This window comes from Canis lupus, chromosome 2, assembly GCF_003254725.2.
Source record: "Canis lupus dingo isolate Sandy chromosome 2, ASM325472v2, whole genome shotgun sequence".
Classification (NCBI taxonomy): Eukaryota; Metazoa; Chordata; class Mammalia; order Carnivora; family Canidae; genus Canis; species Canis lupus.
Window position 1 is genome coordinate 71048391 of NC_064244.1, and position 144179 is coordinate 71192569.

Consider the following 144179-nt stretch of genomic DNA (forward strand, 5'->3'; position numbering starts at 1 on the left):
GAGTTAGGGGAACAGCGAAGACAAGCGCGGGCAGGACGCAGGACGAGCCAGCCGGTTCCTCCTCCCGCTGCCTCCCCCGGCCCCGGGAGGTCGCCCCGCGCCCACGGCCGCTCCAAGGAGGCGAGCGGGCCCCGCCTGCTGGCCGACTCCGGGACTGCGCCTCGCCCGGGGTCAGAGGGGGGCCTCCCACTCCAATCTCCGTCCAGGCGCCGTGGGTGAGCGCCCCAGCGCCTTCCCGCCACCCCCATCTTGTGCTGGGGCCTTTAATCACCCGCCCGCGCTGCTCCCGAGGCTGCCCCCGCTTGGCGCGCCCTCCCCGCGGCCTCCCGGCAGCAGCAAAGGCCGCCCCTCTGAAGCTTTCTCCGCACCCCAGCCCCGCCGCCCCTGCGGAGACAATTATGGCAAAACTCTCTCCTCCATATTTTCCCAACATTCCGACTTAACTTTCGGTTTGCTAAACCGTGAGCGAGGGAGCATTCGAACCAGGGAGACTCACCTGTGCTCGGGGACAACCTTATTCACCTGAGGCCAGAGGCATTTTCTAACATCCGAATCCTGAAACCCTCCCCCCCTCCCCTCCGCCCCTGGAAGTCCCTCCCGGACTCTGGGTGGGGGTGGGGCGAGATGCCCGTGCTCTGGATTTTCTAGTATTTCTACAGGAGCCTGTCTCTACTAACTCTGCTATTCCTTCCTCCCTCCTCCCTCCTTCCCTCTCCTTCTTTCCTCTTCCTTTCTCTCTTCTTTTTTAAAACAAACTACGGAAGGGCATCTGGGTGGCTCAGTGGTTGAGCGTCTGCCTTTGGCTCGGTCGTGATGCCGGGATTTGGGATCGAGTCCCACGTCGGGCTCCCTGCATGGAGCCTGCTTCTTCCTGTGTCTCTGCTTCTCCTTCTGTGTCTCTCATGAATAAATAAAACCTTAAAAAAAGGAGGAGGAGAAAAAAACACCTTGCGTAACTTGAAACTTTCCAATTGCCCCGCGAAGCTTAGGGGTGGGATCTGGCCTCTGCCTTTCTGATTGCCTGCTACCCCTACCCGCCACCCCCACAGTTCTGAGTCCTCCCTCTCACGCAGTTTCCTCTGCCTGGAGAAGCTTGATCCACACTCCTCCCTATGGCAATTCCCTACTAGTTCTTCAGTGCTCCGCTCAAATGTGTCAAATGCCGTCTCCCTGACCTCCTTGCCCTTCTCTACTGTCCTCACCCTGTCTGTCCTTCCACTAAAGCGCTCAGCCGTGACAGCACCGCTAGTGTGTGTGCACATGAGTGCCTCCTTCCAGAAGGCAGGCCTCTTGCAGACAGGGTGGTGCACTTCTGCGTGCCTGGTCCCACATTTCCATCCATGTTAGTTGCAAGAAGTGGGTCCCCACTGTCATGGTTTGCTCACAAGCAAAAAGAAGGATCCAGACAGGATCTCGTAAGTCCTTTGGACTCTAGAATTCTGATTTGCAGCTAGAGGACATATTTTAAGCAAGCTGTCACCAAAAGCTAATTTTAAGCCAGAAACACCTGGGGAATTTTTTTTTTTTTTTTTTTTTTTTTTTTTTTTTAGATTTTATTTATTTGTGAGAGACAGAGAGCAGGGGGAGATGCAGAGGGAGAGGGAGAAGCTGACTCCCCACTGAGCACTGAGCAGGGAGCCTGATGTGGAGATTGATCCCAGGACCCTGAAATCATGACCTGAGCCAAAGGCAGATGCTTAACTGACTGAGCCACCCAGACACCCCAGGGTAGGTTGCTTCCTGTCCACAGGTGTCTTTCACCACAGGGTTCACCACCCACTCTCACCCTGGGAAAGGGAACAAGGGTCATCCCCTCCCTCCTTAATGGATGGCCCATGAGTGGGCACAGGCCTCGGGGGAAACCTTGCAATTGCTTCTCCTCCAGAGTAGGTCTGTGTCCCAGGCTTGGGGGATACTGTGTCCCACAGCAGTGTCGTGCTCACTAGAGTGATAACCATCTGCCAGTCCTTGTGGTGAACAGGAGGGGCTTATCCACCAGAGGTCCCGTCTAGAGCTGCATTAAGGGCGAGAGGCAGCTGAGCCCCTGTCTGCAGTGCTCATCTTTGAGAGGCACTACAACATGACTGGGATGAATCGGACATATGGTGCCAGGTGAGCCCTACACACATACACACTCCTTTGTGTCACGGAACTACCAAAGTCCTCCTTCCACTAAAGTCAAATGGGCACTTGCAGGGAAAGGTGGAACTTGGCAGGCGTGGATATTCTCTGCTGAGTTTTTGAGACAACACTGCAAGTTTCCCTCTGTGACTCAGATTCTGAAACCAAATAACACACACTATAGGCTCCCTCACCAGGAAGGGTTTATTTTATTATTTAAACTAGATCTAAGCCCACATGTAACTTGCAGTAAGTTGTTCAGGTCAGAAAACTTTAACTCCAAAACAAACCTAGGCATAGAAAGAGCTCTGGCCTACCGAGCACGATGGTGGGTGTGCTACCCACAGGCCAAGCACGTCCCTCACCCTCACACCTCCCGGAAGTTGTGGAAGCCCACGCTCAGGCTCTGGATTCAGACTAAAGTTTTGCTGCAGTGGGATCACAGGGAAGTTTGTTTCTCGTCTGTAAAGTGGGGATAAAAACAGGCTTCTCCTTAGGCCTGTGGAAGTTAAATGACTTGCTGTAAATGGTGGGCAGGGTGGACAAGTGCTGGGTGAAGGACTGTGGGGAGCACTAACACATCACCTTCACTACAGTACGAGGGAGGTGTCCTGGTAAGATGGGGACCCTCATCTTTACAGAAGATAACAAGTCAACTTCTTACACAGCTGAGACCTTACGGATCCGTTTCTCCACTGGCTGCTCCGGCCCCAAGGCCACTCTCAGCCCAAGCGATCTGGAAGCTAGTTGGCATCTTCACCACAAAGCCACTCCCTGCCTATGAGGTCCTGCTGTGCAAGACACACACATGTGATCCAAACTCTGGCTGAAACCCCTACAAACCTACACAACTTGAGCCTCCCGAGCTGGAGAGCTGGTGGGCAGAGCAGCCGGAGGCAGAGAGCTGGCGACTCATGCAATGCCCACCCGGGACAGGCGCCCTGAAGCCCAGGCTCCTGGTGTCAGTTCTGTGGCTCTGCCTCCTGATGAAGGGCACCAGGCACCTCTTAACCCACTTTGCTCAGTGAGGCTTCAGTCTGGGGACTGGAATCTCTAATTAGAATTTCCACATTCAGCAGGGGGCATCTTTATTTGTGGCAATAAAATGGGGCCAGAGCATCACCTCCCAAGCCCGATAGCTGTACCTCTGACAAACATTCCCGATGGTAGCGGGAATCCTTGATGGTGACAAATCACAGACTGCACGAAATGACAAAAGTTACGTTTAATTTACAATGTAATAAAGGTTACAGGTAAAAAGCTACACATAAAGCGTGAAAAGGCCTATTACACAAATGTACAAATCTCTGTACAAAGCTCATATCACTGTTTGCTACCTTCGTCTCCTACGTTTGTTAGCTGGGCCGAGTCCTGGAGCTCTGGGTTAGGAGAGCTCTCAGTAGAGGAGGGGAGAGCCTCTGAACCAACACTTAAAAATGTCCTCTTAAAGACATCAGTTACTTGCAAAGTAAAATCTTTTCCTTTTTAATTGGAATTGTTGCTCTAACTGGTCATATCCTTAAAAAATTGCCTTCACAACACACTTGAAAAGGAAAGCAACACCTTAGAGGACAGTACTCTGGGATCAAACAAGAAACTTCGGCAAGTAGAGCACTCAGGTATGACAAGAGAAACAGGTGAAGTGCCAACAATACTCAAGTTTCAAACTACCCACCCATGTCTATGGGCGCTGGTCACAGATGAAGGAAAATCAAAATGTTCTCATTCCAACAGAAAGGACAAAAGAGAAAAAAGCCTAACTATTGGACCTCAAAACCAGTGACTTAGGCAAACATAGAGTCGAAACCTTAGTTTAACTAAAGAATTCTAAACCCTCTTCTGACCGACCTGGGATCCATGGCAACCCCTTCGCTATCTGGGACTTACAGGGACAATAAACAGAAATCAGGCTGCTGGACCCACAGGCTGGTTGATGCTGCTGCCACCGCCACGGCTCTAGATCCCACCTGAGGGCCTGGAGTTTCCCCCCACGGTACGGGACTTTAAATCAAAATGACCCTAGAACGAGGGAGAAAAGAAAAGGAGGTAATGGAAGGACTGGGAAAGAGCCAGGGCAGCCTACCTAGCAGGAAATAGGAAATACTGCTCTATACTCAAAGTGTTCTGAAGACAGGTCTTTATGGGATATTTCAACCCCACCCCCAGCTTTAATAGTACATGGTTAGGGCCCCAGGAGACATTCTGAAAGACGAGACCGCACACATGGAAAGTTTTTCTCCCTAGTTCATTAGCTCCCCCCTCACCCTTCCACCCAATTCCCACCCAATCCCACCCTTCTCCATGACCAAAAATATCAAATCAGTAAGGAAGGTGTGGGCTTCTTGCCCGGCCAAGCCTCTTTTGCATATTTTTTCTTCTTGGGTTCGTTGACAGCTTCGGGGTTATAGACTGCAGGGTTTGGTGCAGGGTTCATGTTCACTGCTGACGGCACGACGGGAGTCAAGTCCACGTCAGGGGCGAGGTTCGGGTATGGCATGGGCAAGCCACCGATGAGTGCTGTCCCGTGGATACCATGCGGCTGGGAGCCGGCTTCGCTGTGTGTGGGGGGCAGGCCCCCATAGAGTCCTCCACTGAATGCAAAGTTCTGCATGCGCCTGCTCCCCGATTCCTCCAGGCCCAGGGAGCCAGGGCCTTCCACCCGCTTCTTCTGTGGTTCAGAAGGAACAAAGGAGGCAAGAGGTGAGGCACAAGAGGGTGTTAGTTAGCCTTCTTTAAGCCATCCCTAGAAACTTGGGAGAAGGCCCCAATCCCTTGGCTTGCTCTTCCCAGGACAACTTATTTCACTATCCTGAAATCTCAGGGTCTGAAGAGATGGGACAGTTGTTGTCTAACATGGTGGCCCCCAAACACTGCTCCCCACAAAGGGCTCACCATCCTGAGAAAAATGAAGACAATGTATAAGCTTTTCATAAAACTTGTCCAGTTTAGGGATCCCTGGGTGGCGCAGCGGTTTGGCGCCTGCCTTTGGCCCAGGGTGTGATCCTGGAGACCCGGGATCGAATCCCACATCAGGCTCCCGGTGCATGGAGCCTGCCTCTCCCTCTGCCTGTGTCTCTGCCTCTCTCTCTCTCTCTCTCTCTCTGCATGGAGCCTGCCTCTCCCTCTGCCTGTGTCTCTGCCTCTCTCTCTCTCTCTCTCTCTCTCTCTCTCTGTGTGTGTGACTATCATAAATAAAAAAAAAAAAAAAAAAAAAAACTTGTCCAGTTTAAGTGATTGCTCTTTATCTCAAGGTCATAGCCTCCCTCTCCTTTTGACATTAAAACACCCTTTTAGGAAGCAGAGGTGATAACAGGTGATAGTTAAGTACTTAAATAAAAAGTATCTTGTTGACTGCCTGATTTTTAAACATTAATCTGAAACAAAAACAAATCTGCAGTGATGGGAAGTAGTTTACTGGGTGCTGGGGGCTGACAGCAAGAGAACATAAGGGAACTTTCTGGAGTGATGTAAATCTATATATGAAGTATATAGTGGTGGTTACCCACATGTATATATTTGTCAAAACTTAAACTACAAACTTAAAATGTATGCATTTTATTGTATATAAATTATATCATAATAAAATTGACAAACAAGTAAAAATATCTGCTGCTTTTATACTTTTTTAAAAAAGTAATCTCTACACCCAAAGTAGGGCTCAAACTCACGACCCTGAGATCAGGAGTCCCATGCTCTACTGACCAAGCCAGCCAGGTGCCTGCCCCGTTGCTGGTTTTATACTTTTTTGGGTTGGTGGAGAGAGGGGTCAAGGGAGAGAAGAAATCATAGGCAAGCTCCCGACTAGGGGCTCAATCCCACAACCCTGAGATCATGACCTGAGCTGAAATCAAGAGTCAGACACTTAACTGAACGAGCCACCCAGGAGGCCCTGGTTTTATACTTTAATGACAACAGAACATTTCAAAGGAAGAAGCAAAAAGAGAAAAAGAGCTCTAAGAGAAATGTCACATGAATGCTATGAAGATGGAAAAACATTCCATCTGTACTTTTTCACACTGCCTTATGAATGTTCACGCAAGATCCCCCTCCACCCTCTACCCCTTTTGGATTAAAAAAGACTAACCAAAAATTTGACATAGTTAATCAATCTAGTTTGATACAATCCATAAAGATTTTTTTTTTTTTTAAGTAGGCTCTAGGGACGCTTGGGTGGCTCAGTGGTTGAGCGTCTGCCTTTGGCCCAGGGCATGATCCCGGAGTCCTGGGATCGAGTCCCACATAGGGCTCTCTACATGGAACCTACTTCTCCCTCTACCTGTGTCTCTGCCTCTCTCTGTCTCTCATGAATGGATAAATAAAATCTTTTTAAAAATAAATAAATAAATAATTTTAAAACAAACAAACTAGGCTCTACCCCCAGCATGAAGCCCAATGCAGGGCTTGAACTCACAACCCTGAGATCAAGACCTAAGCCAAGATCAACAGTTGCACACTTAACTGACTGAGACACCCAGATGCCCCTGAAGTTTTTTTGTTTTTTGTTTTAATAAACCTTTCTATAGTACATCTGACTAGCATCTTCCAATCACTTCCTGAATATCTCTAATTCCCAAGGATCTCACTACTTCAATGGGCCATCTGCCCCCTTTGGACAGTCTATATTGTCAAATAATTCTTCCACATGTTGAGCAATCAGACCATCTCTGTAACTTCCACCTCTTGGTTCTTCAACACACCTGATCTTTCAGCCTAATCCAGATCTGGGCTGCCTTTCCTATCTGTGTCATTCCCAATCACAACACAAAGGCATGGCCAAAGCTGGAGGTGCTGTGCAGAAATGCAACAATGCCTCTTCCTCGCCTAATAGCTTACTTGGAGTCAAAAGGGAAGGCTAAAAAAAAAGTGGGCCTCTCTGCACCCTGCTGGGAGGTAAGCTGAGACTCCCAGCACACCATAATTTACACGCAGCATAAAGCTGGCCCGTCACCTGCAGTCTTTCTATGGCATTCCAGATCCTTTAGATTCAGGTGGAATGAAAGTATTTCCACATGATGAAAAATAGGAGAAGAGCAAAGAATGTGTGTTGTTGTTTCTTAAGATTTTATTTATTTGACAGAGAGAAAGAGAGAGAGAGAGAGCACACACCCATGTACATACAAGCAGGGGAAGCAGCAGGCAGAGAGAGAAGCAGACTCCCCATTAAGCAGAGAGCCCAATACAGGGCTCAATCTCAGGACCCTGGGATCATGACCTGAGCTGAAGATAAATGCTTAACCAACTGAGCCACCCAGATGCCCTATAGAGAACGTGCTTAAAACTAACATTTACCTACACGTGTAATAGAGTGGGTTTTTAAACTAGACTGTATGGCATTTCAAATCCTGTTACAATGTGCTTCCTACCTTGACGGGGACCACAGCAGTCTGCACCATGTTCCGGAAGCGACCGACTGAGGGATCCACATCCTCTGCAGAAGACACAAGAGCTGGGTTAGTTTGATACTCTGCTGGGAAGATTAAAGCAATAGGGCCCACTGCAAACAAAGTAATCACAACTCATATTAAAACAGTAAAATACAGCTAACACTTCAAGTGCTTACTGAGTGCTGGCACTGCATTAAATCCTCACAACTCCACAAGATGAGGACGACTAGAGTCAACATCTAACATCTAACACACATGCTCAGGCATAGAGGAGTGATGTGCCTGGTCCAGTCACCATGCAAGGTTCAGCATGACTCCCCAGCAGACTCCCCAGTATGATTACTGGACAGACCAGGATTTGAGTCAAAGCAGTCAGAAACAGGCCTGGGCTCTGGACCACTGCAGTGTACTGCCTTCCCAAGTTCTTTCCTATTCCATATATGTCCCTCTCTGAAGGAAGAAACCAAAGAGCAGATTTCATCAATCCCATGTTAGTGATAAAATAATGACATGTGACACATAAGCAGTAGTCACATACCATGCACCTTGACGATGCCCACTGCTCATTACCAAATGACAGAAATTGAGATTCAGACCCAGGGCTTCCAAGTTAACTGGCCTTCCGACCTGAACAACTGTATACAATCAAGACAGGGGATCTGAAGCCCCCTGTCTGGGCAGAATGGGGAGCAGCTCCCTTTTTTTTTTTTTAAAGATTATTTATTTATTTATTGATAGAGACACACACGGGGGGGGGGGGGGCGGGCAGAGACACAGGCAGATGGAGAAGCAGGCACCATGCAGAGAGCCTGATGTGGGACTAGATCCAGGGCCTCCAGGATCACGCCCTAGGCTGCAAGGTGGCGCTAAACCGCTGCGCCACCGGGGCTGCCCGGGGAGCAGCTCCTTTTCACAAGTTACACACACGTTATTGTGTCCTACAAAGTTTCTAGCCTCATTCACTGCAGGAAGAAAGTGCTAGGGAGCAGCTCCTTTTCACAAGTTACACACACGTTATTGTGTCCTACAAAGTTTCTAGCCTCATTCACTGCAGGAAGAAAGTGCTAAGACCAAGTAAGGGACATGCTTGTAACTCTCTCATGCCTCATTTATTGCACATCAAGCACAGGAATAAAGAGCAAGATACTGTCCTGCCTTTAAGGAGTTTACAGTTGAAAAGCTGGGCAGGCTACAGTACAATGAAGGGGGCAAAAGTGTTCCTGGAGTACAGAGGGGACAACTGGGCTGGATAACCTAGGATGACCAGGACCTTTCTCGATGAAGGCTGAAATCGTGGAAACGGGCAGGTAAAATTACTATCATTAATTTAAAAACTATGGGATCCCTGGGTGGCGCAGCGGTTTAGCGCCTGCCTTTGGCCCAGGGCGCGATCCTGGAGACCCGGGATCGAATCCCACATTGGGCTCCCGGTGCATGGAGCCTGCTTCTCCCTCTGCCTATGTCTCTGCCTCTCTCTCTCTCTCCCTCTGTATAACTATCATAAATAAATAAAAATTAAAAAAAAAATAAAATAAAATTCCTTTAAAAAAAAAAAAAAAAAACTACTCCAAGCCCCCTTTGTCTTAATATAGTGATGGAAAGGAGCAGTTTCCCTTATAGGGGCTGTAGATCTTATTTTAAATGCAGAAAGGGTGTCTGCTATTCAAAGAAACACTCCTACGAATCCCTTTGGAAAACAAAGATTCATTATTTGAATAATTAATCCCTGGCTTATTTAATAAGTCTGGTTTTTCACATATTAGGATGCCTCCAAAGAATATACCCTGGCATTACATTCACAACAAATCTTTGTTCAGTGAATGAACAAATGAATGACTTTTATATGAAGAAAGAAGAAAAGATCCAGGCTCATCAGGAAAGAGATGAGGTTTCTATAAAAGGCATCCTTACCTTTTTTCTCATCCCCATAGGAGCCCTGTTCCAATCATCCCTTCAGCAAGGAAAGCTAAATGAAGCACAATAGCAACCGGAGCCCAAGAGGAGTGGCTAATGGAATATGCACTCCACATGTTCAACAGGCCTCTGGAGAGGTGGGGCTAACTCTCTGAGGGCTCCTTGTCCTGTGCCGTGCTGGCTGAATGGTGCTCAGGCTTCTCACCTTCTCCTCATGTTTAGTCATTCCACTCCAAGAAAGAGGATACACCCATTTCATGAGATGTCTGCCGCTAAAGATCTACTGACAAATTCCCTGCTAAGTCTACTTCTGGTATAGGAAAAGGTTGTGTGGATAAAACACAAAAGTGGTAATTGAGGACAATGGGGATAATGGCTAACATTTGCCAAGGGCTTACAGATTGCCGAGCACTGATCTAAAGTATTTGTACATTTGTACATATATTAATCGTTTAGCCTCACCAATCCTGTGAGGCCAATATCTGTTCAGTTACTTGGTCAAGGTCACAGAGCTACTAAGTGGAAAGGTCCATTTCACACTCAGGTCCTCTTAACGGCTATGTTAGGCTCTGTCTGAATACACATTCTGCTCCAGGGCAATATTTTTTTCTTTTTTTTAATTTTTAAAAAAGATAGATGATTATTTATTTACTTACTTATTTATATTTATTTATTTTTATTTGAAGGGAGGAGACAGTGTAACCACAGTGATGGCAGGGACAGAGGGGGAGAAATGCCAGCAGACTCCACACTCAGTACAGAGCCCAACAAGGGGCTTGATCCCACGATCCTGAGAACATAACCTGAGCCCAAACCAAGAGTAGGATGCTTAACTGACTGAACCATCCAGGTTCCCTCAGGGCAATAATTCTCAAAGAGAAAAACAGAGCAAATCAGACTCTGAGTTCTGAAACATATTTAAGATTGACCAGTCCAGTGATTCCCAAATTGCTGGCTATTCATCAGTACAAATAAGAGCTTGTTTAAAACTATAAATTTTTAGGTCCAACCCCTAGGAATTCTTATTCAATAGGTTCTGGGGCCCAGGAATAAATTTCCCCAATAGGTCACTCAGCCCCTGCCTAAACACTTCTGTTGGGCATTCACTGCCTGGAGAGTAATCCTCTCTATCCACACACCAAACGAGCGAATGCCTTGATCTTTCATAGGACTCTTTTTAAATTCTTCTAAATATAAGAAGGATTTGTTGTTGCCTTTTTTTTTTTTTTTTAAAGGTTTATTTATTTATTTATTCAGAGAGAGTGAGAGAGAGGCAGAGACAGGCAGAGGGAGAGGCAGGCTCCGTGCAGGAAGCCCGACATGGGACTTGATCCTGGGTCTCCAGGATCACACCCCGGGCTGCAGGCGGCGCCAAACTGCTGTGCCACTGGGGCTGCCCTTGTTGCTTTTTATGCTGAGCTAAATACTTCTACTCACTGGCTCTGGCTTTGTTTATTCCTTTTCCTCTAAGGTCAGTCCTGCAAATATCCAAACTACAGTGGCTGTGCCTCCTCAAGCATGGCTCCCCTACATTCTCAGCATTTGGGGGATGGTTTTCCATAGCTGTGAGTCTCCTCCTCCCTCAGGACTACATAACACATTTGGTAGTTGAGGCCGCACTTGCATTTGGTAACCCGTTTGGGTGAAGTCTGCCCAGAACATAGGTGAGTGGGGTTACTGTCTATTAATGCAACTTTACTCTTCTATTAATGCAACTTAAGCTGCACTTGATTAGTTTCCACATCCCCCTGATGACTCAGTCAATTAACTAAACTCCCTAGATCATTTTTTCCCCATGAGCTATCACTGGAATGGATCTTCTGCATTTAAATAATTGATATTTTGAACCTAAGTGCAAGACCTGAAAGTTATTCTCATTGTATTTCATTTGGGAAGTAAAACAACTTGTTAGTTTGGGATCCTTGTTTCCATCCAATGAGACTGACTTCAAACAAGGTTTTCGGAATCTCAATTCTATCCTCATCATACAAACGATACCTCCTGGCTCGATGTCATCTACCTACCAGAGAACTTGACATACTATGTGAGCCCAATAAATGGAGGTTGAATGATGGAACAAACTGGTGAACTTGATGACCTTTCCATAAGCAGATGCTCTCTCAGCTTGCTGACATTTCCATACAAACTATGCATTAAATCCTTATAGAGAGGCAAGTCTTCAGTGCGGTTGATGGTGATAGGTTTTCCAATCTTAGAGTTACCAATCATACTCAGAACTCCACAGACAGTAAGACAACAAACAACTCTACTTCAACCTCCACTATGATACAGACTTGCAGGATCAGCAGGTGGGAATTACAGCCTCGCACTGTCTGCTGAATTACATGGGTCCTTCCTTTGGCTACTTCTTTCAAAAGGCAACTGGATAATGCTTGAGTGTTTGAGGGTACTCCATCAACGACCTGTAAGAATCCTCTCTCCTTTATATAGCACTAGTTATCCTACACCTTGTTGAGAAACATTACAACTAACCTACACATTGTGCACACTACTCTCTGAGATCACAACCTTTTCATTGGAAGAAACTAGGAAGACACCTCACCTGGGTTGATGATCTCATCATCCTCACTGAAAGTCACCCGCGAGTTCTTCCTCTTCCTCTTTGGTCTCTGAATGTCGAGATTCCCCTCCTCAATGGTCAGGGTGGAAATCCGCTTGTTGTGGGCAGTGTTGAACTCTGTCAGGTTCTGGGCCAGGGTTCACACAGACAGACAGGAGTCAGTACACAGGAAATCTGAAGGATACTATTAACAAGCCTCTTTTGACAGACTATGGAACATCCTCACTGACTAGGGGGCAGTGATGGTCACAAAGAGACAAAAAAGAACCTTGGATTGAGAACAGATTGTCTGTGCAAATATCTTTGAGTTGAGGTTCTGTGTCTTGGGGGGAAAGAAAGACTATCATGTATTCATGCTGCGAATTAAAGAATGTGACCAGAATGAACTCCCTGAACTGCCTTCAAGTAATGAAACAGAGATGAGAGAGGGCAACTGACAGGTTCTTTCCGCAGCCCTCCCTACTAAAGCTCAGAAGTACAGGGTCAGTGCATTTAATATTTGGCACTAATAGTTTGTCACTCCCTGTCCCTGTATATGGCCCCATTTCTATTCATAACCACCTATCTATTTCAATGATTAACTTGGCCTCAGCACTGCTGCCTGCCTCTTCCCAAACCTCTGGACTTATTCCAATCTGCACTGCAGTCAGAGACATTCCAAATGTCTTGAGAATCAAGACCCAGGGAGGACCTAACAAACTGAACCTAAAAGACAGGGAAGCACAGAAGCAACCTGGAGGAGAAATGGGTAAGAGTGACTGTCAGCAAGGTGCCCTGCTATGAGGCTACTTCTTTTGAACAAAGTAACTTCTAAATTATAACGATTCTGCTGTACTTTTCTTCCCAAGAGCTGGGAAACTGCCTTGATGAACAACAGGTAAATGCATGAAGAAAGTTAAGGACATGCTGGCATTTGGTCCACCTGAATAGACCAATCACACCAGTGTAGCAACAGACATGTAAAGGACAACAGTTGCATCACAAACCACTGGGGCTGGCCTCTAGAAAAGGAAAACTTTAGCACTTTAAAATTACATCTTATAAAATTCATGGCCTTTGAGGGCAGCTAGGCCTCTAAGACCAAAAGCAGCCTAGTTCTATTCAGAAGATTCTTAGGTTATTTGAACCATATCAAAAAAACAAAAACAAAAACAACATAACTGAATGAAAGCTTCAGTTTCTCTAAGCCTGTGCTATCCAACCAAGCTTTCTGGGTGATGGAAATGTTCTATATCCTTGCCATTCAATATGGTAGTCACCTGCCACATGTAACTACTGAGTACCAGAAGTGTGGTTAGTAGCTACTGCATAGGACCGTGCAGCTCTAGAAATGTAACTCCCAGCCTTGGCTTCTAATATCCAGTGAGGATGCAGAGAAGACCATGAAGGTCTACTGTTAGGAACTCCTTGTGAGGTCTGGCTGGACACAGCCAAGTGTACACAGCAGAGCTGTTCCAGGTGTGTCACATCAGGCCACAATGTCCTGGCAAAATGGCAAAGCTCACTACTGGGCTCAAGAAAACCTCCTGATTCTAAGTCACTGGTATTTCAAGCTACTCAGAACAGCTACATACTGCAAAAACCAGAGTCCCAAAAGACAAAATAATGCCATAGACGGACGTGGAATTACATCAAGCTCGGTCTCCTCCTCTGGAAGCCCCAGGAGGCCCTTGAGCTCATCATCCTCTCCACCCATCTTCTCATCTCCCTTCACAGCTGACGGCAGTGTCTGAGGCTTCTCACGTAGAGTGTAGGCCCTTGTGGATGCGCCAAACGAGACTGTGGAATCGATGGGAATTTGCTGAGGCTTGTGAGGTTCCAACCGAATGTGACCCAAGAAAGTGCCGTGTGCTGGGAATAATCAAATCAGAAATATAAGAGAGAAAACAGAAACAAAAACCAACCGGAGTTGTAGGAGGGTGAGTAGCTCCTCCCAGCACATTAGTTTTGTTTTTTTAAATGAAAATAGCACTGGGTCCACTTTGCATCTCTTGTCATTGGTCACAATGAAAAGGAAATTCTTCACTGAGTCTTAAATCTCTTCAGTGGATTTCTTACACATCTTCAGACATGTCCTTACCCCATATAACAAAGACCACTGCTTGCTCTCTGCTGCCAGACAGCTTTGGCTTCATTCTGGCTCCAGCAGAAATGGCTCCAACCCAGCAACAGCCATGCCCCACAAGGCAGAAGACAGACATTGCTGTGCTCTGACCTCTCCAGCCCCAAGTATAAGGAATATAAGAACTTCTGGTCTGGTGGCAGTTATATTTGGGTTTTCTCCAGGACAATAAAGGATGTTGGCTAAAATAGGCCCAATATGAATGCCAAGGAAAGCCAATATCCTACTGGAGAGTGTGAATATTTTTCCATGTCTGCATTCTGCATGTTATAAAATGGAGAGAAAAGATGAGATAAATTTGCAAGTAAGTACTTGTGAGACAAGGCGCCATTATATAAGCAGATTGGGTGTGTGTGTGTGTGTGTGTGTGTGTGTGTGTATTAGAGAGGGGATAAATAGCAGCACATGATCAGCCCAGGAGCAGGGGACTTTACACTTGTTTTTTTAATTTAAATTCAATTAGCCAACATATAGTACATCATTAGTTTCAGATGCAGAGTTCAATAATTCATCAGTTGTGTGTAACAACCAGTGCTCATCACATCACGTGCTTTCCTTAATGTCTGTCACTAGTTACCCCACCCCCTACCCCCCACCTCCTGAGCCTTTACATTTTACACTCTATTGATACATGGGCAGAATGAACAAACTTTAGAGCCCCATGCAGTTAAGTCTCAATTGCTTTTCTGGGATTATCTTTGGCAAAGTTGAAAATCTTAACTTGGAATATGCTCATGGAATAAAAATTGGTATTATTAGCAAGTCAAAGCAAAATGTAGCTGGAATAAAGAACCCATCATAAAAAAATTAAAAACTGAAATTTTAAAATTAAAATTTTAATTTCACTGAAAGCAAGTATTTTTTAATGTTCTGCACCACTAATTCTAATACTAATTCTAATGGAACCCTCCTTAGCTTCTGCTTTAACTGGACAGTTTTACTGCAGTCCTATAAACACCTGAATTCCCATAGCCCCTGGTTCCTGGGTATCTTTTTTGGGGTTCTCTGAATATACCTATTGCCTTTTCCAGGACATGACTCCCCAAAACCCTCTTCTCTTTCCAGTCATCAATTATTTCAGGAAAATAGGAGATACCTCAGAAAGAGAGAAGAGCTGATTTAAAAACCAAACATAAACTTCTTCCCTATAAACAATAAAACATGATTTCAAAACTGAAGAACCCAAAGAGCATTTTCACATTACCCCAAAGGGAATGTGTGAAAAAGGATAGGATGTGAGTTACTTACTACTGTTGAGATCTATTAGGAAAACTCTCTTCAGATGCTTGTGGTAGACCAAGGCAGCGTGGACCCGAGAGCAAGACTGGTGGTCAATGGTAAAGTCACACAAATCAGGGTTTCTCCCAAATAAGTAATACTTCTTCTCATCAATAATCAGTTTCTAAATAAATATTAAATTAAATATTACTTAAATCTTGTTTCAACAGGATTTAACAAAAATTCTTCTAATCTAGTAAGCAGAGAATCTTGAATAGATAAAATTTCTTACCAAGGTAAAAACAAAACTATTTCCCACTATTCTTCAAGATAAAGAGCTCAGAACAATTTACTAGCATTTTTGGGGGATGGATGGCAATTAATCTCCCCAAATGCAGTGGTTTAATGTCTTGTGTTGGTATGAAAAGAACTTTTCTTAATTCTATTAGATGAATGTGGCCTGTGGGAGTGGCTATCTTCTATCCATTAGGAATTTAAGATTTCACTGGATCTTAATTTTAGGTCAACCAGGAAACAAGTACAAAGCATGTCCACAGGGCAGCCAGGGTGGCTCAGTGGTTTAGCGCTGCCTTCAGCCCAGGGCATGATCCTGGAGACCCGGGATCAAGTCCCACGTCAGGCTTCCTGCATGGAGCCTGCTTCTCCCTCTGCCTGTGTCTCTGCCTCTCTGTTTCTCATGAATAAATAAAATCTTAAAAAAAAAAAAAAAGCGTGTCTACAAAGTAATAAAACTGTTTAGAAAATTTACATTCAAATGAGTATTAACAATTGGCTAGGAAAGGAAAAGGGTATAAATACTTATGCATATTTTAATCATGCTGCCATAGCCCCAAAGTATTTTCGGAACCCTCTTTAGAAAGTGCATTTACATTAGATATCATTGTATGAGCACCTAAATCTAACTCCATTGGCTACAAAAAAAATATTATTCTAAGTTAACTCTACATGAGTATCTGCTGTGTCAAAACATAGAACTACTTCATGGGGCAAAGACTGTCTAGGTTTGGGGGAGAAACGTATTGGTGTTAACATGTATTGACAGACTATTTACTGCTAGGCATTTTAAGCATGAACTCATCTAATTTTCAAAACATCTCTGTGAAACAAGTATCACCTCTACTGTTAAAGACAAGAAACAGATTGAGAGAGATGAAGTCACTCATCCAAGATGGCTCTGCTGGTTAAGCAGCAGAGCTGGGATTTGAACTCAAGTGTTAATGACCTGCATGCAATGCCATTATTCTAAACAATGTGCAATGGGTCTAAAACAATTCTAAGAGAAGAGCTCTAAAATGTTTCTAGACACTGCTATGCCACTAAAAAGAACCCAAAACTATAGAATGCCCCAATATCATAGCAGAAAGGAGGATTTCACAGACCAGCAGACTATTAGTAAAAAAATTATATGGGGAGAAGAAGCTGATGTAACATTGTTAACTTTTTATTTTGCCAAATAAGGACATTAAAAAAAACTGTCACCAATTAGTATCATCATAATCATTTTATAGGGATCCCTGGGTGGCGCAGTGGCTTAGCACCTGCCTTTGGCCCAGGGCGCGATCCTGGAGACCCGGGATCGAATCCCACGTCAGGCTTCCGGTGCATGGAGCCTGCTTCTCCCTCTGCCTGTGTCTCTGCCTCTCTCTATCTCTCTCTGTGTGACTATCATAAATAAATAAAAATTTAAAAAAAAAATCATTTTATAAAAGAAAGGTCATTTCAACACCAGATAAGTAGGAAGAGTAAAGATAAAGGACATTCTTTGAGCTCATTTTAGCTTTATGGAACACTCACAATATTGTCCTTATTTTTCTTTTAATTAAAAAAAAATTCATTTACGTAATCTCTAGACCCAACATGGGGCTTGAACTCACAACCCCAAGATCCAGAGTTGCATGCTCCACCACCAAGCCAGCCAGGTGCCCCACTCTTATTTTTCTTTTAATCCTGGATCAGTAAAGCCTTTGCTGATTGGTTGTAGATTGGGCTGTTATAGATGAAGGATTCTAAATGAATTATTGCTAACACTTCTCCCAGTTCTAGAAATCTACAACTTGAATATGTTATGTTTTTCCTTTACACACGTCTCCTTAAGCTCTAGTTCATATTTCACACTACACTCCTCCTAAAATCCCCAAAAGAAGAAAGCACAAAGCTGAGTAAAGAAATTCAAGTTAGGGCAGCCCGGGTGGCTCAGCGGTTTAGCACCGCCTTCGGCCCAGGGTGTGATCCTGGAGACCCGGGATCGAGTCCCACATCAGGCTCTCTGCATAGGGCCTGATTCTCCCTCTGCCTGTGTCTCTGCCTCTCTCTCTCTCTCTCTCGATGTCTCTCATGAATAAGTAAATAAAATCTTTTTAAAAATTTAGAGAAAAAAAAAAAAAGAAAGAAATAGTCAAGTTAGTATGGTACCAGGCTAGGACTCAAGAGGCTTAGATTTCATTCCTAGCTGTGTCACTGAACTCACAGTGGGCCACTATTCTCCTCTATGTTTTAGTGTTCCCCTTATGAATCCAGAAATATACCTCAAACTGATACTGTAACAACTGCTGAGCACTTAAGTGCCATACACTCTGCTAAGTTTCCTGCTGTCACTTCATCTCCACAACTACTCTGTGGGGTGGGTCCATACTTTTATTCTTATTTTTATGATGACGAAATTGAGGCAAATTCAATTTGACAAAGAAAGTAAGTAACATATTCAAGTTCACACAGCTAAACACAGTAGTTGCCCCCTTATCCATGGGGGATACATTGCAAGATCCCCAGTGGATGCCTGAAACCTCATATAATCTCAAACCCTACATATATTGGGTCTTTTCCTATACATACATATCTATGATAAAGTTTAATTTATCAATCAGACATAGTAAGAAATTAACAATAATAAAATAGAACAATTATAACAATATACTGTAGTAAAAGTTAAGGTGAATGTGGTATCTCTCTCAAAATATTTTATAGTACTGTACTCACCCTTCTTGTAATGATGTAAGATGATGAAATGCCTATGTGATGAGATGAGGTGAGGTGAATGAAACAGGCACTGTGACACAGCATGAGGCCACTACTGACCTTCTGACAACATGTCAGGAGGATCATCATCTGTGTCAGTACTTGAAACCATGGGAAGCAAAACTGGATAAGGGGGGGACACTATTGTATTTGTAAGCTGGATTAGAAACTCAGGTCTGTCTTACTTGAGTCCAAGCTCTTTTAAGCACTACATTATAGATTTTCTTCACTCTACCTACATAAAAAAAAATGCACCATAAGGCAAGGAACATTTTGAGAAATGAATAAGAACTATGGGTCACATTCTTAATTTTTCTGTTAACTATCACTTATCTAGTCTCTTTCAAGTTTAGCCTTAAGGCTCAATTGGTTCAAGCTAGCCTAGGTATGTGGGTCACCTTTGGGAAACTGTCCCACAGTGCCCATCTGCTGCTAGCAGAGCCTGTCCCAGGTCCATACCACTATGGAGCACCAAGATTTAACAACAGCCTGACAGCTCATTCAACCATCCCCATGTCATCTCCAAATTAAGATTTGGGTTACAAATAAGACATTGATTTAGAACTGAGAGAGCCCTGAAATTTCAACATTTTGTTCTCTCCAGCTAGTGTCTACACAGGCTGAATCTCATGGCATTTCTCATTCATATTTATATGCACGCAGATTATGTCTGCAAAAACTTAGATTTGCTAACTACATTGCTCATAGGCTAGTCTCAAGGAAACAATGTATAACATCACCCACTCCTGGGTTCTACTATAATATTGACCAAATTTCTATAATTGTAAGGAGCCAAAGACATACCAGACATACCTCTCTTAAGTATTAAGAGAGGGAAAAGAGGAGAAAGGGCCTCTAAATTAAATATATATATATACATTCATTACTAAAGACACCTCAATTACAAAAAGTTCAAATATATGAGGATAATAGTATGTTTTAGAATCAAGGAAATGAGGACGCCTGGGTAGCTCAGAGGTTGAGCACCTGCCTTTGGCTCAGGGCGTGATCCCAGGTCGGGGGATTGAGTCTCACATCGGGCTCCCTATAATAAGGAGCCTGCTTCTCCCTCTTCTATGTCTCTGCCTCTCTCTCTCTCTGTGTCTCTTACGAATAAATGAATAAAATCTTAAAAAAAAAAAAAAAAGGAAATGTGTTAATTCTTCAACAATGTCAAGTGAATGAAATAATGCACTGGCTTTTAAAAGTCACTAACACCACAATTTCTTCACTAGGTATGGCTAATACCACTATCCAGTTGTGCCTCTGAGTTATAACTCAGAGTGTGTCTTTACACACTGGGCTTAAAAGACTCATGGCTTTTGTTTTAATATTGCACTTCTTAAACCCAGCTATCACAACACATCACAAGCCTTTGGCACAAGGCTAGGATATAGATAGCTCGGTTAGTATCAAGTGCTGCCTAAATCCTTAAAAATAAGCACATCTTATGTCTATTCCTCTCAGAAGCAATACAGTGATGTCTAAGGATTGTAACTTGACAACTGTATGGCAATTCAGCATACCTAAGAGCACTAAAAGAAAACATGATCAGTTAATGGAAACCAGTAATCAGAGGGGTGTCTGACAAATTAGAGTGCTTTGAAAATATAAATTATTTTACAAAGGAAGGTGATATTAGCATTAAGGCTATGCCTCATTGTCTGCTTCTTTCTATTGCAAATTAAAGATTTACTTAATCTAGTAACAAAATAAATCCCTATACATCTTCAAAGCTTCATGTTATTTAGCAACCATATTTTATAGAATAGTTTATAGTAAAAAAGATTTTACAGACATTTTAGATAAATTATTTCCTTGAACAACCTGGATGTTTTAGAACCTTTAAGATAGAAGTACCCAGGACAAAAGGCCTCTTTAAAGAGACTGGCAAAGGGCATGATGAGTTAACAGAATTCCTCACAAATCCTACCTTAATACTTTGCAAAACATCTGGGTCTCCTTCAGGAGATCTCACAGATGGCTTAACCATGGAATATCTTGATTTTTGCTATACATGCTAAAGAAAAACAACTGCATTAAATAACAGGGCCTTGAACCTGAATTCTGAGTAAGTAAACATAAAACTGCTCTAAGACATGAAGACTCACAACTCCATGGTCATACTGGGTTTAATCTCCATTTCTTGGTAAGTAAATGGTACCATGAGGATTAAAAAAAATGTATACAACCTAATAGCTAATCAAAATACATGAAGTGCCATGTGATGTTCATTCTAAAAACTTGTATAAAAGCTGGAATTCTGCTAAACTTTTCCTGTTTAGTACTTATTTCAATCATAATCATGTAATTTTTGTGTGACTGTGTTTCCTACCGGATAATCTGAAGACAGAAACCATGTTTGATGTGTTAACTGCTGTAGTCCCTCTGCTGAGTACAATGACTGGCACACAGTAAGCATTCATTCAATAAGTGTTTTGAATGAATGAATCAGTTTCATCACCATGCCATTCTCTTTTTTGAGCAAGCATCTTAGCTTACTATACTTCTTTGAAGGACTTGGGCCTGAATTGCATAAATGCAACTTAAAAGTGAAACACAATCTACATCATTCTTTCTTCTTCAGTTACCGCATATCTTGGAATTTCTATACAACTCCATATACTCAGAATTCACAAAGTCCAGTGTGATGGGGATCTATAAGCCTATGATCAATTAAAATCCTTCATCTGGAAGGTGAGAGAAGTCACAAAAAACTCAGTGTCTGTGGGAGATACCAGGTTTGAATGTGTTATATCACCATGTGCTTTTAATAGGAAAAAAAAATCAGGATGAACGAAAGTAGCATTGCTGGAAAACAAAGCACAGGAGAGGGGGTGGAAAAGTGAGTCATTGGCAAAAATGTTTAGTGTGATGAGAAAAAAAAGGAAGACATGTATTTCCATACCTCAATTAGCTTGTCTCCTTTGACTACATCCAGATGTAAACCAGGTGGGGGTTTACCTGCCCTGAAAAATAAGAGTGAGAAAAGTATTTTCAGCATAAGTTTGTAAATGCCATTTACAATCACTGTCCCATTCAACAATGCAGCTCTCCTACCAGCCTATAATTAGTTCATGTTCAAGCAGAAATGTCATCTACTTCACTGTTATTACAGCTCCTTTCTACATTTGACACTTCCCCAGTGATTCAATTGCTCTAAAACAGACTTTACTGGATCTGTATTTAGAGCAGCACCAAAGAAACCTATATTTTAACACTGAGTATCTACCTCAGAGAAAAAGCAGCACAGAGAGTCCAAGTACTATTGCTGGGGTAGTCTGGTTACTTAAGAGTTTGAATCTGATTTACCAGGACCACTAATACCATATAAAGGTAGAATAAATCAGTTGATGTTTGGGGCTGATCAAGATTAGTCTTATCACAGAATAAACATAAGGTTCTATCCTGAGCTTTGAGACCAAATCAGAGGTGCATATTTAGGGGGCTAGGGCAATCCAAAAGCATGCCCATAAAACCAGGTACCAATAAATACAAGAGATATTTGTTACCCTTGAACAGGTCTTTCTACAACGGCATGTTTAAGGGGAACTGTTCTCTATGTTTCTATAATACTATTCAAGGTATTGCATGATATGTCAAAGCACCAAACAGTGCCTGGTACATACCAGACTCTAAAGAAATGGTAGGTGATTCTCAAATAGTCCCTCCCAAATATAAGTTTACAGATCTGGTCTAACTTCTGAAATCAATGCAGCAAGGGACCAAAACGGACATACAATTTGTAGACTGAAGCAACTGGGTGAAAAAAAAAACCAAAAAACAAAAACCAAAAAACGCAGAGGGACCCAGAAAACAGCCACACTCTCACTTGCTTCTGACCTTTGCTCCTTTTAAGTTTGAAGAAAGAACAATCTTGCCAGAGTCCCTACATTTGCCCCCCACCGCCCCGTGCACGCGCGCGCACAGACACGCGCGCACACACACACACAATACGCATCCTCATCCATCTAACTGAAGATGCAACATAATAATCTCACAATCCTGCCCCAACTCCTCTATGGCAGCTGCTGAAAGGGCAGTGCATTCGACAAAAGCCCATTTTGTCCTGAAAAGGGAAAGGAATGTTAAATGTTACATCCAAAATATGCTTTTCTGAACTCCTACTATGTGCCTGGCTTAGGCCTGGGAGCTGGGAACACAAAGATGCATCAGACAGCCCTTGCCCTTGAGGATCTCAATATAATGGGAAAGGGAAACGCATAATGCATAAACTGTGATGAGCTACAGCAGAAATAGCTCTAACTCGGACGGTCTCCTTGTAGGGCAATTCATATTTATTCACCTCATACTCCGCTCAAAGACTAAATTAAATCATCCCATCATTTCCGAGAGCTTGAAAGGGCTTGAAAGGGGTTCATCCCAACAATGACTGATGCCCACTTGTGTCCGGCTGCGAGGTGGGTCAGAGCCGTCCCTGCCCTCAGGGCGCTTCCAGTCTGCGGGAAACAAGTACCGCACGGGAGATGCAGCGACCACAGAGGGATGCGGGGCACTGAGCCTGGGCTGGGGCCGGGAAGCTGGCTCGGGCGCGCTCGGGACGGAGAGCAGCGGGGCAGGTACGGCGCTCCACAAGAGCACCAGGCACTCAGTCAGGAGTTGGGGTAAGTTCGCGGCCAAGGCCCCGAAGCGCCCCGGCAGCCGGCTGATCGCCCAAGGGACTGCCTAAGCGAGCACCTCAGAGCCCCCAAGTCCGGGTTTCCTCAGTTTCTGGGCCCGGGCTCCAGGCTCCCGGTTCCTCCACACGCCGCCCGGCCCGACGGACAGTTCTCCCTCAATCAGTTCCAGGGTCTCTGAACCGTTCGGGTTGCTGCGAGAAATGAGTAGCCCCGCCAGTCCGGGCCAAGCCAGGCCAGGCCAGGCCAGGCCACTCCAGCCCTGGCCGCCCCGCCACTCACCAGGTCGGACAGTCGAACAGCGGGAGGCTTGAGCCGGAGTTCGCGGCTGCCGCCATCTTGCGTCTCCCCCTCCCATTTGGCGGGCCCTAAGCACGCCGGGAAACTGGAAGACCCAGAGGGGAGAGGCGGCATCCCATCAGTCTGTGCGGACGCACTCGCGCGCGCGCGCACGTACACCTACGCACGCACGGGACGTGTCTGAGTGGTAGTGGAGGCTGGGGACTGATTTTTAAGTTCTTTTTTGGTATTTTGAGATCGCTGGCCTTCTCTGAAAGTCTTGGCAGGCTAGGGCTTTCCTTGGCCGGGAAGTGTCTAAGGAAAGGGGCTTGTAAGAAGGTGTATCAGTCTCCCTGCGTTCTCCAGACACGCTCCTGGGCTCTAAACTCTTGGGACCCTGCCCTTGCACCATCCGCGTTTCCACCCCAATCTGGAGAGAAGCTAGAGGGCAGAATTTAAGAGAATGGGGTGATCATTTCTCTTCTTCTGGACCTTCTCCGCAGAGCTGCATGCACGCTCTTCCCCTTTCTAATGCAAATCTGGGTCTGAGGATTTCTGTAGATTGTCTGGGAGGCCACTTTAGGGGATCATCTAGTTTGTTTATGAAAACTGGACAAACTGCAGCAAAGGGTGGATCCTATCAGAAGGAAGACGTCCAAATCTTAACTGTGCATGAATGAAACAGTTAAACTGTGGCCCCTTTGGATTTTAAAATTTTGGTCATAGTCATTAGATAGTGCAAGGAAACGCTGGGATTCAGGCCTGCCCTAGGCCTACCGCTGTCTGAGAGAGACCAGTAGCAGGGGGTCTCGTTGTAATGGGTTTATTGAGTGCTGACTTATCTGGGCAAGTAGGTGTTTGTTTGCTTGCTTGTTTTTTTCAAGTAGGTGTTTTATATAGATCGTCTCATTTAATTCTCAAACACTGTTGAGATAGGTATAACGATTCCTGAGGGGAGGCTCAGAGAAATTGAGTTATCCAGTCTAACCCTAGAACAAGTGGTGAGTGGGATTCGAACCTAAATCTGTATGATGCCAAAGGCGATGCTTTTAAATCACCACTGTCTCTTATACTTAGATGTTGATAGTTAGATTTGTTATTAGCACACAACTGATTCCCAACACTTTCATTTTTGTAGAAAACATGAGAGGATCACCTGGCCTTTTTTAAAGACACCAATTGCAAAATTATTGTTCACCCAAAAACAGGCACTGCACCACAAGTTATCTTTATGATGGAGTTACTTTTCTTGATTCCCTGCCACTGGTCCTTTGGATTTTTAAATCAAACATCAGCCTGATGTTTGCCCTTTTGACATCTCCAAGGCATCAAACTTTAACTGCAGCATTATGTTAACTTGGATTTTTAAATTCTTAGGCAGGCAGAAGACTTATCTCTTCCTCTGACCTTCAAAAGCACAGTAAACTTATCCAGCAAGGATGCTGATTGGATCACTTATCAAATGGCCTGTTAATACTCTCTTTTTTAGACATGATTCCAAAAACCAGGCTTATAAGAAAAATACACATTCTAAACTTAGTTTCAAGAAAACAGGCTATCAGTCGTCCTTTGAGCACAAGTACATGATTCTTGAGAAGGAATTATTCTCAAGTGTTTTGAGTGTACAGAAAATAATGAGGTATTTTTATCTACAGAGATTGTCCAGGACTTTTAGGTTCCATGCCCTTTTCAGGCATAAGGTGGTACTGAAGCCACTTCTAGGTAACAGTGACATGATAACATCTTATCAACTCTGCCTTTCAATTACTCAGTTTGTCTGTAGTCCATTATTTAATTCCTTCTAGTGCTGATTATACACCTAAGAAACCTAAAGCTATATTCTTACCCTTATAATTCTTCACTCCTTGGCCATGTTTCTTGTTTCCAGCACAGCTGACATTCACACTGGCTTCTGATGTAATGGCACCTTACATTTACCTAGGTCTTATAAAGCAAAATGCTCTTTGTTTGGGCGCCAATGATGTCAGTATAGATCAGCAAACTGAAGGGCAGCAGTCCCTGAAATGGAAAACCTGATGGGCCAGCTGCCTTGGGATTTTGGTATCTCAACTAAGATTAATTTCTTAGACTTTGAGACCTCTGTAGAAGAGAACCTAGAGATATTAGAAGCATATTGATGTCAGAAAACTTTCTTAAAACATCTTTTATTTATGAGTGATCAAATGGAGATGCTGAAAAAAATTGTGATTGTAAATGGATACTACAAACAAGAGGCTTCATTTAGCAGGGTGGTGAATGAAAAGTTCACAGGGTGCTGACCAAAGAAAAGATTGGGCAGAAATTGTCACTACTCCAGATTTTTAGAGAATGCTTCATGAAAGAGGAGGTGAGCAGGACAGTTCTATCAGTGATGCAAAAATGCAGTGTAGTATGTCTCAAGGTGTGGATTTAAAGTCTGAGTGCTTGAGATCAAATCCTGGTTCCATCATTCCTAAACTGTGTGGCCCTATGGGCAGATTACTTACTATGCCTCATTTTCCTGATCCATAAAAAGGAGGCAGGAACATATAAATTTTATATTTAACATAGTAAATTACTGGTAGTAAGGGCTCAAATATTTTCACAAATGACCATGCACATGTAGAGCATTTCCTCTAGCCTTTAAATTCTTGTATTAGACTACCATTCCTGGCTTCAGCTGCTTCAATTGTAAAGTGATGGGCTAGTCTAAATGAGTGTCTCATAGACATTAAAGATGTCATGGACCAGGGGGAAAAAAGTAATATAGTGGTGCCAACTTTTATTTTGTCAACTAAGGAGATTTAAAAATGAAGACTTCTGACATCACCACCTATTCATTTTTATAGTCTTGAAATGTCCTTTTTAAAAAGTTGGAAGGTCAAATTATCTCAGACTCAAGACAGTACTTTAAAAAGCCCACTACATTTTTCTCATTTCTTCATGGGCTGGTCAAAACTTAGTCCATAATCAGAATCCAACATTAAAAAAATCCTATCATTTCAAGTTTACCTCTTAAAAATTAAGTGCTACATTGTACTCAACCAAATTTCATTTTGCTTAAGTATTATTTTTTTAAAAGATTTTATTTATTCATGAGAGAAACAGAGAGAGAGGCAGAGACATAGGCAGAGGGAGAGGGAGAAGCAGGCTCCACACAGGGAGCCTGATGTGGGATTTGATCCTGGGACTCCAGGATCATGCCCTGGGCTGAAGGTGGTGCTAAACCACTGAGCCACCCAGGCTGCCCTTGCTTCAGTATTAAAATAAACTACTCAATTGGCCTAAAAGTAGATCAGGTGTTGGGTATCAAAACCCTTCACACTATATCCTAGTTAAATGGAGAGTCTAAAGTTGTATTTCATAGCACTGGAAAACAATACTGAAATATCCTGTGAAACTTAGGGATACACTTAACATGTTTAGAAAAGCAGGAAGAAGCAGGTGATTCCTAGCCCTAGGAAACAGGATAGACTGAAATATGAGTTGGGTTCTGGTCTGCATTTAGTGATGAAAAACAAAAGCTTTGGGGGATCCCGGAGTGGCTCAGTGGTTGAGCGTCTGCCTTTGGCTCAGGGCATGATTCCAGAGTCCCGGGATTGAGTCCCACATCAGGCTCCCTGCATGGAGCCTGCTTCTCCCTGTGTCTCTCATGAATAAATAACAGTTTTTTTTTAATTTTTTTAAAATTTATTTATGATAGTCACACAGAGAGAGAGAGAGAGAGGCAGAGACACAGGCAGAGGGAGAAGCAGGCTCCATGCACCGGGAGCCTGACGTGGGATTCGATCCCAGGTCTCCAGGATCGCGCCCTGGGCCAAAGGCAGGCGCTAAACCGCTGCACCACCCAGGGATCCCTCTCATGAATAAATAAATTAAATATTTTTTAAAAGATTTTATTTATTCATGAGAGAGAGAGAAAGAGAGAGAGAGGCAGGCAGAGAAGGTATTTGCTAATGATATACCCAATAAGGGGTTAACATCCAAAATATATAAAGAACTCATGCAACTCAATATAAAAAAAAAAATTCAATTAAGAAATTGGCAGAAGACCTGAGTAGACATTTTTCCAAGGAAACAGATGGTCAATAGACACATGAAAAGATACTTAACATCACAATCATCAGGGAAATACAAAGCAAAACCACGATGAGGCATCACCTCACACCTGTTAGAATGTATCAAAAGACAAGTATCAAAAGACAAGAAATAACAAGTGTTGGTGAGAATGTGGAGAAAAGGGAATCCTTGTGCACTGGTGGAATGTAAATTGGCATAGTCTCTATGGAAAACAGTTCGGAGTTTCCTCAATTAAAAATAGAAAAAAATAAAAATAGAACTACCATATGATCCAGCAATTCCACTTCTGGGTATTTATCTGAAGAAAATGGAAACACTAATTCAAAAAGACATATGCACCCCTATGTTCATCGCATTATTTACAATAGGCAAGGCATGGAAGCAACCCTAGTATTCATCGATAGATGAATGGATAAAGAAAATGGGGTACATATACATATGCAATAGAATATTAGCCATGAAAAAGAATAAAATCTTGCTATTTTGACATGGACAGACTTAGAGGGTACTAGGCTAAATAAAAATAGGTCAGGGGCACCTGGGTGGTTCAGTGGTTGAGCATCTGCCTTTGGCTCAGGTTGTGATGCTGGAGGTCCTGGGGTCGAGTCCCACATCAGGGCTATGTCTCTGCCTCTCTTTTTCTCATGAATAAATAAATTAAATCTTCAAAAAAAAATAAAATTAGGTCAGAGAAAGACAAATACTTTTCACTTTTATGGAATCTAGAAAACAAAACAAATGAAGAAAGCAAACAAAACAGAAACAGACTCATATATACAGGAGGCAAACTGCTGGTTATCAAAGTGAGGAAGGATCAGAGGCAGACAACATAGGTGGATTAAGAGGCACAAACTTCCAGTTATAAAATAACTCATGGGGATATATAGCATAGGTAATATCAATAATGTAAAAACTCTGGTGACAGATGATAACAAGACTTCTGTGGTGGCCATTTCATAATGTATATAGATATCAAATCACTATGTTGTATATACTTGAAACTATCTAATATTATATGTCAACTATACTTAAATTTTAAAAATGGAGGAGCAAAAAATAAAATAAAATAAAAATGGAGGAGCAGGACCCCTAGGTGGCTCAGCAGTTGAGCGACTGCCTTTGGCTTAGGGCGTGATCCCAGTTCGGGGATCAAGTCCCACATCAGGCTCCCTGTGAGGAGCCTGCTTCTCCCTCTGCCTGTGTCTCTGCCTGTGTCTCTCATGAATAAATAAACAAATCTAAAAATTAAAAAAAAAAATGGAGGAGGATTAGGGTGTTTTACTTTGCGCTGACACAATGGCAATTCCAATTTGATATGTTTGCCCAATGGTATAAGGCAGTGGCATCACCATCCCTTAGCAAATAAGACAAAACCTGCCCTGGAAGCAACAGTCTAGCAGCTACAAGTTCTTGTTCTGGAACATTCCCAGAGGAAGGGCCCAGAATGACATTTCTGCTTTACCCTATATAGTACTATAGTTTTTTTTTTTTTTAAGATTTTACTTATTTATTCATGAGAGACACACAGAGAGAGGCAGAGGGAGAAGTAGGCTCCTTGCAGGGAGCCCAATGTGGGACTCGATCACAGGACTCCAGAACCATGCCCTGAGCTGAAGGCAGACACTCAACCATTGAGCCACCTAGACGTCTCTATAGTACTATGGTTTTAATTCACTTGAGAGAATGGTAGATTTAGTCCTTCTAGAACATTCCATAAAGGAAGGATAAAGGGGAAGAGAAAAGGACAGGAATATAGAGGCAAACAGAATTTGTATGTTCAAGCCAAACTCCTGTGATTTTTTTTTAAAGACTTTATTTGAGAGAGAGAGAGAGAGTGCGAACATGCACACAAGTAGGGGGAGTGGCAGGCAGAGGGAGAGGGAGAAGCAGGCTCCTTGTGGAGCAGGGAGCCTGTTGCAGGGCTCAATCCCAGGACCCTGGGATCATTACCTGAGCCAAAGGCAGACGCCTAACTGAGTCACCCAGCCGCCTCCCCTCCCCCGTGACTTTTATAATCAGAAAATTTTATAGCTAGAAGACAGCTACTGACAAAACTTGAGGCCTTCGGGTTAAATGACTTGTCCAAATATCTACCTCAAGTTAATGGCAAGCCAAGATTCTTCAGGCTTTCTGTGTTCCAGTCTAGTTTTTGACCTTCAAACTAATGCTTCTCAACCATGGTTATGCATGAGAATTATCCAGAGCTTTTAGATGCCCAGCCTAAACTCCAAACTAACTGAATTAGAATCTTGTGGCACAGAACACCTCGGTAGTTCAGTGGCTGAGCATCTGCCTTCGGCTCAGGTCATGATCCCGGGGGTCCTGAGATCAAGTCCCATATTGGGCTCCCCAAGGGGAGCCTGCTTCTCCCTCTGCCTGTGTCTCTGCCTCTCTGTGTGTGTCTCTCATGAATAAATAAATAAAATCTTTTTTTTTAAAGATTTATTTATTTATTCAGAGAGAGCGAGAGAGAGGCAGAGACACAGGCAGAGGGAGAAGCAGGCTCCATGCAGGAAGCCAGACGTGGGACTCGATCCCGCGTCTCCAGGATCACACCCTGGGCTGCAGGCGGTGCTAAACCGCTGTGCCACCGGGGCTGCCCAAATAAATGAAATCTTAAAAAAAAAAAAAAAAAAAAAAAAAAAGAATCTTGTGGCAGGGGCACATACGTATCAGTATTTTTTTTAGCTTCTAATATGAATCCATGGTTAAGCATCACTGTCCTTGGGACGCCTGGGTGGCTCAGCAGTTGAGCGTCTGCCTTTGGCTCAGGGCATGATCCCAGGATCCGGGATCAAGTCCTACATCGGGCTTCCTGTGTGGAGCCTGCTTCTCCCTCTGCCTGTGTTTCTGTCTCTCTCTCTGTGTCTCTCATGAATAAATAAATAAAATCTTAAAAAAAAAAAAAAAAAAAAGAACCACTGTCTTAGGGCATGGTGCCCCTCCCCACCAAAGACAAACAAAGCACAGATAAGGAGGATTCTGTGAGCAGGTTTATTAAGATCATCTAGCAGAACCTCTTGGCAACCCCGTAAACTCCAGGCCATTCAAATTCTAAGCCAAGGTCGTATTTGCTACCTATGACCACTATTATCACCACCACTGGACTACACAGTATTATAGAACAGAATTCTGATAGCTTCATTTAACCCAGATTGAGATAGTTTTTCACAATCAAGAATTTTTTCTTGAATGTTACAAATGATGTATCCAAGCCTGTCTATAATTTGAGCTGAAGGGGCCATGATTGTAGAACCAAGGAATTAGCCCTGAAGCTGCTGCACAGGCCACTGTGACACCCCAACAGCTCCATCCTATTTTTCAAGGAAGGGGCAGCAGCGCCCTTATTCCACCCCCAAGCCAATCCTCACCTGATCTCCAGCCTTCTTGCCAATCTCAATTTTTCCCAGGACAGCACATTATCTAATAGCTGCTGCATGTTAACTCACAAAAACTTACTACAAAAGCTTTTAAAATGTTTATTTGTATTAAGGAGTGGAATGGTGCAAGAGTACAAAGAAACGTAGGCATTTGGGCCCTTGTTTCCCTATTATTCACATTAGTTAGGGAAAAAGGAGATTAAGTAACATTAAAGGGAGTGGAAGAAATGAATATAAATATATCCAGGGTAGCTCAGTCCTCTAATTCACCAAAGGATGAACTGAAATTCTTGGCCCAATTCACTCTTATGTGAGAGCCTACAGAAATTACATTGCCTTTAACTGCTCTAGACCTGTGTGAAAAAGGGAAGTGGACAACATTTCTATTACAAGACAACAATATTTTATTGAAACATCTTTTTTGTCTAAAACTATGCATGGAGATTAATCTCTTGTTCATAAATTAGGGTAAGTCTAACATCACTATTCCAAACCAGCAGTATTTACAAAAATGAACCTTTTCTTTGCTTTATCACCAGGTTCACAGAACTAAATTTTAGACCAACTTCAGTCTAGCTTTTAAAATCTTCCTGCCATCAAATGCCCAGCAACCCTTATGGGGAAGGGGCAGCCTTTTGACAGCAATATTCATCATTCACCAGGAATGTAGAACCACAAGTGAACAACAACAAAAAGTTTAAATCATTCCAAACAATTCCTATTTGCTTTCCAAAAGCATGCTTTGTCTAATTCTCCCTTTCTATACAGACAGGGGGAGAGGGACCCCAGAGAGCATAATAATGTTAATTAAATTAACCTCTTAAAAAAAATTGAACAAGATGGTTTAGTATCTGTACAGATGAACTGCCGTGGATGACATTAGTGGATAATAAAGTAAACTTTAAACCCTGTTAACAGGTACCTTGCCAAATGGCCAGCTCTAATAGATACTTTTAATCCAGATCAAATGTGTAATTTTTTACTTTCCAGTTAAATACATTGCCAAAATCTTTCAAAGCAGATAGAGAATAGGCTCCTTGGAAATACAAATTAAAATGTTAAATAATAAAAAGTACCAGCTTATTATACAGTTTCTGACAGACTCCAATGTGCTGGCCATGAGAAAGTAATTCTATCTCAGTTGTTAGCAAAAAGGTGAATCGAGTAGACACATAAAATGACAGTATTACAAGACTGTAGTGTCACCTGTCAAAACAAGAATATCAAGAATGGAATTTTCAGTAAACACTTGAGATGAAGGGCAATCAGAATACAAGAGAAAGCAAAATCCACATAAATTAATTCCTAATTTGAGAAATCAATAAAATGTATACATAAATTGATAAATACTGTCTCCATAGGTCACTAATTCCAAGGACTAGTTAGTAGTTATTTTCTAACTAAATTATTACAGGACATTCTGGTGTATGCTCTCTTCTTGTGATCAGTTTGTTCTGGCAAGACTCCAATAAGCACGTGCCCTTGAAAACAGCTCAGCAGAAGGCAGCTCTGAGGCAATCACTTCATTTATAAATTTGCCAGATAATAAATACCAAGATTACAATAATCACGGACAGGACAAGCACCAGGATACAGATCTTCTTGCGAGATTTTTTCTGAGGAGAAAAATATATAAAAAAGACCCTCATGAAACAAGTAAAATTTCTCATATCTAAGACTCCAAGAGTGCTTCATAAATTTGCCTCCTTGTAATTCAGCATTAACCCTATCTAGGCAGTATTTGTAACAAAATAAGTTATTTGTTCATGTGTATTTTAATAAAGGTTTTATATCTATTATAAAATGTTATGTTCATTATAAAAAATACAGACATGCAGAAAGAAAATAATCACCTACAGATAAAACTGTTGACATTCTGAATGTGTTTTCTCATCATCTTTTATCTATGCATATTGTTATTTGACAGAATTGGTATCATACTGTATGATGTTCGATGTTTTTCTCACTTAACATTTTAGCATAAAAATATTAAAAATTCTTCATAAACATCTCCTGTAATTCCCGCATAATATAATATTGAGTCAATGTATATAATTTACTTCATAATTCCTTTACTGTCTGACACCAACATCATCACTCAGTTTTTAAAAGGAAACACTATTATTAAATACAAATTTCTTCAAGAACATTTCCAGGTAAAATACAACAATCCTAGGAACATGGGAAATGACTGAAATGCTGCTTATTTCTAAAAAGCCATATAGCACCAAAGAGATGGGAAATGAAAAGGACCGCATTCACAATATTTGCATACTTGAGATAAAGACCCAAGTAAGGGTCATAAAACCAGAGTTTCATCTAATATGTAAAAGAATATCACTTCTTACAACATAGAACAATTAACTTCCATTTATTCATAGAAAAATAACCTCCACAGGATAACCCCCTATTTATTCACAATAGCAGTTGGAATTGATTTTATGTCTATCCTCTACGGCTGTAGTCAACATAAAGTACCTGCAAAGTCATACTTTGTACCTATTCCTATACTAATTGAAACAAATTTTAGCTGTTAAGAATATAAAATTAGCCTTCTACCAGATTTAGGTACTATGCCAGCTTACGGGGTTAGCTTTGTAGCTGAGACTTCTCTGTAAATTTATTCAAGGACTGATATCTTTTTGTAGATTTCTCTGAAGAAAATATTAAAAATGGACTGGAGTGCAATTATGACCACCTGCCTCCAGCTTAAGCCTAAGCAAAAGGCTGCAGCTGCTCTCAATGTGTCAATGAGATGTGACGGCTCATGAAGTATACAGCACAGTGACTTTCTTTGGTAAGTGCTTTTACCTGATAGTAAGCAGCTCGCTGTAACTGATCCGTGGCTCTCTCTACATGTACCTCTGAGCTTTCCACATTGGCTTCTATGCTGTCTGCAAAAAACAAAGAAGGGCAGTGGATATTTTTTATCATAACTCATGTTTCAAGATTGTAAATTAAACATACTCCTTATGTCATTGGTCCTGGTTTCACCACCACCATTCCAACTAGCCAGCCATGTAATCAAAATTACTAACCGGGTAAGAGAATAACTCTGTTCTTTGGGAATAAAGGATTATGAAGTAGGCAACTCACCACAAAATGGTTCAGGAAAAATTATGTATACACATGTATATTTGGAGAAATATAGAGGGCAAATCTAAACCAAATGAGGGTAGAATGTTAAGAGGTAAATCTGGGTAAAGGTTTTAAGGAATTCCTTGTAGTCTATTTTTGTAACTTTTCTAACCTTGAAATCATTTCCAAATAAAAAGCTTAGAAAAAAAAGGTTACTAATCCCAAAATTGTGCAAGTTTCCGGAGATAAAAGCTGGGAAGACAACAGCTATTTCCCTAAACAGCCAAAGACCTAAAAAGAGGCTATGGCAAGTGAGCTGAGTAATCATGCCCATGTCACTAGTGTCTATATTTGACAATATAAAAAGGGGACTAAAAAATGAATTTAATAATTTTTAAATGGCATTCCTAAATTCCTAAGACATGTCTTACTGACTTCTTCACACCAAGAAGTTGGTACTTCTTCAGTACCAACTATCAACTCACCTTGAGGTTAAAAGTATCAACGATACATACCAATTAGATCACCTTGATCATGGATCATCATGGCCAAATCTTTAAATATTTGATTGACATCCAAAATATCAGCCTAAAGAACACAAAAAACAATTAACATTAAGCAACACGTTAGACAATTCAATTCCTTCTACTTAGCTAAAATTTTGGCTGTAAACATAACACAGATGTTTCTAAGCCTTATAAATCACCCTTTCTCCATAAACTGAAAATGAAAATAAAGTTAATTAATAGCTACTAAATGGGGGATCCCTGGGTGGCGCAGCGGTTTGGCGCCTGCCTTTGGCCCAGGGCGCGATCCTGGAGACCCGGGATCGAATCCCACGTCGGGCTCCCGGTGCATGGAGCCTGCTTCTCCCTCTGCCTGTGTCTCTGCCTCTCTCTCTCTCTGTATGACTATCATAAATAAATAAAAAAATATATTTAAAAAAAAAATAGCTACTAAATGCCTATTATGTGCCAAGAACTATACCAGGTAGGTAATTAAACACAGACTTTTGGAGCCTAGTAGAGAGGATCCAGAGTCTTGCTGTGTGAAGTTAATCTTCCACCGTCCTGTTGTACCATCTTAGGTTAAGAAACTCTCTGGGTTGCCCCCTCTAAAATGTGGACAATGACAGTACCTATCTCATACTAAAGCGCAGAAGCACTAAATAAATTGATATATTTAAAGTTCTTAGAACTGTGCAATAAGCACTTCCTAAGTGTCAGCTATTACTAATCATTAGTTGGTCCTCATGACAACACAATGAGACATATATTATCCCCATCATACACAAGAGAAAACTGGGGGGCAGCCCTGGTGGCTCAGCAGTTTAGCGCAGCCTTCAGCCCAGGGTGTGATCCTGGAGACCTCAGGATCGAGTCCCATGTCAGGCTCCCACATGGCGCCTGCTTTCCCTCTGCCTGTGTCTCTGCCTTTCTCCCTCTCTGTGTCTCTCATAAATAAATAAAATCTTAAAAAAAATAAATAAATAAGAGAAAACTGGGGCTCAGAAAAGTTTGATGACTTATCCCAAGGTCTCAAAGCTAGCAAGTGGCAGAGCTCAGAATGAAAAGTTCATGATGTTTTCATTACATTACTATGCCTCTTTGATAGTTACATTAACCAGCCACTCTACGAAGTCAAGTATCTTTGAGGATAATAACGCTCAGGGAGGTTATCTACCTGTCTAGTCACAACCCTTGTCAGTGAAGAAACTAAGCATTGCAGCCAGAGTATCTCTAAAGCACTTGCTCTTGCAATTGAAATACACTGCCTCTTAGAAGGCTAGGATAAAAACAATGCCTTGAAAGCCACAGCTTCCCAACCATAACTTGGCAAGAGCTTACCAGCACATCAATTACCCACTAAGAGTCTGCTGGAATCAGGACAGTCTACTAGTTGCTTGCTGACTAACAGGGATAGGAGGTGGGGGGTGGAGTCAGTACACAACAAGATAAATAAGAAAAGTCATTATATAGAAGTGACTGGTAAATGGTAAAGGAAAGTGTGCACAGGAAGGCTTGCAGGAGAGGTACAACTTGAGGTATACCTTACAGCAAAAGAGAAGCCATATAAACAAGCAGATGATTGAGTTAAAGAGCAAACAGCCAAAAAAAAAAAAAGAGCAAACAGCCCAGCTTGGATGTAACATGCATGTGAAACTGGGATTTATAAGAAATATACAGGGCGCCTGAGTGGGTCGATCAATTAAGCATCTGCCTTTGGCCTGGGTTATGATCCTAGGGTCCTAGGTTCAAGCCTCACATAGAGTTCCCTACTCAGCAAGGAGTCAGCTTCTCCCTCTCCCTCTGCCCCCACCCCCAACCCGCTCGTGCTCTCTTCCTGGTTCTCTCTCTCTCAAAAATAAATAATTAATCAATCTTTTTTTTAAAAAAAAGGAAATCTATATTTAGTCTTCATCCCACTCCTGGAGCAAAGATCCTAAATTCCTTGAAGTTTCCTAAGTGGTAAAAGAAAGGAAACTATCTTTTGGTGCTTCTAACAAATCCTGTTCAACCACACTTGAAGTTAAAGAACAAGTCTTTTGGAAAGCCTCTGTTATCAGAGGGCTAGAGGCTGAAATCAACCATCAACAGCCAGATTTAATCCATCGAGTCCCACATTGGGCTCCCTACATGGAGCCTCCTTCTCCCTCTGCCTGTGTCTCTGCCTCTCTGTGTGTGTGTGTGTGTCTCTCTCAGGAATAAATAAATAAAATCTTAAGAAAAAAAAACTTATGGCTATTTGTCCATTTCTAGCCTAGAAAAATAGGAATTTCACAGAGCCTAAAATAACAGTTGATGAATGAGGGAGAACAGCTGAGTATCTGGAAAATAAATCTCTAAGTGACTCTAAGGCATTTTCAGAGTTCAGAGCCACTGCCACAGATGAAGGTCATTGAGGAACTCCAAGTTTCTCCCCTTTGCAAGCCCCTTCTCCTCACTGCCCTCAAGGATGACATTCTAGCTGCATGGAGGATTAAATTCTTCAGGTTTAAGAATATACTAGTCATTATGTAAAGTTAAAGGTTGGAAAATCAGGTTAGAAAATCCTCAAGACCTTTCCCTCAACCCTCACCTCAAAAACTGTTCCTGTTTCTCTGCTCTAAAGTCATATCCACAACTTGGGATTCGACTTTGGGATGCACAAAAATTAAGCCAACTTTTTGGCCTGCCTTTATTCTGAGCTATTCAGACAAAGCAAAGGGGCTCTCTCCATAGAATCCCACCTGAAGTTGGCATTGAGGTCTGGGTGGGGGGAGGTCTTTTTTTTTTAAGATTTTACTTATTGAGATGCCTGGGTGGCTCAACGGTTATGTGAGTCTGCCTTCAGCTCAGGGCATGATCCTGGAGTGCCGGGGTTGAGTCCCACATCAGGCTCCCTGCATGGAGCCTGCTTCTCCCTCTGCCTCTCTCTATGTCTCTCATGAATAAATAAATACAATCTTAAAAAACAAAGATTTTATTTATTTATCTGAGAGAGAGAGAGAGAGCTGGGGAGAGTGAGCATGAATAGGGTGCGGGGCAGAGGGAAAGGGAGAAGCAGACCCTCTGCTGAGCAGGGAGCTCAATGAGGGGCTCCATCCTAGGACTCTGGGATCATGACCTGAGCCAAAGACAGATGCTTATCTAACTGAGCTACCCAGGTGCCATGGGGTCAAAGTCTTAATGAGGAATAAAATATTTGTTTGCCTTACTCTGTTCTTCATGCATATTCTCACAGAAACCATGTAAGATATGGTAACTGAGGAAAGGATTTGAGTCTTCTCGGGCACCGTGACCAGTACCATCATAAGAGTAGTTCATATTCACCATAATTACATTAAGATATAATATGCAAATCAATAAGAATTCATTTCATGCTTTTTCATAATAAATGAGAGAAAATCCAGGTGGATTAGAGTGTAGATACATGGAGTCAAAAGACACAACCTGGCTCTCACCTCCAGCTGCCGAATGGCTGTTTCTCTCTCTTTAATAAGTTCCAGATCCTGTTCAGTGATGGCCACCTCATCCTCCTGGCTCTGCATCTGGTTCCACTCCTCATGGCTGCAAGGAGACAAGCACACTAGTTGATTCTTCCTCTGTAAAGTGTGCATGAGACACTTTACAACATTTCTACTACCAGCAGGACCTATCCAAGGACATTACATGGCTCCACTTCCTCTGGTAACAATACAAAGTACTTGAGGGTCACAGTTTTCATAACTGGAGGCAAAGAGTTGATAATACCTAGAAAACAAAGTCTCAGCTTCCCTGAGCAAAACTGAGATACAGCAGGATTATGAGGGATGGGACTCCTTGCTGTTTTCCAGTCAGGGGTGCACTCTGCAATCTTGCTAGGGTTTGCTAGACAAGGAAAACAGAGACTTGAAGTCAATGAAACATACTGGTCCATCCTCTTCTAGAGCACTCTCAAAGTGCAAGCTGAGATGGTCTCTTGGGTACTAAATGGGTGGAGGAGAGCAGGCTAAGCGACCTGTCAATGCATCTCCAATTAGTCTAACAGATTTACACCTTCTGGTTTTCAGAACATTCCTTGAGGGTGTATGCTTTCGGTTAAATGCCTCTTAAGAGAAAACTAAAATAAAAAGCTACTGAAATGTTATAACTCTTCTTTCAGGTACCATATTTAGAAGAAATGCTATGATGCTAGACAACACTTTGAAAATTCAGTATTAAGCATTTTCCCAACAATGTTCATAAAGCAGACATCATCTCCACAGTATTTCCTCCATGCGCTGGAGATACAAAACGGAGTTAAGAGGGTGCCTTGGCGGCTCAGTGGTTGAGCCTCTGCCTTTGGCTCAGGTCAAATGATCCTGGAGTCTGGGATCGAGTCCCACATTGGGTTCCCCACAGGGAGCCTGCTTCTCCCTCTGCCTATGTCTCTGCCTCTCTCTCTCTGTCTCTCTTATGAATGAATAAATAAAATCTTTAAAAACAAAAACAAAAAACAAAAACGGAGTAAGACAGCACCCTGCAGGCACCCCTTTGAGGTGCTCACAGTGTAGTGGGGAGAGAGATACGTATCTTTGATAAAGCAATTTACATTCTGAATTAATATCACCAATACATTTCTATGGAATTAGTTAATTCAGTTTGGAGAAATTAAGAAAGAAGATGTCTTTCAGATGCAAACTGTTTGCTTCGTCTTGTACTACTCCTAAAAGAACGAGTTGCCTCCATTTTGGATGGATATGGTAAACAGAGATCCAAGAACTTTGAAAAACTTACTTCTGAATTAGAGGTAAAATCTTCATCTGTAGATTTGTGTATTTGTACTTATTCCTAGTGAGGCAAGCTCTCACCCCAACACAAAGACATCGGGGATTTCCCTGGCTTTTTTACTCACCTTGAAATTGTTCCTTCCATATTCAAATATCTTGGAAAAGCCCAAGGTTTTGACTTTTATTTTATTTGGTGGATTATAAGTCACCCACCCCAGGTCTCCCTTTATTTTTCCTTCTTTTCCACATGATTTTGAAAATTAGAAGTAAGTAGAAAGTATAGAATCCCATCTCAACTAGCCAGCAGGTTGTACGGAAAATTCCTTACCCATCAAATGAGACGAGCTGCTCCTCTCTTTGCCTCTCCTCCGCCTAGAAAGCAGATGGCATTATTGCTGCTGTTATCCAGAAACATGCCACAGACAGACACATAAAACAATGGCTTCCTTTCGCTACAGTATAAAGAAGCAACATTCCCTTGGCTCCAACAGGATCTGTAAGATGACACAGGGCTCTGGCAATCTGTCTCAACTAGAAAATGGGTGTGAAGTAGTTGAAATCAAATCTGGGCTCAGAATGGTAACCTTACTGAATAGGATGGAGATAACACGGATAGGAGAGAGGAGTAAACAACAGTAATAGTGATAACTTATTTTATAATCTTCAGGGGGGTAAAATAAGGGAAAGAGTTGAAAACTTGCAAGGAAATAAATTTTCAGAATATGTAAACATTAAAAAAAATGGACATTTATGGCATATCAGGCACTAAAGTGGCAGACTCATTTCAAAAATCAGTCTAATGCATGTATTAAAAAAAGTTAAAAGAGCAATCTATTCCCATTAAAGTCTTTCCTTCCTTATAATAGCAGTAATAAAAAAAAAACAAGCAAAACGAAGAAAATTTCAAAATTTTACCCCCCTAGAGGAACACCATGAGGTTTTCTTATTGTTTTTTAACTTTTACTTTTTTCCCAAATCGAGACAAAACACTGCTAGTGTCCTCAAGTCTACCTCTGTGCTCTCCTCCAATTACAATGCCCCCTCCTGCACCCTTAAAGTAACCACTACCCTGACTGTAGTGATCATTTTCCTGTATTTTTAATATAGTGATATATGTATCCCTATTTACTATAACACTTTACATGCTTTTGAACATCACGTGAGTGGAATTATACTGTCCGTATTCTTTCATGCTTTGACTGGATCATGCCTGATTGTGCCAGATCCGTCCCTGATGCTGAATGTAACTGTGGGTCATTTATTTTCTTTGCTGTATGATATTATAGTATGTGAATATACCACAGCACATTTATCTATTCTGCTGATGGACATTCAAATGCTTCCAATTTTTGACTAGACAAATAATGCTGCTATAAACATTCTTATATCCTGTTATAAACATTTACAGTTTTCTCTAGGGTAGAACTAATGTGTTCTGAAGTTACAAGCAAAATGTTTTCCAGTGATTGTTCCCATTTACACTATAACCATCCAGGGAGGAAAGTTCCTGTTGCATCATAACAACCACCCTTAGTGTTCACAGAATTTTAAAATTTTGCCCTACATTTGGATATGAAATAGTACCTCACTGTGGTTTTAACTTGTAATTTCATGACTATTAAGTTGAGTATTTTTCCATCTGTTTGACCATTACTCAAAATAATACTAAAATGTTATCTGCCGTTTTCACTGTGTTGATATTTACATCCATGGAACAAAGAGTGGTGGAGACTGTCTGGGTGGCTCAGTCAGTTGAGTGTCTGATTCTTGATCTCAGCATCATAAGTCCAAGCCCCACATTGGGCTCGTGTGGAGCCTACTTTTTTTTTTTTTAAAGACCATATTTATTTATTTCAGAGAGAGAGAGAGAGAGAGAGAGAACGCACACGTGAGCAGGGGGAGGAGCAGAGGAAGAGGGAGAGGATCTCCCGCAGATTCCTTGCTGAGCACAGAGCCTGATGCAGGGATCAATCCCGGGACCTTGAGATCACAATCTGAGCCGAAATCAAGAGTCTGACACTTAACCGACTCAGCCACCCAGGCACCCCATCACATGGAGCCTACTTAAAACAAACAAACAAACAAACAAACAAACCACACCAGTGGTGGATAAAACTTTTTTTAAAGTATGTCAAGCCCCAATGTGGGGCTTAAATTCAAGAGCCTGAGATCAAATGGATGCCTGGGTGGCTCAATGGTTTAGAGCCTGCGTTCAGCCCGGGGCGTGATTCTGGAGTCCCAGGATGGAGTCCCACATCGGGCTCCCTGCATGGAGCCTGCTTCTCCCTCTGCCTATGTCTCTGCCTCTCTCTCTCTCTCTCTCTCTCTCTCTCTCACACACACATAAATAAATAAAATCTAAAAAAAAAAAAAAAAAAAAAGAGCCTGAGATCAAGACCTGAATACTCAACCAACTGAGGCACCCAGGCACTCCTAACTGCTGGCATTTTAACACAAATCCAAGGCAGTGACACCAAACTGTTCTAGGGTTATTATATTCTTCATCACTATACACAAGGGGTGAAAAAGCCAATTTGTCCTTAACAAAGCCATTAAAATTATAGATTAAGTAAATCTCAACACTTCAATACAGGTCTCAAAAAAAAAAAAGTCCTGTATGATGAGATGGGAAATACACATAAAGCACTTCTGCTGTCTACAGAAATACAAAGCTTATCTCCAGGAAAAGAATGCATGTAATTGAGTTGCTGGGTAAACTACCTACTTTCTTTTAGGGAACATAATTTTACTTATTTAATATAGTTTATAAATAAAACTTTTATAAGCTTTAAAAAATACATAAGCTTTTAAAATAAAATCTGTTTATATTAGGGCACCCGGGTGCTTCAGTTGGTTAAGTGTCTGCCTTCGGCTCAGATCATGATCCCAGGGTCCTGGGATTGAGCCTCATATCAGGCTCCCTGATGAGCAGGGAGTCTGTTTCTCCTTCTCCCTCTGTGCACTCCTTCTCTCTCCCTCTCCAATAAATAAATCAATAAATTTTTTAAGAAATTTGTTTATACACACACACACACACAAACTCCTATATATATGATACATATAAGGAATAACTGACAACCTATGGTTATTCAAATGGGTATTTGGCAGATAAGTTCTTGAACATAAACAATGTAAGCCTGTCACTTCAAGGAAAACAATGGACAGTGTGTGTTGCCAGTGATAGAAAACTAGCTTTCAAATTAAAAAACAGAATGCTGGAAAACTTTTATCTATCACTTGTGAACTTAAGAAATTCACAACTCTCTTTAAGTCTCCAAAAGACTTTTCTGATAAAACTAAAGATACTATACCTTTTGATATTGTATAATGAAATATATCAACATTTGGAAGACCTTCATAACTCAGGGAATCAGTATTTTCCAAATGATAGATACATGATATAAAAATCATACATGGAAAAATGATCCAATCAAAATATAAGACATATCAACAGATTTGGATATAGTAGAGTATGAAAAAGTCATTAACATGGTTTTAGACTCTACAATTCCACTAACTTTTGTCAAATTTTGATGCGTCAAAGAATAATATAAACAATGATCTGAAGAGGTTAATTAAAATACTCCTTCCTGGGCAGCCCTGGTGGCGCAGTGGTTTGGTGCCGCCTGCAGCCAGGTGTGATCCTGAAGACCTGGGATCGAGTCCCACATCAGGCTTCCTGTATGGAGCCTGCTTCTCCCTCTGCCTGTGTCTCTGCCCCTCTCTCCCTCTGTCTCTATGAATAAATAAAATCTTAAAAAAAAAAAAAAATAATAATAATAATAAAATACTCCTTCCTTTTCTAATTGCAGATCGCTGTCAGGCTGGATTTTCTTCAGATACCTCAACCAAAACAACATAGCACAACAGACTGAATACAGAAGCCTATATGAAAATCTAGCTTCCTTCTGTTAAGCCAAATTTTCAAAATATTTGCAAAAATGAAAACAATACCACTCTTCCCACTAAATTTTTGTTTTGGAAAAGCAGTTATTTTTAATTAAAATGTCACATATATTTATGTTAATATATACTGGTTTATTATTATTTGTAAATGAATAAACATTTAAAAAACTTCACACTTTTAATTTCTAATATGTATCAATAGATACCACTCGTACAAGTAAAAGCTCTTTGGTGTCCCTAATAATGTTTAAGTGTAATAGGGTCCTGAGATCGAAAAATCTTAGAAAATACTCTTCTACTGGGTTGTATCTTTTTCATACTGATTCATAGGAATTCTTTATATATTCTGTATATATTCTGGTTACTAATCCCTTGTCAATTATATATATAGCAGTATCTTCACCCTGTCTGTAGTTTGCCTTTTCACATATTTACCACTTTCTTTGCTCTTCATTCTTTTCTGCTTTTCTGCCTTCCCATCTGGGATCACCTTCCTTCTGCCTGAAGTACATTTTCCAGAATGTTCTTAAGTAAGGTGTGCTGAGAGCAAACCCACTTCTAACTGAAAATGTCTTTAATTAGCCCTCATTCTGGGTATCTTTCACTGGGTTTAGAATCCTAGGTAGACAGTTATTGTCCTTTAGAACGTTAAAGATCGCCCTCAACTGGCTTCCACTGCTGCTTTTTGAGAAGTCAACTGCCAATTCAACTACTGCATCTTTTTCTATTGTTTCCCTGGCTATTTTTATGATTTCCCCTTTGTCTTTGGTCTTGAAGTTTCTCTCTGATGCATCTAGATGACAGCCTATTTATTCCTTTTGAGATTTGTTGGGCTTCTTGAAACTGCAGATCAGTGTCTCTCATGAGTCCTAAAATATTACCAGCCATTACTTCTTTAAATAACACCTCTGTTCTATGTTTGCTCCACTCTTATTCTGAAACTCCAATTAAAACTAAGTCAGATCCTTTCTCTTCATTTTCCATTTCTCATAATCTTTCTTCCTATTTAACTTCTTAACCCCCTGTCCTACATGCTGATACATAATAGAAAATATACTCTATTTTCTAGTTTAGAAAATATACTCTATTTTCTAGTTTAGAAAATATACTCTATTTTCTAGTTTAGAAAATATATTCTATTTTCTAGTTAAATCATCTATCCATAAAGTTTTTAGTTTCCATATTATATTTTTCAATTCTAGATAATATTTTGACTCCTTTCCGAAGTTTTTTGTAGTCTCCTGCTTCCTGCACATGTTTCCAAGATTTTCTTTAAATACAATAAGGACAGTTATCTTATTCTAATACATGAAGTTTCTGTATGACCATTTCACCTCACTGTTATTTCTACTGGTTCTTGTTTAGAGTTGTTTCTTCGTGTACTTGAGTATTTTTAACACTGTGCTGCTTGTAATACTTCAAAAATTGTTTGAGGGTATTATTTCAGGGCTAGGATAACGTGGTCTAACCAGAGAGGATTTGTATTTGCTTCTGCCTGGCACCTGGTACTCTACCAATCCAGAACTACTTAAAGTTTGAGGCTTTTGGATCACTCATGTAGTATGAATTTGGGCAGTAAATTTGCCTCAAGGTTGCTTTGTGGTACACTTATTGTCTGGATTTCCCCTCTCTCCTGCTGTGTTTCACCACTTGCTCAGCTCAGTGCTGATGCAATCTTTTCATTGGCAAGAAGGGCTTACTTTTGGTTTACCCATACCCAAAGAATATAGCCTTTTGGGGTCCAGTTTAATTGAAGAAGTGTCTTCTTTTAGATTTTTCACCTTGTGTGGACCCTGGGCTTTTCTTCCCCCTCATGTCATAAGGACATCAAAACTGAAGTTCAAGTTTGCCCTCAGTAAACTCCATGCAAAAGCAGTTGCTCAGCTTAACTCTCTAGGAGTTCACATCTTCTATTAGATTTTGACCTTAGTATTTTCATGGCTCTTTGATACTTTTGAGAAGTTGGGTTGTTAAAATTTAGCATTTGTTAATTTGTTTCACACGAAGGTCTAGTCCAAATAACCTAGCCTGCTACATTCTAGGAAATAGATTCATGGTTTCTGTTTTTAATGTAAGACAAATATAATAATAAAAAAGAAATTACATATACTCCTACCTGTCACTTTTTTAAACCTTTGTGCATATTCCTTTCTAGTCTTAGACCACAGGCATACATATTTTTTAAAATTTATTTTTATTAAAAAAATTTTTTTTAAGTAGGCTCCTTTCCCAATGTGGGGCTTGAACTCATGACCCTGAGATCAGGAGTCACATGCTCTACCAACTGAGCCAGGCAGCACCCTGCATACATACTTTTTTATATAGGTTGTACCAATCTGGCATCTTCACAACAGCTAATGTCTATGTTTGTTATTATGGGGGGGGGGGGGATAATAAAAGCTAATGGTCAAAATGGTCAAAATTAGGAGGGGAAGAAAAAAACCCAACAATGTGTGAAAGAATGTACTGAAATTGCAACGGTCATCTTCTTTTGGGAATAAACTTACCGAGAGACGAGATCCAGCTCTTGCTCTGGCAATACTCTCCTTTTCCTTTTCAGATACCCTTCTCTGCACAGCCTGAAAATTATTTAAGGCTGCAGAAAAGTCATTCATGAGGCGTTCTTTCTGAAGTTTCTGCTGGCGCTAAAGAAATAAACAAGGACTTGAAATTTCATATTAACCCTGAATAATTTAGTTTTAATTTCCATTAAAAGCAAAATTATTCTCCCTAAAGATTTCTAACCAGGAAAATTACTATAAAATAGACTCTTAAATCAATAAATTTGCTCTTTGCTAACTCAAACCCCTCATTAGTGTCATAGGCCAAGTCTGAATTTTCCTTCTTTCATTCTGACAAACCTGGGAACTGTGTCATTTACTTTGTAAGGTAATCTCAGAGGGAACTGCAATTGAGAATTTTGGTTCCCTGGAGAACCTAAAAGCAGAATAAATAACTTTAGGCTCAGACTGAACCCCAAATAGATCGTTTTATTTAACATAAAACTATTCATCTACCCTGAGCTCATAGCTTCCCTGAAAACTGCAGAATCATTTTCCTTTGTACTGTAGTGAGGTTTAAAGTTTTTCAGAACCTGAATACTATTACAGGCTATCTTTACTAAACTTACTGACTCTATGTCTCAAAAAACACACACTGAGAGCACCTGCTATGTGCTGAGAACACAGAAGTAAAAACTCATCCCTGACCTCAAACAGCTTACCAACTACTTATAGATAAGGGATATAGACACATAAGTTACAAGTCATTATAAATAACTGCTATATCCAATCAGTACTACAGGAGTTCAAAGGCAAATATAATCAGTAAGGACTCAAGTGGTTAAAAAGGCCTCAAGAAAAAGTGGACACTGAAAGAAGAAAAAGATCTGAATAAGCAGATGGAAGGAGTAAGGCAAATCCAAGAAAGAAAACAGTGTGAGCAAAGGCATCGCAATAAAAATTTGAAGAGGATCTATAAGGAGATAGTTTGGCTAGAACCAAAGGTTTTTTCATGAGAATGGCTAAAAGACAGAACTGGAAAGACACAGAAGGGGCTGCCCAGAGCAGACTTTAAATGCCAAGTTAATGAGCTTGGGATTCAACCCCTAAAGAACAAAGAGCAACAAAGATTTCTGAGAAGGAAACATGATGGGTACAAAATGCTAATTTAGAAAAAGTAGTCTGTCATGATGTACAGAACAGGATGGAAGAAAGAAATATGTCAAAAAGACTATTGCAATATTCTAGGTTAAAGGTTGGGAGGGACACTATCAGTAATGGGAACACAAAGACATGAATTTAAGAAACATTATGACTTAGTGACTGGCTATAGAGCTGCAAGGGGACTAAAGTCAAGAATGACTTAAATATCACACCTGGGAGAATTATGGTGATACTGAAAGCAAATTTAGATGAAGAACTTTTTCCCCCTTTTCTGGGATTTTTTATTTTCACATAAACATAACAATTAGAAGGAAAAATCATCATTCTACAGTCTCACTATTGAAAAACACTATCTTTTTTTTTTTTTTTTTTGAGTAGGGTCCATGTTTAGTGTGGAGCTTGAACTCACAATCTTGAGCTCAAGAGTTGCGTGTTCCACTGACTAAGCCAGCCAGGTGCCCCACAAAAATACTATCTTTAAGTATATCATAAACATTTTCCATGTTATCATACTCTTCACAATTATGGTCTTTGTTACATAATATTCTATCAAGTTGATCTAGTAAATTTTATGTCAACATTCCTTCTAGATTGTTCCCAGGTTTTAACTATCGTAAATAAAACTAATGTGAGTCCCACTATAATTGCTAATGTTAATACAGTGCTTACCATGTACCAGTACGGTTATAAGCACTTTAACATAATAATTCACTTTAATCCACACAACAATCTATAAATTAGGTATTATTATAGTCCCTATTTTTACAGATCAGAAAACCGAGGCACAGAGAAGTTAAGTAATTTGCCTAGGATCACATAGTAAGTGGCAGGGGTGGAATTTAAATACAGGAAATTTGTTTCCAGACTAGTATTTTTCCTTAGGACAAATCTGCAGGAATGGGAATATTAGGTCAAAAGGCACAAACTTTTTTTTTTAAATTTTATTTATTTATTCATGAGAGACGCACACAGAGAGAGAGAGGCAGAGATACAGGCAGAGGGAGAAGCAGACTCCATGCAGGAAGCTCAATGTGGGACTCAATCCAGGACTCAATCTGGGACTCTAGGATTATGCCCTGGGTCAAAAGCAGGCACTAAACTGCTGAGCCACTCAAGCATTCCAAGGCACAGAGTTTTTTATGACAATTAGTATTATCAATCTGCTTAGTTAAGGGGTTTGGATGAGATGGGAGGAATTCAGTACAAGAAAACACATTAAATTTTAGATGAAGGCAGTATATTCAAGAGGAGATATTAGAGTAGGAATTGGCAATATGGGCCTAGTCCTTAGAGATTAGCAGTTAGGGCTAGGGCTAGGAAAAGATCTAGGGGTCATGTTCATAAAGGTGGCAGGGAGAGGGGATCCCTGGGTGGCGCAGCGGTTTAGCGCCTGCCTTTGGCCCAGGGCGTGATCCTGGAGACCCAGGATCGAATCCCAAGTCGGGCTCCCGGTGCATGGAGCCTGCTTCTCCCTCTGCCTATGTCTCTGCCTCTCTCTCTCTGTGTGTGTGACTATCATAAATAAATTAATTAATTAATTAAAAAAATAAAAAAATAAAAATAAATAAATAAATAAACAAATAAATAAATAAGTAAGTAAAATAAAGGTGACAGGAAGCTCATAGAAATAGATAAGCCTCCTAAGGGAGAAAGCAAAGACAAAGAAAATGAGAGGGTCAATGGCAGAGCCTTGGGACACACCCACTTCTAGGAAGACCAAGAGTCAGAGGAGGAGGCTGAGACTCCACATACGGAGAGAAAAGGGCTAGCAAGGGATACCAGAGTTGGGAGATACACTGAAAGGGGATCTTGGAATGAAGACAGTTTCAGTAGAAAGGATGGGCTGTTTCAAATGAGACAGAAAAGTGAATAAAACCTCAACCCCTTTGGATTTGGCAACAAGATCATGGATAATAGCACATGAATATAAAAAAAGACTGAAAAGAGAATATATGGATCTGGGTGCCTCAGCAGTTTAGCACCTGCCTTCAGCTCAGGGCATGATCCTGGAGTCCTGGGATCAAGTCCCACATCGGGCTTCCTGCATGGAGCCTGCTTCTGCCTCTGCCTGTGTCTCTGCCTCTCTCTCTCTCTCTGTGTCTCTCATGAATAAATAAAATCTTTTTTTTTTTTAATAAATAAAATCTTAAAAAAAAAAGCAGCAGAAAAAAAAATGGTGGTAAGGCTAAGATTGATCTGATGAAGAAAGAATCAAAAGGGCAAACGATACTCAGCACAACAGAGGAGAGGAATCAAAGAATTATTTGCAGATCTATTTCATAGTCTTAATGATCCAAGATAATGGAAGGGAATGACAGCATGCATGATACAAAAATAACTTCTATTTGATTTTGGAATACATTAAATCCTTCTCTCTCTCTCTCTGATAGCAGATTTAACTTTCTATTTATTTTTGCTTAGGCTACTATTTAATTCTTTTTTTTTTTTTAATTTTTTTTAAATTTTTTTTTATTTTTTTATTTATGATAGTCACACAGAGAGAGAGAGAGAGAGGCAGAGACATAGGCAGAGGGAGAAGCAGGCTCCATGCACTGGGAGCCCGACGTGGGATTCGATCCGGGGTCTCCAGGATCGCGCCCTGGGCCAAAGGCAGGCGCTAAACCGCTGCGCCACCCAGGGATCCCCGGCTACTATTTAATTCTTAAGTACTTTCAACACTCTGCTTTCATCAAGACCCTTAGATTCATTTTTTATTACTACTAAAACCATCCACAAGTGTGTATTCCTTAAGTGCCCAGCTGAGAGGAGGAAAGGGGTAATTTTTATTGGAGATATTGGATGTCAATGAAAACTGGTCCCTAAGTGAAATATCAGCATGAATAACAACAGCACATATATGGACAGCCAAAGGTGAGTACATTAAGACTACTTTTTATCATAGCTACTTTGTAAGATGACAAAGCATAGAGTCTTGGTTCCTCTCTTTTGTGCAAGGGGGCGCCAAAACTCCAACCACTAAACATGCTTCACTAAACAGCTTGCCAGGTATGGGTTAAACTAGTATTTTCAGACTTTTTTTGATAGAGGCATGCAGTACAAATGTGACATCTTGACCTAGTACCATATATACACAAAGGTATGAAACGAAAGCTTTCTGTCATAATAGTTCCCTTTGTTACATGGTATACATTCTGATATTCCTACTGTTTTTTTAAATGATAATCACAGCACACTAAAATTATTTCATGTTCCAACTAGCCACAACTTGCAGAATGAAAAACAACCCAGACTGGGAAGTTGTAGGCTTTGTCTTTAAAGCCATCCGAGATGGAACATCATCAGAAAAAAACTCAATAATAAAAAGCAAAATGAGGGGATCCCTGGGTGGCGCAGCGGTTTGGCGCTTGCCTTTGGCCCAGGGCGCGATCCTGGAGACCCGGGATCGAATCCCACATCAGGCTCCCTGCATGGAGCCTGCTTCTCCCTCTGCCTATGTCTCTGCCTCTCTCTCTCTCTGTCTCTCTGTGACTATCATAAATAAATAAAAATTAAAAAAAAAAAAAAAAAAAAAAAAAAAAAAAAAAAAAAAAAAGCAAAATGAGTCAAGCACTCCCAGAAACGGTAGAGAAGCTAAAAGAAAAATGAAATCACAGTAGCCTAAGGTAGATGGAGAAGGCTTTTTTTCTGGAAGAGAGAGGATTTGAGATAGACCATGAATGATAAGTAAACCAGGTCAAGCCACAATAAAGGAGGAGGCACACAGACTTCAGGAATGTGTGAAGAAAAGGCCCTTGGCACATCAAGAAAACAATGAACTCCGGTTAAAAATTGTGTGTTTTTAAAGGATTTCAATGACCACTGAATAAAACAACTTGAAAAGAGAAATCTTTTCCTCTGAGAAAAGGATTGACTTCTTCAATCTGAGACCTATGAATGACTCATGATGGGACATGAAAGTTACTACAAAATACAAAGCAAAAATATTTTATTGTAATTTATAGAAACTGACTACAAAACAAACTAGGATCAAGCCTGCAAACATAAGCTACTGGCCAAACCCCAGAGATGCAAACTTTACCAGTTAAACTCATTTTATTAATATGTTAGTAAGTTATTATTAACAATAGCAGCAGATACTGAGTACCTACTAAATTCCCGGCACTTTGCAAGATCTGGTGCATGCAATCTTTCTATTGTCACAACAGTCACGTAACTGCATATTACAGATAAGGAAACTGAGCATCACAAAAGGTCTACCTAGCACCAAAGACCAAGTTATTTTTGTTTCACACATTGCCTTCCCATTAAAACAAAGTCCTCTCTCTCTCTCTCTCTCTCTCTCTCTCTCTCTCTCACACACACACACACACACACACACCAGAAAATACCAACCTGTTCTGAAGCAGATAAGGGAAGAGGCAAAGACCCTAATTCCTTCAGTAATTCATTTGTTTCCTTGGCGAGCTGATTTGTAGAGTGCTGTAACTGTTGCCTAAGAGAGAAAAGACATGTTTCAGGATATCCCCACTGCTAGAGAGCTGTTACAGTTAGTACCAGCTTGTTCTCAGAGTGCCTCACAGTGCAAGGAATAAAAGGGGTACCTCAAGGAATGGGTTCCCAGAGGCACAGGTTCACAAAAAGAAATTCTAGAAATACTACTCCGTCAAACCCACTTCATGTTACTCAGCAGAAAGAACCTGCCTCAGTGGAAATCTGCTGATTAGGTATTTTAACCTTGGGGAGAAAAGAAATGCCTATTGGCCATTCTGTTAGAAATATAAGAACAACTGCCCCCACATCTAAATCTAATAGTTTGAACACACTGAGGTCTCACAAAACTCATGTAGAATTGCCTGGCAGTTCTGCATAGCTGCTGTCTGTCACAGGCCACTGACTAGAGACAGAATCCAGACACTGGGAGTTGGATGAAATGTGCATTAAAAGCACAGCTTCTACCCTAGAGAACAGCCTCCAAAGATCTACTCCCACATTCTTGCTTAAAGCTGGAGCTTTTTCAGCTTTATTCTTGGCTCCCTATCGTCCTTCATGCTTGACTTTCTGGCTCTTCCCTCCAAAACAAAGAAGCCCTGTACTGTGTAAAAACACGTAAGGAGTATAAGGGGAAGAAAATGAAAGAGGGAAGAATATGCATTATATTCAGTGGGACTGGAAAGTAGTGGAAACACAAAAGAGCCCCTTTTAGTCATGGTTTCCTCCACTCTGTGGCCATTTCTACAAAGGTTTTAAAAAGAGGACAGAGAAACTACTACTTAATCATTATTATTTTTCCACTGCAAAGAGGCCTCCCAGATAAAAAAAAAAGGGGGGGAGGGGGTAGTCAAAAACAAGAGGGAATCAATCAGGGACCTGTACCTCCCAGAAATTACTAACACATCCAAAGGTTTTTCACATATCCCTGGAAAAAACCCCAAGTAGTAAGTCATTCTCTCACTTCACACTGTCTAGGACAGGAAACAATACCATTCAAGATACTTTAAAGATGAAGAATAGAACTTCTAAAAGCAGAAATGGGGTCAAGAAGGATCTAATAAAAAGAATTATGAGTCCCTACTACCAGTCCACTCTCCTCTCCCTCCGACACCCCTCATGTCATTCTGAATACGTTTCGCTAATATTTACAGTTGGAAATCCCACTAGACTAGATGTTGTCTGCAGATCATCTAGAGTCCTGTGCCAACAAGGAGGCTCATTTAGGCAGAATACAGTTTCATAGTGGTAGGAGTTCCCTTCTCTACTTCCTCAAAGTGTTCTGCTAAATTGCCCATGGGAAGAAAGAATCTGAGCTCAAGGATTTTGAAAGGCAGCAGAGATCACAACCCATGAATATATTTTGTTGCCCCTCTTCTAGATCCAGCTATTACTTCATGGCCTACTGCATGGCCTACTGCCTGTCATTCTGACTACACAGGCTGGAAACCCAAGCTGCCACACAGCAAAGATAGTAGGTGTGTCCTCAAAGGGCCCTCATAGAACGCAACCATGTTAGGAAGCTACTCACAGATTTTCCTGTAGTTTGCTTGAGTCCTGCTTAGTTCCTAGTTGGCTCATCAAATTCTTTATCTGAGCAGCTGGGAAGAGGGGGGGAAAGATTTATTTAAAAGAAAAATACATTTATCATGAGCATCCTAATTCTCAGATCACTAGTCTCTCTGCACATCCTGTATAAGTTCATGCAACTAAGAGAAAGCATGTTATGACCAAAAATTTGATATATATATTCTCTTCTAAAACTAATTACAAGGTTCACCTCTCTGCTATAGATAATTATGCCACCAAGTAGAGGATGGCAGTTTTGTTCATCATTCCCAAAGAACTTCCAAAATTTTCCAGATTTCCCATGGTGCTGGCTTAAAATTTCAACACCTTTGGAAGGGCCTTACTACCAAATATTAACTCATTACAATTAAAATTTAAATTCATAATATACAATAATTTTTCTATAGCAAACGCTTTTGTAAAGACAATGTACATTTGTTATTAATAATAAATTACGATTAAAAATAATAATAAATTACCATTAACTGAGCACCGCCATGTGCCAGGAGACTTTTCTTTTTAAGATTTTATTTATTTCAGAGAGAGAGTGGGATAGAGAGCTCACAAACATGACCAGGAGGAGGGGGAGAGTGAGAAGCAGACTCTGCTGAGCAGAGAGCCCAATATGGGGCTTGATTCCAGGACCCCAGGATCAAGACCTGAGCCAAAAGCAGATGCTTAACTGACTGAATCACCCAGGTGCCCCTGTCAGGAACTTCTATATTAGGAGCTTTAATACATTATTTTATTAATTTTCACAGCAACAGTCTGAAGTAAGTATATCTTCATTTTGCAGATGAAGAAATACATTTAAATAAGTTCTATAAGTTAAATTTACAGAAGTTAATTATGTAAGGGTACACAATAAGTAACAGGGCAAAAAATTCAATCCCAGATACACTGAACTCCATGTTCTTTTAACTATGTTGTCTACAAATACATGGTTTCATCCAGATAACATTCTCTGTCTTTTCCTAGATACTTTGCTAAGACTGGAAATGGTCATGTTTCAATTCTAGATGTTTAGGCCTCCAGCCCTGGACTAGGAAAGCAGAGGTCCAGAGGAACTGATCATCTATCAATAAGGGGAAACACTCTTAACACCAGCCTGCCTGGGAATATAAAAAGTCCTGTACCTCACTAATCTGTGCACCACAAATAGAGCATTGATTTCTTTTTTTTTTTTTTCTTAGTCTAAATATTTTTGGGCTTTCTGGGCTTTTTTAAAAGTGTAGTTAACTTTTTGATTTCTTTTGTGTCCTGCTTTCTGTTCTTTTTCTGGTTGGCAGAACGATGAAGGAGCTAGATTCATTCATTCATTCATTCATTCATTCATTTATAGAGGTTGGAATTTTGTTGTATTTTTTTGTTGATCTTTGCTTTTTTTAAAAAAATGTATTTATTTGAGAGAGAGAGAGAGAGAGAGAGAGAGAACATGTGCATATGGGGGTGGGGGGCAGAGGGAGAGAGAATTCCAAGCAGACTCTGGGAGGAATGTGAAGAGCCCGGAGTCTGACATGGGGTTTGATGCAGAGCTTGATCTCATGAGTCTGAGATCACGACCTGAGCTGAAACCAAGTCAGATGTGCATCTGACTGTGCCACTCAGGTACCCCTGCTTGCTTGCTTTTTTTTTTTTTAATATTTTTTTAAAGATTTTATTTATTTATTCATAGAGACACAGCTAGAGAGAGAGAGAGGCAGAGACACAGGCAGAGGGAGAAGCAGGCACCATGCAGGGAGCCTGATGTGGGACTCCATCCCTGGTCTCCAGAATCACGGCCTGGGCTGCAGGCGGCGCCAAACCGCTGCGCCACCGGGGGCTGCCCTTGCTTGCTTTTTAAGACCATTCACTATCTTCTATTCCAAGTTGCTAGAATACAGAAAATAATAATAGAATACTCCTTGCCCAGAGGAAACAGGATATTCTTCAAGTTTCACCAGAACTTCAAGAGATAACACAATAGGTATATGACTCCTCCAGCCAAAACACAGTCTCCTTGGAAAGGGTCAAATTTCACTTGTGAGATCAGACTGCCAAATGACTGGCTTACTGGGAGATGAGGAGGAAACTGATGGATATTATGTAACATCATGTGTATATGTTAAGGAAACAACATACATACAATGCTTCCTTATCTAGTAAAAATAAACTTTTACTTTTTAGAACTTTGAACTTTAAAAATTAGTAGTTCTTTATGATAGGATATTCTTTAAAATAACAAAATTTGAGGTTCAATCATAATCTTGTTCCTAATTTGGTCACCAAGAGTAGTAAAACAGTGGCATCATTTAAGAGTCCAACTCTTAATTTTGGCTCAGGTCATGATCTTATTTAAGGTCCTGAGATGGAATCCCACAATGGGCTCTGAACTTAGCGAGAAGTCTGCTTCTATCTCCCTCTCCTTCTGTCCCTCCCCACACTCATGCTCGCTCTCTCTCTCTCGCTCTCTCTCTCTCGCTCTCTAAAATAAATACATAAATCTTTTAAAAAAAGAGAGTAGTAAAAAGACAAGCTGAAGTTTATTAAGTACCAGTTACCTTACCAAAACACTCACAAGCTAACAGTTTCTAAGTCTGATAAACGATTAAGCAAAATATAATTGAATGCTAGGTGACTCTACCAAGAATAAATTGAACAACCTAATCCTTAGAAATATATACAAGTTATTTCTCTTTAGCCAAAATTACTGCATCATGGGTGTTACAAAGCAAAAATTCCAAAGTCAAAAATATATAAACTTGTAGCACCTCAAATTATGGTTTTATCTTATTTTGAGACCATTCTTTGTTTTGTTTTATAATGGAAATAGTGTTCAAGTGACTAAAATTTTGCCTTTTTACCCATTTTCCTAAAATATATCAGTTATTTTTATTAAGTGAGGGTTACTTTTAGCTTCATGGTTCTGCAGAAACATGTATGCCTTATAATGAATGCATTTTGCTAAGACAGCATTCTATAAGATATAAATAACAATTTTTCATCACTAACATGTGGGATTTCCCCTCTTATCTCAAATTGGAATCAGAATACCACTAGAGCTATCAACTGGCTAGCCATACAAATAATTTATTAGAGGGCAGACATTAGCATTAATTGAGCATTTATTACATGAGAGACACTGGGCTAGGAACTTGACATGATATAATAAAAAATGTAGGGATCCCTGGGTGGCGCAGCAGTTTGGCGCCTGCCTTTGGCCCAGGGCGCGATCCTGGAGACCCGGGATCGAATCCCACGTCAGGCTCCCGGTGCATGGAGCCTGCTTCTCTCTCTGCCTGTGTCTCTGCCTCTCTCTCTCTCTCTCTGTGTGACTATCATAAATAAATAAAAAATTTTTTAAAATGTATTTGGTCTTTGTCCCCAGTTCCTGGCAAAAAGCACCTAAAACCCTTGGAATTTTGTGTACAATAAGAGTGTCTTTTGTTATTCATAGAGACTTCCTTTTTATTTTATTTTTTTTTTAATTTTTTATTTATTTATGATAGTCACAGAGAGAGAGAGAGAGGCAGAGACATAGGCAGAGGGAGAAGCAGGCTCCATGCACCAGGAGCCCGATGTGGGATTCGATCCTGGGTCTCCAGAATCGCGCCCTGGGCCAAAGGCAGGCGCCAAACCGCTGCGCCACCCAGGGATCCCCGAGACTTCCTTTTTAAAAAAAGATTTACAAAAAAAAAAAAAAAAAAGATTTACTTACATATTTGAGAGAGACAGCGTGCACATGCACAAGTGACAGGGAGGGGCAGAGGGAGAGGGAACACGAGAATCCTCAAGCAGACTACCCCCTGAGGAGGGAGTCCCATGCAGGGCTAGAACTCAGGGTCCTGAGCTCATGACCTGAACCAAAGCTAAGAGTCGACTGCTTAACAGACTGAGCTACTGAGGTGCCCCATAAGGAGCCTCTTCTGAGCACAAGGAGTTTATGCTCCTAGGGTGAGTTAGAGCTAGATAGCCTTAAGTTGGGTGGGGCTAGTCATCAGAACTACCAAGTGATTACAATGGAACTTTCAGCCCCACACACTGATTTCAGAGAAATGGTGGTGGGGGTGGAGAATGATAGGCACTGCAGATTTAGATTAAGCACTAGAAAAACTCTTGAACTACATCTGATGAGCTTTTTGGGTTGGTCAACAGGCAAAGATACAGAGAGGTTGTTGGAGGGTACCTGAGCCCCAGGCATCCCTAAATAAGCACTGTTATCTCAATATTATAGATGGGCGCACTGAGGCTCATGAATGTTACAGAACTCATTCTATCATTCATTCATTCAGAGTACCTACTCTACGTTGTCCTGTGCTGTAGAAGACAACTGCTCTTTAAAAGGTAACATTTTAGGGCACGTGGGTGGCTCAGTGGTTGAGCATCTGCCTTTGGCTCAGGTCATGACCCAGGGTCCTGGGATCGAGTCCCGCATCAGGTTCCCCGCAGGGAGCCTGCTTCTCCCTCAGCCTGTGTCTCTGCCTCTGTGTGTGTGTCTCTCACGAATAAATAAATAAAATCTTAAAAAAAAAAAAAAAGCTAACATTTTAAAGAAAAGAGATAGACAATAAACATATATCTGGTGGTGATAAGTACTATAAAGAAAAATAAATTCAGGTAAGGGCTGGAAAACCAGGGTGGGCAGATGGTACTAGCTTACATAATGTGGTTAGAGAAAACCTCTCTGAGAATGTAACACAGAGAAGGGATCTAAAGGAAGTGAAAGATCAAGCCATACAAATAAATGGCGGAGAAGCTTTCTAACAGAGTAGGAAGTCAAAGTCCCAAGAGAGAGTTCTTCTTCTGAAGGAGGAACAGTGAGGAGGCCACTGTGCCTACGGTAGAGCAAGCAAGAGAGGGGTAAGAGAAGTGGCTGAAGAGGCAGAGAGGCCAGATTATAATAGGGCCTTCTAAGCTAGAGAAATTGTAATGAAATAAGAAGCCACAAAGTGTCGTAATAACCAGAACTCAACCCCAGGTCAAATTCCAATGGCTATATTCTTTGTGCCACGTTATGTTTTCTCAAAAGGCTGACACTTTAAGGAAATAGAATGTAGTGACACAGGGCAGGCCTCAATTCCAGTGTTCCACTTAGCCCCACCCTGCTTATCTGTTACCTCCCTAACTTAATAGCTCTCTGTCTGCCCTGGGGTAGTCTGACGTCCTTGCTCTAACCTACTCTCTTCCCCAACTCCCTCCTACCTTTGGGAACATTCCTGTGTACTTACCAGAGTCCAGCAGAGTGCCAGGCAACCAAGAGGTACATAAATCACTTGTTGGTTGAACTAACCTTCTTTTTATTTAATGACATTTTCTTTAAAGCAGAAATATGAATGAACATGTGCTAAGAATAATGACACCTGACTTCTAAGCCACACTTGACCACTAACTAGATGCATGGTACCAAGCAAGTCATTTCATATTGTTGGGTCTCTTTTAACCAATTACATATGATATTCCGGTTTAACTAATATAAACTGAGTACTTACTATTTTTATACTTAGTATTTGTGGGATTCAGGTTTTTTTCCTCATTAAATCTTTATATGAGGAATAAACGTTCTCCCATAACTGCTCAATGCTAAAATTTAACAATAAATAAGCTCTAGTACCAGAATGATGCTATGCAACCAAGGAATGTTTTTTGCAAACCACAGTTTGGCTTAGAGAGGTTCCACCTGTGTACAAATGGGACTGGACAGAGTATGTGCCTCAGGAGGGCCTGGACCACATTCTACTCATTTTTGAATTTGTATAACAACACACACACCCCTCCAAAAAATAGTTAGTTGAATATACGAAGACACATTAAGGTAGATCTTACAAAAAGTTCAAGGAAACAGATCTCATCTTATTGACTGTCTTTATAAAGAACTCTCCTTAGAAACTCTAGAGATATGTCAAAGTATCAAGGTATTAATCATCTATGAAAATTTATTAAATACCCAGAGTGCCTGGCTGGCTCAGTTGAAAGAGCATGTGACTCTTGATCTCAGTGTTATTTCGGGCCTCACACTGGGTGTAGAGATTACTAAAAAATAAAATAAAATAAACTTAAAAAAAAAAGTTTATTAAATACCCCAGAGAACAATGGAGATTTTATAGAACATGGAAAAAATCTATTAAAAATCAGCTATTCTTGGGGCACCTGGGTGGCTCAGTCAGTTGAGCATCTGGCTTCGGCTCAGGTCACGATCCTAGGGTCCTGGGATCGAGTCCCACTTCAGGCAGCTGCTCTGCACAGAGCTTGCTTCTCCCTCTCCCTCTGCCTCCCACTCCCTGCTTGTGCTCAGATAGATAGATCTTTTTTAAAAATAATCAGCTATTCTTTGTGTTTTCTCAGCTGAGAATTTTTTTCATCTAGACTTTTCTGACTTTGTTGAGGTTACCTGAATGTGTTGGGGGGGGGGTAGTTACAGAAGTGTGGGGGAACGGGATTTATAGGGTCATTTGCTAGCTAAACACCAGAATTAATCGAAGGCTCCATCAACTTTTTCTAAATTTCTGAATATTAAGATATTTTCCTAAAAGTTTCCAGCAAGATTCAAGTATAAGATACTCCAAAACTCAAATCATAAGAATAGTAGCATCTTACTTTACTGGAATCCAAAGAAACAGAACTTTTTGTATACTTCCCTCCATAACCACCACTACCAGGGATTTATTCAAAAATAATGACTCGATGACCCATCTATTTTATATCTAAGAATTGTATCTCTTAGTAAACCTAAAACACAGAAAGGAACAGAATGTTCCCATACACAGTTATTTTCACTGGAGTGTACTTACAATGAAGTGAAGTGATACTTTTTGGAAAGATTTTTACAAAAATGGGTTGAATCTAAGAGTTTTGCGGTCAACTTGATTAATGAGAAAACTCTTCTTTTCTTTTTTTTTAAGTTTTTATTTATTTATTCATGAGAGACAGAGAGAGAGCGAGAGAGAAGCAGAGACACAGGCAGAGGGAGAAGCAGGCTCCATGCATGCAAGGAGTCTGATATGGGATTTGATCCTGGGACTCCAGGATGATGCCCTGGGCCAAAGGCAGGCGCTAAACGCCAAACCACCCAGGGATCCCAAAAACTCCTTTTCTAATAAGCATTCTAGTAAATAAAATCTTTCCCTTATATTGACTTATTACAACATTTTGGATGAAAATAATAGTCTCAAAAAAAAAAAAAAAAAAAAAAAAAAAAAAAGAAAATAATAGTCTCTGAAATGCTATATATCCTGGAAATCAGATGACTAGGCCAAACATAAAGACAAGTCCTTAAATTCTGTGTAAGCAGGCAGCCCGGGTGGCTCGGCGGTTTAGCACCACCTTCAGCCCACGGCGTGATCCTGGAGACCCGGGATCGAGTCCCACGTCGGGCTCCCTGCATGGAGCGTGCTTCTCCCTCTGCCTGTCTCTCTCTCTCTCTCTCTCTCTGTCTCCCTGCGTGTGTGTCTCTAATAAATAAGTAAAATCTTAAAAAAAAAAAATTCTGTGTAAGCAATTTTGTTATTTTTAAAACTAGGCTTCAATTTCTATCATTGACCTCCTATTTTTAAAAGCATGTCTTGGCTAAAACTTTTATGAAGACTACAAAACAAATCAATTTATTGTACATTACAGCTGATATCCACATTATCAACTACTCAAAATTGAACACTCTTTGTGTGCTTTTAGCTGATATCAGCTTTAAGAAGAATCTGAATCCCTAAATAAACTTTTTAAAGCGTTTATTTATTTATTTACTTACTTACTTATTTACTTGGAGGGGGGCAGAGGGAGAGAATATCAAGTAGACTCTGCACTGAGCATGGAGCCTGATGCAGAGCTCAGTCTCACAACCCTAACATTATCACCTTGAGACCATGACCTGAGTGGAAATCAAGAGTTGGATGCTTAGCCAACTGAGCCACCCAGGCACCCCTGAATTTCCAAATGAACCTTAATCCAAATAAAGTCTAGTCATATCAAAGCAATTATCATCATAGCATATTAAAAATAAATAAATAAATTCAAAGAAAAAAACATTATTTATACCAAATGGGAAAATGATAGCCTATGTGGTGATTATGTCAACGAAGTCATCCCAGTGTTCTACTCTGAAAATCAGGTTTATATTGTTTTCATAAAGCTACAATGAAAATTACTTGACTTTAAAAAAGTAGCCACTATATTATAAGGTCTAAACTAAACTGAACATGAGTGCTAAATATCAAAAGTACATCTTCCATTTACCCTACCAGAGACAGAACATGTAATGGTTAAGAACATACTCTGAATTAAGACTGCCTGTGTGTTATTCCTGGTTCCACTACTTCTTAGCTTTATGATTTTTTTTTTTTTAAAGTAAGCTCTACGCCCAATGTGGGGCTTGAACTCACAACGCCAAGATCATGTGTTACATGCTCCATTGACTAAGCCAGCTGGGCACCCCAACTTAGCTTTCTGATCTTGAGCAAAAGGCTTCATTTCTCTGTGCCTCAGTTTCCTCACCTAAAAAAATGGGAATAGCAAGAAAACTCTCATACAGTTTTTGAACTGATAAAATGAGATAATATGGAGCTAAGTTTAGAACAGTGTCTGGCATATAAAAGAACTCAATTAAGGATAGCTAGAATTATCAAACTCAAGACCAAGAACAATATACTCAGCAATGATAATATCAATTAAGTACATATTGAATGCCAACTACATATCCATTGCTGTGCCAGGTGCTGGAGCTAAAGAGAACTATACAATGCATGCTATCTCTAGCCCTAGAAAACTAAAAGTAATCTCTCTAGTTACAATGACAAGGTCAAAAAAAAATTAATGAATACTGAATAAAAGTGCTAAACTGTGAGTTAAAGTGCTTGCAAATTCAAAGAAAAAACAACAAAAGGATAACCAACATTTCTTAAACATTTACTATGTTGCGGGCACTGTTTTAAGCACTTTACATAATTATCTCATTTAATTCTATACAACTCTATAAAGTAGGTATCATTTAAAAAAAATTTTTTTTAATTTATTTATGATAGTCACACAGAGAGAGAGAGAGAGAGGCAGAGACATAGGCAGAGGGAGAAGCAGGCTCCATGCACCGGGAGCCCAACATGGGATTCGATCCCAGGTCTCCAGGATCATGCCCTGGGCCAAAGGCAGGCGCTAAACCACTGCGCCACCCAGGGATCCCCAAGTAGGTATCATTTTTAACTGAACTTTACAGATGAGGAAATTGAAAAATATAGAAGTAAAGCAGTATGCTTACACAGGTAGTAAGAAGCAGACTAAGATTCAAACCCAGACAGTCTGACTCCCGAGCCTGCTCACCTAATCACTAAACCATAGTGGGGTCAGAGACTCAGTATCACCAGTTACTGAATGTCTCCTATACGCTAGTCACTCTACTTTCAAACATCCCATTTTAACAATTCTATTCATGGAACACCTGGGTGGCTCAGATGGTTTGGTGGCCAACTCTTGATTTTGGCTTAGGTCATGATCTTGGGGTCCTGGGACCGAGCTCCAAGTCAGGCTCCACACTCAGCTAAGGTCTACTTGGAATTCTCTCCCCCTCACCATCGTCCCACAACACATTTGTGCTCTCTGGCTCTCTCTCAAATACATAAATAAATCTAAAAAAAAATTCTATTCATTTTACAGATAGAGTTACAGACAAAAAGGGGAAATAACCTGCCCAAGGTTAACAGTGCATAGAGGGGCAAGAACTCAGTCACAGAACTACTGACCCTAAAGCCCATCTCTTTCTGACTTCACTTTCTTTCAAAAGCTAAGATATACAGAATTACAAGACACAGGATTTAAGCACAACTCAGAGGATTTGTAAATTTAGATAGCTAGTGAGTTAGGTAAAGATATTAATGAAAGGAGGAACAGAATGAGCAAAAACTTGGGAGGAAAAACCAGTGTTTAAGGATGTTAAGAAAAACAGTCTGCTTACAATGAAGGGTGAAGAGAAGTAGACAATACAGCTAATCTGGGTTAAGATGACAGAGAGTAAGGGGTGCCTAGCTGGCTCAGGTAGTAGAGTGTACCTTTGGTCTCAGGGTTGTATGTTTGAGCCCCATGTTGGGCATAGAGAGATCTTAAAATTATAATATTTTTTTGAAAAAAATGACAGAGAGTGAAAACAAGGTAGAAAGTTACAATCTGATGCAACAGCCAAGAAAGAGCCACTGCAGGCTCTTGAGAAGGTGAATGGTATAATCAAAACATACCACTGATACTATTAGACATACCACTGATACTATTATCAGGATGAACAAGAGTGGAAACAGAGACACAGAGAGTATGCTGCTGTGATACAGATGTTGAGATCATGAAGATTTAAGAGATGGCAAAGAAATTAAAAGCAAATGGCAAATCTGAAAATAACCTTTGAAAGAACAATGCATGGGATTTCCTGATAATTGGCTTTACAAATTCAACTGTCTTTCATTTTTTTAGTTTAAAAAACCATAGCAATAAATAAGTAAAATTAAAGAACAGAAATGCAGGGCAGCCCGGGTGGCTCAGTGGTTTAGTGCCGCCTTCAGCCCAGGGTGTGATCCTGGAAACCTGGGATCGAGTCCCATGTCGGGCTCCCTGCATGGAGCCTGCTTCTCCCTCTGCCTGTGTCTGTGCCTTCCTCTCTCTCTCTCTTTCTCTTTCTCTCTCTGTCTCTCATGAATAAATAAATAAAATCTTTAAAAAAAAAAAGAAAGAACAGAAATGCCGTTCTTTAATCTCTTCAGAGATAACTTGGAGGCTATTAGATTTTTTCCTATATCTGACACAGCAATACTTGCCAGACCCTCCATTCCATAATAGGCAGTCAAGTATATTTCTTCTGTACCCTACACATACTGATAACAACCCTTTCTGTACCAGGCAGTCAACCTTCGCTGTATCTATAACAACCCACGTGGTTCCCTGCCATATTTCAGCTGATATGCTTGGCAATTCCAAACCCACAACTGTGGCTGAACAGCAGATAAAAAAAACAATTATTCTCTCAAATTTTCAATGGGTACAGTCCTTGCAGGACTATGTGGACATGGGTATATGTCTGTGAGCTCACGTGCAGAGTGTATACTTAGTATGCCTGTCACATCTTGGAGAAGATTTTGGGGAAAGTCACTAACCTATGGTAACAGGGTAGAAAGAGGGTTACCCTGCAAATTTAAATCCCCAATTCCTCATCAAACAACCCTAAGAGAAGAATTCCAACTGACACTACCTAGGGTCACAAGATGTGGTAGGTACCACACAGTACAAGAACGAGGCAGGAAGACTTCAAAGATGGGAGAAAAACCTCATTTATTCAAATGTACTATTTATTAAGCATTAAGATTCTAAATGATATGATCCCTGGCTACCTCCCTAACTTCTCTTCTTACTATGCTCTCCTTCTTTAACTACAGTCTAGCTACACTAGCTTCCTTGCTATTCTTTGAATACATTAAGGGGGGTACCTGACTGGCTCAGTTGGTGGAGCATGCAGCTCTTGATCTCAGGGTTGTGAGTTTGACCCCCACATTGAGTATACAGATTACTTAAAAATAAAATCTTTAGGGGTGCCTGGGTGGCTCAGTTGGTTAAGCGTGTGACTCTTGATCTCAGCTCAGGTCTTGATCTCAGGGTTGTAAGTTCAAGCCCTGTGTTGGGCTCCACACTGGGCACTGAGCCTACTTTAAAAAAAGGCGGGGGGGGGATCCCTGGGTGGCTCAGCAGTTTAAGCACCTGCCTTGGGCTCGGGGCATGGTCCTGGAGTCCAGGGATCAAGTCCCAATCAGGCTCCCTGCACGGAACCTGCTTCTCCCTCTGCCTGTGTCTCTGCCTCTCTCTTGGTCTCTCATGAACAAATAAATAAATTCTTAAAAAAAAAAAAAAAAAAAAAAAGAACACACTAAGATCTTTGCTCTTGCTATTCCCTCTGCCTAGAATGCCTTCCTCCAGCTACTCACATGGCTTTCTCCCTCACTTCAGCCAGGAGTCTACTCAAATGTCACCTTTTCACACAGCCCTTCCTTAACCATCTGATCTATAATATAGCACACCCACCCTCTGTGTCTCCTCACCTCCGTCCCCTTAACCTGCCATTTTGTTCACAGCATTTGTCATTACTGGATATGTATACGTGTGTATACACATATGTACACACACGTTCTTGCAATGATTTCGTCTGTCTTATTCATCACTCCAATCCCAGCACACAGAGGGTGGCTCAAAGGATATTTGTTAATAGTAAATGTATGAATCTATCAGATATTAGGGACTGAGATAAGTACTAGAAATATAAAGATGAATAAGTCATGCCCCATGTTTCTTCAAAGGAGCTAACAATCTAGCAGGGGAGGTTAGACACACCACATGAGAAAGTTCTACAGCCTCAGGCATTCCCCAATTTTCTATGGAGAGGAAAAAATGTCACTTGTAACTTGAAGTGCTAACTGCTGGGATGCCTGCCTCAGCGGTTGAGCATCTGCCTTTGGCTTATGGTGTGATCCCGGGATCCCGGATCGAGTCCCACATCGGGCTCCCTGAATGGAGCCTGCTTCTCCCTCTGCCTAGGTCTCTGCCTCTCTCTCTCATGAATAAATAAATAAAATATTTTTTTAAAAGTGCTAACTGCTACAAATATAATATTAATTAAAAAGTATAAAAAGGCTAATTATTGGTCATAAGAGACAGATCTGGTTTCAAATTCAGAAATTGTCATTTGTTTGCTCAGTAATTATTTAAACTTTATCAATCTGTTTCCTAACCCATAAAAAGAAATAATATTGGTAATTACTTAAACGGAGTTGTTAAAAAATTAAGTAAGATAATGCATATGAAGCACTTTTCAAATTGCCTGGCACACAGAATGTACTCAAATGTTAGCTATTAGTGTTATTAATGGTTGACTCCAATAATCCCTTGAGCCCAATACCCAACCAACAGCTAAATCTTATCAATTCTGTCACCACAGAAGCCTATCCTTTCCTTCCTTTTCATTTTCACAGTTCCTGACTGGTGTCTCTAATTCCAGTTTTTCCCTTCCAATTCAATTTATACATTCCTAAAGAACTAAATCCAAGGGACTCCTGGGTGGCTTAGCTGGTTAAGTAGCTGCCTTTGGCTCAGTTCATGTCTCAAGGTCCCTGGGTCAGGCGCCCTGCTCAGTGGAGAGTCTGCTCTTCCTTCTGTCCCTTCCTCCCACCCTCATCTCCACTCATTTTCTCTCTCACAAATAAATACTCAAAAAAAAAAAAAAAAAAAAAGACTAAATCCACCCCCCTTTAGTTTAGCGCTTAAAGCCCTTCATGTTTGGGCCCCAACTTACCTTTCCTTTTTTTTTTTCCTAATATTTTATTTATTAATGAGAGACACAGAGAGAAAGAGAGAGGCAGAGACACAGGCAGAGGGAGAAGCAGGCTTCATGCAGGGAGCCCGACGTGGGACCTGATCCCGAGTCTCCAGGATCACACCCTGGGCCAAAGGCAGCGCTAAACCGCTGAGCCACCTGGGCTGCCCTCAACTTACCTTTCCAACGCAATTTTCCACAACTTTCTAGAATCCCTTCTAGCCAAATTAAATCACTCTACTTTTCTATATACACCCCATGCTTTCCCACTACCACGCCTTGTTCATTTTATTCCCTCCTCTTCCCTTCCTCACTGTTAAAAGTTCAAATCCTTTCTACTACTTTCCAGACTTGCTCAAATGCCACAATGGGTTTCCCAGATCCCTCCCAAGTGAAATTGGTATCTTTTCCCCCTGAATACCTACTCAATGTTGTTATACCTATTCTTCAGTACTGAACCCTTTCAACTTTATACTTCAGTTGTTACGTACTCCATAGGCTCCCTGTTGAAAGAATCCAGGCTATGACAGTTCCTATACTCAATATGAGTATATCTAATAGTCAAACAAACATTTGTAGAATGAAAATTTCTCAAACAGACATTAAGGTTAGATTTAGCCTCAACAATAAACTTTCAGCCTTGAACCAGAATCTTCCTGACCTAACTGGTACTACAGCTCCCTCACAAAAGGAGACATTGGAACACAAAGTACTACACTTTCAAATCAGTGGTCATATTAATGTTTTTAAATTTCTATCCTAACAGGCCACATATTTTTCCTTCCACTTCCAATTCACCTGGTCTCACACTCTTTCCATCAGAAACTTTCCCCCTCTTTATATATAGAACATAATTATAATTTAGGACCAACTGAGTTCTATCAACAGAGTAGAGCCAAGCTCACAAAAACACAATAATAAAGGATGCTGATCACCATTCTTTCCAAGTAAAGTTGTGCCACTAACCTGATTATAGGGCTCTCTGCAATGATCTTCAGGCACAAGAACCTGCCTGTATTTGTCTCAATCAGCTCAGTCTTACTCAGACCCAATGATGGGGGTGGGGGAGTAGTTTTAAGACAAGCAACGACATTCTGAAATCCACCACTAACTCTACCATGTCTTACTTCCTGTGTGATTGTGATCCTGAGCTTCTCTGTGTATGAGATTTGTTCAAAAAAGCAGCTAAATAGGGAAGGAATGCAGAAGCTTCGTCAGCTTGAAATCCAAATAAATGTGCAAATCTTTGCTACAAAAGACAAAACCATGTCAAGGGGAATGTTTTCGGTGAATTCTCTTTATTAAAACATAAGTCATTTCACTCCTCAAACACAAGTCATTATATCTGATTTCCAAATTCATTAGAGGAAGAGCTGGGTATTAAGTCACCCAAATACATGCACTCCCCACTTCCCTTAACTGAAAGCTGATTTCCAAGGAGCAAAAAGCTGAGCAGAATGTAAACTTAAAGTCTAGATCAGTAAACAACTCCTGATCCAAGCTGGCCAAAGAGGAAAGGGCGGTGGGTGGGGGTAAGGCAAATGACAGGAAAAACTCGGCTGACCACTGCGCCAAGTCAACTCACTCACTACTCCCGAGATGACACACACACCCCTCCCACCCCAGGGCTGTCAGGACTGCTGCTTCGGCCCCAATATCATGAGGGCAGGACACCTGAGAAGAAATTCAAGCTTCAGCTGGGGCTGGGGACCCTCGGGGAGCCTGGGCCTGACACACTCAAGGATGACAGCTGCCGCCCCCGCAGTGGAGAGCCCGAGACTGCCTCAGGTGTGGCTTTGGCCGTAGCCCGTAGCCTCGGCCGGGCTCCGCATCCCGGCAACCTCACCCAGGCCCGGCCCCGGGACGGCCCCCGCCCCCCAGCCCCGTCCCCCAGCTCACTGGCTTGGCTGATCCGCTGGATGTTGCCACTGCACGTCTGTATGATGCTGTTGAAGTCCCGGAGCTGGGGCCCAGAGGACCCCGGGTTCCGATACATGTCTAAGGGACCGTAGGACATGACGAGGAACTGAGACCGACTCTCCCGGCACCGCGCTCCTACCGGAAGCAGCCGCCAGACTGAACCCGCAGCCTGACGGGGAAACCGAGAAGAGAAAGGGCGGGGGAAGGGGCTCGGGATGCGTGCGCACTGGCTCCGCCCCCACGCCGCGCGCACGCGTCCGCCCCGCCCCGCCGCGCGTGCGCAGGCGCCGCTGGAACTGGTGCCGCGGAGAGGCGCTTAGAGACTGGCCGCCTGGGCCTTGGGGAAATGGGGCGGGGCGATGACGTCACGCGGTTAGGGCTCGGATTGGAGGAGCCGGTGTGACCGTGTTGTTTCTCGCCGAGAGCACGGCGACGGGAGGCGAGGATTCTTGATTAGCATAATACTGTACCAGATGACCTCAGCCCTAGCATCCTATTCTGTTCTATACTGAGAAGTCGGGCCCATATATGGGAGAATTCCACACCCCTGTAACTCAGAGCGGTAACCGAACTCCTGAAATTCCCCACTCTACTTCCATCCTGTAGGGCTTTGGTAGTAATTGCGGAGCACCTCTAAGGTGTACAGGTCGCTTTCATTACTCCCTCCACCCCTCTTCTAATCCAAACAATAAAGCGATGATAATAATAGTTATTGAGCACATGCTATGTATCAATCTTCACCGCAATTCACTTGTTCATAGACAAGGGACAATGTTCTAACTATCTTTACGTTCAGAATAGATAATGGAAAATCGATTTTTTTTTTAATGTTGAAGCAAAGTAACTCGTCAAGAGTTATTTACCCCTTTACAAAACGGAGAAAACTAAGGCCAGAGGGGTTAATTTGCTTTTCTGAGATTTGACTGCAAAACCCAAACACTAAGCTAACTACGTCTTCATCTTGCTACTTCCCTAAAACGCATTCTCATATTCCCAAATTCATTCTCCATCTAAATCCTTCCCAAACAGCCTCTTCATTTACTGTATATCCCAAACCAGGTTTTTTTTTTTTTTAGAGAACTAGATTCTCAAATTTTAAAAAACATTCCCTTGAGGATGGGAGAAAAATCATTCCCTAATTTTGAGCATATGACCTCAATGTTCCCACAGAAGACTGCATTTTGTGAACTTATCATAAAGGGACAGACGTGGGTAGGATTTGGGTTTGGGAAGGGATCAAGATAGGAAGAAATGAAGGGGAAACTGGCAGTGTTTGTTTCATGTGTTCTCCACCCAACCCCACCCCAGCCTACTTTGCAATCTCTGGGGAATGGCAAGAGAGGAAGCTGTTTGCCTGTTTGGGAGGAGACCCGAAATGAGTGAATGAGCCTGCATTCAGCCTTAAAGATTTTATTTAAAAAGCTATTTCTATTTTCTTTTTGGCATTTATAAGAGCATTTATTTCTCTATAGAAAGGGACAGATGACATTGGGGGCTCTTGTTCTGGTTATTAAAACACGACCATTTATTAGAAGCCATAGTTTTATGTAAAATCTTATGGCTAATCATGTAAATTGTACTTTTTTTTTTACTTCTAAAATAGCCTTGAGTATTTTTTCATTTACGTTTGACTCTATTTAAAGTGAAGTTCAGTAAATGTATTTTTCTCCTAGTAATTGAAGACATAGGGCTTTGTTATTGTTGTTTTCTTTATCTAAAATAAAAAGTGGTTTTCCATCTGTGCCTTGTGCTATCTTGTGCTATCTGTCATAGCAATACATTTATGTCTTGCAAATACTAAATGTCAAATGAACGTTTATTATATTTATACATGAATAATAAAAAATAACTACCATTTCTTAAAAGCCTATCCAGGCAATGTGAACACCTTTTACAAACTTTATCGGTACCCCCCAAGATAAAGCCTATTTGATAAAGGCCACCTGTGGTCTGACAATATTAGGCTTATTAACTTAATACTACAAGGGAGACTGCACACCAGAGGAATCATGGGGCATCTCACCAAGCACAGGAGGAGATAGAGTTATCCTAGGATTTGGGGAAAAATGGAGTATAGGTAAAATTTAAAAGCAGTGTTTTGATAGCCTCAAAGCACATGAAGCTACATGTAGGGGGATTATCATCAGTCCTGAGCTAACAAGAGGATTCAGGATCTTGTTTCCTTGGAAACAACAACATGAAGATAAATGTGGAATGTTGTATCTGGAAACCCCTTATCTGAAGCTCTGCACCTGGGTTGGAAATTAAGCCTGCTCCTCTGTGTCAGAGTAACTCAAATCCTCCAGGCAGGAGTGGAATATTCCATTCTTGCTGATATTTCAAATAGCAAATATTCTGAAAATCTGTAATTTTTCTCAGCGTTATGTCCTTTTGTTAATTGACAAAAGCAGTTTTCATGGTTTGCATCCATCAACGTGATATTAGCTCCTCGGTAACAGATAAGGAATCTGGTGTTCTCTAGAGGTTCTGGGTACTTGCCCAATGCTATACAGCTATTAAGTTGCGGAGCCGTGATTCATACATATTCTATGACCCAGCAATTCTACCCCTAAGTACTCGACTGATATGAACGCCTATGTGTTCCAAAAACCAAGTATAAGGGGATCCCTGGGTGGCTCAGCGGTTTGGAGCCTGCCTTCAGCCCAGGGCGTGGTCCTGGAGTCCCAGGATCGAGTCCCACATTGGGCTCCCTGCATGGAACCTGCTTCTCCCTCTGTCTCTGCCTCTCTCTCTCTCTGTGTCTCTCATGAATAAATAAATAAAATATTTTTAAAAAACGAGTATAGGAATGTTCATAATAGCATTTTTAAGCCTAAGCAGGGTTTTTCTGTATTAATTATTTTTATTGATTTATAACTGACATCATGTACAGATATTAAGTGTTCAATTCAATGAATTTTGACACTTCTATACATCTAAGATATCAAGATATAGACCATTCATCGTCACCCAGGGAAATTTCCTTGAACTGTGCCCCTTCTTATCACATATTTTATAGGGGCAGGGGGCAGGGGGAAGGAATGTAGCAAGTGGGTCAGGGTTACACAAAAACACCTATAACCTGCAGGTTTGTACATATTGCTGTATCAAACTGTGCTCCATTCTAATCAATTTATTTCATCCCCAGAAATTACTCTCTAATTTTTATTACTATGTATTTGTTTTTCCTATTCTTGTACTTCATGGAGATGGAATAATATTTTATGTGTTGTTTAGTGCTTGGCTTACTTCAATTAACATAATATTTTTGAGATTTATCCATCATGTTGCATAAATCAGTGGTTTGGTCTTTTTATTGCTGTGTACTATTTTATCATATGAATATACAATTTGATTATCCATTCTCTTATTGATGGACATTTGAATTGTTTCCAGTTTGAGGCTATTATGATGAAGACCAGAACAGCATTTATTTTTACTAATTCCAAACTGGAAACAATCTGAATGTCCATCAACAATAGGATTGTAGTAATGTTATAGAACACAAAAATAAATGTCCTACTGCTATGTGAGCAATGTGGGTGAAATCACCCAAACATAATGCATAGAGGGGTGCCTGGCTGGCTCAGTCAGTTAAGCATGTGACCCTTGATCTTGGGGTCATGAGTTCAAGTCCGATGTTGGGCATGGAGCCTACTTTAAAAAATAAAAAATAACAAACACAATGCATAGCAGAAGAAGGTAGAAAAAATTGAGTACATTCTGTATTAATAATTTTTATTAGATTCATAACCAGCCAAATAATTATTAAAAATTAGGATAGTATGTACTTAGTTTTCACAGAGAGAGTAACCAGGAATGAGCACATGAGGTGAGCCTCTAGGATGCTGATATTAGTCTTTCTTGATGCGGATGGTGATTACATAGGTGTGTTTACTTTATGAAAATTCATCAAGTCATGTACGTGTGATGTGTGATGTGTCCTCTTCTGAAGTATACTATATGTCCGTAAATAAATTTCATATTTTAAAAATAAAGTATCATTATCACCAATATGTAAAGCTTTCTTGGGAATGGTAGGGAGGAGTCAATGGAGACAATTCACTTACGTTGCAATGAAGACTGCATTCAAATTAGCACTCATTGTACATTGCTAGTGGGAATGCAAAACCGTAGAGCCACTTTGGAAAAATAGTTTGGTAGCTTCTTAGAGAATCAAACAAATTTACTGTCCAATCCAGCAATCCAGCAATCTCATCCCTAGGCTTTCACCCAAGAGAAATGAAAACACATGCTTATATAAAGAATCTGTACATAAATGTGTAAGGCAGCTTTATTCATAATGCCCAAAAGCTGGAAATACCTCAAATGTCCAACAGCTACTGAATAAACAAATTGTGGTATGTTCATACAGTGGAAAACTATTCAGCTATAAAAAGCAACACACTACTTAAACCTTGGAATTGGTTACTGGGACATGCAACAACATGGACAAATCTCAAAAGCATGTGCTCAATGAAAAGAAGCCAGACACTAAAATCATATTGTATGATTCCATTTATGAGACATTCTGGAAAAGGCAAAGCTACCAGGGTAGAAATCAAATTAATGGTTGCCATGGGCTGGAGTTGGGAAAGCGGAATTAATTACCAAGGGGCTGAAGGGAAGGTTTTTCTTTTTTTTTTAAGATTTTATTTATTTATTCACAAGAGACAGAGAGAAAGAGAGAGGCGGAGACATAGGCAGAGGGAGAAGCAGGCTTGCTGTGGAGAGCCTGATGTGGGACTCAATCGCAGGACCCTGGGATCACAACCTGAGCCGAAGGCAGATGCTCAACCTCTGAGCCACCCAGGTGCCCCCATAAAGGAAGTTTTAAGGTTTGTGGAAATGTTTTATATCTTGATTGTGATGATTACACAACTGTTTATAAATCAAAACCTTCGAATTGAACCTTATATATAAAGATGGAGGGGATCCCTGGGTGGCTCAGTGGTTTAGCGCCTGCCTTTGGCCCAGGGTGTGATTCTGGAGTCCCAGGATCAAGTTCCACGTCGGGATCCTTGCGTGGAGCCTGCTTCTCCCTCTGCCTGCCTCTCTCTGTGTGTTTGTCTTTTGTGAATAAATAAATAAAATCTTTAAAAATAATAAAAAAATAAAGATGGGTAAATTTTAGTATATGCAAACTATATCTTATTAAACTTTTTTTTTTTAATGACAGTCTAAGAACCAGTGTGATGTGGCATGCATGAGGTGGGTGGTTTGGAGTAAAAAAAAAAGGACATGTCAGTTCTGGGTTGCATGAATGTTCTGAGGGCCTAAATGTCATCCTGGGATAAATTAATAATGAAGCCAAGAACAAGTGAACATCCATGTTTATTCTAATTTGCAACTATTACTTTCCCTCTTGAGAAACAGAAAATGTAGGTTCAATAGAAGTCACGCATAAAAATTGCTTACAAAATCTAGCATGTACTATGTGCCAAGCACTGTTCTAATGACTTCTACAGATGTTACTTAATCCTCACAACAACCATAAGGTAAGAAGAGACCCAACTCAAACCCAGGCAGTCTGACTTCAGAACTAACCATGGCATGACACAGTGCCACTTTTCAAGTAGAGTGATAATCAGTTGCAGTGACAACCTGGCAAACACTGGGCGGGGTGGGGTAGGGAAGGTAGTCATTGATTCCAGGAAGAGCTGAGGTATATGAACTACTTTCCCCAAACTGACAGCTTTCATTTCTGGCTTCACATCATTTTTACCCAATCCTATAGGCTGAAGGGCAATGTGGTGGCCATTCTGCAAGACAGACCCCAATGATCTTTCCCTCCTGGTATGGACCCACATGGGTGGCACCATTCCACCTTGAATAGTATCAGTGATCTGACCTCTGTAACCAGTAAGGTATTGCAGACATGAGAGCCACATCTGAAAGTAGACCATCAAAAATCTTACAGCTTCTGCTCATTGCTCTCTTGGATTTGGTTTGGTTGCAGAATCTATTCCCTATGTGGCAGATTATATTTTTTAAGTTAGTTACCACAATAGCTTCCATCCAACATTGCTCTTATACTTGGTCATCCTCTCATAAAGAGAAGGGATCTATGTCCCCTTCCCCCTCAAGTCTGGATGGGCTTCTGACTGTTCAACCAATAGAGTACTACACAAATAAGGTAATGTGACCCCTGAAGATAGTTCAGAAAATGAATGCATCTTCAACTTTTTCACTGGATCACTTGTGCTTGGAGTTTAGAGCCACCATGGAAGAAGTCTGATTACTTTGAAGCACCATGCTGGAGAAAGCTGTTATATATGGAGGGGTCCCATACAGTGCTGCAGTCAGTATTACTGGGCTTCCAGTCATCCCAGCCCAGGCACCAGATATATGTAAACAGGCTTTAGGGATGATTCCAGCCTCAGAAAGCATTCCTTGGCTTTTGAATCTTCCCAACTGAGGACCTAGACATTGTAGAACAAAGACCAGTCATCCCCACAGTGCCCTGTTCAAATACTTGATCAACAGGGTCTATGGGCATATTTAAATTTGAAGGTAGTTTTTTTTGTAGGAATAATAACAAGGATACCCTGCAACTCCTGACAGTTTTGGCTTTCCCGGAAGTGGGCACTCCTCCAAGACCCTTGAGTTGGCCATCAGTTGAAGACGGCTATACTACAGGTGACATATGATATTAAACTGCAAAAAATGGAACCAAAGTTCTAAATTTTGAGGGTTATTTCAAGTGGTTGGAGACCTTTTGAAAAACTGTTTATACTTCCCCTACAGTGGCTTTTTTTTTTTTTTTAAGATTTCACCTATTCGAGAGAGAGATAGAAAGAGAGAGAGAGAGAGAGAGGCAGTGACACAGGCAGAGGGAGAAGCAGGCTCCATGCAGGGAGCCTGACATGGGACTCGATTCCGGGTCTCCAGGATCTCGCCCTGGGCTGAAGGCGGTGCTAAACCACTGAGCCACCCGGACTGCCCCCTACACTGGTTTTTAAGGCAGAGTAAATGGCTAAATTAATTCACACAATAGATGGCCATAAACATAGCCTACTGTCTTAGTCTTTCCAGGCTGCTGTAACAAAGTATCGCAGACTGCATTGCTTATAAACAACAGACATTTATTTATCAAGAGTTCTGGAGTCTGGGAAGTTCAAGGTGCCAGCATGGTTATATTCTAGTGATGGCCTTCTTTCTAGGCCACTGTCAGTGCCTTCCGGCTGTGTCCTCACATAGAGGCAAGGTAATTCCATTCATGAGGATAGAGCCTAAGCACCTTCCAAAGGCAGGCCCCACCTTCTAACACTATCATCTTTGGGGCTTAAAATTTCAGCATGTCAGTTTAGGGGGGTACAAACATTCAGACCATAGTACCTACAAAATAAAACTGTCTTCAATTTAGAGAAAATAAGTTGTCAAAGAGACTATAGAGTGACCAGGATGTGACAGTGACACTGAGAGAACACCCATTATTAATTTTAAAACTTACCAGTGCCAAAGTTTCAAACTAATACATTCCTCTCCTTCTTGAGATGGCATCTCAAAATCCTTTCACATATACCTTATAAAGATTCATCCTGTATTATATTTTGAAAATTAATGGTGAGGGATGCCTGGGTGGCTCGGCAGTTGAGCATCTGCCTTCGGCTCAGGGCATGATCCCACGGTCCCAGGATCGAGTCCCACATCAGGCTCCCTGCATTGGAGCCTGCTTCTCCCTCTGCCTATGTCTCTGCCTGACTCTCTCTCTGCGTCTCTCATGAATAAATAAAATCTTAAAAAAAATTAATGAATACAAAATCAAGGAACAATGTTGTCCAGTATTTCATAAATGGAAGCCCCATGAGGACAGTAATTTGTTAATTTTCTTCACTTCTGTATCTTCACTGCCTAGCATAGGGTTTATAACAAAGCAAGCACTTAAACTGGAAAATAAAATCATAGAACAAAAAAGAGAATGAGTTTATTCTCTGATGGATATGAAACTCCCTATTACCACAGGTCAGCTTTTATTCTTTTATTTATTTATATTTTATTTATTTATTCATGAGAGACAGAGAGAGAGAAAGAGAGAGAGAGAGGCAGAGACACAGGCAGAGGGAGAAGCAGGCTACATGCAGGGAGCCCGACATGGGACTCGATCCTGGGCCTCCAGGCTGAAGGTGGTGCTAAACTGCTGAGCCACCTGGGCTGCCCCTTATTTTTTTATTAGATTTAATTATTTATTTGACAGAGAGAATACGAGCAGGGGGAGCAGCAGGCAGAGGGAAAGGAAGCAGCAGGCAGGGCTCAATCCTAGAAGCCTGGAATTATTATCTGAGCCAAAGGCGTTCACAACCAAATGAGCCGCTCAGGCGCTGCCACAGTTATGCTTTTAATTGTTTAAGTCTACAAGACAAAATGTTTTCTAGGCTGAAGGACATAATGGGATATGTCCATTGGTAAACCAGCAATCAATCACCGAACCATTGTACTTGAGTCAATATTTTTATTAACACACATTTTTCAAAGTTTGTACAAACCAAAACATTCCTGTGTTTCAAAATGTCCATTATACAAACATACAAATGAACAAAAGGTGTTACCAAAAGTTAGCTACTCAATTTCATGGTAAAACAGTGTCATGATTTTTAAAAACCAAAATTTCAAGACTGAGGTTTCTTCCTTCACCTTTTGGAACTTGTGGAAAGTTAGAAAATGTGTGAATCTGCTTTATATTAAATGCCAAGACCTTAAAAAAAGATTTAGTATAAAACTAAGTATGTGTTTTTATATTGTCACTTCATGAAACAGAATTTCTCAAGTCTTCCAAATTAAAAAAACCCAAAAAACCATGACTGTTAATATTTTTCCACAATCATTTCCCCATAGTTAAACGTAAATGCATCTGAAAAATATTATCTGACAGTTTATCTTTACCTAAAAGTTTCTCATTCAAAAAGTTACAAAACTATTTAGCACTGCCATTTCCCTTGCTTTGAAGGGAAAATGACCTCCCCCACTAGAGTGAGATTGAAGCAACATGGTCCATTGTTTCTTCTCAGAAAGAAGCTACCTATTTCCACATCTCTGTCCAATTCTGTGCATGGCTCCACTTGTGAGAATGTCATCATAAATTATAAGCATCTGCCTCTAGGAAATGCCTAGCACGTTACACTGACTGCTTACAATTTTGGTACACTGAGGTACAAATGTCATCTGCCCTCGTGGTTACCTCTAGCCATAGTACCCCTCCCCTGTGCACTAATTTCAAGGTAGTTGATTTTACTGTGTTTCGTGGCACTTACACATCTCTCATTTCTTTCACAAACATCCCATAGAGGACCTGAGAGAATGGCTAGAAGTGTAAATCTATCTCCTCTCCTGGAAAAGTAAATCCATGTGCCTATTGGGTCAAGAAGGGAAAACAGGACACAAACAATTCTAGCTGAGGCCAAGCTGCTTCTGACAAGCACCTGTTTTCAATACATTTCCGTTAAAAGCAGGGAGTGTACAGGCTGGGGTGGGTGAGGAGGAGTGGGGAGAAGATACAGTGATATTATTTCTCCCAATCAGATTCAGAATCCATACTTGAGCAGCTTGCACTGACTCCCCAAATGCTCTGTAGTTCAAATATTATCTCATTTTGATCTGCTCATTAAAAAAAATGTTCTCTAACAACAGCCCAATATAACAACTGATACAAGGGTATTTTTCTTTTTTAAAAAGAAGTGGCAGTGTGAGAATTTAAAATCAGTCACATAAAACAATCAAGAAAGGGGTAGAGGAGGGAAATGTCCAGTAAAACCTGGACAACCTTTCTTTCTGCCCTTATTTAAAAAGACAGACTGTTCAAATCTCCCTTAAGTATCTTCTTAAATGCTCTTCCAAGAAATCTTCCAAAAGGCACTTAACTTCATACTTATACACTGAATTATTTCACCTCAGCAATCAGTTTTTAAGACTCCAAGGTAACAAGAAAAGGTCTTATTCCTTTACTAAAAGGTAGAGAGTAGAACCTTTTTTTTTTTTTAAAGAGGCATCACTTTTACAAGAACAAGCTAGGCTAATCATTATTCCTTTATCAAGAAAAAGTTTCTTTTTTTAAAAAATAAATAAAACTCTGGCTATACATAGTACAAAGTTCATACATAATATACCTGGAGAAAAACCCAAGAGTATACCCTGAAGCAAAAGATTTATTGGAGAGAGAAGGCCTCTTCCCTTGTACCAAGTCTTAAGGTGGCAGTTTTCAAAGTTCAGAGGATGGCAGTGATATGTAATTAATGCCAAACGATTTGCTCATGGGTATGGCAGGATGCAATGATGGACCAGAAAAAAAAAAATTATTCTGCACATAACACTGAGCAGTGACCACCACACACACACACACACACACACACACACACACACACACACAGTAGTACCCAAAGAGAGAGACAGAGTAGTATGGGGGTAGGCGGGGGGAGGAGTGAGAGTATGAGACAGAGAGCTTGGAACCCCAAACATCCAAGCATGCAGTCATGACACAGCATGAACCAGGTGTTTCCATTCAGCCCACTGCAATCCCACAAAGAAGGATAACTGTAATGAAATAGAGATTTCTTAAGAAAGCTTGCAATTCCCAGATAACAGCCAGGCCACCAACCCTAACCCAGGAAACCCCTTTGCTGTGGCTGGAAGCCTCCTTATGGTCTCTCATGGAGAAGTTATAGCTCCTGACTTCTCTGACTTCTTGCTCTTGGACAAGGCAGCTGCCTGCTTCAGGAGTTCTCGGTTTTTGGCCTAAACAAACAAAAAATCAGAAAAAGAAGGATGTTTTAACAGGACAGGACATGTTTTTCATGCAGATGCTAAGGCATACAATGTAGAGGGTCAGGAAGAGAACAAGTTCTAGAGATAGAAAACAACAGAAAGCTCTAGGGCTTGGTTCAGGGGAAGACAGTGTTTGCTGGAGGCTAATCAGCACACTTCAATCTCCTGGGATCCACTGTTACAAAAGGGTGCTTTATGAACACAAACAAACCAGAGTGCCTTCACATGCTGGATAAACAGAATTCATAAACCAGACATCTGGAATCACATCTGGCTTACCCAAAAATCAAAACACACATTTATTAATTCCACTGTTTTTTGAGGGAAAAAGATCAGAATACAGCCAACCATGAAACAATAAAAGACAGCTACAAGGTGGATTAATGTGAATTTGTCAATACCCTGAGATAAAGAAGTCTGAAAGATAATCACTTAAAACACAATCAGCTAAATACACCAGGGCTACCACATAAAATAAGCAGACTCACCTGCAATTGCTCTGTGACTTCTTTGTGAGTTTTCTCCATCTGGTTCATTTTGGCTCTCATCTGAGATTCTTGGTATTGAAAATCAGCCTTCAACTCTGTGATCTGAGGGGGAAACAAAAAAGGCAGAGTGACCAGAAGAAAGCTGTGTCCAATTCTGTGCATGGCTCCACTTGTGAGAATGTCAACAAAAAATGTTCTGATACCAAAGAACTAACGGTTTTCCAAATGAATGAAATCCAGGGCTCTCCTGAAGATCCAGAACTACATCAAAACCAGGGGATTCTGTATCCTATTTTTTCTAAAGATTTCCTGAAAATTACACAAAATCCTGACATATCATCTCTCATATTTCATCACTGGCAGGTTTTAAAGATTTTATGTATTTAATACATGCCAATAATCCTCCAAAAAATCAGTGATTATAATACAATATGACCGACGGTTTGAGAGAAGCCAGGAGAATAACAGCTGTTGCCATTTATTGAATTTTTAACTTATTCTAGGCAAAATGTTTGAGAATATATACTATATATACATATATACATGTAGTTTTTGTTTGTTTGTTTTAGTAATCTCTATACACAGCATAGAGCTTGAACTCACGACCTCAAGATCAAGAGTTGCATGCTCCTCCAACTGAGCCAGCCAGGTGCCCTAAACTGTTTGATTATATTATTTCATTCTATCCTATGATAAACCTTTGGGGAGGCAATATTATTTTTCCCATTTCATAGATGGGAAAACTGAGGCTTAGAAAGGGTTAAGTAACATGGCCAAGATCATACATGTTATCAAGTGGCAGAGCTAGAATTCAAACCCCAGGCCTTCTTCTATTGACTATGCTATTCAAGGAGCAAAGAGAGATGTCTAGGTTTTTGTTTTTGTTTTTTGTTTTTTGTTTTTTTAGATTTTATTATTTATTCATGAGAATACACAGAGAGGAGACAAAGAGAGAGAGGCAGAGGCACAGGCGGAGGGAGAAGCAGGCTCCATGCAGGGAGCCCGACGTGGGACTCAATATGGGGTCTCCAGGGTCACACCCTGGGATGAAGGCAGGCGCTAAACTGCTGAGCCACCTGGGCTGCCCGAGAGATGTCTATGTTGAGAAGTGATGTGTGAGCTGAGTTTTAAGGTACATGAGGTACAATTGGCACACAAGACAAGGAGAAGGGCATCCAAGCAAAAGAAACTATATGGGCGTAGCCAGAAGGTTTGAGGTAACCAACAACTTGTTCGAATGACTAATGAGCATGGAAAGTGGCAGGTGATGATGCTACAGATAAGCAGGCATGAGGTAGCAGGACCTATGTTCCAAGCCAAGGAGTGTGACCTTGATCCTGAAAGTGATGAGAAACAACCTATTTGTTTTTGGCCCTTTTAAAAACCCAAACTTCGCAAAGTAATAGAAACAAGTGTTCATTTTATCTCTATTTTGCAAAATCCTTTTATGTGCCATTTTCACTTAGTCCATGAAGAAAATATACCTAAGTCTACTTTCATCTAACAGTCATGTAGTAAAGTGGAAAGAATACTGGTCTCTCCCCATGAATCTCCACCTTACCAGCAGAAGAAAGCACAGGCTAGTAGAAAGAGCAGTAGTCAGAAAAACTGGAGTTACTCTGTTCTGCCATTTACTAGTTGTGTGATTTGGTACATCATTTAATATCTTTGGGTCTGTTTCCTCATCTGTAAAATGAGGTCGAAATTAGATTGAAAGAATGAATGTAAATATTTTAATATTATAAATGCCTTTGGCTAGCCATTCAGATTGAATCCTAGCAAGAAAACATACAGCCTCAAGGAAGAAAACACAACTAGGAGAAGGAAGCCTAAGAGGAAAAATATTGGAGGCTCCCTTCATCTATGACATGATGATAACAATAATTCCTCTCTTAAAGGGCTATTTTTTTTTAAGATTTTATTTATTCATCAGAGAGAGAGAGTGAGAGGGAGGCAGAGACACAGGTAGAGGGAGAAACAGGCTCCACGCCAGGAGCCCAACGTGGAACTCGATCCCGGGTCTCCAGGACCACACCCCGGGCCAAAGGCGGCGCTAAACCATTGAGCCACCAGGGCTGCCCTCAAAGGGCTATTATGAGGATAAATGAGTTAATACATGGAAAGTATGCAGAAGTGTTAGGTACACAGTTAAGTATCCAATAAAAGTTAGCTATTATTGTTATTAATATATTAAGACAAAAATGAGATATTCTTTACAAACCCAATAAGATAAATAGACCTGAATAGAAGAAGGATTTTAAAAAATTCCCTTAAAGAGGGAGAATAACTGTTAGACCAGAGTAAGACTTTACTGAAGATACTAAGGTGTTTAAAGAATGGGTCACTCAGGAAGGGAGTTGTCAGTAATGGAAGCAAAGTGATGTAAGAGTCATGGAGGAAGGCCTACCTGAACATTGTCCAGGAAGGAGGGAGACCTGGCCCACATATTTTGAGTATTAGTGTCCCACAGATATGGTCATCCCAATAATAGAGATGGAGACATCAGATTCTCTTAGCCTGAGAGCATTAAAAATTCCAATTATATAACTACCTCCTCTTGTCCCGACTCCATGCTTATTCAGCACCTTCTGATTACAACCTTCCAAAGCAACTCATGCTGAGAATAGTAGTGAGTTATGCCCCCACTGTGAATTAAGAGGGGCACTGTCGTTTTAATTGGTCAGTACCAAATAAATATCAGTTATTTGGTATCAGTACCAAATAAACATCAGTTAGCACCGTGCCCTATTGCACCACATGCTTACCCTTGCATCATTCTGGCCTGAAAGGTATTAACAAAACTGTACCTTCTTCTCTTTCTCTAAAATCATTTGATCCTTTTGATGCAGCATCTTCTTCAAAGTGGCCACTTCTTCCTTCAGCTGGGCAATGATGACAAAGTGGTCAGTGCCTGGTGAGTCCAGAGCCAGGTCTGGGGAAAAGCTGAGTAGAAATATAGAGGGGGAAAAATAGTAACTTGGAGGGATAAACCTTTGTCTACTTGAGGACACACCATAGGCCACTTGACTACAAGCTCAAGGGTAAGAACAACTATTTGAATTCCCAGTGGTAAGCACAATGCTCCATATATGCCAGACTCAACAGACTTTGCTAAACTGTACAGGCAAGGTGATCATAACTACACCAACCAAATCAAAACCCATAGCATTTCTGCAGCATCTCCTCTCACATTCAAGATGAAAACAAACGCATTTTCTAAAAGCCAAGGACATTTTGTTTCAGGTGCATTGAAAATCCCCAATTATTCATGGGTGAAACAGTCATTTTTTTGTAATTAAATAATTACCCTAGAATCTGGGTAAGTTATCAATTGTAAGCTCATGTATTTTTCTTTTAGAGCTCCCCACAGAGCTCATCTTTTGGTTATTTTCTGCCGCAAAGCTTTTATGATGTGGTACAACTGCTAAAAAGCTGTTGCATGGGGTGCCTGGGTGGCTCAGTCAGTTAAGTGTTTGATGTTGGGCTTCTGGCTCAGTGGAGTGTCTACTTCTCCCTCTGTCCCTCTCCCAACTCATTTTTTTTCTCTCTCTCTCAAATAAATAAACACACACACACACACACACACCCCTACTGCATTCCATACCAGAAGCAGTCAGTCCCTTTTAAATTAACAGGAAGGAAGCCAACTTCCCCTACACTGTAACTGGCCTGTTGACCACCACTTCCAGTATCAAGAATTCAGTGATATTTAGTTAGAAAAGGAACAAAGAGGTGGCAAACCCAGAGTCACACCACAACCTGGATTTGCAACAGATTCTTCTCAGTAACAGTACCTGAGCACTTCATTTTTTCAAAGTGCCAAGTGAACTCTGTCTTTTTAGCAGTGTCTTCTAACCAGGCCCAGTGCCAGGGAATCTAACCTGTAAACCCCTGAAATTGTACATATAATTCAGTGTATACATATAATGAGTGGTTTTTAGGGTGAAACTCCATAGCTTTCCCGGTTGGTCAGAGATGTCTTAAACTCAAAACAAGTTAAGGAATCATTGCCATGAAAGTCATATACTGTCAGTGTCCAGAGTCTTCCCAAAGGTGGTTCTTACTCTTCCCAGGGCAACCTTTAAAGTAAAACACAAACCTGTTTTTCCTAAGCAGACACTGGAATATTAATTCCCAGCTCCCTATATCAATATAGCAATGACTCTAGTTCCCCCTTGCTGTTGGTTCGTTCCTACTTCTTGAACTATATCTAATAACCAGTACTTCTCTATTTAGGTAGAAACTCAAAAGAGCAAGCGGAATCACTGGACATCCTCATAGTTACCAAACATTTCTATGACTAGAAGACACAGTCCGTTGATAAGAATATTCTCTCTTGGGATGCCTGGGTGGCTCATTGGTTTAGCGTCTGCCTTCGATTCAAGTCGTGATCCCAGGGTCCTGGGACTGAGTCTTGCATCAGGGTCCCTCTGCCTGTTTCTGCCTCTCTCTGTGTCTCATGAATAAATAAAATCTTAAAAAAAAAAAAAAAAAAAAAAAGAATATTCTCTCTCGGTATACATGAAGCACACGAGGAGAATGTCAGAAGAATGTACCAGTGCTTTCATAAATGATGAATGTCCAGAATTACTGGGTGACAAAAAGTAATAAATGTCATATAATAAAACAAGGCACGCAGGAGAAAATACTGAAGGAACCCATCAAAGTCTCCACCAATTTCAATACCTGCCAAGGGACTTTCTTCCCTCAATCCAAAGAATTTACTTAAACCCATAACCAGAATGAAAATGAAACGGAGTAATGGGGTAGTATAAATCTTGGGGTCCCAAAAATGCCCTTCTCTATTTGCTTCTTGAGAGGATTCTTTCCATACCAATATGTTACTGACAAGACCAGTTGTGTTTATCCTATGTTACGGCCTGACCTTTCTAACTTTCTAAGCTTTTTTTTTTTTTTTTTTTTTTTTTCTGGAAAGCAAATGAAAGCAGATGGCTAGATTATCAAGGCAGAAAATCAGATTCAGTCTCTTTCCAAGTATCTCTAATGAGAAGGAACTCACTATTTCTCTAGGAAGCTTCTTGTCTTTTCCAAACCTTTTAATATAAGACCTCAAAGACCACACAAAGTAAGGCTAATCTTTCAGGCATACTTCAAATGCAGAATGAAATAAAACAATGAAGAGGGGTGCCTGGTTGGCTCAGACAGTGGAACATGTGACTTGATCTTGGGGTTGAGAGTTCAAGCGCCACACTGGGTGTAGAGATTATTTATTTATTTATTTATTTATTTAATTTTTTTTTTTTTTTTAATTTATGATAGTCACACACACACAGAGAGAGAGGCAGAGACACAGGCAGAGGGAGAAGCAGGCTCCATGCACTGGGAGCCTGACGTGGGATTCGATCCTAGGTCTCCAGGATCGCGCCCTGGGCCCAAGGCAGGCGCCAAACCGCTGCACCACCCAGGGATCCCGAGATTATTTAAAATAAAATCTAGGCAGCCCAGGAGGCTCAGCAGTTTAGCGCCACCTTCAGCCCAGGGCCTGATCCTGGAGACCCAGGATCAAGTCCCACGTCAGGCTCCCTGCATGGAGCCTGCTTCTCCCTCTGCCTGTGTCTCTGCCTCTCTCTCTTTCTCTCTCTCTCTGTCTCTCATGAATAAATAAATAAAATTTTAAAAAACTATGAGGAAAGGAAAGGAATATCCTTTAGAAACAATAAACCACAAGGTGAGCCTGGGCGTCCCATTGTTGAGAGTGCTTTATTATCATCAACAGAACAAACAAAAAAAGTAGCTGGTATATTTTCTCTGGTAAGGAAAGATAGAAATGAACTCAGATTTTCCTCAAATTGAAGTTTTTCCTACAATGTAACAAACTAGAATATATGAGAGGGAGGCTATGAATTCTGCAAGATACTTAAAAAAAAAAAAAGGCAAAAACCCATTTTAGAAGTACAAAACTATTCAAGAGGTACCTGGGTGGCACAGCTGGTTGGGTGTCTGACTCTTAGTTTCAGCTCAGGTCCTGATCTCGGGGTCATGAGATTGAGCCCTATGTCAAAGTCTGCACTCAATGCAGAGTCTGCTTAGGACTCTCTCCCTCTGGACCCTCTGCCCCCTGAATAAATAAATAAAAATCTTTAAAAAATTAAATAAAACTATTCAATTAAAGGTTTTATTAAAAAACCTAGGGGTGCCTGGGTAGCTCAATTGGTTAAGCATCTGACTTCAGCTCAGGTCATGCATGATCTCAGGGTCCTAGGATCAAGCCCCATGTCAGGCTCCATGCTACTGTGGAATCTGCTTCTTTTTCTCCCTCTCCTTCTGCCCCACCCCCTGCTCATATATGCTCTCTCTCTCAAATAATAAAATATTAAAAAAAAAAAGAAAACCAACCTAAAGCGATGCATTCTTCCTGTATGATACGGAAGGCTAATGGAGAAGTAAAAAGAAGAGAAAAAAAAATCAAACATGCCTCAAAACTTACAAACTAAAAAAAAACAACAAAAAAAAACCTTACAAACTAAGAGAGGAGAATGTGGGAGAACAGCGAGGTGAATGGAAAGTTGTCAGGAGAAGCCTGCAAAAGATAGGAGGGGATGACAAGGGCAAAGAAAAGAGCATATGTGGATATTATTTTTATATGTTTCTTTTTTTTTTAAGATTTTATTTATTCATTCATGAAAGAGAGAGAGAGAGGCAGTGACACAGGCAGAGGGAGAAGCAGGCTCCATGCAGGAAGCCTGATGTGGGACTCGATCCCCAGACTCCAGGATCACACCCTGAGCCAAAGGCAGATGCTCAACCGCTGAGCCACCCAGGCGTCCCCATATGTGGATATTTTAAAAGTGGGGCCAGGAAAGTAGACTGTGATGCACTGAAAATGGGGAGGCAGCTACAGTGGAGCGCTCAGAAGCGAGCCTGTTTACATCTGGTACAGAAGTGAATTCAAGACAGATACTCAAAAAAAAGACTAGGGCTTTACATGACATTACAAAGGGGGCCATCAAAAAAAGGCTTGCCAGAATGTTTTCAAAGTAAGGGGCACCTGGGTGGCTCAGTCAGTTGGGTGTCCCCACTCTTGGTTTCCACTCAGGTTGTGGAATCCAGCTCCATGCAGAGCTCCATGCTCAGTGAGGAGTCTGCTCGAGATTCTTTCCCGCTTTACTTCCCACTATGTGTATGCACACACTCACTCTCTCTCTAAAATAATCTTTAAAAAAAATGTTTTCAGAGACGCGTGGGTGGCTCAGTGGTTGAGCATCTGCCTTCGGCTCAGGGCATGATCCAGGGATCCAGGATCGAGCTCCACACAGGGCTCCCTGTGAGGAGCCTGTGTCTCCCTCTGCCTATGTCTCTGCCTTTCTCTGTGTCTCTCATGAATAAATAAATAAATCTTCAAAAAAAAAAGAAAACTTAAGTTTAGCTTTGTATATCCAAAGCAATAGACAACAAGAATAATGGCAGTATCTTAAGAACAAAAGCTCAAAGGTAAACTTTAAGGGCTCATTGGCTCAACTAAAGGTTTTTTTCAGGTCATTCATATACAGTCTGGGTCATAAATGAGCACAAAATAGAAATGATGAATCTAAATGCTCTGGGTCTTGGCCTAGACCTCTACAAAGGCAGGAATCTCAGAAAGGTTCACCCCTAGACATGGTTTTTGGAGGATCATGCACCCTGGCAGAAGTGATGGCAATCTTCATAATGGCCAGAATATCTGCTGAGAGAACACTAAAGCTGACCAGAAAAGATGGTCTTCATAGTTCCTTCCCCAATATAATTTGAATACATAATTCATAATTTGTCCAACATTTCCAGAAGGTTCATTTCAAGAAATACAAATCAATGATACTAGAGGATAAAAAGACCTTGTAGTGGTGACTGGGTGGCTCAGTCGGTTAAGCACATGACTTGGTTTTGGCTCAGGTCATGATCTCAGGGGTTTTGGGATTGAGTCTTGTGTTGGCCCTGTGCTTAGTGGGAAATCTGCTTGAAGATTTTCTCCCTCCGCCCCTCCTCACTTCACACTCTCTCTCTCAAATAAATCAATAAATCTTAAAAAAAAAGAAAGAAAGAAAGAAAGAAAGAAAGAAAGAAAGAAAGAAAGAAAGAAAGAAGAAAGAAACAAACCTTGCTGAATCTGAAAGCAAGTTAATAAAAAAGGTAATAGGAAAGAATAAATTTCACAGGTGCTCTGTGCTCCCCTAAACAAAAGCCCTGGTAAGCCTATGTGCTACTCTACTCCCATACCTACCACTGGCTGGGAAGGAGAACTGACACTGGGAGTTTTCAGAATGGAGATGATTCCAAGGATTTTGGGGGAGAGTATGTCAGTGTCTCACTGGGCCTGGGATGCAGAAACAGAAAAATGGGTGGCCCCAAGACTTGGTTGGGAAGCAGTCACTGCACCAACATGGATGGGGCACTCTAGATATTGGGATAAAGTAGCTTACAAGAGAAAGCATTGCTCAGACGGAGAAGGGAAAGCAACAAATAAAAATATACATTTAAACAGGTTTAAAAATAAGTAAAAATATTTAAATACATCTTGTTCTCTGCTGATTTGGTATCTGCACTCATAGACTAAGCAATACTGCCTTAATTCCAAATTGTCACTGCTCCACCTCTCAAGACCAACTCCTGCCCTGCCTGGAGGAGGCCACAGGCACAGATCAAAGTAAAAAGCATATAGCTCCTAACTTCTTAGAATTAGTGTGGGGGAGTTATTTGTGGACAATAGAATTCAGTTGCTGTTAAATCCAGTTATATGTATTTGTCTTTTAATGACAGGATTAGAGTTATAAACCAATATTGGCGCTGCTTATTCATAAGCTATCAAGTGGCTAATGTAATAATGTTCCTCAGAACCTCAATAACAATCCTAGATAAGGTCCAAGGCATACCCTGTTTCAGTAACTGTATATGCAGCACCTCAAATGGAAGGATGTACACACACCAACTGGCTTACCTGTCTCCATTAGTTGTGATTGACTCAAACTTGGATTTTTTCTTTGGGATTTCATTTTGAATTGAAGACGTAGAAAGTGTTTTCTGGCTTTTAATGCAAAAATAGAGAGATACATATTAGAAATCAAAGATTTATAAAACACCACAATAAAAGTTTGTTAAATGGGACCAACATATCATAGCTCTTCCATACAGTTATTCTTGATTACTAAAATCTACCACGGTGTTGATTTCATAGGTCTTATAGGTGCATGGGCAGCTCACTTTCACAGGCTCCCCCCCAAATTCTTAGCTTTAATTAAATATTACCTACTTTATTAACAACCTATTAAAATTTTAGTAAGAAGTATAATCTACTTTATAGCTAAAAAGTAATCTTCTAAAACATTTTTAAATTTTTTTAATTTTATGTAGGATCCATCCCTAAAGTGTGGCTCAAATTCATAACCCTGAGATCAAGAGTCACACACTCCACCAACTGAGCCAGCCACCCCTTAAAAAGTACTTTTACATTTAATGATTCATATGCACCTCCAATTCTGTGAGGTATATACAAGGTACTATTTCTAGTCTGCAGAAACTGATGCTCATCAAGGTTATCTGAACTACCCAAGGATATACAGCTAGTCAACGGTGAAGCTGGGACTAGACACCAGGTTGAACTCCTAGTCCAATTCTTCTTCACTACAGTTCTGTGAATCTAATGAGTCCCACAACACCACTAAAAATCATTTTGGCCCCAGTGAGTTCATCCTCAAGTAAGACCTTTTCTTACTTGATCTCTTCAATAATTGATACCACTGACCTTGCTAACCTTCTCCCCTTCCAACTACATCGAGGAGTAACTGACAAACTATATATGTAAGGTATGTAATACGACAGTTTGATATACATATATGCTATGGTATGATTACCAAGATTAAGATAATTAACACAGGGATCCCTGGGTGGCACAGCGGTTTGGTGCCTGCCTTTGGCCCAGGGCACGATCCTGGAGACTTGGGATCGAATCCCATGTTGGGCTCCCTGCATGGAGCCTGCTTCTCCCTCTGCCTGTGTCTCTGCCTCTCTCTCTCTCTCTGTGTGACTATCATGAATAAATAAATAGAATCTTAAAAAAAAAAAAAAGATAATTAACACATCTATCACCTCACAGTTACCTTGCTTTTTATAGCAATCTACTCTCAGCAATTTTCAAATATATAATACCATTTTTAAAAATATTTTATTTATTTATTTATGAGAGATACACAGAGAGAGGCAGAGACATAGGCAGAAGAAGCAGGCTCCCTGTGAGGAGCCCAATATGGGACCTGATCCCAGGACCATGGGATCATGCCCTGAGCCGAAGGCAGATGTTCAACCACTGAGCCACCCAGGGGTCCCTATAATACCATATTAATGTCACTCTGCTGTACATTAGATCCTCAGAACTTTTTCTTTTTTTTAAGATTTTATTTATTTATTCATGAGAGACACACGGAGAGAGAGGCAGAGACACAGGAAGAGGGAGAAGCAGGCTCCACGCAGGAAGCCAATGTGGGACTCGATCCTGGGACTCCAGAATCATGCACTGAGCCAAAGGCAGACACCCAACCGCTGAGCCACCCAGGCATTCCCAGAACTTTTTCTTCTTATAACTGAAAGTTTATATATCCTTTGACCTAACCTCCCCACTTCCCACTTTCCTCAGCCCCTGGCAACCACCATTCCAGTTTCTGTTTCCATGAAATTGGCTTTTTTTTTTTTTTTTAAGATTTATTTATTTATTCATGAGAGAGACAGAGAAAGAGAGGCAGAGACACAGGCAGAGGGAGAAGTAGGCTCCTCATAGGAGCCCGATGTGGGACTCAATCCCAGATCCTGGGATCACGACCTGAGCCAAAGGCAGCCACCCAACCTCTGAGCCACCCAGGCGTCCCTGAAATTAGCCTTTTAAAAAGATTTCATGTAGAAGTGATACCACACAGTATGTGTGTGTGTGGGGGGGGGGGGGTGAATATATTTTCTTTATCCATTCAACCACTGCAGAACATTTACATTGTTTCCATCTCCTGGCTATTATGAATAAAGGTGCAGTGAACATAGGGTGTAAATATCTCTTCAAGATACTGATTTCATTTCCTTTGCATATATACCCAGGAATGACTATTGGATCAAATGATAGTTCTGTTTTTAATTTTTTGAGGAACCATCATACTATTCTGCACAATGGCTGTACCAATTTACATTCCTACCAATGGTTCCCTTTCTCCACAACATCACCAACATCTGTTATTTCTTATCTTTTCCCTCCTTTCTTTTTTTTTTTTTAAAGTAATCTCTACACCCAAAGTGGAACTCAAACTCATGACTCAGATCAAGAGTCACATGCTCTACCGACTGAGCCATCCTAAAAGATGTGAGATTTCTCATTGTGGTTTTGATGTGCATTTCCTTGATGATTAGTGATGTTTAGCACCTTTGCATGCATTTATTGGCTATCTGTATGTCTTCTTTGGAAAAATGTCTATTCAAGTCCTCCGTCCATTTTTAAATTGGGTTATTCACTTTATTATTGAGTTGTATGAATTCTTCATATATTTTTTATATTAACCCTTTATCAGGTATATGGTTTGCAAATACTCTATCCCTCTTGAGTGCTTCTGGAGTTCTGTTCTCAGCCTCCAACTTGAATTATATCATCCAAGAACGTGGTTTTAACAACTACTTACATGGGTTGGAAAGGGTGTTCCCTTAATGTGATTTCATGGACTCTATCCTAGATTCTATTGAATTTAAAGCCTGGAGTAGAGCAGCAGGAATCCACACTTTATAACAACTTCTATTCCCACCGACTCTTATGTGCTACCAATGGGCCATATCCAAATCTTTCTTTTGAGTTCTAAGCTGAGCTCCCACAAAATAATAACTCTTGATCCTCTAAATTCAACTTTTTATTTTTTTAATTTAAAAAAATATTTTATTTATTTGAGAGAGAGACAGAGAAAGCACAAGTGGGTGGGGTGGGGAGCAAAGGGAGAGAGAGAAGCAGGCTCCCAGCTGAGCAGGGAGCCCCTTGTGGGGCTCGATCCCAGAACCCCGGGATCATGACCTGAGCTGAAGTCAGACACTTAACTGACTAAGCCACCTAGGTGCCCCACATAATCAACTTTTTAAAACTGAACTTCTCTTCTTCCTATATTCTCTCTCGGTTAGGAATCTACTATTTATCCAAGTAAAAAAACCTCAGAATTATCCTTTGCTCACCCAGCTCCGGTCCATCTACCTATTCATCAAATTACCTAAATTTCTCATAATTTTCCCTCTAAACTATTTTCCTGAATCTGTGTCTTTAACCTGTAGTGCTATGGCCTGAGTTGAGATTCTAATATTAACATTTCTTACCCTGGACTCTTACAAAAAAAGCTTCTTAACTAGCCCCCAGTCTCTTTTTCTTCCAATGTATTCACTACAATAATCAGAGTTATTTTTTTTATGGACCACAGGATCAGGTTCATGCTCCTTAACACATCTGCAGAATCCCTTTTACTCCCATTCCCTGGCTCCCAAACATAAGGTCCAGCAACATAAAAGGACTGCAGTTCCCCAGGGTTCCATATGGTCTCATGCCCTCCGTGTCTCTGCAAACACTATTCCCTCAGCCTAGGATGCCTCTGCCCATTCCATCTGACAATTCCAACTCATCCTAAAATCCAGCTCCAACACCAGCTCAGAGCTCTCTCTGAGCCTCTGTCTGTTGCCTGACTTCCCAAGGCAGTTAATTACTACTGCCTCTCATGCCTGTATCTTGATGTTTCCACTGTGGTGTTCATTGAATTATATTGCAATGATTTGATTACAAGCCTGTCTTCCCTACCAGACTGCATACTCTTGGTAAGCAGCATGATTCTTTTATTCATCTCTGCCTTCCTAGCAGAATCCCTGGCCCATGGGAGTACTTAATAATGTTTGCTAAATGAACAAACAAAATCATAATGGTAACAATAACAAACAGTAACTAAAATATACTGAATGCTTCCTTTATGCCAGTGATAAAACTAACCACTATGCACGCACTATATAATTTATCTTCACAACAATTCTATCAGGTGATATTCTTATTTCCCTATTTTACAGATGAAAAAGCTTGCCCAAGATCCCACACAGAGAACCTGGTAGAGTTGGGATTCAATTCAGAGCCAAAACTCTTAACAAAAACTTCAGATACTCTGAAAGGAAGCTAAGACTGCAATGAAAGGACATCTTTTTGACTAGATCTCATCAGGACAAACCTAGAACATTAACCTCCTGGCCAAATGTGCATTAAAAAAGCTGCATACAGGGATCCCTGGGTGGCGTAGCGGTTTGGCGCCTGCCTTTGGCCCAGGGCGCGATCCTGGGGACCCGGGATCGAATCCCACGTCGGGCTCCCGGTGCATGGAGCCTGCTTCTCTCTCTGCCTGTGTCTCTGCCTCTCTCTCTCTCTGTGTAACTATCATAAATAAATAAAAATTAAAAAAAAAAAAAAGCTGCATACAGGGGATCCCTGGGTGGCTCAGCAGTTTGGCGCCTGCCTTCGGCCGAGGGTGTGACCCTGGAATCCTGGGATCGAGTCCCACATCAGGCTTCCTGCATGGAGCCTGCTTCTCCTCTGTCTGTGTCTCTGCCTCTCTCTCTCTCTCTCTCTCTCTCTCTCACTCTCTGTCTCTCACGAATAAATAAATAAAATCTTAAAAAAAAAAAAAAAAGCTGCATCCCTCAGAAAGTGAAATGTCCAATCCTCTAAGGAGATAACCCACTCCAAGGGTGAGGAGAACATCACAGGGAAAGTAGAACAAGTTCCATAAACTTTTTAGACACAATACAAACCAAGTCAGGAAATCCTGATACCTTATGAATCTCACTGGCGCTTGGAAGACACATGAACTGTAAATTACGGTAAAGGAGATTCCTCCTAAGGCTAGTAACTAGAGAGAAAAGACTAGGAAAATGTACACCAAATGGTATCATCCCGGCTAATTGTGTTTCTATCCGACCAACCAGTACCTCTAGCCCCATCTTACGCATCTTGGGGTTACCTGTTATAATGGCTGCTACCACTCAGTCGATACTGTTCCTTCTCCTGGTGGCTGGCACGGGAAGAGCTGCTCAGATGTTTCCTCTGCTCTTTGGTCTTTTGAAGGACCCGTTTGTATGAAAGTGTGCACAGCCAACACAGCAATTTCCCATCTACCTGAGAGACAAAGAGACAAAGATAAAGATAAAGAAGAGGGAATGTAGTACATCGGTACTACAGAATATAGGTATTGGGAGTTAGAACCTCTGGGTTAAGTCCCAATTCTGTCATTTATGTGGTATGTGAACTTAGGCAAGTCTTCTACCTCAATTAAATCTCCCTATGTCCTGTGAAGCAGTTACTGTTATTTCCCACTGGAAAAATTATGAAATTGATGCATAATAAAAGTAAGTAACTTGCCCAGGATCATTTTGCTAGCCCAGGCCTATGGGATTGCAAAGTTTATATTCCAATGATTATAATATGCTACCTCCTGATTCCTAAAACAGCTTTTCAGATTCAGGGGAAAGGTGCTCTGGTTGTCAGGCAGGAGTATTCTGATCATCCGGATCCCTGGGTGGCTCAGAGGTTTAACATCTGCCTTCAGCCCAGGGTGTGATCCTGGAGTCCTGGGATCAAGTCCCGCATCAGGATCCCTGCATGGAGCCTGCTTCTCCCTCTGCCTGTGTCTCTGCCTCTCTCTCTGCCTGTCTCTCATGAATAAATAAAATCTTTAAAAAAAAGTATTCTGATCATTGCAGAGTCATTGTAAATTAATGAATATGGTTAGCAAGAATCGGCTCTTGTGAGCCTAAGCATCTCCAAAGAGTTCCTCTGGACACTGAAAAAGTTTCTGTACTATATTCTTTCATTAAAAGAATATTTATTGAAGAGAACAAATTGATAGTTGCCAGGGGTGGAGAGTGGGACATAGGTGAAATGAGTGAAAGTAGTGAAAAGGTATAAATATCTACTTACAAAATGATTATAATATACAGTATGATGACTATAGTTAATAATACTATATTGCATATTTGAAAGTTGCTAAGAGAGTAAATCTTAAAAGTTTTCATCACAAGAAAAGCAATTCTATAACTGTGTATAGTGATAGATGTAAACTGGATTTATTGTGGTGATCAATTTCCAATACATACAAATATTGAATCATTATGCTATATATATGAAGCTAGTGTATGTCAATTATACCTCAAATTTAAAAATATAGGGGATCCCTGGGTGGCGCAGCGGTTTAGCGCCTGCCTTCCGCCCAGGGCGCGATCCTGGAGACCCGGGATCGAATCCCACGTCGGGCTCCCAGTGCATGGAGCCTGCTTCTCCCTCTGCCTGTGTCTCTGCCTCTCTCTCTCTCTGACTATCATAAATAAAAATTAAAAAAAAAATAAAAATAAAAATATATAAAATAATCACTTTTTCCTTTTTTTTTTTTTTTAAGATTTTATCTATTTATTCATGAGAGACACAGAAAGAGAGAGAGACAGAGACAGGGAGAGGGAGAAGCAGGCTCCATGCAGGGAGCCCAACGCAGGACTCGATCCAGGAACTCCAGGATCACGTCCTGGGCCGAAGGCGGCGCTAAACCACTGAGCCATCCAGGCTTCCCTCAGTCACTTTTCAAAAAGTAGAAGTACAAATTTTCACAATAAATAACAGCAAGTTGGAGATATATTTCAGATTAACATTTTGGCCATGTTTGGTAAAACAACTAAAAGGGAGAGGAAATAGGTCTCAATAAAAGTATCACTCTTATCAATCTAAATATGCATGTATAAATTTGTTTACATAATTTATATACTATAATACAAGGGGGGCACTCTCTATGTGCCAGATCACTGGGAATGTGGCAGAGAACAAGATGGACAAAGAGCTCATGTTCTAGTGCAGGTGGACAAACATAGAAGCAAATAAACAAGATAATTTCTCACAATGTTACATGCTATGAAGGCAATATAACAAGGGGTGAGTAAGTTAGTAAGGGTCTCTGTGAAGAAGTGGCATCTGAGTTTGAGAAACCAATTAAGATGCTTTAGAAAATGATGTTATCAGGCAAAATGACAGCTAGCACAAAGGTGGGAATGACACTGGCACACCTGAAGGGCTGAAAGATAGCCAGTGTGGCCGAAATAGGCAAGGGGTGGGAGATGTGATGTCAGATGAAACTGAGAGGCAGGTGTGGGCCATGCAGGCCAGGAAAGAGGTTTGGGTTTTATACTGGAGGGTTTTTAACAGAACAAATCTATATCACTTTTATTCTACCAACGTATCATCATCACTCCACATAGGGCTCTCCTCTATGTCATCTTGTGATTTTTAACTTCAACAGATAGAAACATTTTTTTTTAATTTTTTTTTTATTATTTTTATTTATGATAGTCATACAGAGAGAGAGAGAGAGGCAGAGATACAGGCAGAGGGAGAAGCAGGCTCCACGCACCGGGAGCCTGACGTGGGACTCGATCCCGGGTCTCCAGGATCGCGCCCTGGGCCAAAGGCAGGCGCCAAACCACTGCACCACCCAGGGATCCCCAACAGATAGAAACATTTAAAGAGTCATATAGTGAAATTGGTAATGTATCTTGCTTAAGTCACAATCTCTCCTTTATAGAATTAAATAAAATTCTGTGAATCACCACTTCACTTATATGGGATATTGACCACTGTCATTTAGATTCTTATGAAATACTAACTTATGAAATATTAGAATATAATGGCCCAGGGGTGCCTGGCTGGCTCAGTCAAAAGAACATGCAACTACTGATCTCAAGGTCATAAATTCAAGCCCTACCTTGGATGCAGAAATTACTTAAATAAATACTTAAACATAAACACAGATATTTTTTAAAAAGAATTTAAATTTTTTTTAAAAAAAGAATATAATTGTCCACATTTGGTAAATGAAGAAAACAAAGGCTGAAAATCTTCAAGGTCAATAAAAACTAGAAGAACTGAGAATTCTCTATTATAGGTCTTTTTTTTTTTTTTTTTAAGTAGGCTTTTTTTTTTTTTTTTAATTTTATTTATTTATGATAGTCACACAGAGAGAAGAGAGAGAGGCAGAGACAGAGGCAGAGGGAGAAGCAGGCTCCATGCACCGGGAGCCCGACGTGGGATTCGATCCCGGGTCTCCAGGATCGCGCCCTGGGCCAAGGGCAAGCGCTAAACCGCTGCGCCACCCAGGGATCCCTTAAGTAGGCTTTAAGTAGGCTCCACATCCAGCATGGAGCCTAACATGGGGCTTGAACTCATAACCCTGAGATCAAGACCTGAGCTGAGATTAAGAGCCAGATGCTCAACTAAGTCACCCAGGTACCCCACCCCCCCTTTTTAAAGATTTTATTTTTAAGAAATCTTTACACCCAACATGGGGCTCAAACCCATAATCCCAAGATCCAGAGTCATGTTCCACCAACTGAGCCCAACAGGCACCGCTGTTTGACACAAGTGACCCACCTTAATTTCTCTGAAAGACAAAAAAAAAAAAAAAAAATCAACAGAAACAGAGATTTACCTTCTTTCTATCATCTTTCCTGTCAAATGCACACTGTTGTTTACACTGTTCACATGAATATGGTGGTCCATACTTCTTCTCTGAATTCGTGCATCGCTGGCATTTGTTGCCAATAAATGCTGCAATTATGTTGCAGTACTGACAAGGTTTGGGCTTAAAGAGAAAAAAAGGTCAACTAAGTACATTATAAAATATGAGTGCATTTTTAAAAGCAATAATTCCTATTACACAGTTCATTAGTCACTGTAAAAATGTATTCCCAACTTCATACATTTCCTTCTATACCAATCAAATTCCTAACACTATTTAAAGTGTTTTTCTGCACAGCTATTGATTTTAAAACAAACAAAAAAATAACAAAATCCCATTAGTGTATACACTGGGACTTCTATAAGAAACTCAACAGAACCCATGCTTTGAAGAAATCAGCATGTGCTTCCAAATTTCTCAAAAGGCCATTTTGCCATTATCATTTTATTATAGGTTAGGAGAATGCCTGGAAGGACATAGTATCCAGAATCCTAACACTGAGAGACGAAAAAAAATCCATTCATCAAAATAAATAGTCAACTGCTACCAAAGAGGTCACATTGTAAGATCCATCTTTGGATTCTTCTTTTCATACTGATTACTGAAGCTCTCAAAGAAAATTATGATGACAATCTTGCCATCATGACCATAAACACAGAACAACTCAATCTGAAGTATTAGCTAAGCTTAAAAGCTCAAACACTAAATAAACTCTGAGAAAATATTTACCCATAACCAGTTCTACTAAAGATATTATAATTACATTAATAATCCACAGAATGTAAGGTTCCAAGAGGCCTGAGTATTCATTGTTCAGTACAGAGAAACTCTACTTACCGTTCCATATAACTGCACATTCTGAGCACATTTTTTGCATATTGTATTGGTTTTACTGTTAAGGAAAAAAGAGACACTTTTTTTAAAAAAAGAGGCTTTTATAAGAAAAAAACTTGTTTTACTTACAACATCTGAAAACTGATTCCTCCTTAAGCCCACAGAATTTACTCATTGCTAAGTGCCAAGGAGATATGTGGTCTGGATACTTGGTTAACTGAAGGTTGAGTATCTGGCCACTAACTCTTTTATTAATTATCCAGGTTGTTAAGTTTATTAGCTCAGATAAAATGAGACTTTCATTAAAATGGTGAGTTATGGGACAGCCCGGGTGGCTCAGCAGTTTAGCGCCGCCTTCGGCCCAGGGCGTGATCCTGGAGACCTGGGATCAAATCCCACATCAGGCTCCCTGCAAGGAGCCTGTTTCTCCCTCTGGCTGGGTCTCTGCATCTCTCTCTCTCTTTCTGTGTGTCTCTCATGAATAAATAAAATCTTAAAAAAAAAATGGTGTTTTTTTTTTCCTAAAGATTTTACTTATTTATTCATGAGAAACAGAGACAGAGAGAGAGCGGCAGAGATACAGGCAGAGGGAGAAGCAGGCTCCATGCAGGAAGCCCAATGTGGGATTCAATCCTGGGACCCCAGGATCATGCCCTGAGCCGAAGGCAGGCGCTAAACTCCTGAGCCACCCAGGGATCCCAAGTGGTGAGTTATTTCTGATTATCACATCTCCAAGTATTACTAAACAAAATGATCAAATATGGACACAACTCTCAAAAGAATATTATGTTAGACTGAAATGGACTAGCAGTAATTCTCAATTTGGATAAACATCTGAGAAACCTGAGGTGAGAAATAAAATATAATATATGTTTGGAATACAAAGTTAGTAATTCTATCCATGTTGACCTTAATCTGTCTACACTCTCCTCTGTAAGGAAAAGCATAGGAAAATCCCAGATGTGAGGAAATAGATGCTATGACCAAATATTTTGTCAATATTTCCAATTTCTCTAAGAACTAAGCACTGACAAAAATAAAAACATCTTCTGTCTTGTGAAGGTCCAGAGGTCATAACATGACCTAAATAAATATCAAAACTGATAAACTGCCTTGGGGAAAAAAATCATCTTCAAACAAAGTCTAATTCTTCACAAATGCTTGATGTGCAACAATAAACAATATTCTGGGGCTGAAAATAAAATCACATAAAAATCCAGTCTATTAGCTATTTTGTGATTATTTTCTCATAAAGTCCTATAAAAGTGACCATAAAGTTAAAACAAAGAAAAACCGCAAAGTAGAAAATATTTAAATAAAATGAAATATTCAAACGAAATAGTTTCCAGGGCAATTTTCTATTTTCTACCATTTTAAAGAGGCAGTACAAAGGGACACCTGGGTGGCTCCATGGTTGGGCGCCTGCCTTCGGCTCAGGTTGTGATCCCGGGATCCGGGATTGAATTCCGCATCGGAGTCCCTGCAAGGAGCCTGCTTCTCCCTCTGCCTGTGTCTCTGCCTCTATCTCTCATGAATAAATAAATAAATCTTAGAAAAAAAAAAAAGGCAGTACAAGAAGTGCAGTGTATTTAAAGGAAACTTTTTTAAAAAAAGATTTCATTATTTATTCAATAAATATTTCAATATTTATTTGAGAGAAAGAGAGCATGTGAGAGAGAGAGAGAGAGAGAGAGAGAGCGCGTGCGAGCATAAGCAGAGGGAGGGGCAGACTCCCCACTGAGCAGGGAGCATGATGCAGGGCTCCATCCCAGAACCTGGGATCATGACCTGAGCCGAAGTCAGATGCTTAACCAACTGAGCCACCTAAAGGACGCTCTTTTAGAAAGAAGATTCACTTCAGTGATTCTGTGATGTTGAACATTTTGGTTTATACTTACATTTATTACTGAAGAAGTGGGATACACACACACACACACACACACACACACACACTCCTGAAATTAAAAAAAAAAAAAACTATTTCTATGATCCATCTTGAATCCATTTTTTTTATTTAATTTTTTAAAGTAATCTCTATACCCAAGATGGGGCTCAAACTTACAACCTGGAGATTAAGAGTTGCATGCTCCACCAACTGACCCAGCCAGGTGCCCTCTTCTTCAATCAATTTTTAAATGTGGTGTGAATTAATGGTTAAACTTCACGTCACACCCCACACCCAAAAATAAATTCAATATGGATCATAGACCCAAATGTAAAATCTAAAACTTCTAGAGTATGCTGTTAGAGTATGCCCTGTATGTTTCCATTTCTATGAAGTGCTAGAACAGGTAAAACTGATCTATGGTGGAAAGGAAAATCAGAACCGTAGCTGTATGGGAAAGGCAAGAAGAGTAGGGATTGAGTGGGACGAGGGATGAGAAGATTCTCTGAGGGTGATGGTAATATTCTACATTTGAAAGGGGTTGGGGTTATACAGATGTATACTGTTTGCAGAACTCATCAAATGATGTACTCAAGATTTGAGCATTTCACTGTGCAAATTTTACCTCTAAAAAAATGAACTATAAACAAATATCAGACTTCATTGGTGATATGCACGCTTACTGCTTAGGATCAAATATACTGATGTCCACAACTTTAAAATGCATCACAAACAAGTTAATACACTGATGCGTAGATGCAAATACAGTAAATGTAAATTGTAGAATCTAAGTGGTGAGTATATGAGTGTTTACTGCCTAATTCTTTCAACCTTTTCTGGTTTGAAAACATCCATAATAAAATGTTGGGGAAAATGTTCCTGGAACTGAAATAAGACTGATTAAAACTAGGTTTCTAGGTCTATGTGTGAGCCAGCAAATAGGTCTCACCCTGAGTTAAGGAACTTATTTACAGTTGCAGTCCCACAGAACTTACTGTACCAATAAATTACTTTGCTGCTATTGAAAGTCTTCCAAAGATTTGTGTTTACTCACACCTAAATGTTTTTCACATTTTTAAAAATGAGATTTACATCAGGCAAATGAGTTTCAAGTGTGACTAGGGCTCACAAACCCTTTATCACAATTGTCACATTTCTGGGACGCCTGGGTGGCTCAGTGGTTGAACCTCTGCCTTTGTTTCTGGGATCGAGTCCCACATCAGGCTCCCTGCATGGAGCCTGCTTCTCCCTCTGCCTAAGTCTCTTCCTCTCTCCTTCTGTGTCTCTCATGAATAAATAAATAAAATATTAAAAAAAAAACAATTATCACATTTCCAAAAGTATCTTCTTTTGGCTTATAAATTCTTGGAGCTCTGAACATAAACATACTGAAACAGGAGACTCATATTTTACTGTTGTGGTTTCTTAGTGTCATAAAGATTATATACACAATGTAAAATGATCAAGGATCTGAAAAAAAAGATAACTTTAAAAATTTAAGCAATCAATGGAGAACTAGGGAACAATATGTGTATTTTGTATTTGTCAATGTGTTATAATGAAAAACTGCAGAATCTGTGTATAATGCAATCAATTACACATCTGTCCATTGAAAAGCAGCTAATTACAGATTTTAAGAGGAAAAAGCCTATTAACTAACATCTTCATGGTCAATAAAAACTGTACCTCTCTTGCTGGTACTCAGTTCTACAGTAGGTGCACTTCACAACAGGGTGTGCAATCCGACATTCCTGAAATGAAATGAGGATATAATTTTAAAAGGCAGTCAGAAATGGCAACAGCCTTCAGTAGGAGGCAGAAGACCTAGGTACTATTCCCAGCATATCCACTGTGCTTGAGTGAGTCACTTGAACTTTCTGGGCCTTATTTTTCTCTTCTGTCATATTGGCATTACTAGGCTGCACTGATGTGAGAATTGAGAATTTATATGGAACTAGTCATAAACTATAAAACAAAAGTATGTATGAATAAGCCTCAGACAAGAAATCAGAAGCCCCAGATTCTAGTTCTGGTTCTGCCACTTGCACTGTTTGATTTTTTGAACAGGTTCACTTGTGAAATGAAAATGCTAAATTAAAACCATTATTGCTTACCTATAACAAAGTTCCTTAAAATCAATATATATATTTCAAATATATATATATATATATATATATATATGGCCTAAAAAAGCCACATATATATATATATATAATATATTTTAATCATATAAAATCTGAGCTCTCCTACAGGGTAAACAGTGACAAAATCATGGCCATTTGAGGCAATAGTGACATACAGTGATGAGTTACCCCTATCAGAGTCACAAACTCTGGATTATCTGGGACTATCTCAAAATCACTCTCAGGCCGGGTTGGTGACTTTAAACTGTCGCCTCACAGCACTTCTATTAAATAGGCAAAGCAGGATGAAGCAACTCAAACGATAAAAAGAACTTGGACCTTCAGGAATAAAAAGTGAAGAGTAGTTGGTTAGGGCCAGGGGCGAAGGTCATCAACTGGATGCTGAAAAATCCTTTTGCTTTGTACGCTTCGCTGTGGGGCTTTTCTATAAAGCCTCGCCACCTCCAACTCTGAGACTGGCTGGAAAGTGCCCGCGAGGCGCCCGAGTTGGGAGACTCTCCTCCCAGGCAGCACCCAACTCTGGAGTTCAGTTCCCGGCGGGGCAGGGGGTCCCTCGGTCTGCAACCAGCGGCGGCGAAGCCAGCCCAGGATGGATCTCGGTGCGGCTGGTCGGGGGCGAGCAGAGGACCCGCTGTCCGCTCTCGGGACCTCAAGGGGTCCGAGAACAATCCCCTCGCGGTTGCTAAGCAGCCGGACACGCCGGCCGCGGGGGCCCGGGAGTCCCCACGTGCCCCGCTGGCCCCCAGCGGAGCGGGTGAGGCGCCTCAGCTAGGCGGGCCTGCCACGCCCTGCCCGGGGGACCCCGCCGAACGGCCCCGCAGAACAGGGGGCTCCGGGCCGCGCCTCCAGCGTCCCAGTTCCCGGCCGCCGCCCCAGCCCGCGCACCTTGCACAGCTGCTGCCCCTGAGACAGCGCCTCGAAGGGGAAGCGCTGGTGGCACTTGGTGCAGGCGTAGAGCGCCGCCATGTCCCGCCCGGGCCGCGCTCACCGCCCAGCCGGCCCGGCCCGCCGCTTTATCTGACAGTCTGAGGGACAAGCTGGCGGCGGCGGCGGCGGCAGGCTGCGGCTGCGGCGGGCGGGCGGGCCGGCGAGTGCGGGCGGATCAGGGCGGGCGCGGCGGCGCTCTTCGCCCGGTCACTGGTTCACCTCGACGTCCATCAAGCACGAAGGGGCGGAACACAGAGGTTATGACACCCCTGATTGGGTCGGGACTGGAGTACGCCACTTCTGACGCGCGCGGCCTCGATTATGTAAAGCGCAGTCACGCGGGGGCGCCACTAGGAGGTACCTTCTCCCGCCCGGGACCTCGGAAGCGCCCAGGCTCCGCCCACCTCGCTCTTTGTTCCCGCCCTCGCCCCGCCTCCCCCGGTCGCGGTCGCAATCGCGCCTCTCGCGATACCTCCGCGGAGTTGTGATGTTTTGGTTTCCATGGAGCTGCCTTCTGGGAGTCGGAGGGGTGCGGTTGGGCGGAAAGCTGGGCATTGTTGAACTAGAACTCGGGCAAGATCCCGTGCCTGAAAAAGGTGTGTGTGTGGGTGGGGGTCTTGTAAAGAGAACACACAGGGAGGAAGAAGAGGAAACCATGAGAGACAATATAAGAAGTGTGCTCTCTGTCGGAGATCCCTAAAAAGGAGAAGAATTCGAGGATCGTTGACCTCCAGAGAGGAAAGGGGAAGCTCCAGAGAGAGGACCCCTATCTTGAGGAAGAGGGCCGCTAGAGTGATGACAGCCCCTCCAGGACGAAGTAGGAGAATACTAAGGCGAGGCCCTCCACCCCTCAGTCTTCCTGCTTTGGTGGCCTCTCTCAGAGTGGGATATATTTGGCCTGAGACCTGTTTCCTACCTTGTGTTCCCCAGTTGCACTCCCAGCTTCTCTTGCAAAACAATCACCTGAGGTTTCCTGGCTGACGCCGACTCCACCCCCACCCCAAAGCAAGCCGCACCCTCCTGGCTCCTCCGCCGCCTCTCTTCGGCTCTCAGCTTCGCACTTATAGGGGCTGCCCAAGGAATTATGAACTTCCTGTTCTTGAGACTTTGGCAAAGTTTCCTGCAGTGCTGACCTTTCCAAGTCCCTACCCTATAACTGCTCTTGGATTTAGACTGTTTTGGGTTCTGCTAACCACCTATACAGTACTAATTGCAGTATTACTTCAACGTGTGTTTCTTTACAATTGAGGACGCGCTTAGAGTTTCTAATCCCTGCCCCAACAAAATTTACCTCTGAGACCCAAATCCAGCCCTCTTCTTGGGGGTTTGCCCAAAGATGTGTGTTAATCAAAGGTTTAGGCTCTAGGGTCAGAAAACTAAGGTTCAAAATCACCACTCCACGTTTACTAGCTTGTGACCTTGGACTTCTCACTGAACTTCTCAGACCCTCACTTTCCTCAGTTGTACAACTGGATCATTATGAGAATCAAAAACAGTACATGGAGGGTAATGAGGGGAACGTATGTAAGTAAAGGGCTTTAGGGGTGCCTGGATGGCTCAGTTGGTTATTCCCAGGGTCCTAGGATGGAGTCCCACATCAGTCTCCCTGCTCAGCAGAGTCTGCTCCCTCTGCAGCTCCCCCTGCTTGTACTAGTTCTCTCTCTGTCAAATAAATAAATAAAATATTTTAAAAATAGGTAAGGGGGATGCCTGGGTGGCTCAGCCTTGAACATCTACCTTCAGCTCCAAGCGTGAACCAGTGGTCCCCAAATCGAGTCCCACTTCCGGTTCCCTGCCTGAAGCCTGGTTCTCCCTCTGCGTCTGTCTCTGCCTCTCTCGCTCTGTGTCTCTCATGAATAAATCTTTTTAAAAATTAAAAAAAGTAAGGGATTTTACTTTGGAGTGATGGAAATATTTTGGAATTAGATAGAGGTAGCGGTTGCATGACATTGTGAATGTACTAACTGCCACTGAATTGTTCACTTTAAAATGGTTGATTTTATATTATGTGAATTTCATCTCAAATCATTAAAAAAAGAAGAATGTAGGTTTGATAGCTAGACTGCATGGCTTTGGATCCCAGCTCTATTGCTTAGAAGCTGTATTACTCTGGGCATATTAAACACAAACAAAATAAACAAGGAACAGTAAAAACCAAACCATACATGGAACTTGGTACGCTAGGTAAATGTTTATTTTTAGAAGAAAAAAATGGGGATCCCTGGGTGGCTCAGTGGTTTAGCACCTGCCTTCGGCCCAGAGTGTGATCCTGGGGTCCCAGGATTGAGTCTTGCATCGGGCTCCCTGCATGGAGCCTGCTTCTCCCTCTGCCTGTGTCTCTGCCTCTCTATGTCTCTCGTGAATAAATAAAATCTTAAAAAAGAAGAAGAAGAAAAAAAAAACTGTGTTTCTTATTAGAGAGATCCTGGTGCCTTGGGTCATGTAAATATAGCATCCCTTCTACTCACATACATATGGGCCTCTGTGTTCTAGTTCTAATTTCTAGTGTATTACTTCACCAGCTTTCTAATTGCCTATTTATACACTTTTTGCCCATCGGACTATAGCATTATGGAATATAAGGACCATACCTAGGTCATTTCTGTATCCTCTTTACCGAGTAGTGTATGTGAACTAATCCATTCTTTCAGCAGATCTTTATTCAGTATTCACTATATACCAGGCTCTGGCTTAGGCATTGGGGATGCACAATGTGAATCCTGCACTTGTGAAGACAAAAGTCTGATGACAAGGACAGCCAAATAGCAAGGACCATGAATGATGAGACATATTGCAGGGATAACAATGTTGGGGTAGGGGAGAAGGTAAAGGGAGTCACCTGGATAGAGAAGGTCATGGCATAATTTTCTGAGGAGCTGCCAAGACGTGAAGATCAAGAAGAACTTAGCCATATGACTTAACCAAGAATGTTCTGGGCAGAGGGAAAAGTGAAGAACTTGAGGTAGAATAGAGCTAGGCATGTACAAGAATGAAGAAGAAGCCACTATAGCTAGAGCTTAGTGGGACAAAGGCAAGAAGAGAGGAGTCGGGAGGGGTTGGCAGGGGCCAGATGTGTAGAATCTGTAGACTCTGTTATGGATATGGATTTTTTTTTCAAAGTACAATGTATGTAGTATAATGGGAAAGAAGTCATTGGCAGTCTTAAGCAGATAAGTGACAGATTTGTATTTTTAAGATTTGTCTGGCTACTATGAGGAAAATAGACTGTAGGGGACCAGCATAAAAGCACAGAGACTGGTGAGGAGGCTACCTCTTCCAGGTGAGAGGTCACAATTAAAATGTTGCAGTGAGAGAAATAGAATCAAGATATATTCTGGAAAGAGAGTCAACAGAATTTAGGGATGGATTGGATTTAGGAGGCAGTAAGAGAAAGGAAAAAATTATGATCAAAATACCCAGTTATGTGAATGATGGTTTCATTTCCAGCAAAAGATAAGAAGAACAGGTTTTGGAGACAAAATCAAGTGTTTTATTTTTGACATACAGGCATGCATCATTTTATTGAGCTTGGCTTTATTGCACTTTGCAGGTATTGCATGTTTACAAATTGAAAGTTTATGGCAATACTGCATCAAGCAAGTCTGTATGCAACATTTTTCCAACAATATTTGTTTACTTCTTATGTCTTCATATTTTGGTAATTCTTGCAATATTTCAAATCTTTTCATTATTATATTTGTTATGGTGGCCTGTGATCAGTGATCTTTCATGTTATTATTGTAATTGTTTTGGCTGCCACAAGCCACACTCATATAAGAGGATGAACTTGATTGATAAATGCATGTGTGTTTTTTTAAAGTAAGCTCCACATCCAGTGTGGAGCCCAACATGCGACTTGAAGTTGTGACTCTGAGATCGAGACTTGAGCTGAGATCAAGAGTTAGATGCTTAACCAACTGAGCTACCCAGGTGTCCCAATAAATGTGTGTTCTGACTGCTTATGAACCGGCTGTTCCCTCTCCTTCTTCTCAGGCCGCCCTGTTCCGTGAGACACGGAGAATTATTGGAATTAGACCAATATATAACCCTCCAATGGCCTTTAAATATTCAAGTGAAAGGAAGAGCCAAATGTCTCTCACTTTAAATCAAAAGCTTAAAATGACTGAGCTTAGTGAGAAAGGCATGTCAAAAACTGAAATAGGCTGAAAGCTAGGCCTCTTGTGTCAGTTAGCCAAGTTGTGAATACAAAGGAAAAGTTCAGTTTTTTTTTTCCCAAAGATTTTATTTATTCATGAGAGACACACACACACACAGAGAGAGAGAGAGAGAGAGAGAGAGAGGCAGAGACACAGGAGAGGGAGAAGCAGGCTCCATGCAGGGAACCTGACATGGGACTCGATCCTGGGTCTCCAGGATCAAGCCCTGGGCTGAAGGCGGCGCTAAACCGCTGAGCCCTCCCGGGATGCCCAAAGGTTCAGTTCTTAAAGGAAATTAATATTGCTACTCCAGTGAACACATGAATAATAAGAAAGCAATATAGCCTTATTGCTAGAGAAAGTTCAAGTGGTCTGGATAAAAGATCAAACCAGCCACACCATTCCTTTAAGTGAAAGCCTAATGCAAAGCAAGACCCTAACTCTGTGAAGGTGAGAGAGGGAAGTCAGAAGCTAGCTGAGTTTGTTCATGAGATTTAAGGAAGGAAGCCATTTCCATAGCATACAAATGCATAGTGAAGCAACAAGTGGTGATGTAGAAGCTGCAGCAAGTTATCCAGAAGATCTAGCTCAGATAATTGATGAAGGTGGCTACACTAAACAACAAGTTGTTCAGTGTAGATGAAACGGCCTTCTACCGGAAGCAGATGCCATTCAGGACTTTCATAGCTAGAGAGGAGAAGTCAATGCCTGGCTTTGAAGCTTCAGAGGACAGGCTGACTCTCTTGTTTTAGGGGCTAATGCAAGCTGTTGACTTTAAGTTGAAACCAATGCTCATTTCCATTCCAAAAATCCTTAAAAACTATGCCAAATCTACTCTGCCTGTGCTCTATAAATGCAAAAACAAAGCCTAGATGAAAGGATGCCAGTTTACAATGTGGTTTACTGAATATTTTAAGCCCACTCTTGAAACCTACTGCTCAGAAAAAAGATTCCTTTCAAAATATTACTGCTGATTGACAACCCACCTGGTTACCCAAGAGCTCTAATGGAGATGTACCACATCAAGATTAATGTTGCTTTCATGCATGCTAACACATCATCCATGCTTCAGCCCATGGATCAAGGAGTAATTTCAACTTTTAGGTGTTATTATTTAAGAAATACATTTCTTAAGGTCAAATCACTGCCATAAAGTGATTCCTCTGGTGGATCTGTGAAAAGTAAGTTGAAAACCTTCAGGAAAGGATTCACCTCTCTATATGTCATTAAAAACATTTGTGATTCATGGGAAGAGGTCAAAGTATCAACGTTGATAGGAGTTTAGAAAAAGTTGATTCCCACCTTCGTGGATGACTGTAAGGGGTTCAAGACTTCATTGGGGGAAGTAGCTGCAGATGTGGTGTTCACAGCAAGTGGAGATGGAAGAATGGCCACAACCTCATGTTCCAACTTGGACAAGTTGCTTCTTATGGATGACCAAAGAAAGTGGTCTCTTGAGATAGAATCTACTCTTGCTGTGAAGACCGTTGAAATGACACAAAGAATTTAGAATAGTACATAAACTGGGTTGATAAAGCAGTGGCAAGGTTTGAAAGAAATGACTCCAATTTTTTTAAAAGATTTTATTTATTTATTCACAAGACACAGACAGAGGCAGAGACACAGGCAGAGGGAGAAGCAGGCTCCATGCAGGGAACCCAGTGCAGGACCCAATCCCAGACCCCGGTATTACGGCCCAAGCCAAAGGCAGACGCTCAACTGCTAAGCCACCCAGGCATCCCAGATGACTAATTTTGAAAGAAGTTCTGCTGTGGTAAAATACCATCAAATACCATCGTATGTTCCAGAGAAATCATTTGTGACAGGAAGAGGCAATTGATGTGGCAAACTTCATTGTTTTGGAAATTGCCACAGCCACTCAACCTTCAGCACCCACTATCCTGATTGGTCAGCAGCTATTAACACATAAGTAAAATAAGTTAGAGAAAGACAAATGCCATATGATTTCACCTATATGTGGAATCTGAAAAACAAAACAAATGAACAAACAAACAGAAACAGAATCATAAATACAGAGAACAAACTGATGGTTGCCAGAGGGGAAGGGCTTGGGAGAATGGGCAACATAGGTGAAGGGAATTAAAAGGTACAAACTTCCAGTTATAAATAAGTCATGGGGATGAAAGGCACAGCATAGGGAATATAGCCAATAATATTGAGTCACTTTATTGTGATATTCACTTTATAGTGGAGGTCTGGGACCAAACTGGCAATATCCCCAAGGTGTGCCTGTATTAAGTTCTAGATTCCTATGGGACATCCAGGGGGAGACATTCTATAGTTTTTATATTATCTTATAGAAGAGGTCTGGGACAAATAAGAGTTTGAGGCATGTTATCAGTATATATATGTGTATGTGTGTGTGTGTGTGTGTACACACACACACACACACACACACATATACTATTTAATGCCTTAAAACTGGATGATGTTACCTTGGAAGCCCATAGGAAGAGGAGAGCAGTGCTCCCCCTCCTGAGTCAAGAGAAAGTCCATCCAACACAGAGGTCTGCTCAGGAGAAGATGCCTGCAGAGCAGCCATGAGCCAGAGAGTGCAGAGAGGAGAGAGTGATTTCACAGAAGCCAAGAGAAAAGCTAGAGACATTAGTCAATAGTGTCATCAGCCACTGGGAGACTGAAGTGAGGGCAGTGATGGATGTTTCCTGAACTGACCTGGACACACACCTGTGTTTGCTGAACGTCTGCCCTGTCAAAACTTGTCCCTCTTCCCTTATCGAGTCTTCCATGTGTCTTTGGCAGCAGCAGGGTGTGCTCCTGAGGGAGCAGAAGGAGAAGACAATTTTCTAGCAATATTGTTCATAGTATCAAAAGGAAAGGGAGAGTGCTCGCTTCGGCAGCACATATACAAAAGGAAAGGGAGAAAGAAGGAAATAACTCTTGACAGAATAGTGGATGAATAAATTGTGCTGTGCCTAGGGGACCATGGAAGTCCAGAGAAGGCTTACTTAGTTTCGACTGGATCAGCTCTCCCAGTTGACCACTTACCTCCTAGTCACAATCTCCAGAAAATCTTCATGTTAAGGAGAATGGTGTACATCTGAGGTGGAGAAGGGGGAGTTGACAAAAATTAGAACTGGCTTCTATTGCAGGTATGACTTCTTGATCCACAAATTCTGAAATGAAATTTTTTTTAAAAACTGTAATTTCTTTAAAAAAAGAATTTTTTTCTGGCTTAAACTATTTTTCTGACTTTATTGAGATATATTGACATATAACTGGATTTACTCTCTATACTATTTATCCAATAGACATGCATTGACAATCTAGTAAGTATCAGGCACAGTGCTAGGCCTTAAAAGTACATAGACAAGGGGCACCTGGCTGGTTCATTCGGTAGAGGACGCAACTCTTTTTATTTTATTTTATTTTGAGGACGCAACTCTTGATCTTGAAGTTGTGAGTTTGAGCCCCATGCTGGGCATGGAGATTACTCTTAAAAAGTACAGCAATAAATATAACTAAGTCCCTGCTGTCATGAAGCTTCCATTTTAGGGATTGGAAAGACACGTGATATATGAGTAAACAAATGTATAATATAATCTCAGGTGATGCTAAGTGCTCAGATAAAAATGAAGCAGGGAAAAGGGAGAGAGAATATTGGGAAAGGCTCTATTTTAGATGGAATGATCAGGGAAGACTTCCCTGAGGAAGTGGCACATGAACGGGCACCCAAATGAAGGATGGGATGGAAGAGGGAGAGGTGGTAATCCATAAAATGAAACTAGAAGGTACAGTCAGTGAGGTTAGGAAGAAACTCAGGAGAGTGTTGGGTCTCAGAAGCCAAGTAAAGAAAGGTCTTCAAGAAAGAAGTGACCATTGGGGCCCCGGGCTAGCTCGATTGGAAGAGCACATGACTCAATCTCAGGGTTTTGAGTTCAAGCCCCCTGTTGACTGTAGAGATTGCTTGAATAAATAAATAAGCAAACTTTAAGGAAAAAAAGTCATCAGCATCAGTAAAGGCTGCTAAGAGCCTCGGCAGGATGGATGTTTGGTAACCCTGACAAGAGTGGTTGCACTGGGCTTGCAGGAGGAAAACCCTGATGGAGAGAGGCTGAGGACAGATGGAACAGGAGAAAAAAAATTGAGAGAATGAGAGGTGAGGAAGTGGAGTCAATGACTATAGAGAAGCATTTAGAGGATTTGGAACACAACAACAAAGGATAATTTTAAAAGGCTATGAGAGACAAGGGAAGATTTATCTTTTTCTTTTCTTCAGTGGGGGCTAAAGGTAAAGGGGAAACTTGATGATGCAGGAGAAAGTGGAAGAAACAAAGCCGTTGAGTAAATAAATGGGGAATGGGATCCAGTGTACAAGTTGAAAGATGGCCATGAACAGTAGCGGCAGGTATAATGTAGAGTCTGCCCCACACATTCCCCATGGGCTGCATCTAAATTCTGGGAACTTCTCTGTGTAACTCATGAATAAATAAATAAAATCTTTTTAAAAGGCGGGGCGGGGGGGGGGGAATGCCTGGTTGGCTCAGCGGTTGGGCACCTGCCTTTGGCTCGGGTCATGATCCCAGATCCAGGATGGAGTCCCATATTGGGCTCCCTGCGGGAAACCTGCTTCTCCCTCTGCCTATGTCTCTGCCTTCTCTCTGTGTCTCTCATGAATAAATAAATAAAATTTTAAATAAATAAATTCTGGGAACTTTTTGAGCCACAAGCACAGGTGGAATGGAGCAGGGTAAGGATTATCTGGTCTTTGTCATCTGTCCATACTGACGTCCTCTTTCCCATCTGGTGTCAAGTCATTTGTCCATGTGGCTCGCTGCCATGTCCTCCTCATCTAGACCACAAGGCATCTTCATGTCTGCCAGGAATATGTACCATAGCTGCTTTGCTCAAGGAGATTGGAGACAATGTTCCACTGCTCCCTGTGCCACTCTCCAGCATAAGGAGCCACACTCCTTTCAATCATTCCTGTCTACTGCTCCTGGACTGTGTCGGATGCAGGGACTTCCATGAGCTTTGCCATCTAGGGTAAGACTTGGCTGCTGTAACAAGAATGAACAATTATTCAGTGGGTTGACTAAGCTAGATGTCTACTTTCCTCTAATATAATTGCAGTAGGGGGACGCCTGGGTGGCTAAGTGGTTGAGTGTCTGCCTTTGGCTCAGGGCATGATCCCGGAGTCCTGGGATCGAGTCCCACATTGGGCTCCCTACATGGAGCCTGCTTCTCCTTCTGCCTATGTCTCTGCCTCTCTCTCTCTCTCTCTCTCTCTCTCTGTCTCAAATAAATAAATAAATAAATAAATAAATAAATAAATAAATAAATAAAATCTTTTATATATATATATATATATATTTGCAGTGGGGACGCCTGGGTGGCTCAGTGGTTGAGTGTCTGCCTTCGGCTCAGGGTGTGATCCTGGAGTTCTGGGGTTGAGTCCTACATTGGGCTCCTTGCATGGAGCCTGCTTCTCCCTCTGCCTATGTCTCTGCCTCTCTCTGTGTCTCTCATGAATAAATAAATAAAAATTTTAAAAATAATATAATTGCAATGGACAATGTTTATGTCCTCCCCAAATTCACATGTTGAAACCTAACCCCGAGCGTGACAGTATTTGGAGGTGAAGGCTCTGAGACACGATTAGTTCATGAGGGCTTAGGCCCATGAATGGAATTAGTGCCCTGGTTAAAAAAAAAAAAAAAGGGGGGTCCTAGAGAACTCCCTTCCCCATCCACCAAGTGAGGACACAGGGGGAAGAGAGCAACCAGGAAGCTGGTTCACCTGACCCCAAATCTACAGGTACCTTGATCTTGGACTCTCCAGTTTACATAACTGTGGGAAATATATTTCTGTTGTTTAAAAGCCACCCAGTCTATGGTATTCTGTTACAGCAGCTGAAACTAACAATAATGGTCTAAGGACTAATGTTCTAGGTCAACTGGTGGCTGTGCTCCATGTTGTCATCCAGGCACCCAGACTTCTAGTGAGTTGCTCCACAGTCTGCATGGTTGAGGCTAGTTCATGTGGGGTACAACTGGCAGGGAATATAAAAAGTCCTTGGACTTTTTTTCTTTCTTTCTTTCTTCATTCATCCTATGAGGTCTCATGTAACTCTTGGCTTTTAACCACTGATGACTTTGAAATTATCTCTAGTCTGGCCTCTCCCCTGAACTTAACATCTCTATTTGGAAGTCTGATAAACATCTCAAACTTGGTATCTCCAAAAAATGTCCAGTTCCCTCTGCAGTCCTCACCTTAGTTAACAACAGTTCCATTTTCCCAGTTGTTTGGCTCAAAAGTCTTGGTGTCATCCCTGACTTCACTTTCTCTCATATATCACATCCGATCTGTCTATAAATACTATTGATTAGTTCTAATTTTTTTAAAGATTTTTTTTATTCATTCATGAGAGACAGACACAGGCAGGGGAGAAGCAGGCTCCCCATGGGGAGCCTGATGTGGAACTCGATCCCAGGACCCCGGATCATGCCCTGAGCCAAAGGCGGACACTGAACCACTGAGCTACCCAGGTGCCCCCACAAATAAAATTTTTGGAATATCCTTCAAAATCCAAGACCTTACTACTACCATCCTTAGATCTAAGCCCTGTGTTTTAGAGAACCCTGCATATCACAAACACAAATCAGATAAAGAACACATGAATGCTTCCATGGCTCAGGATCTGAAGCTCAGCCCTGGCACAGCACAACCTGAAATCATAAACATCTAGGACCAGCACCATTCAGGCCCCAGGGAATGCTTCCAAAATCTTGTGTCCTGTGTTCCCAAAACAAAAGTGAATTGTGTTGATTGCTATAAAGGTTTATAGGTTGCGTCACTGCAACATCAGAGAACAGACACTGCTTTAGAGCCTGTGGAAGACTGAAAGATAGAGCTTAGGCAAGAGAACAGACAAATTAATTGCCTAGCCAAAACTTTCCTCTCTGATAGCATGAATGTAATAAATTATGGCACAACAAAGTATCATTTCCCAGTAGTGCCCAGTGTCCATTTTCTTGTTTCTCTTCCAATTTCAATTCCAAACTGGAGATACTCATAAATTACCTCGGCATTCACAACAGTCACACATGGCAGCTGAGGGATGTTTTCCAATTGAACAAATCTTATTACTCATCTGAGTATGCATAGATCTCGATGTAACGTGTGTGAAGCTTAGTACCAATTCTTTTTTTTTTTTTAAGATTTTATTTATTTATTCATGAGAGACCCACAGAGAGAGAGAGAGAGAGAGGCAGAGACACAGACAGAGGGAGAAGCAGGCTCCATGCAGGGAGCCTGAGGTGGGACTTGATCCCAAGTCTCCAGGATCAGGCCCCTGGGCTGAAGGGGAAGCTAAACCGCTGAGCCACCAGGGCTGCCCAGTACCAATTCTTTTTATTGGCATTTAGATGGATATTGAATACTAAAATATCAGAAAGTTTTATTTTATTTTTTTTAAGATTTTATTTATTTATTCGTGAGAGGCACAGAGAAAGACAGAGACATAGGCAGAGGGAGAAGCAGGATCCCTGCCAGGAGCCTGATGTGGGACTTATCCCAGGACCCTGGGATCGCAACCTGAGCCAAAGGCAGACGTTCAACTACTAAGCCACCCAGGTGCCCCTTAAATTTTCCTTTTAAATGTTATATTAATGTGTATAGTTTGCTTTTTTAGATGATTTTTATTTTTAATAGATTATTTTAATAGATGTTTTAAATATTTTGGAGAGTAGGGAGTCTGCTTCTCCATCTGACCCTCTGCTCATGCTCTCGCTCTCTCTCTCTCTCTTCTCTCTCAAATAAATGAATAAAACTTAAAAAAGAAATATTGGGGGCAGCCCCAGTGGCTCAGCAGTTTAGCGCTGCCCTCAGCCCAGGGACTGATCCTGGAGAACTGGGATCAGGTCTCACATCCGGCTCCTTGCATGGAGCCTGCTTCTCCCTCTGCTTGTGTCTCTGCCTCTCTCTCTGTCTCTCTGTCTCTCTCTGTCTCTCTCTCTCTCTCTCTGTGTCTCTCATGAATACATAAATAAAATCTTTTTTAAAATGCTAGCATATTTTCAAAAAAAAAAGATTGAGATGCACTTTTTTTTAAATTTTTTTTTCATTTATTTATGATAGTCACACAGAGAGAGAGAGAGGGGCAGAGACACAGGCAGAGGGAGAAGCAGGCTCCATGCACCGGGAGCCCAACGTGGGATTCGATCCCGGGTCTCCAGGATCGCGCCCTGGGCCAAAGGCAGGCGCTAAACCGCTGCGCCACCCAGGGATCCCGGGATGCACTTATGATGAGCACCAGATGTAGAATGGAAGGGCTGAATCACTGTATTGTACACCTGAAACTAATGTTAAGCAGTTAGTTAGGCATTTTGGAGGAGGTATAAAGCAGATGCTGACCACACTCCTCCCCTCCCAGGATTAACAGGCACATCTTCAGAGCCACCTATAAGGGCTAACAGAATAGGAAAGGCCACAAGGGGATTTCCAGAAGCTGAGCATAAGCACAAGCAGTGCAACTACACTGTATGTCAACTAACTGGAATTTAAATAAAAACCTTTTTAAGGGATCCCTGGGTGGCGCAGCGGTTTGGCGCCTGCCTTTGGCCCAGGGCGCGATCCTGGAGACCCGGGATCGAGTCCCACGTCGGGCTCCCGGTGCATGGAGCCTGCTTCTCCCTCTGCCTGTGTCTCTGCCTCTCTCTCTCTCTCTGTGACTATCATGAATAAATAAATAAAATCTTTAAAAAAAAAAAAAAAAACCTTTTTAAAAAAGGAAAAGAAAGGTTAGTAATTTTGGTGAAAAAAAGTCAAGAAAAATATGTTCTAGGTGTGTTAATGCTCTTTTGTTTGTGTGTGAGTGTGTGTGTATGTATGTGTTAATGCTCTTTAACCAAAGACCACCAGAAAAAAAAAACTATAGATAAACAAATTGGATTTATTATCCTTTGTGGTGAGGGAAAATAGACACACTGGGAATCAGGGTGTTACAAACAGCCTTTTATAGGATCTGGACTAGGATTGAATGACAGGAGAAAGTCTAAGATAGTGAGGGATTGCTCTCACTTTCTGGATGTCAGAAAGCAAGGGCAATACTATGATTAGGAATCTCAATACATAAATCTTATCCATGGGGAAATGAGCCTCGCACAAAGGTAAAACTAATTGTTGAGAAGTAGCAGTCACTCATTTTAGCTAAGGAGGAAAGGGTAGCTTCATATTCTGAGGGAGCACAGTGACCTTGTTGTTGTCTGGGCTAAGATAAAATATAAAGTGGCCTTGTTTTGTCTTATTTTATCATGGTCTCAGAGTAACATCTGAGATTGGTATTTTGTGAGATCATTTATGTTCAATAACATGGTCTAGCTGTGAGTTACAGGCTAGCCCTTTTTTCTTTCTCTTTTATATGGAATAAACATATAATAATGTATTAATTATTTATATATTTTCTTTATTTCTTATCCAAATATTCCCAGTCCATCACTAGGACACAGATATGTAGACTGATAATGAAAAGCATTCATTCTGATAGACTTTGGGTCATATAAAAGCTATAGGCCTACACATATCTTTTGTTTTGTCATTATTAAGGTAAATTTAAGGTATAAAGATAGAATATACTTTATTTTTATTATTTATTTATTTAGTTTTAAGTAGGTTCCATGCCCAATAGAGAGCCCAACGTGGGACTTGAACCCACTACTCTCGATCAAGACCCAAAAGCCCAATCAACTGAGCCACCTAGCTGCTCCAAGCTAGAATATATTTTAAATGGTAAGTTAGGGCAGCCCTGGTAGCCCAGCGGTTTAGCGCTGCCTTCAGCCTGGATCTTGGAGACCTGGGATCAAGTCCCACGTTGGGCTCCCTGCATGGAGCCCATTTCTCCCTCTGCCTCTCTCTTTCTCTCTGTGTCTGTCGTAGATAAATAAATAAAATATTTTTAAAAATGGTAAGTTATGTCTTCATTTAGAGTTTTTAAATATTTACATGTAATAGGTGCAGCTCTGTTTACACCTTTGTCCCAGGGTCTGTAGATGTGAGTGGTGGGCATTTGCTTTTTGCTCAACACATGCTACTTTTGCATCAGAACTCACCACCCAAGCTCCAAGCAAACAGATTCAGGTAGTGAGAGATATTCAAGATACCTCCAGATTTCTTTTTTTTAAAGATTTATTTATTTATTTATGATAGACAGAGAGAGAGAGAGAGAGAGAGAGAGACAGAGACACAGGAGGAGGGAGAAGCAGGCTCCATGCCGGGAGCCTGACGTGAGACTCGATCCCGGGACTTCAGGACTGCGCCCTGGGCCAAAGGCAGACGCTAAACCGCTGAGCCACCCAGGGATTCCTGATACCTCCAGATTTCAAGTACTTTATATTTTGTCAACTTAGCTAAGTTGGAACTATGTTTCCCAGAATTCCATTTCTTGTGTAGTTTTGGGTGAGAATTTGCCACAGAAGAAGACTCAAGCAGGATTTGGAGGCAGAAGTGAGGCCGTAGGGCAGCGTGGGTGGCTTAGCGGTTCAGCCCCACCTTCCGTCCAGGGTATGATCCTGGAGACTTGGGATGGAGTCCCACATCAGGCTCCCTGCAGGAGCCTCTCTCTCTGTGTCCCCACTTCTGTGTGTGTGTGTGTGTGTGTGTCATGAATAAATAAATAAAATCTTAAAAAAAAAAAAAAAGAAGAAGTGAGGCTGTAGTCAGGCCTACTCTTGGAAGACTGATACAGGGTCAGATGCTGCTGTAGCTCATGCATGTTTTCACTAATCTGCTGGCTTCCCTGGTTGGTATAAGGCAGCAGCTCCTCTGCAACCCCCAGTTCTCTGCCTTCTCCAAACCCAGGGTTAAGTATGTGTCTATGAAGGGCATCAGTTTCTATTGTTGGTCATCAAAATTGGAGGCTTGAAGGTGGAGAGACCAACAGGAAATCTAGTTTGTCCTCATGGGTTCCAGTTCATCTTCAGGGGTCCAATTTGACCTTGACATCCATCACTTCATGTCCTTCTTTCAGAACACTCATCTTTCGGGACACCTGGATGGCTCAGCAGTTGAGCATCTGCCTTCAGCTCAGGTCTTGGTCCTGGGATCCAGGATCGAGTCCCACACTGGGTTCCTAGCGGGGAGCCTGCTTCTCCCTCTGCCTATGTATCTGCCTCTCTCTCTCTCTGTATCTCATGAATAAATAAATAAAATATTAAAAAAAAAAAGAAAGAGAACACCTATCTTTCAAAACTTCCTTGTTAACTTCTAGCCCAACACCAGATACACAAGCAACAACCTGCATAATCAGTTTAAGCAGCCCTCATAATTGTATAAGGTTAAATACGTAAACAAATCCCTAATTTTATATTGTCCCTAATGGTTCTGCTTCTCTGATAGAACCCTGACTGATATACCCGAACTTTCGAAATTGACCCCTGGGTAGCCAGAGTAATCCTGCTAAAACTTGTCAGATATGTCGCTCTGCTCAAATCCTTGCAGTAGCTTTCCATCTCACTCTAAGTTAATGCCAGTCTTTATTCTCACTGTCCCAGACTCAGTTTAGATGTCTCCCGGCAGTTTATATCTTTTCCTGTCTCCAAATGTTACTGGTTGCCTCGGCATTATCAGGAGGCAAATGCTAGTCTTTGGCATGAACTCAATGAAGCCTGCTATAGTGGTAAGCACAGAAGCTTTGGCACTCATGTCTGACCCAACTGGACCCATAAAGGCTCTGGCTTGCCCAGAAACAGCCCAGTGGAATGAATTCACACAATTCCAAAGTGCAGACTGTTAAGACCCTGTTGGTGACCCTGAGACCAGACAGTGAAAAGTTGCTGAGAGGTAAATTCCTCACTCTTCTTCCCTCTTACCTTCTTACAGACTATTCTAAGACATAGTGGCTCTATGCAACCTCTTTGAAGAGATCCCATGTGACTGAGCAACTGGCTTTGAGATTTGTGGGACTCTGGCCAGCTAAGTAATGCACTAGCTTGTATTTCCTTCCTTCCTTCTCTGTTTCATTTCTTTTTTCCCCTGGCTTTGGAGATTGTAACTCCCAAGAAAGCATTAGCATACAACCTTAGATACCGGCTCCGTTTTCCAGGGAACATAGGCTGACATTTAGTACCAGAAGAAGTCCTAGAAAACAGACCTTCAGTGTATGATTCTGTGGTTGTTTTTCTCATTTATGTGAAAGCAATAGGGAATCTCATTGATGGTAGCAAGTGGAGTGATAATAACCTTGGCCTTCAGTTGGCATCGCAAATATGAAAGCTTTCTCTTGTGAAGGGAAGACTAGGTAAAAAACAACAGAACAGAACAAAACAAACCACATCCAAGATCAGGCTGGTTATAAGTGGCACAGTTGCAAAGGACTTTAAACGTGCAGTGTTAGGGGCTCCTAGGTGGCTCAGTCAGTTAAGCATTTGCCTTCAGCTTGGTTCATAATCCCAGGGTCTTGGGATGGAGCCTGGCATCGGGCTCCATGCTTAGTGGGAGTCTGCTTCTGCTTCTGTCCCTCCCCTCCACTCATGCTCTCTAAAATAAATAAATAAATAAATAAATAAATAAATAAATAAATAAATAAAAATTTTTAATGTGCGACTTTAGTAGATCTCCTATGTCAAAATCAAGGTCCTGACAGGGAAAGAGTAGGACCCTGAAACCTGGAATAGGGACATTAGGGAAGACAAACCTATGAATCTTTACCTCATAAATTCTCCTGTTTTCCTGGGTGGTTTCCCTGTCCTCTTGCCAAGAAAGAACAATTTCTCTTTCTCTAGAGACGTGAAATAATCTCACATGAAGCCTGTGCCTCATAAGATGATATTTATTCTCCTCAAGACCTACTCCCATCACCTCCTCAAATAACCAGGGTCAGTTCCTGGCAAGTCCTGAGTAGGAAAATTTTAGTCCTTACCTGGGAAAAACAAGGTACACAGCAAAGGAATCAAAAGACCTAGCTAATATATGTGGGAGAGATTTTGGTTTTAGACATGGCAGTGAGGGGGCAGCCATCGCAGAATATAAGACCAGCTAATAGGGATCATGTCATGGACCACTGTCCCATAGCTCAGACTTCAATATTTTTCTTAAGATTTTATTTTTAAGTAATCTCTACACACAATGCAGGGCTCAAAGCCATAATCCTGAGATCAAGAGTTCCATGCTCCACCAACTGGGCCAGCCAGACACCTCATAGTCTCCAATATTCTTTCCAGGATGGCTAGCTTTCATCTCTGGTAGATAGTTTCCAAAGATGATCACCATCAATTCTTTCCCTTCCCTTATATACATGCCACTCTTCACATCAAGAGATGGGAGTCTGTTTTCCTCTTCTCCTTGAGTCTAGACTGGCCTTGTGACTTGCCTTAACTAACAGAATATGATTGAAGTGACACTGTTCCAGTTTCAGACGTAAACTTCAACAAGAGGAAACTTCCATTTCCTCCCTCTTGGAAGCCAGCCACCATATAAGAAACTGGCACTTCCTCATCCTTTGAAAAAGTATAAATTAGCCACGTGGACACACCATATTAAGAAAGATGACTGGGGAATCTGCATGGTACAGTTGGTTAAGCATCCATGTCCAACTCTTGGTTTCAGCTCAGATCATGATCTCATGGTTGTGAGATCAAGCCCCACATTGCCTCCATGCTCAGCATAGAGTCTGCTTGGGATTCTCTCTCCCTCTCCCTCTGCCCTTCCTTCCTGCTCTCTCTCTCTCTCTCTCTCTCGCATAAATAAATAAATCTGAGAGAGAGAGAGAGAGAGAGAGAGAGAGAGAGATTATTGACGAATCCCCGAGTATTCTATCCATCCCAGCTGAAGTGTCATTTGGGTAAGTGGAAAGGACATCTTAGACATTTCTTCTACAAATACCTGTAAATACCACATGAAGCATACGGACACCCAACTAAGTCTAACCCAGACTGCAGAATTGTGAGAAATAATAAATTGCTGTTGCTTTAAGCCTTTAAGCACGGGAGGTTGTTATTCAGCAATAAATAATTGAAATATGGTCTTAATAGTTTGCAAGGATGGTTCCTTAAAGCAGGATGGTGGCCTACAAGATGCTAGAACTTCCATAGTAGACTATTTAAGAAGAGGTCAGAAAGTTCAAGGAGGTGGGAATGTAAAATCCAAAAACTCAGCCCCTGACTATGTTCTCTAGGAGAGCCCAGAGGACTCTCTTTACTAAGGCAATAAAGGGTTCACTGAGAAAGGGGGCATCAGCATCTCTGGGTAGCTCAGTGGTGTTTGTCTTTGGTAGGCTGAGATGAAGAATAAGAGATGCCGCCATGGAACTGGGATCCCTAATATCAATAGTAATGTTGAGATTCCAGAATGGCAGAGGTGGCATCCAAGGCCAGGTGAGTATGATTACTGTCAAGGGCAGCAAGGCCAAAGTGACAATGAGGGTGCCTTGATCTCCAGGGATGGATCTATGGCAAGTTGCCTATGGGGATGGGATGGATGGACAGCTGACTGGGTAATCTTCATTTTTATTTATTTAAAAGATTTTATTTTGCTATCATCTGAATGGCTCAGTCAGTTAAGCATCTAACTCTTGATTTCAACTCAGGTCAAGATCTCAGGGTTGTGAGATCAAGTCCCATATCAGGGTGTACACTCAATGTGGAATCTGCTTGAGATTTTCTCCCTCTGTCCCTCCCTCTACTCTCATGGACAGCATGCGCTCTCTCTTTCTCTCTAAAATAAATAAATAAAATAAATCTTTAAAAAAATTTTTTAAAAAGCCTAAAAGATTTTATTTTTAAGTAATATCTATACCCAATATGGGGCTTGAACTTATAACCCTGGGATCAAGAGTCACATGCTCTATAGATTAAGCCAGCCAGTTGCTCCTCTCAATTTTTATATTAAAAAAAAACTCAGAGGTGATAAGCAGAAGACTGACATTAGCTGCCGCAAATGGAAAAATCACAATCTCTCATCCAGATCCTAGATCTAAGTTCACATAACCAGAACACTTGAAAACAGGAGAGGCCATGCCCCATTAAGGAACAACTCTGCAGTGAATGCTATCATCGCTACAGTAGTAAATGTCCCTCCAATCCTTCCCCAAAGGGATCTGCTGACATTTGCTTGGGTAACTGTGCATTGGAAAGAGAAGACTATTCAAGATTTTCATAGACTGTTAAAGACATGGAGTCTGAGCTGACACAGAAAGTAAGAGACACAAAATACTGACAGCTTTCTGGTTAGAGTAGGGACTAATGGAGGTCAGGTAATAGATGGAGTTTAGCCCAAATCCGGTGGATGAAATGATCCTGAATGTGGCTGGAGGCATCTGTGATGGATAAAGTTTCTGTAGGGAGCCTATGGAAGCTCAAAAAGGAGAGTTTCAGTGAGGACCCCTGAGATCTACAGCAAGGATATACTCACCATGGTCCATTTTTTTAAAAGATTTTATTTATTAATCAGAGAGAGAGAAAGAGACAGGCAGAGGAAGAAGCAGGCCCCATGGAGGGAGCCTGGTGTGGGACTCCATCCCGAGACTCCAGGATCATGCCCTGGGCCAAAGGCAGGTGCTAAACCGCTGAGCCACCCAAGGATCCCAACCATGGTCCATTTAAACAAAAAAGTCCTGATGTGAAACTAGGCCCCACTGTGACCACCAGATGCCAGGTGACTTAAATGTCTTAAGCTAGATGTTATCAGACAGGAATAGCAGCAATCCAATATGATGGAAGTGTTATATTCAGGGCTGGACCCACAGGATTCAGAAGGCAGAAGTAAATGAACAGGAAGCTCAGACTCCCATTGTATCTCTGTTGATCTGACATCACTCCTGTAACTCATACCTATGGTCTCATGAAGGATTCCCTGCAATCGATTTATAGAAAAGGAAAGGAGTCAAATCCATTTCACAGACAGGTCAGTATGATATTTTGGCACTAGCTGGAAATGGACTACTCTACTATAGCCCCAGTTGGGTAGCCTTGGGCAGTGTAAACTCAGGCGCAGAACCATGAGCAGCGTGCTCTCTTGTCTCCTTTTGCAAGAGACAAATTGAGGTGTAGACAGACACTAATTCCTAAAAGTGGCAAATGGCTTGGAAAGAGCAAGATTTGAATTTTAAAGAAAAGCATATCTGGATAGGGAGCATAGGTAGGAGTAGGCATTAGGCATGAGGATCTTTGTGTCTCATGTTAACACTCACCAGAGGGACACTCCCGGAGTTCCGGGATGGAGTCCCACATCAGGCTCCCCACAGGAAGCCTGCTTCTCCCTCTATGTCTCTGCCTCTCTCTGTGTGTGTCTCTCATAAATAAATAATTAAATAATAAACAAACAAATAAATAAATCTTAAAAAAAAAAAACAAAAAAAAAAAAAAACGACTTACCAGAGACTACCTACTGCAGAGGAGTTTGTCCAGCCAGATGGTCATTTGTCCTGTATTGTGGATGTCAACCAGGCTCTAACTTAGCAACTCTATTGCTTTGTGAAAGATCCATAAAAGAATGGCCATGGTAGCAAAGATGGAGGCTATGAGGGGACACTGCAACTTGACTCCCTCTCACCAAAGTTAATCCAGCAACTGCCAATATAGCCAACCAGCGGGCAGTAGGCTTCAGTATTGCAACATAGGTCAGAGAGAACAACAGCCAGCCACTTGGTGGCAGATCAATTATGTCAGCCCCCTTCCACTTTGGAAAAGGCAATGATTCATCCTCATTGGAATTGTTATGTACTCCAAACACCGGTTGTATTTCTTACCCATAGTGTGTCTGCAAGCATTACTATCCAAAAGTTTAAAGAATACTCAATCCATTACCAGGATCAGAGGACCTGTGTGCCAACGGTGTCATGCATATAGGCTTCACTGGTCTTACCAGATGCCTATCACCCAGAAGGAGCCAGCCTGAGAACACATGGAATTGAATGAGCTTCATTTCCACAAGCTTTCATCTCCTCTGTAGAATTATAAACAATAGATGATACTTCACAGGACTGTTGTGGGACAGGAAAGACATCATGTATATAGAGTATTTTACACAGGCCCTGGTATGCAGAAAGTATTCAATAAATGGGAGGCATTATTATGAATGGAATTGTGAAAGTCCTCTGCATCCCAAGAGGAGCTGGTGGTGGGGCTTCACTAAACCCAGCAGGGCCGTGGATCCCTACTCTAGCATGGTCTGCTTGAAATACTCTGAGCTGTTCAGAAAGTCCCTGGCTTCAATTACATGTTTCTGGGGATCCCTGGGTGGCGCAGCGGTTTAGCGCCTGCCTTTGGCCCAAGGCGCAATCCTGGAGACCCGGGATTGAATCCCACGTCGGGCTCCTGGTGCATGGAGCCTGCTTCTCTCTCTCTCTCTCTCTCTCTCTCTCTCTGTGACTATCATAAATAAATAAAAATTTTTAAAAAAAGAAAAGAAAAGAAAGTCCCTGGCTTCAATTACAGGTTTCTGCCAGTGGATTAGGCAGAGATGCTGTCAGTGAGCCGGGTGGAAGGAAAGGGAAAGGGAAAAGAAAACACAGGATGAGTGTAGTAAATGAAAACTCAGACTAGGATTGGTTGGTGGCCTGGGGGAGGAGAGGAGGCAGTCCAAATGTGATTACATAAAACCAGCCTGCAGCCAGAGAGCTGCTACCTCACTGTACCTCACTGCTGTTCCCATCTAACATCAGGCTCCTGGAAGGAAGAGTCCTCTTCTCCCCTCCTCCAAGGTAATCTCAGAAGCTAGGGGAGGGGTGTCTGGGTGGCTCAGTCAGTTAAGTGTCTGACTTCAGCTCAGGTCATGATCTCAGGGTCCTGGGATCGAGCCCCCACCCTGCATCCCCGCACTGGGGGGGGGGGGGGGTCCCTGTTCAGCAGGGAATCTGCTTCTCTCTCTTCCTCTGCTCCTCCCCACCACTTATTCTCTCTGTCTGTCTGTCTCTCTCTGTGTGTCCCAAATAAATAAATAAATCTTTGAAAAAAAAAAAAAAAAGGGAGCTAGGGAGAATGGATGTCAAGCTGCCAACCTTTGCCAGGGCCTCATACCTCGAGAACCAGGATACCCATTCCTCAGGGAGGGTATGCCTTGTCCCTTGTAGTGTCATGAGCTAAGACTGATCCAAGGAGATGCGTTGGGGTTTTTAGGGGCTTGTGGTATAAAACTCCAAAAGGCATGAAACTTAGTTTATAGGTGCCAACTCAGCAATCTGTGGCCTTAACCGTGGCACTTCATTTCTTTGGGCTTTAGTTTGTCATCTGTAAAATGGAGCCCAAGCTACCTTACCTGCCTATAGGACTGGACGGTTTCTGTAACCCCTTTATTTTTTTTTTATAAATTTATTTATTTATTTATTTATGATAGTCACACACAGAGAGAGAGAGAGAGGCAGAGACATAGGCAGAGGGAGAAGCAGGCTCCATGCACTGGGAGCCCGACGTGGGATTCGATCCCGGGTCTCCAGGATCCAGCCCTGGGCCAAAGGCAGGCGCCAAACCGCTGTGCCACCCAGGGATCCCTGTAACCCCTTTAATGTAGGATCTGATGTGACAGTGAATTCATCTTTGGGGATAAAGTTATCTGGAGTGGTTGTTAGAAGTGTGGGTTTGGGCATCAGTTAACTGTGGGTTTAAATCCTGACTGAGACTTCCTTGCTGGGCAATCTTAGGAATATTACTTGACCTCCCCCAGTTTCACCTTCCTTATCTATAACACATGGTTGAGAACAATGGTACATACCCCATGGAGTTGTTATAAGTAACCTTGTGCCATAAAGTGCTAAGTCCTCAATATGTGGGAGATTATTTGTTTTTAATTCAAGGAAAATGCCTTGAGCTGACAAAGATCACATCAGAGGTAAGTTTGGGGGCATATGTATTTTCCTATTCTGTGCTATAACATTAAGAGCATAAGGTGTTTTTTTGTTTTGTTTTTAAAGACTTATTTATTCATTCATGAGAGACACACACACACACAGAGAGGCAGAGACACAGGCAGAGGGAGAAGCAGGCTCCATGCAGGGAGCCCGATGTGGGACTCGATCCCGGGACTCCATCCCTCCCGGGATCACGCCCTGGGCCAAAGGCAGGCGCTAAACCGCTGAGCCACCCAGGGATCCCCAAGAGCCTAAGGTTTGAATCTGACAGTGTTGAGTGTGTGTCTAGGCTGCACAATTTGCTGTGTGACTGTTGTCGCCACGCTGAAACTGAAAGCCCCCGGCTCCTTAGAAGGATCCCGGGCTCCATCCGGAGCACCTCGTTCTTGCCGAGCGCGTCCCAAAGGGCACTGGGGACCATCTCCCTCTCCCCCTTCTCTAGGCTTGTGGCCGAGCCTGCGCGCGGCGCCACCATGCGGCAGAAGGCGGTGTCGCTCTTCCTGTGCTACCTGCTACTCTTCGCCTGCGGCGGGGTGGACGCAGGTAGGGATCCGCGCACACCCGAGGGCTGCGGGATAAAGAAGCCGAGAGTTTCGGAATCCCGACAGAGAGTCTCGGGTCCCTGGTTCCAACACGGGAAGGGCTATTCTAGTGCACAGCCCCGGGTCGCTGTGGCCAGAGTCCCGGATTCGAATCCCTACACGTCCATCCCTCCATCCCACCGAAATGTGCTCTGTGCATTTACGTGCCAGGCGCGGCGCCGCGGGTGAAGCCTCTTCCCTGCAGCAAGGCTCCCCGAAATGGGAGGTTGGGGCTGGTCCTGAGCAGCAGGCACAGAGGACCCCGCTGTCCCCTCCCGATAGGCAAAAGAAAAAAAGACAAGGAAGATGGCTCGGAAGGCGGAGGCTCCGGGTTCCTGAGAGCGCTGACCTACACGGCCGTCGGAGGAGGTGGGTCGGGAGGGCGGCCGGCTGGGGAGGGGGGCGGGCGCCCCCTGCGGGTGCCCCCTCACCGCCGCCTCTTCCCGCAGGGCTCCTGGCCGCCGTGCTGCCCGCGCTGGGCTTCATGAGCACCGGCATCGCCGCCAACTCGGTGGCCGCCTCGTTGATGAGCTGGTCCGCGGTGGCGAACGCGGGCGGGGTGCCCGCCGGGGGGCTGGTGGCCACGCTGCAGAGCCTCGGTGAGTGGGCGGCGCGCCCTCGGGCGGGGACGCGGGGGCCGGGGGACTCCGCGTGGGTGTTGGCAGTCCCGGTCCTGCAGCGCGGAAACGGAGGCTCCGAGGGATTGAGTCACGTACTCGGGTTCTCCCAGTTAATTCGCACCAGAGTCAGGATTCGAACCTCTTCTTATTCCTCGCTGTTAGCCACTAAGGCCACGTGCTGCACTGATGCTCCGGCCAGGTCACAACAAGCCTCGGTTTCCCCATCTGTTCCCAGGGGTGGCCAACCTCAGTATGACATTTTATGAATCTGCCCCATCCCAGAGAGCCAGAGGAGCAAAGAAGGATGGTGCAGTGGCAAAAAAAAAAAAAAAAGGTGGTGGAGAGGGGTTCCTGGCTGGTTCAGTCAGTACAGCATGTGACTCCTGATCTCCCCCTTGTGAGTTCCAGCCTCGTGTTGGGTGTAGAGATTACACTTAATTTTTTTTTTAATTTTTTAATTAAAAAAAAAAGATGCGTTCACTTCTGTCTCTCCCCCACCCCTTTATCTTTCTCTCCCTCTCTCTCTGAGGCCTCCAAAATCCTAGAGAAAAGTTGTCCCTGACAGGCTCCCCTCTGCCTTCCTGAATCTTCCATCTGCTCTCAATTCCTGATGACAAAAGCTCAAAGAATCAGCCCAGAAAAATAGAGCCCTTCACAGAAGGGGCAGAAGGGAAGACAAATCAGGCCACACTCCAGCAGTGGGAGGTGAAGGGTGTGGGCAAAGCTAGGGACAGTCCTGTGCTTAAGATGCTTGTGCTCCTGCATGTGGCTCACAGGGTGGTGAGGAGGATGAAAGCTCTTACTGGTGAGCCCCCAGACCCCACAGGGAGGTCTCCACTAGGTGGCTGCTATTAGCGTTATTAATAATACAGTGTGGGGATACCTGGGTGGCTTCGTGGCTGAGCACCTGCCTTTGGCTCAGGTCCTGATCCTGAGTCCCGTGTCAGGCTCCCCACAGGAAGCCTGCTTTCCGTCTGCCTCTCTCTGTGTGTCTCTCATGAATACATAAATAAATAATCTTAAAAAAAAAAAAACACAGTGTGTTTACAGCAGATGTGACAATGAGCTGTGATTTGTGTATTTTCCATCTCTGAAACACATCTCTGATTTGAGATGGCAAGTAAAGGGGGAGCTAGGATTCTCTTTGTGGAAGTCCTGTTCCCTCTCAGGGCCCCTGTTCCTCTAACTGGAAATAAAGAGGCTGGACTTAACTAATGGTTTCTAGGCGTTTGAATTCCCAGTTCTGGTTCCCCGGGCCCCAAGTGACCTGGCTGTATTTGCTTTCCAGGGACTGGTGGTGGCAGTGCCCTCATGGGCAAGATTGGTGCCTTTCTGGGCTACGTCGTCCACAAACAATTGGAAAACAGCGAGGAGGATGAGGAGTAGCCAGTGCCTACCAGGAACCCAATCCCTCTTCCTGTCATAGCCCAGAGCTTTCTCTGTCACACTCAGCAGTGACCTGCGTGAAAACACAGAATAAAATTCTATCAGAAAACGTTTTGCCCTTCTGGAGTCACCCTTGCTATGAGAAGCCCTGCAAGATCTGGCTCTGATTTGTCTTATCCACACACCTCCAAGCCCTTCTCCCCTAAAGCCAACCATAGCTCCCAGAACACAACCAAGTGGTTTTATCTCTGGGCCTCAGCACGTGCTGTTCTCTCTGCCTCAAATGTCCTTCTGAAGCTCATAACCCAGCTGAGACATCCCCTCCTCTGGGATTCCTTCCCAGCAGAGCCTCCTGCCACAGCGTGAACACTCAGGCTCGATTTCACAGGGTGCCTGGGGAGGCAGAGCTCAGTCTGTTCTCAGTGGGAGAAGCTTCCAGCTACTTTTCTGATTAGGCAGAGATGGAGAAGACTGATCTCCATTCTCTGAAGAAGCTCTAGAGTGGTCTCCCTGAGATGGAGAATATAAGGCCAGAAATTTTCCTTGGGGAAAGTGTGTAACAGCAGCTTTCTGAGGGCTCAGTAAGGTTTCCTTCTCTCCAAGAACTCTGAGGATAAAGTGGACAGTTTGCATATGGAGCCTTTACACCTTCTGAGTGGAACAGGAAGGGCAACCCAAAGCTTTGGGGAGATCCAAAGTTAGCGAGGCCTGTCCAGGTGAACCCAGGGTGCCTGGACCTGGGGGTGGGGATGGGGTGGGCACAGAGGTCCTGGAAATCAAATAGCAGTGAAGACAGGGCTTGTGCCAGCACCATAGTTCTGGTCTTTGAGCGGGCACATCAGCCTCCATGCCAAATTGGCCACCCTGGGAAGTAGTCATGTGTGAACCACAGAAGCTGGTCACCAAAGGGCCACAGCAGCTGTGCTCAGCGCCATCCCCCCACTTATAGTCCAGAAATTCTTCTTCAATTACTGATGTGTGTGGGCGGGTGGATGGGTAAGAGTTCCCATCCTGCCTGCTCCTGCCCCCAGATCTAATGCCATCTCTGCAGCTGGCAATTGCTTGCCTCAGCTGGCTTGCCCCAGGCCCCAGAGAAGCACTGCCTGTGGAAGAGGTCCAGAGGCGGTAGAGGCACCACCTGCTCCTCACACACTCCTCATGGCTTGTGTCCAAGAGCAAAAGCTGGGCTGAGTCCCCTGACCTGATACTCACCAGAGGGCCTCAGCAGAGTCCTGTCTTGGTGACGGCCATCCACAGAGGAGCAGAGAGTGGACTTCTGCCTATGGAGGGAGGTGGAATCTCAGGCATCACACTCTACTGAGGCCTGTACCCCAGTTTGTCTATAAGGTTGACATCCCAGAGACATACTATGTATCCCTTGACACCTTCAGGGAGGGCATTGTCTCTAATTTATCTCTCCTCCCCGGTGCCTGGCACAGGCCTGGCACACAGTAAGTGCTAATATATGTGGGTAGAATCAAACCTGAGGTCAGTCTCCTCCCATCTACCTGTCCCTTCACCTTCCTCACTGTTCATGGGAAGGATGACTGGACCTCTTGTTCTTTCCCTGGGTGACTCTTGATAATACTCACTGTCACTATCATGTAGGTGTGGGGGTGGGAGACCTGAAACCCCTTTTACACTGTGGTATGAGTAAACACAGGCCTCAAACCTTTTAATCAGCATCCTCCAGCATAGATAAGGCTGGGGTTTTCAAACAAAGCAGTGGAACATAATAGTTAGGAAGTTCCTCTGGAGTCCTATACACCTAACATGAGTTCCTTCACTTCATGTTACTCAGTTTCTTCCTTTTTAAGATTAAAGCATAAAGCAGAGAGGAGGGATGCCTGGGTGGCTCAGTGGTTGAGTGTCTACCTTCTGTTCAGGGCATGATCCCCAATTCCCAAGATCGAGTCCCACATCAGGCTCCCTGCATGGAGCTTGCTTCTCCTTCCTCTGCCTGTGTCTCTGCCTCTCTTTCTGTGTCTCTCATGAATAAATAAATATAATCTTGAAAAAAAAAAAAAAAGCAGAGAGGAAAAAGCCAAATAATAGCCAGGAACTAGATCACATGATCTTGGGGTCAGGGTTTATTTTCAGGAGCTCACAGACCCTGTTCTTTCTTTCTCCCAAGGGTGGGCACCCTACCCCGGAGAGCATATACTGCCCCGCACTTATTCCCTTGGCATTAAAAAAAAGCATTTATTTGACACACACACACACACACACACACACACACACACACACACACGAGGGACAGAGGAAGAGGGAAAGAATCCTTAAGCAGACTCCATGCTGAGTGTGGAGCCTGATTTGGGGCTCAATCCCAGGACCCTGAGATCATAACCTGAGCTGAAACCACAAGTGGATGCTTTAACCACCTAAGTCACCCAGGCGCCACTTCCGTTGGCATCTTATTCCCTTGGATAGCTTCAAGGCCAGAGAGAGACAGACAGCTCTGCCCCCAGGATTTCAGATTTGAGGCCTCAGCACTTCTCAGGCTGAATGACACTGAAAATGACCCGTCTCTAAGGAGACACTCTTCTTATCAGAGGATCCCTTGGGTCTGTGCAGGATAACTCCCTGCTTTCATTCTGCAGGCATTCACTGGGCACTCGGTCTGTGTCAGGCACTGTGCCAGCTGCTGAGAACACAATGGTGGAAGAGACCCAGTTCCTACCTCCTTGGAGCCCACAGTGCACACACTAGGAGCCTCCACAAAGCATCTACAACCTCTTTCGACCTCCTTGCCCCCATCTCCTTTCGCGCATCCTGACCCTTGTGAGCCATCATGGATCACAATCATCCTGTCTACAAAGTGTGAGGCAGAATGATGAACACAAACCAGATTTCACTAACTCAACAAATCAGGAGATGCTAGTGCATTTTTAGACTCCGCCGTGGCAATGGCCGTCAAAGAGACAAAAAACTGAGTCCTGGCCCAGCAATAGGTGGTGCTGCTGGCAGGTTACCTGCCTTCTCTGAGTCTTAGCTTCCTCGTTTTCACAACAAGGGGGCTTGGATAGTATGGCCTCTGAGGTACTTCCTGCTCTAAAACTGCTGAGCCTGAAGCACATGCTTCAGAATCCTCTCAGTCCTGTCTGGTCCCAGCCCTCTGAGAGTGGATTTTATTTTTAGAAGCTGCCAAAAGCCACCTTGTGGTGCCAACTTTGGTGACTAAGGTGGGTGATGGTGCCGAGGGCTGCCATGTTTGGTCACAAATGAGGGTGACTAGAAACCAACAGGGCAGTTCCTCACTCTGAGACCACACCCTAAGACGAGTCCAAAAATAGATCCCATCTGTGTGGCTGACTTGATGGAAAACAACATTGAGGTCCTCTGTCCTCCTCATTTCTCTCCAGACCTCTCAGTATCCTAGTCTATGAAATGGAGGAGGGGAGGAGTTGGACTCTCATCTAGACCTCGAATGTCTTTCCCTAGTACTCAAGTGAGAGGTGCCTTTCTCTTTAATAAAATCCCTTCACGTAGGGATTCCTTTTATTCAAGAGCCTCCCTGGCCCGCAGACCCTGGAAAGCCAGCTCCGTCCCTCTCAGGGCAGCCCTCCCCGCATCCCATGGTGCGATGTGCTACTGTGGCCACCAGGTGGCAGTACAGCCCCACCCTGAATCTTCCTCAGCCTGAATCATCCTTTAGCTGCTCCACAATTACCAACAGCCCTCCCAGGGGCAGACCCCACAGTGGATGCTGAAGACCAAAATGAATCGACCTTGCCCCTGCTATTCCGCAGGAGCTCCTGAAGCTCGCAGGAGTAGTGAATCCTGAGGATCCCTGCAGGGCCTGCCCCTCCTCTCCCTTGCACTGCAGGCCCTCAGCCCTCTGAGGATCTGAGGATCTCCAAACTCCCCAACAGAGCATTAGGGACCCTCTGCAATCAGATCTCACCTTCAGGCCTATAGCCTGTGCTTCCAGACCGCTGCTACAGGGATTTAAATGACATGAGAACACTCCACAAACACTTCCCCTTGGCTGGGCAGTAGAGAGTGATGTCAGATACAGGGTATCCCTGGATTCAACCTTGAAAGGGGCCTGGGCCAGCAGAGGGCCTGGGTCAGCAGTAACTGGAGGGAGCAGAGGCAGAGGAGGCCTGTGGCTTCCTGTGAAGAACTAAAGAGCCACTTCCTTTAAGCAGATTGCTGTGGGGGAGGGGCAGAAGAGTAGGAGGTGTGGGCTTCCTGGCTTAAGGGAAAAAGAAAGGGGCCCCAGGAAGGCCCCATATAGAAGTTGGGAGCAGGCTTCCCTTCCCTCCGAGGTTTCCATGGAGCAAACAGTGCAGACAGGTAGGGTCACACTCTTCTCATGTGTTATGAAGCCACAGAGAAGAGGCAGGTTAGGGGCAGGCTCATTTGTCTAAGGCCAGTCAAGAAATGGAGCCTGGGTTACTTCGAGAAGCAATCCCAAGCACTCAGCCCCAAGTAGCCAAGTCCAAGTACTAAGCCTCAGAGTCCAGTCCCAGACCTCTAGATCCAAGGTATTAGATATATTAACTCATTTAATCCTGACAACAACCCTCTTGGGTGTTATTAGGATCCTTGCTTCATAAATGAAGAGGATCAAGACTGAGAAGGGAGGTTAAATGACTCCCGTAAGGTAAACAGCTAGCAAGTGGTAGGACCAGGATTTGAATCTTGACAGGCATTGTAGAACAGTACTTGGCACCAGAGAGGACCATATAAATAATTGTCCAATAAAGGTACTTAATCTCCTTTGGTCCCATCCATCCCCCCACACTCAATCCAGCAATCAATCAGCCTGTAGAACTATCTTCTAATTATTTCTGGAGACTGTTCACGGCTCTCCACCCACATGCCCCCCCCCTTTTTTTTAAAGATTTTATTTATTTATTCATGAGGGACACAGGGAGAGAGAGAGAGAGAGAGAGAGGCAGAGACATAGGCCGAGGGAGAGGCAGGCTGCATTCAGGGAACCCAATGTGGGACTGGATCCCAGGACCCCAGTATCACCATCTGAGCCAAAGGCAGACACTCAACCGCTGAGCCATCCAGGTATCCCTTTGGCCCCCCTCTCATCATCTAGCTCACTACCCTCAGTCCTGGAGGTCACCTACAAGGTCTTCCTAATGGGTTTCCCTGTGTCCACTCTTGTATATTCTCCACACAGAGTCAAGAAGATCTTAAAGCACAACAAAGTGACCCCCCCTTCCAGCTTAAAGTCCCCCAGTAGGTGCCCGTCACACTTAAAATTCTACTCCCTAAAAAAAAAAAAAAAATTCTACTCCCTTACTCTAGTCTTCACAGTCTTGAATAATCTGCTCCTCCAAAGCTCCAGAGTCTTTCTTCACCTTGCTTCCCCTCCCCCAACTCTCTTCCAGCCATACTGGCCTCTTTTCCCTTTCCAGAACCCTCCAAGTGCCTGCCAACCTCAATGCCTTTACACAAGCCCTTCCCTCTGCCTGGAACACTTTTGTTGCTTCAGGAGTCAGCTCGAACGTAACTTCTCCAGAGATCCGAGCCCCCAATCTAAATTAAACACTCCGTTATCCCAGCAGCCTGTACCTTATGTTCCTAGAATGGATCACGATTGTAATAAAAGCATGATTGGTGTAAGCATTTGTTACTGTCAGACTTCCTCACTAGACTCCGAGCTCCCTGAACACAAGCACAGAGTTCATCATTATTTATCGCTAGCACCCAGCTCAGCTCCAGGCACACAGCAGGCGCCCAATAGCTAGGGTGAGTGGATGGTCCAGATGGATGGACAGACGGATGGGTGGATGAAGTGTGATCGAGGGAGCACATACATTTTCAAGTTAGGAGACTATTCCCCTTGTCTGTATTTCTCAGGGCAGGTACACAGTGTGCGATTCACACGGGGGTTATTGCCACCCCAGAGGAGCCCGCTGCCCCCCGCCCCGCAAGGCCTTTCCCAGGCAAGGCCACTGGGCGGGGCTTCCTGGGCTGCTGCGTGACGTCACGGGGGAGGCGTGGCCGGAGCCCGCCCCTGCTCCCTAATTGGCGGGCGCGGGGTGGAGGCAGCCGCGCTCAGCGGCGCTGCGGGCCGAGCGGCTGTGCGGGGAGTGGAGACGTGGAGGAGTGCGGCTTCGTGTCCGCATAGACGGCCGCCTGGCCCTGCCGCAGCGGCCCCGGCCTCAGCCCTCCGGGGCACCCGGGGCACGTCCACGGCGCGCCGAACGTTTGGCCAAGTTCAAGCCGTTCTCGGGGAAGATGGGACGCGCGCATCGGGCGGGGCAGATGACGCGTGGCCAAGCTTCGGGGGCCCACTGGAGCGCAACTGTTTCGGGGCTCTGACCTCAGAGGAAAGTCCCAGAAACGCAGCCCCACCCTCCCCCTCACTCTCGGAGACGCCCCGCCTCCTACCCCCTCCCCCCCACCTAACGTAGACCCGAAAGTGCTGCAGGACAAGGAGACTGCACACTTGGTTTCCAGCCCTATCCAGTCCCGGGGACGAGAGCCCTACCATCTGCACCTCAGTCTGCTCATCTGCAAAATGAAGCGGTACTTGCCTCACGATCTGGTGTATAAAGAGCCCAGCACTGAACTGGCGCTTGCTGGGTGCTCAGTAGATACTAGTTTCCTTCTCCCTGGCCCTGCCCCTGCCACTGATGTGCTCTGTGGTCCGGAGCAATTTCATTTCACCTCTGTCTGGGGGGCCTCACTTCCCCATCTTATGATGAGAGAATCGTCCTTCCAGCCCCTACCTTCTGAGAGCTCAGACTTACTGACTCACTGAATCAGCGATGAACTGAGACCAGAGCCCACCTCCAGGTGTCACTTGACGTCTCTGAGGTTCCTCAGACAAATCAACTTCCTCATCCTTCCTGAGATGCCTCTAAGGGGGTTTCCGCCAAAGAGAGCTGGACTCCTCAGAGTTTCTGCGGGGTCTTAGGGTCTGCAGGGACTTAAAAGGGCATCCCAGACTACCTTCCTCACTTGGGTCACTACCCTCCCCCCACTTCCACTACCACGGAAAACCCTTTGGTGGCTCCCAGTGGCCCTCAGGCTACTCAGCAAGACCCCTAAGGCTCTAGTCTCAGCCTCGCAGCTCCCCTCTCTCCCAGCCGGCCTCCAGCCAGACTGAGGAGGAGCTCTCAGCTCTCTCTCCTCTCTTCCAGGTGTTTTCAAAGATGTGCTCTATGTTCCCTCCATGTGCTATCCTCTCTCACCTGGCTCACTCCTCATCCTTGACCATCATGGGACAGGGTGGATCCTGACCCCTAAGATGGGTCCCCTTTTTAGATGAGGACTGGTGACTTCTGACCTCACCCAACTCAGCCAGTTTGCTTCCTACCTTCCCACTATGCTAAACCTCTAGTTCCTTCAAAATGCAGGGCTCTCCCTTGCCTCTAGGCATTGCACTTCCTGTTCTCTCAGACCTAAACACTCTTCTCTTCCCTATTTTACCTCATACTGGTCCTCCATATCTCAGTTTAGAAGCCCTTGACCAGCCCTCGCACATCAAGTACCCACTTTCTTGCTGCTACATGTCTGTTGAGGAGTGAATCCTTGCCCAGGGCTTGTCCAGTCTCTGCTTACGCACTTCAGAGACAGGGAGCTCACTACTATTGAAGCAGCCTACTTCATCTGCCTATTCTTTGTTAAGATTTTATTTCGGGATCCCTGGGTGGCTCAATGGTTTAGCCCCTGCCCCTGGAGCCGCAGGATCGAGTCCCACATCGGTCTCCCTGCATAGAGCCTGCTTCTCCCTCTGCCTGTGTCTCTGCTTCTCTGTGTGTGTGTGTGTGTGTGTGTGTGTGTGTGTGTGTCTCATGAATAAATAAATAACATCTTAAAAAAAGATTTTATTTATTCATGAGAGACACAGAGACAGAGAGGCAGAGACATAGGCAGAGGGAGAAGCAGGCTCCATGCAGGGAGCCCGATGTGGGACTCCATCCTAGGACCCCAGGATCACACCCTGAGCCTAAGGCAGAGGCTTAACTGCTGAGTCACCCGGGCATCCCATCATCTGCCTATTAGAAGGCCTCTAATTCCTGCCCATTCTCAACCAGTACTCAAGAAATTGCCTGGAACTGAGGCCCGGAGTGAGCCAGTACTTTGAGGTACTTGGTACAGAGCGGGGTCCACCCACCTGTCCTGAGGGCTTGTGGCAGCTCCCCTGACCCTAACAGGCATCAGCACTGGCCAGATCCCCCATAGCCTGGATCCATTCATAGGCCTGGGACTTGAGACAGGGATACAACTCATGTTCCCTTTCACCTAGGAGGAGTGGATCAGCCTCTGCTGGCAACAGGATACCAGCACCCTAGTCTGGGTGGGGAAAGGCCAGGAAGGAAGCACTTTCAGGTAGCACTGGACTCCTATTACCTCATTCAACCCCATGCCAGCCCTGTGAAGATGCTGTTCCCATTTTACAGATGCACAAACTGAGGTTTCTGGAGAGATGCCATTTACCTAAAGTCACACAGTGAGATTGTGGCAAAGCCAAGCTCTTTTTCCTCTGCCCGTTAGCTTGATGCCTCTTATCTACCTGCCCTGCTCCCAGGCCCATTCTGCTCAAAGCATCCTGAAGTCCTGAAGGATCCCATTCTCCTATTCCCCATAGCTGAGTCCTACCCCCCACTGGGGCATCAGCAGCTGTGCCTGGGCAGCAGCTAAGGGCTGGCTGAATGCCAGGAGTCACCTCTTCCTTCTGTATCTGCTCACTCCCCCAAACTGCAGAGGGGCCCAGACCAAAATTAGGCACTGGCCAAGGAACTATCTTATACATACCAAGTCCCTGCAACTGGGCTGGGCCACTTATTTGCAGTGTGACCTTGGGTGAGTTCCTTTCCTTTTTGGAACCTCAATTTATCATCTGTAAAGAGGACAAATTATCCCTCCCTAGGGCCTCAGTGTGCCAGAATTCAGGAAAGCTGCTCTCTTTCCCAGGCTATCTCACCCTTGAACCCTCCATCCTTGAGGAACAGAGCATCTCTCCAGGGTCCCTGTGAAAGCAAAACTCCAGCCTAAACTGCACCCTGCCTGGCCTCCATGTGGGGGTTGCAGATCCTGGGTTGGGTGGGCACCAGGTTGGGAGGACTAGCTTCACCAGCTTTAGCCCTTTCCAGCCTTCATCCCTGCCAGGCAGCGCTGGCTCTGTTATCACCACGTCTGCTCCCTCTACTGTCTGTGGCCTTTGCAGAGCCATTCCCCAGGGAGTGCCTCTCCCGCCTCCTCTCGAGTCTCTCCTCCCTCCCTTCTTCCTCCCACAAATGTTTGTCCATGCCTACGCTGTGCAGAGTAAGCTCAGTGCCTGTCCTTGTAAAGCTCACAGTTTAGTGGGGGAGACAGACAAGGAAACTGAGTTACAATCCACTCACCCATCCCAAATCCTGCCGCCTTCCCTGCTGCTGCCCTCACCTGTATTGGTCTGTTCTCCACACTGCAGCCTGCTGAAAGGGAGGTCAGAACCCATTACTCTGCTGTTCAGTCCCTCCCGTGGCGCCCCATCTCCAAGGAAGAGCCAGCATCCTTGCTGTGACCTGCGAGGCCTGCATGAGCTACCTCATCGCCTCCCACTCTCCCATCTGAACACTCCGGTCCGGCTGCACTCTCTGCCCTGCTGTTTTCAACATGCCAGGCATGCTCCTGGCTCCGGCCTTTGCATTTGTCCTTGGTCCTGCTAGGAATGTCTTCGGCCAGGTATCCCTGTGGCCTCCATCCCTTCACTCAGGTGTATTCACCTCATCCAGGAGCCTTCCCTAGCTACCCACCTAAATAAGACTCCCTGCTTGCCTTCTGTCCTTTTATCGGCTTTATTGTTTTTCTTGGCACTACCAAGTGACATGTAATTATTGTTTATTGTCTGTTCCCCCCTAGAGTATAAGTCCCATGATATCTCCTAAAGTTCCTTACCCTCAGAAAAAAAAAAGGGGGTGGCGTGGAGGGGGGGAAGAATACCAGGAAACTGTATGGTGGGGGAGAGAACAAGTACACTAACTTCACTACCATAGATAATATTTAAACTATTAGTAATTAAAACAACTTGATTTGGATGCAGGAGGAGACAAACAATCCAATAGACTGTCCAGAAATAGACTCAATGCACAGTTATTTAGGATGTGATAAACGTGGCATCTCAAAGTGGAGAATGGCCTCTAAGTTGTTAAGACAACTAGGTAGCCAACTGGAAAAAAAAATTGGATCAGTACGTCACAGCGAGTACCTCACCAAGGATAAGCTCCGAAGGGATCAAATATTTAAATATTAAAAACAAAAACAAAAAAATAAAAAAATAAAAACAAAATCATAAAAGCACTTGAGGAAGACATAGAGAATCCATAATTTCAGAGTGGAAAGGTCTAACCATGACTCAAGACTAAAAGTTCATTTTTTTTTTTAAGATTTTATCTATTCATTCATGAGAGACATGAGACATAAAGAGGCAAAGACATAGGCAGAGGGAGAAGCAGGCTCCCGGTAGGGAGCCCACTGCGGAACACAATCCCAGGACCCTGGGATGAGGACGTAAGCCAAAGACAGATGCTCAACCACTGAGCCACCCAGGTGCTCCTATAAGGTCATTTTTAAAAGTTTAATTAGGGAGCCTGCTCAGTCAGTTAAGTGTCTGCCTTTGGCTCAGGTCATGATCTCTGAGTCCTGGGATCAAGTCCTGTGTGTTGTCCTCGTAGGGGTTCCCTGCTCAGTGGGGAGCCTGCTTCTCCCTCTCTCTATGCCTCTCTCCCCATTCATGCTTACTGTGTGTGTCTTTTTAAGACAAATGACAAACTAAAGGAACATATATGCAACTCAGATCACAGACAAAGGGTCATCTCTCTAATTTATAAAGCATTTCTGAAATATCATTAAAGGAACCAACAACCTAAAAGAAGCAGACACAGGATATGAATTGACAGTTCCCAGAAAGGTAAATACAAATGGCTTCTCAACATATGAAAAGAAGCTCAAATTCAGAAGAAAGGAAAATCAGGAAAAACACACTAAGATACCATACCATTTCTTATCAGTCTGGCAAAAGATCCCGAAGTTTAATAATATAATCTGTAGCTATTTCTGTAAGGAAACCATACTCTTGTACATGGTGTCAAAGAGTATTCTCACACACATGAATATAAATTGGTATAGGCCCCCAAAAGGGCATTTTGGCAAAATCTATCAAAATTCTCAATGCATCTGGATATCCTGATTCTGGGAATTTATCCTTCAGATATGCTCGCACAAGTGAGAAATGAAGTCTGTATAAAGTTATTCTCTGCAGCACTGTTGTCAATAGCAAAAGACTCAAAATAACCCAATTGTCCATTAGTAAGAAGTTAAGTTAGGTAGAGGACAGTCTACTCATTAAATGGGATACTATGCAACTATGAAAAAGAATGAGGGAGAACTGTATGTCCTGGTAGGGAAAGGGAAAGTTCTTTTTTTTTTTTTTTTTTAAGATTTATTTATTTATTTGAGAGAGAGAGAGTATGAGCAACCAGAGGGGCAGAGGGAGAGAGTCCTCAAGAAGACTCCCCACTAACGGTGGAGCCCAAAGAAGGTCTCAATCCCATGACCCATGAGATCAAGACCTGAGCTGAAATCAAGAGTTGGTCATTCAGGGCAGCCCGGGTGGCTCAGCAGTTTAGTGCCGCCTTCAGCCCAGGGTGTGATCCTGGAGACCCAAGATCAAGTCCCATGTCAGGCTCCCTGCATGGAGCCTGCTTCTGCCTCTGCCTATGTCTCTGCCTCTCTCTCTCTCTCTCTCTCTGGTCTATCATGAATAAATAAATAAAATATTAAAAAAAAAAAGAGTTGGTCATTCAACTAACTGAGGCATCTCACTTTTAAAACTTAGTATCCCTTAAAAACCTTGCTGGGGTACCTGGGTGGCTTAGTCAGTTGAGCAACCAGCTTTTGATTTCCACTCAGGTCATGATCTCAGGGTCCTAGGATCAATCCCATCCCCACTACGTCCTCCCCATGGAGTCTTAAGATTCTTGCTCTCCCTCTTCCTCTGCCCCTCCCCCTGCGCGGGAGCACTCTGTAAATAAATAAATAAATTTGTATTTTATTTTTTTTTAAGATTTTATTTATTTATTCATGAGAATACACAGAGAGGAGAGAGAGAGGCAGAAACACAGGCAGAGGGAGAAGCAGGCTCCGTGCAGGGAGCCCGACGTGGGACTCGATCCCGGGTCCCCAGGATCACGCCCTGGGCCGAAGGTGGCGCTAAACCACTGAGCAACCCGGGCTGCCCAAATAAATAAATAAATAAATAAATAAATAAATAAATAAATAAATAAAATATTTAAAAAGTAAAGTATGTGGTGCTTGCCTGGTTTGATGGGTAGAGCATGCTACTGTTGATCTCAGGATCGTGAGATCAAGCCCCACACTGGGTGTAGAGCTTACTTAAAAAAAATAAGTAGGGGTGCCTGAGTAGCTCAGTTGGTTGAGCATCTGCCTTTGGCTCAGGTCGTGATCCTGGGATCCTGGGATCCTGGGATCCTGGGATCGAGCCCCATGTCTGGCTCCCTGCTCAGCAGAGAGTCTGCTTCTCCCTCTCCCTCTGCCTCTCCCAATGCTTGTGCTCTCTCTCTCTCAACAAATAAATAAATTAAATCTTTTAAAAAAATAAGTAAAAAGCAAGGTACAGAGAAGCATATATGATATTCCACTGTTTGTAGAAAAAGAGGATTTTAATATTTTTTGTTTATATATATTTATAATCCTACTGAGTGACAGCATAACCAGTGATTAGGAGCCCAGACTCAGAAGCCAGATTGCCTTAGTTCAAATACACATTCTAGTACTATACTGGGTTGAGTCATGTTACAGTCCACCTGAAATCTCTTAATGTGACCTCATTTGGAAATAGGATCTTTGCAGGTCAAGTTAAAGTCATACCTGACTAGGGCAGTCTCTTAATTCAACACGAGGGACGCCTGGGTGGCCCAGTGGTTGAGCGTCTGTCTTTGGTTCAGGGTGTGATCCTGGGGTTCCAGGATCAAGTCTCACATCGGGCTCCCTGTGAGGAGCCTGCTTCTCCCTCTGCTTCTTATGAATAAATAAATTAAATCTTTAAATAAATAAATAAATAAATCCAACACAACTGGTGTCCTTTTTTTTTTTTTTTTTCAACTGGTGTCCTTATAAGAAGAGGAATATTTGGACACAGACACACAGTAGAAAATGCCATATGAAAACAGAGGCAGAGATGGGGGAGATGCATCTACAAGCCAATGAATGCCAAAAGTTGCTGGCAACCATCCGAAGTGGGGAGACAGGCATGGGACAAATTCTCCCTAGAGCCTCTAAAAAGAATGAACCCTCTTGACTCCTCAGTTTTGGACTTCTAGCCTCCAGAACTATGAGAGAATAAATTTTTCTTGTTTGAAGCCATCCAGTTTGTGGTAATTTGTTATGACAGCCCTAGAAAACAAATATGGCTATTTAGATAGCTGTGCAATCTTGGGCAATAATTTAGCTTCTCTGTGCCCTAGTTTCCTCATCTGTGAAGTAGAGCTAATAGTATTTACTGTGTAGGGTTGAGTTAAGAGGATTAAATGAGTTAATCTTTTAAAGAATTTAGAATAAAGTCTGACACATAGTAAGTGCTACATAAATGTTAATTAAATATATTCATGCATTTGTATAAAGAGATCTTAGGGCAGCCTGGGTGGCCCAGCGGTTTAGTGCCACCTTCAGCTCAAGGTGTGATCCTGGAGACCCAGGATCAGGTCCCACATCCGGCTCCCTGCATGGAGCCTGCTTCTCCCTCTGCCTGTGTCTCTGCCTCTCTCTCTCTCTCTGTGTCTCTCATAAATAAATAAATAAAAACTTAAAAAAAAAAAAAAAAAAGAGCACCCACAACAAAGAATCCTCAGATGGAGACTTCTGTGCTAATAGCTGACATGTCTTACAAGCTCATGATGTGCCAGGCACACCTAGTTCCCACAATAACCCTAGGAGGTAATGGTATTTAGTGCCCCATTTTGCAGACAAGGGGGACCCTGAGGCTTCTTGGCCAATCCAAGGTCTGGCTCCCTGCATGGAGCCTGCTTCTCCTTCTGCCTGTGTCTCTGCCTCTCCCTGTTTCTCTCATGAATAGATAAATAAAACCTAAAAAAGGGATCCCTGAGTGGCGCAGCGGTTTGGCGCCTGCCTTTGGCCCAGGGCGCGATCCTGGAGACCCAGGATTGAATCCCACGTCGGGCTCCCGGTGCATGGAGCCTGCTTCTCCCTCTGCCTGTGTCTCTGCCTCTCTCTCTTCTCTCTCTGTGACTATCATAAATAAATAAAATAATTAAAAAAAAAACCTAGAAAGAAAGAAAGAAAGAAAGAAAGAAAGAAAGAAAGAAAGAAAGAAAGAAAGAAAGAAAGAAATCTTAGAAGGACAACCAAGAAACTAATACGTGTGATTGGTGCAAGAGAAGGAATAAGAGGATAAAGGGGAATAAGAATTTGCAGGGCCTTTGCATTTTGGGTATTATTACCCAATGTAATATCTGTTTAAAAATTAAATTAAGGGTGCCTGGGTGGCTCAGTTGGTTGAGTGTCTGCCTCAGCTCAGGTCATGATCCCAGGGTCCTAGGATGGAGATGGAAGCTGGGCTCCCTGCTCAGTGAAGAGCTTGCTTCTCCCTCTCCCTCTGCTGCTCCACCAGCTTGTGCTCTCTTTTTCTCTCTGTCAAATAAACAAATCTTAACAACAACAGCAAAAAGAACTGACATCATAAATTTTTTTTAAATTAAAAAATACAAATTAAATTAATGGGCGCCTGGCTGGCTCCGTCAGTGAGGTGTGAGACGCTTGATCTCTTAGGGTCAAGATTTTAGTATTGTAAGTTATCAAGATTGCTTAAAAATAAAATCTTAAAAAATATTTTAAAAAATAAATCATATTATTCTCCTTTTTTTTTTTTTTAAAGATTCTATTTATTTGAAAGAGAGAGAGAGAGTACAAGCAGGGGAAACAGCAGGAGAGGGAGAAACAGGCTTTCCACTGAGTAGGGAGTCCAACACAGAGCTTGATCCCAGACTCCTGGGATCATCATGACTTGAGCCGAAGGCAGACAATCGACTGAGCCACCCAGGCATCCCCATATTACTCTCCTGCTCAAAAACCCTCCAGTGGTTTCCCATCACATTATAACAAAATCACATACCGTGCTGTGGCTGACCGGTGCACACCAGAATGTGTGCACCTCTCTCCTCTCAGCTCTGGTTCACATCCCTTATTCACATTCACAGGCGGCTTGTTGTTCCCAGGGCCTACCAGGCACACTCCCACCTCAGGGCCTTTGCACTGGCGATCCTCACACTTTATTCAGATCTCTACTTAATGTCACCTCTGTAAAGAGGCCTTCTCTCACATACATACATACATACAGGGCAGCCCTGGTGGCGCAGCCTGCAGCCCAGGGTGTGATCCTGGAGACCCAGGATCGAGTCCCACGTCAGGCTCCCTGCATGGAGCCTGCTTCTCCCTCTGCCTGCATCTCTGCCTCCGTCTCCCTCTCTGTGTCTCTCATGAATAAATAAATAATAAAATCTTAAAAAAAATAATAAATAAAAATACATACATACATAAATAAATAATAAAGCAGTCCTGACTCCCAATTGCCACCTTGCTCCATCTCCTTCCCTGCTTTACTTTTCTTCAAAGCATGTATCACCCTTGATATTACATATGTGTTGATTGTCTCTTCCCCCTTCTAAGGTCCAATGGGAGGGGGACTGTGTCTGCCTTGTTCACAGCTATAGCCTTAGAGCCTGGCCCACTCCATAAATATCTGTTGGATGGATGGATGAAACGGCACACCACATGTAAAGTGCCAAGTGTGGTGCCTGGCATACAGCCGAAGGTTCCCTACTGGGGCACCTGGGTGGCTCAGTGGTTGAGCGTCTGCCTTTGACTCAGGTTGTGATCCCGGGGTCCTGGGATCAAGTGGGGAGCCTGATTCTCCCTCTGCCTGTGTCTTGCCTCTATGTGTCTCTCATGAATAAATAAATAAAATCTTAAAAAAAAAAAAAAAGATTCCCTATTACTCCCTTCACTTGCCTTGGAGATCCTCACGCTCTTGTTACCCACTCTGCACCCCAGGAATACCTCCCGTGTGATTGCATGAGTTCCTTTTCTCGGCCCCCATCTCCCTCAATTCTCCTCTTTCCTCTCCGGTTGCCTCACACTTGGCTATTGTCCTGGGGGTGTGATAAGTCTCCTCCATTAGGCAACGGCCCCCCCTTTGCAGGAAGTGTGGGGACTGTG

The 144179-nt window shown here is 42.5% G+C and overlaps 4 protein-coding genes and 1 non-coding gene across 7 annotated transcripts; 1 reads left to right on the plus strand and 4 right to left on the minus strand.

Moving 5' to 3' along the window:
• Positions 1-3331: 3331 nt before the first annotated feature.
• On the minus strand, positions 3332-25272 carry PPP1R8 (protein phosphatase 1 regulatory subunit 8). 3 transcript variants are annotated; one of them, XM_035713336.2, is made up of 7 exons: positions 25139-25272; positions 21285-21345; positions 15371-15524; positions 13631-13851; positions 11983-12127; positions 7485-7549; positions 3332-4789 (listed from the first exon to the last, which is right to left on the minus strand). In XM_035713336.2, the coding sequence occupies exons 4-7, from the start codon at positions 13694-13696 to the stop codon at positions 4436-4438; spliced, it is 630 nt and encodes a 209-aa protein (XP_035569229.1). In that variant the 5' UTR covers positions 13697-13851; positions 15371-15524; positions 21285-21345; positions 25139-25272; the 3' UTR covers positions 3332-4435. The 3 variants fall into 3 exon arrangements, with proteins under 3 accessions (XP_035569229.1, XP_025302706.1, XP_048961641.1); XM_025446921.3 differs by lacking the exon at positions 25139-25272 and adding an exon at positions 23296-23450; XM_049105684.1 differs by lacking the exons at positions 21285-21345; positions 25139-25272 and adding an exon at positions 18338-18362.
• On the minus strand, positions 19633-19798 carry LOC112660691 (small Cajal body-specific RNA 1). The gene has a single exon (XR_003137139.1). It is a non-coding gene; the product is annotated as a small Cajal body-specific RNA 1 (non-coding RNA).
• Positions 25273-30331: 5059 nt separating the features above from the next.
• On the minus strand, positions 30332-68094 carry STX12 (syntaxin 12). Its single transcript, XM_025446923.3, has 9 exons — positions 67828-68094; positions 52591-52660; positions 50964-51063; positions 45453-45590; positions 39368-39411; positions 37753-37858; positions 34325-34397; positions 33543-33625; positions 30332-32347 (listed from the first exon to the last, which is right to left on the minus strand). Exons 1-9 carry the CDS (start codon positions 67943-67945, stop codon positions 32255-32257), a joined length of 825 nt encoding a protein of 274 aa, XP_025302708.1. The 5' UTR covers positions 67946-68094; the 3' UTR covers positions 30332-32254.
• An 8192-nt stretch (positions 68095-76286) lies between these two features.
• On the minus strand, positions 76287-102826 carry FAM76A (family with sequence similarity 76 member A). The gene is made up of 9 exons (XM_025447476.3): positions 102368-102826; positions 101025-101089; positions 97457-97511; positions 96590-96742; positions 93086-93240; positions 88027-88113; positions 81902-82037; positions 79095-79196; positions 76287-78576 (listed from the first exon to the last, which is right to left on the minus strand). Exons 1-9 carry the CDS (start codon positions 102446-102448, stop codon positions 78490-78492), a joined length of 921 nt encoding a protein of 306 aa, XP_025303261.3. The 5' UTR covers positions 102449-102826; the 3' UTR covers positions 76287-78489.
• Positions 102827-124101: 21275 nt separating this feature from the next.
• On the plus strand, positions 124102-128079 carry IFI6 (interferon alpha inducible protein 6). The gene is made up of 5 exons (XM_025447949.3): positions 124102-124240; positions 125826-125926; positions 126247-126333; positions 126414-126563; positions 127873-128079. Exons 2-5 carry the CDS (start codon positions 125857-125859, stop codon positions 127968-127970), a joined length of 405 nt encoding a protein of 134 aa, XP_025303734.1. The 5' UTR covers positions 124102-124240; positions 125826-125856; the 3' UTR covers positions 127971-128079.
• Positions 128080-144179: the final 16100 nt, after the last annotated feature.

What these genes read in the sequence shown, in the direction of transcription:
- STX12 (XM_025446923.3), bottom strand. Translation starts at nt 67,945, where the DNA reads ATGTCCTACGGTCCCTTAGACATGTATCGGAACCCGGGGTCCTCTGGG. An exon ending in CAGCTCGTCTCATTTGATGG is followed by an intron (nt 37,859 to 39,367) that starts GTAAGGAATTTT and finishes GTCTCCTTGCAG; the next exon opens with CCATGAGGAGTGGAACCAGA. An exon ending in AGCGAGCTGCTTACTATCAG is followed by an intron (nt 32,348 to 33,542) that starts GTAAAAGCACTT and finishes TTTTCTCCTCAG; the next exon opens with AAAAAATCTCGCAAGAAGAT.
- FAM76A (XM_025447476.3), bottom strand. Translation starts at nt 102,448, where the DNA reads ATGGCGGCGCTCTACGCCTGCACCAAGTGCCACCAGCGCTTCCCCTTC. An exon ending in AGGGGCAGCAGCTGTGCAAG is followed by an intron (nt 101,090 to 102,367) that starts GTGCGCGGGCTG and finishes ATTTCATTTCAG; the next exon opens with GAATGTCGGATTGCACACCC. An exon ending in ATCACAACTAATGGAGACAG is followed by an intron (nt 82,038 to 88,026) that starts GTAAGCCAGTTG and finishes ATTTCTACTCAG; the next exon opens with CTTTTCCCCAGACCTGGCTC.
- IFI6 (XM_025447949.3), top strand. Translation starts at nt 125,857, where the DNA reads ATGCGGCAGAAGGCGGTGTCGCTCTTCCTGTGCTACCTGCTACTCTTC. An exon ending in CTACACGGCCGTCGGAGGAG is followed by an intron (nt 126,334 to 126,413) that starts GTGGGTCGGGAG and finishes CTCTTCCCGCAG; the next exon opens with GGCTCCTGGCCGCCGTGCTG. An exon ending in GGCCACGCTGCAGAGCCTCG is followed by an intron (nt 126,564 to 127,872) that starts GTGAGTGGGCGG and finishes TTTGCTTTCCAG; the next exon opens with GGACTGGTGGTGGCAGTGCC.
- PPP1R8 (XM_025446921.3), bottom strand. Translation starts at nt 23,351, where the DNA reads ATGGCGGCAGCCGCGAACTCCGGCTCAAGCCTCCCGCTGTTCGACTGT. An exon ending in AAGGAGACAAGCTAATTGAG is followed by an intron (nt 15,525 to 21,284) that starts GTATGGAAATAC and finishes ATATTTATTTAG; the next exon opens with AAACTGATTATTGATGAGAA. An exon ending in TGATGAGATCATCAACCCAG is followed by an intron (nt 7,550 to 11,982) that starts GTGAGGTGTCTT and finishes TGTCTTCTGCAG; the next exon opens with AGGATGTGGATCCCTCAGTC.